At 39.1% G+C, this 144,179-nt stretch overlaps 1 protein-coding gene across 1 annotated transcript; it reads right to left on the reverse strand.

Annotated features, from left to right (window-relative positions):
* Positions 1 to 2,652: 2,652 nt before the first annotated feature.
* TMC1 (transmembrane channel like 1) lies at positions 2,653 to 67,969 on the reverse strand. Its single transcript, XM_074166398.1, has 20 exons — positions 67,930 to 67,969; positions 59,457 to 59,522; positions 58,957 to 59,329; positions 53,361 to 53,501; positions 40,836 to 40,926; positions 39,513 to 39,594; positions 35,082 to 35,188; positions 33,786 to 33,884; positions 29,406 to 29,548; positions 26,433 to 26,577; positions 24,413 to 24,607; positions 16,882 to 17,061; positions 16,429 to 16,581; positions 15,549 to 15,677; positions 11,529 to 11,596; positions 8,418 to 8,657; positions 5,707 to 5,832; positions 4,093 to 4,171; positions 3,865 to 4,000; positions 2,653 to 2,921 (listed from the first exon to the last, which is right to left on the reverse strand). The coding sequence occupies exons 1-20, from the start codon at positions 67,967 to 67,969 to the stop codon at positions 2,653 to 2,655; spliced, it is 2,862 nt and encodes a 953-aa protein (XP_074022499.1).
* Positions 67,970 to 144,179: the final 76,210 nt, after the last annotated feature.

A 144,179-nucleotide genomic window follows, 5' to 3' on the forward strand; every position in this document is an offset into this window, starting at 1 on the left:
GGATGGTATAATGTCACATTTTGTCTGCTAAGTTGATGTTGTGTTATGAATGAGATGGCAAGCTAGGAAGCATTGAAAACAGAGCTTCATGAAACACAGTGATGAAAGACCTTTACTTAGAAGTACCAGAGAATAAGAATAAAGATTTAATTTTCAGTCAGAGCAATCTGATGCTGATCACAGGGCATGAATAATATCTACTTTTGTTATTGTTATTCATGTTGGCTATTACATGCTCATCACTGCATATACAGGTGCATTCTGAGAACACATTTATTGTTGAAAATCAATACAGCATAAAGATATAACAGAAAGATCCTCAGAAAAAATTCAGCTGGTGGATTCCTTCCTGTGTCTGTCTCCCATTCACGATGTAAAGCAATCCCACAGAATAAAGTACTAAGGCTGCTAATAATTAGAAAGACCTTAATACCCACAGAAAAAAATCACTACTAAAAGAACAAGGAATCCTTATTAAGATCTCTGTATGTAGCATAAACCTCCCTCTACATTTTAGGGAGCAAGACTGCATCAAAACCAGTTTAAAATTCCAATTTCTTCCAACATCCCGAGGAAATCCCAGATGGATCACCAAGTGTCTTTAAAATCAGTTTCCTCACTGCTTCTATATACAATCTTCCTCTTTCTAAGGAAAACCTAGTGTTTTCTTGTTATGAAATATTAACAAACAATAAGCTGAAATCTCTATGCAAACCAGTGTCTCATGAGACATCAATCCCAATTTGTAGGAAAAAGTTTGTCTTAAAAGTATGAAAGCCCTAGAGCACTGGGGCCCATGGTGAATTTAATGTGACTCTTGACAATCTTATAAGTTTGTGGGTGAGAAATATATGCGGTTTAAAAATTAATCATGTTAGAAAAAGATCTCAAATTAAAAGACAGTTTAAATTACTGTACTTTTTTCACATATCTGAAGTCCATAGATTAGAAATCTTATCTGAGAAAGATAAAACAATTTACACTGCACTTAGCTGTACTTTCTCTAATTTAAAATACAAGACTTACTGCACCCCAGATGCAGACGTGTCTTGGGATCCAGTCTTAACTCATTTGTCCCCTCCCTTAATAACAGTGCATTTCCAGTCTTCTCCTGGGAAAGACACTCTCTTTTATGCTTATTTCTTGATTGAGTTATCAGTGCCCTAGTGTTTACAGGCAGAACAGACATGCTGGTGCTCAGTAAAGGTCTGATTGATGTACTACGTTATCTCCAGCTGATAGCAGATACTTATGGAAGCAGTTCAAGAGTCACGCCAAGTATAAAGTGAACTTTCCCTTGGTTTATCCCTCAGGGTTCTGACAATTGATTTAAAGGCTGCTTGAGCTGTATATTGCATCTGGATCATTGTGGTTTATGGGGATACATAGCCTATTCTGGGTTTTTTTTGTAAGCCTTTTTCAGTAAGTTCTACAATTTAATTACATGTAAGTTGTTTTGTGATGTCACAGACTTGTTTTATACTGAGATATGGTTAAAATTTTTCTCCTGTACAAAATGGGCCTGTATTATATAGAAGTATCATTATTACTGTATTTTATATTATGTTATTCAGCAATTACATTTATTTTTTAGAAAACAGTAAGTTGATTAATTTTGTTGTTATTAATCTTGTGAGTCTTAAAATAATTATCAAAGCCAAAATTCTGGACAAGGAAATAAAATCAGAACATAAAAATAAAGCTGTCTTATTGGAATAAGTAACATCAGCTTGCACATGGGCTTGCATTCATCCTGTGTTTCCACATACCTATCAGGCTAAGGGCCCATTCCTACATGGACTCTACAGAGTTCAATACAAGTATACAATGATAAATCCATAGAACAGATTGTACAGCATATATTCTTATGCAATAATGAGTGTCTCTGTGCCATAACACAATCCTGGTGAGTATTTGGGAGAAATGATTGTATACCTGTCTTACCTCTATTCCTCAAATATGTTTTTCTGCACAGGAGATATTTCTTCACCACTTTGATTTTTCAAATTTATTTTTAGTCTTTCAAATGTGATAAACATATTATTAGCTAAAAGTGGTACTAGTAGGAGATAATTTTTCTTCATAGCAGCAGGCAGGATATTGCTTTTCTTTTACCTTTTTAATACTTTCCCAAAGACTTTAGAGGTAATCATCTAGCATTTGAAGAGATCCTAGTTTTTTCATGTACAATCTGAAATCGTTGGGTAAGTAAATATAACCTGCAGAAGACAAGCTATATGCAGTGTTTAAATATAACTGACTCCCATACACTTTATACGAAGTTATGGTTTCAGTGAACTGTGCTTCTAAGAAAAAGGAAAAGATGTTAGGGACACACTTTCAGGTTTCTAAGAAAATAATCAACTGAATACAAAATGCTTTTCATCCTTCTAATAAATATCTTCCAATAAATATCCCTATGTTTAGCAACCTGTTGACACAGATAACACATTTTTGCAATGCCTTGAAATGCAAAAGGCATATGCAATGTTTTCTTCTGAAGCCTCCCGTCCTGCAAAAACTGAAGTGTGTGGGTAACCTCTATGCACATGGAGATTTTGGGGTTCTGAACTTGCAGGAGTGTGTTTGGGGTTAGGGCCACTCTTCTGTCCCTCAGCATCCTTCATCATATCACAATGTGTTTGAGGGTCCTTATCTGCAGTTGGGAGGGCCCCTGGGCATTCCTGGCTGCACCCCCAGGAAGCGTGGATTTCCAGGCGGGTAGCCCGGCATTCCATAGCCTCTGGGCCCAGGTGGCCTCGTCACAGCTATGGATGGAGGAGGAAGGTTTCCTCCTCTGCCCTGCAGGGGATAGTGGCCATTCAAGGCAGGACCTGGATGCTGGAGTGCCTGAGAGGAGCTGGCTTCTTGTGGCTGGCCTGTCTTCTTCACTTCATTGCCATCCTGCCCTTTCTTGTTGTCTGAAATATATTTAGAGAACAAAATTAAAAAATGAACATGCAAACCAGAAATTCCTTGAGAGAGAAATCCTGCAGCTGCCTGTCTACTCCAGAGTATGCTGGAAAGCCTGGGGCCTCCCCTGCTGACAGCATGAAATCTGGGGTAACGCACCTTCACCACTTATGCACTGTATTTTCCCTCCAGTCCTTTCAGCAAGGCCCCAATGGAAGGAAGTGGAGGCTTTTCCCAAGTAGCTAGATGCACTTGGATATCACTACTAAGTGACAATGAAGGCACTAATTTCAAAGTTAAATGGGCAGATTTTGAGGCTGCAGGCATGCCTTGCAGATGGTTCTTCCAAAGACAGTTATCTCTAATCTTGGTTTCTCTGCTAAGTTGGAACCTGTATGGGTTGCATGCATGATGGGGGAGGTCTAGCAATGTCCAGGGGAAAGGAAATAGGATGCACAGTCCTTCAGGACAAATTAAAACCTGCCTGACCAAGCTAGGTTTTCTGATAAAGATTGCTATCATTCTGTGGTCTTACTATACCTTCTCCGGTGAACCTGACAAGTGCTGTCCTGAGCAGTCCTCGATCAATGAAATACGATAGGAGGGTGCAAGATTTGGAGCTGACTGGTTTGTGATAAGTGTATGTTCACTAACATTCAGACCAGGCTTTAAGTGGGGTGTTTTTTCAGGGCTGGGATCTTGCAATTTATTACAACTCTATTACAGTTGTGTTTTTTTACTTTGGTATTGCCTGGTGTGGAATAATGTTACTGTATTTCTTAAACAAGCCAAAGAAAGAAAAATGGATTGGAGATTAGGCTAATACTTGTGATTAATTATTGTGACTATCTTTCAGGAGATTATGGCCAAAGAATTAGTCAAGACAGTGAGGAAGACCCCAGTCTGGCACACATGAACTCTTCATCCTGAGGAGTTCGAAACACTCCTTACCTTGGTTTTGAGTGGATTCCTCTTGCTTGCCTCCTTTTTGCTTTGGCTGTGGTGGTTCTGTCTCAAATGGATTTTCCTCTTGTTCATTTGATTTTTGTGCCTTTTGTTTATTTCTTCTTTTATTTTCTTCTGCTTGCTGACAGGGAGAGAGAGAGGGCATCTTTCAGTGACCTGAACGGCTTCTTTAATATTTAGTAAACCCAAAATCAATAATTCCTTATTTCTTACACTCTGTAGCTTCTTTTTAAGTTCCAAGTTAGCTTCCTTGTAGGACTTGGATGTAGCATTGAGATAATAGATACTGAGGCTAAATTTAAAGAAAAAATAATAGTTCTGGTAAGGTAATGATTTAAATATAAAGACTCTTACAACATTCCTATAACAACAACTACAGCTGTGCTAATATAAAATCTGTATCTCTTCCTCATTTATCATGCCTAATCAGTAGTAGTATTTTGACAAATAACAATGTGCTTCCTTACAGTATGAAGAAGGTAGTGTTATTTCAGGGAAAATAAAGGCTGAAATAAACTATTCTGTCAATTAATAAAGCTATTAGATTAGAACACACTTACTATGAAGTGTGTTCTAAAGAGTAATTTATGCAAGTTAATTAATTTTTATGACATCTTAAAAACTAGCAAATCATATTTATGAAAGCTTTTGAATTAATACAATAGGTAAACTCAAGTACTGCCAAGAAAACAGCCCAAAGCATAGGTTTTCTTTTTTTTTTTTAAACTATGACCTCCTTCATCTACTAAACAAAAACATAACTGCATAATACAATCTCATTTTTCAGTGTATTGTAGTGATTTTGTGATAACTATGAAATTAGTATTTTTCACCATCCTGATTTAATAAGAGAAATTCTGATATGAAGTCTTTTATCTATGTGAGCAGTCAATAATTAATCTGCATATGCTGTTTTCTCTGCTTTGCCTGATTCTGTCTTGTTTTTTCCTTCCATTTATTTATTTATTTATAATATCTTTGCCTTGGACCATTCCAAGGAAACAATAATGCTCAAAAATATCAGCAGGAATTGATCGTGTATTTCAGAGGACAGCCTGGATTCTTTGTTTTTCTAGCCAAAGATTAAAATAGAATATGATGTTAGGTGAATCTTGGCAAAATTTAATCCCACAATTTAATTTTGTTCATGCAAAATCCTTCATCATTTCTATTGTATTATGTAATTTTCTCTATAATTATTGGCAGTGCTACAGTGCAGGATTAAATTCCAGCTCACCTCTATGTAGAATTAACTTCTAGTTCAGCAGCATGCTAAATAATCTGATACATGTATACAGTAGCTTAAAATGCCTTTATAAAGCAGGATTCGATACAGTTTCTGAGAAAGACTATTCTGTGGTCATTATTCTTTGCCAGGTACTGGTAAAAGATAAAACATCTTTGCTAGACCTATTTCCTAAAGTTTCCAACACCCTGTCTCACACTCCTGTCCCAAAAGCATAGAGTACATTGTTTTAACAATTTACAATTGGTTTTGTACATCAGTACGGTACTGCCTGCTGTACAAGCTGATCAAATCACAGCACTTCAGATCCCTTATAGGCTTCTGCATTTTAATAGCTTTTCCATTATTGTGGCAACAACATTTTTGAAAAGCAAAACCAAAAAGAAAGCCATTGAACAAAACAAAGATATTACCCTTTGTGCAAAGTCACATTAATTATGATCAAATAAAAGGCTCATGTCCCCCACCACAGGGCAATCAGCATTGTGTTTAATTAAATATTCAGACAGTGAAGATTCAGAGTGAAAGAAACATAACAGATGTTAGATTAAGCAAGTTTTGAGTTAATTTTCTATACATACACCATCAGCAATATAAAAGGTAGGATGAGTCCAGGGTTAGAGGCATAACCAAATACCTTCCCAAACCAGGAAGGGAAGTCATGCTCCAGGGTTTCTGATATGACTTCAAACATTCTAGTCTTCCCACTATTAAACAGAAAAGTCGACAATATATCGCATACAAATATTATGGCAAAGTCATATATAGGTTAACAACATCAAATCAAAACTGGGAAAAGGACAATAAACTACATGTTAACTTTATTTAAAACCTGACACTCTGAAAAGAATATTATTTAAATAGCTTTTATGTATTTTAAGGGGGAAAAAATAAACACCGATATTTTTATTGTATGGTATTAGATTTTGCCTGCAGTTACCACCAAGATTACTCCTCAAAGAATTGGTGTATTCAGTTGTGAACTCCATACTACTAACCAAAGAGTGAAGTGCAATTTGTGCTCTATAAAGTCCTAGTGAAAAACTCAAATCCCATCTCTGTATGATTGATAAACAAAAAATGGGCTGCTTGCAATTGGTTTCTGTTCAGCACTCTTCAGCCTAATTCTCTTCTCTCTTTGCTGTGTACCAATGCTATAGAAGTCAGTGTCTGTTTTAGGAGTTTTTTGTTATCGTTACAGCAATCTAATAATTTTCATGTATAACTGTTCCATGGCTTCCATGGAACATAGAATATGGAACATGGTTCCATAGCTTATCTAGAAAGCATTTTCTCCCTAGACCATTAAAATTAAGTTTTTCCTTGCAGAAGCATTTAAATAGATGTTCCAAAAGTCCCTTCCTAGTTATTGGCTGTGCCCTATAATTGTGAGTGTGATTTTTTTTTTACCAGCAAAATGAGTCTTTGTATTGAAAGTGATTGCTAGTTTTAACTAGTTAAAGGAATTGCCACGAAATTCCCACCTGATATTCCAGTTATTGAGGTCTCCTGTCACCTATTTTGAGTTCTTGTGAAGCATATCTGATAACCAGCTCTTTTTCTTAACTCATTGTTCTCAACCTTTACCCTCTTCCCATGTAAAAAGGTTGCAGGTAGAATTCTTCTTCAGGTCAGTTGTTTCTCTCCACTTCCCCCACCTAACCGTTGTAGATGAGAATTTCCACTCTGTGCTCTCCTTATCTTTTCCCCAGCACACATAAAGCTTCTTCTATTGCAACTTTGCTAATTCTATTCTGGCTTCTCTACTCCTGGCAAGCTTCTGTTGATTCGTATCTGTTGCCTTTAACGATGAATTAAAAAAAAAAAAACAAAAACAGGAAAACCTCCAAGAATTGTAAGTTTCATAGTAGATGAGACACTGAGTTACTAATAGGAAAATATTTTCTTTCTTTAATATAGAGCTATGCACTACCAGTATTTACCCACTGGCTGCTCAACAGTAGTGTTACCTATACCCAGGCTTAATAAACTTCCATTAGTTTCAAGTCCTCCCCCATTAAAATTTACGTTAAAGATTTCATATTTTTTATGAAGAACAAAGTATTTCTGCATTTGACAGAGAAAAAGTTGCAGGCAGTATTCTTTCTCATTTTGAAGAGTAGTCTTACCATTTCAGGAACATCCAATTCAATAACTGCAACTACTCAGATCTGACTCCAGATGTCTCCCTCTGTACTTTCTTTGCTTTGACAAATAAAAAACCTCACTTTGTATCACTTGCTTTGTTACCTTTGCTTCTGTAAATTCAAGCAATTTTCTGTCTCAGCAGAATTTTTGGATTGTCATGCAATTCTACCTCTTAGGTGACTGTGACTATTGCAGGTGTCTAGGAACAATCTCCCAGATATATTTTGCCTTTGACCAAAGTTAATGGGGCAAGACTTCTGCTCCTTTACAAAGTGCACTGAGGATTATGCAGATACCATTTTACTCACAACAGTAATCTATTATTCAAACCTTTCACTGGAATCAGGATGTTTCTTTCACTATTCTCCTAGCCTTGCTTTGCTAATATTTTGTTCAAAACCAAAGACTACAGTATTTTAAAATTTTTCATTTCACATATTGACTGCTATTCTGTACTCGTTACAGTTTTATGTCATGCTACCTGGCAAGTAAAGATGATGAAAATGATCCTGTACTTCCCAGGCAGTGTGCACAGAAGGAGAAAGTATGGGAACATCTAAGTTAGCTGGAATGTAAGGCACAGGTTTGCACAGGCCAGACAGGCCTTCAGTTTTCAGAAGGGATTAATGAATACAGAGATCTCGAAGACTTCAGAAACATATTCGGCTTCACAGTGGTAATACAGATGCATGAAATATTGTGTCACCACCATACATTTAGCACACCATCATACTTTCTGATCTGCCTCTCCTACAGGGCATAGGTAGGTATTTCCTGAAAGCCATCACCCTCAAGACAGCAGCCCACAGATGCCTAACAGGTCGCTGCTGTACTTCTCAAGAACAATTTCCGGCTTAATTACAGCAGTAATGACTTTTTTTTACGTTACAACTAACTAAAAGAAAGTATTTTCTTTTCTACACTTCACACAAAACTTTTTAAAGAATTACTCAGTTTTCTAGCATTCCAGCTTCAGGAATTATCTATAGTAAAAAATGTGATACATATTAACACTCAGCCTATCAGGTGCTAACATGTTATAGGAACTCGTCTTCATTATTGGATCATTCACTGTGAGGTGATGAGGTGGTTTGTTACATTAATTACAAAAAAAAAAAAAAAAAGGATGTATAATGCAAAAAACCTGAAAGGACCACAGTCAAAAGATGGTGGAATGGAGACAATGGTGTACACAGCAGGCAGTGTGGAGAGAAAGAGGATGAAAAGCAGCATGGCCATGTAGAAGTTATTGGATCTGGAAGCCTTGAAGACTCTCTCTTGCGGAACATTGCAACACATCACTGCCCAGCATTGCAAGTACATGGAAGTGTGGAGGCGGAATACGTTGATCGCTGGGAGACACGGAGCGTAAAAAGATCCCATCCTAGAAAAGAAGCAAAAACAAAAATAACCACTTCATTGTAGGACTTATTTCTTCATAGATATGCCACCTATGCTCTATGTCAATGTGCTTTGCAGCCATATACACTGTGCACTCAGAAATCAAGTTCATAAAACCATCTTTATATTCTTTTTAGTGGTCTAGTTTCTTCAGTCTTGCTTTAAGAAGAACTGGAGGCGTATGGAGAAATTCTCCTTACGAACTTTTTGTTTCAAAGTTACAAAGCCCTCTTTCTCTGCAAATTAAATGATCCCCTGATGAAATGTTTTCTTAGTTTTCCCATTAGTTTAGGTATCATCTCATTCGCGTTGTATAAAAACAGATAGCCCAAAAGCCAGGTATTACCAAAATAATCTAGTTTATTATTTTTTCATAGTACACTAACACCATTTAAGGAAGGATATTTTTGCTTAGTTGACATTTATTTTACTTCTGTTACCATGGTTATTTTGTGCTTCATTCCAACAAACTGTTTATTGATTCTGTTAAGTATTGTTTTTTTCCTTATTATGTATGGTGGCACGGTCATGACACTGAAACAGATGGGACCATTTTATTTTCATCACACCTTGTTTCTTGTGCCATGCCAACTAAAGAGCAATTATTTCCATTTGCCTGGCCAAATGATACAGAATGTAAGAATTCAGGAATTTACTTTTTCTTAATCATTGTCCAGGTGACCAGGGCTGAGTTGCTTTGTCTCAGAATGCCTCAGTATGCTTCAGTTTTTCTATCTAAAAAAGTAAGAAATAGATCTACGTGGTTGGAAAGAGGCCTTCTGAGTTCATAAATATTATGACAGACTGTTATATTATTACCTCTCCTTCCTCTTTTCATGAATCTTCAGTGAAAAGATAAAGGGTTTGCTAGTCTACAGTTGAAGGGAGAGAGCACCTCATAGCCCTGTTCCTTACCCACAAGGAAGTCAGTTGCAAAATACTCCTCCATTTCAACATGTTCAAAATCTGGGTAATTTATGGCAATTATCATAATATTTCAGTATAATATTTATTATATGGTAGATTTTTTTTTTGCCAAAGTTTATTAATATGGGGAAGACTTGCAAATGATTTGCATTCCGCTTGCTTTGTGAAAACACAGAGATAGAGAAGAGTTTCCCTAAACACATGGTCTCTCTCTTATAAGCAAAAATAGATGCACATATACATGTTTCTTATATCCTTTCTTATATCCTCTGTGATAGCCTGAGCTCACCACCTGCATCTGAAACTCTTTTTTGTTCTGTTTCAGACGAGTACAAGCATGTGCAACAGAATTTGTAAAGCTCAGACAGAACAGAAACAAATTTATCCTATCTGTGTATCAATTATAAACATGATTTGGGCTGTGCATGTTTGTTATCATTCAGTCAACCTTTTTTACTCTTCTGATGTATTTGGTTCAGTTTAAATCAACAAACATTATTTTGAACAACACTACAGCTCTAGTGCCTTACTTGGCCCTGCAAATATCAATTAGCCTGTAAATGTGGTCCTAACTGCAATAAGCAGTAAGCAGAAGGATGCTGTATCTAAAGAGCATCACAAAAGCACAAATCACAGTTTCTGTGCCAGAAAATGTATATTGGGGCATGGCAGTTTACAAGTGCACATAGTCTCTACAAGTAATGAAGTATAAAAATGAAAGGGATGTATAGAAGTTTTGTTAGAGAATAATCAGGAACTGACTCCCTCACGAGTACTCAGTGTCTCTCAGGTAAAGACTTACTTCCAACCTATCTTACAAAGTGTTAATTACAGCAGTAGAAAGCATTAGTGCCATCAATTGTGTATAAGATGTTGCAGCCTCATCATTTTGGCAAACAGCAGCCTTAGAAAAGTTTCCTATCAGAAATTAGGCAGATAGCAACATACCAATTGCAAACTTAATCTGCTTCTCTAGGTGCAGGACACAATAGATGTGCCTCACATGCCAGCAGCAGGGTTGGACTCCCTCCAGCCATACTCTTACAGCATGCCATCACTACCAGGCCATAGGTAGTGCCGTGCTCATCCTCAGCAACATAACCTCCTGCTGAGCACATCCACGGTGCTGCTGTTGGGGCACTCAGTGCATTCCCCAGCAGGCTTTGATCGCAGGGGCTGCAAGACATTTGTAGCCTCTTTTGTTGCTGTATTTCTGCGGTGTTTGTTTGACATGCACACAACACACAACCTTTGGGCTTTACAGAGGTGAGGGCTTTCACCAAGCAAAAAAGGCTGATCAGCAAAGACATATTAAAGGTGAAAAATAAGACCTTAGCAAGAATTAAATTTGAGAAGTCAACAGTGCATGGGGAGGACAGTTTCTGAGGAAGACAGAGCATTTTGCGTGAGGATTCTACACACTGGTATTCTTTATCACCCATGTAAAGTCCAAAATTGGGGTGAAACATAGACTTCTTCCCTAGAGCTAAGGAATAATACTGAAGCAGTAGCATTTTATGCACATTCACATTCCTGCACAGACAATTGTACATACATTTATTTTAAGGCCTTTCAAGGTGTTTTGAAAGGCTAAAATTTAAAGCAGACCAGTACAGGCCAGGTGCTTGCTCTAGCAAGAAGTCAGTCAAAAAAAAAAAAAAAAAAAAGATATGATTCACCTATGTAGCTTTTTACAGGTTGGTCTTACCAGGTCATTGCAAAATCCTGATGTGTCTGGTCCCATAATCTTAGCCCAGAACTAGTTTTGAAGTGGTCCCACTAATGGCAGTGTAACAGAGTTTGATATATATTGAATTACACTTCATCAACTAAAGCAATGGGACAAGATCAGCATTTCAGAACAATCTTTCAGAGATACAGCTGAATCCTGCAGTTCTGCAGATGTAACATGCTTTGCCACACCTACCAGATCATGCCTTGGTTAAATATCAGTCCCAGCACATTTCCACTTATATCGAACTCAGAATATGATGGCTGAAAGAAATTATACAGATGCTTTAATTAGTCTTGCACAAAGGGTTTTCAGATGACCTACAGCAGATTAAAACTGTCACTTCCAACAAGAGCAGCATACTGACCTTGTGTTGTGAGGCCTTGCATCGCAACTTAGCAATGAACCATGAAACAAATTAATATGACTTTAATACAGCTTGTAGTATTTTACCGAAAATGTTTTTGAAATTTGGTCAGAGGAAAGAGAATTAAAAAGAGTTCTGGGTACTGGGTAAATTTTAAAGTAATAATTCATAAATTTTCCGTTAGAGTGGCTAGTGTGGTCATCTATCATGTCCTCCAATACAGCACCAGCCATGAAGCTGCTGTGATTTAATTCCTGTTTGAACTATAGCTCTATCCTTCATATTTTAAGTTTAACAGTTACACTGCTGAAGAATTCTTTTTACGCATTGACAGATGTTGTCAATCTTTGTCTTCCCTGCTTAATATGAATATCATATTTCTAATTTCAGTGTGTTTGATACTAATTTTGACTTCAAGATGCAGCCATAGGGTCAGATTAACACTTTGTCTGCTGAAGAAAGTCATGTATCATAAATTTATGTTTTCAGTATAGACACATAAATACTGTAAAAAAATAATTAGTCTTATATTTCTAAACTATTCATCTGACTCTTTCATCTGTTTTTCCAAAAATTTAATCATTTCCACATCTCTTCTTTTACCCTATTTATTTGTCTGTAACTCATGAACATTTCCATCTGCAAACATTGAATACACCACATTTAAACGATGATTGGAATACACACATCCATATTAGTTTGTGTGAATATGGACTAGAAAAAAACTTTCTGGTAAGAACTTTTAGTTTACACCTAAATGTCTGATTCAAGCATATTATTCATATGGGTTTGCATTGTCACATTTTCTGTAGTCAGCTTTCTCATAAAAAAATTTTGCTACACCATAGCTGGTGACTTGCACAATTCACCATAGTGGGTGGACAAAAAAATCATGAATCACAAGTACCTTCCATGTATTAATTACACAGATGACTGGTAGAGGGAGGAAGGGGCAAAAATAAATATTCTCTTATGGCTGAATCAAGACAAAGTTACGCTATTAAAATCACCAATTAAAGTAACAAATTTTAATTGGACTGTATTAAATTCTTGGAATATTTGGAGCCCCTGGACTCTTTCTGTGTAGTTTTATGATATGCACACAGACATATATGTATGTGTTTGCAGCAAACTGCTATATTTGTGTTGCATGTATTTGTGAATCTGCTTCTAATATGAGGAAAGATTGAATAGATGATTAGTGGTATTCAGTGTAGAAAGAAGCAGACCAATGAGAGCTGTATAGCTGTAAAGAGGGATAGAATATCATAAGTGACATGGAGAGATGAATAGGATCATACAGGACCTAATAATGTGTGAGTATTCTTCATAACATAAAAGCTAGCATTAACAAATAAAATAATTTCAAATTAAATTTTTAAACAAAAAAAGGAAGTGGTTTTCCACACAACATGTAAGTTAATTCCTGGAATTCTTTGCCAAAGAACACTGTGGTTGTCAAAAATATTTATGGTATAAAAAAGGCCTAAAAATTAATGGATGATAGGATCATGGAAACTAACCACAAAGACACAGGTATAGCTACTTCCTAGGGAATATTTTAAACTCAGATATTACCAGAAATTCAATGATTTTCACTTTGCACTTCCAATTCTGGCTGTTGTTTCAGGCAGCTTACTGGACTTGAGAACCATAATGGACCAGACCATTATAGCCACGATGGCCATACATACTGCCAAATAAAAATTTCAATAATAAATTGGATTCAGCATCCCTACCAGCAGATGTGTTGTGGACACTTTGAGAACAATAATATATCACGGACGTAAGATGTCCCCTCATTGCTGGATAAGCATGCCACAGCTTTCATTAACAATGTTGAAGCCCTTGTGTGTGGTCTGTGAGGTTCAGTCTCGCTGCTTATTGCCTGTCTTTGTATTCTTTACTCTCTATATATATGGATGAATGGCTGAAAGAAGGGTACTATCTGCTCAGCACTTTAGTTCAGACCCTTAATTAAAGCTCTTTCCTTTACAGGCTTTGTTCTATTGATTGAATTACTGTATTGTATTCTATTAGCATCCCAAATGGTAACAAAAACAGAGAGCAAAAATTAAGTCTGAAGTGTTAATGGATGAATGTATGCATCTTCTTTTGATGACTGGCACTACCAGTTCAAGCCAGGATGAATGTATGCATCTTCATTTGACAACTGGTACTCCTAGTTCAAGCCAAGCTGTCCTACAGTTCACTGTGTGGCTTCCAACACTAGGAGATTGCAGACATCTCACAAAAAATACATCTAGTAGGCCCATCCAGCTGTTCTGGATACCCAGGGTCATCTCAAGTAGCACTAGGCTCCTGTGGTTGGGCAGGTCATGCAACAAAAAGTCCTTGCATAAAAAGGAGCTGATTCAGAGCAAATAGCAAGGCAGACGAAGCTTCAAGAAGCCCAAATGGAAGCCATATCATCCTAGCTAAAGAGTCTGCCCTACAGTCTTCAGAACAGCTGTCAGGCTTGCATTCATTCAGGCTCTTCCATTGATTGTAGGTATCCTGATAGGGAAAAGGTCCAGACTATCACTTCAACATCTTTGGAAAATATGATGTCTGAGCTATTTCCTGTCAGACGTAGCACTGGTTACAACAATTCTTGTGTTTCCCACATCCAGCCTTTGCTACTGTGATGGCTGTGGAACATTTGAAAATATGAGGAAGCTCCAGATGCGATTTAAGTATATGAAAATAAATGGTTCCACAAGCTGTGCTGGCTCTCTGCCCATGATGCATTCAAATTCCTGTATTTGATACTGATATTAATACTGATATTGATATTGCAAGGGTTATAAGTTGTTTGTCTACAGCCTGGTTGGCTGATAGTCTTTGTCTCCGGCCCTACCTACTCCTGTTTGAGACAGATTGTAGAATTACTGGGAAGAAACCTGATCCTTGCTATAAAGGATGAAATTTCATAGAAGACAACCAAATACAACGAGATTGTTAGACCAGAAAAATGTTTTCTTTCTATAGAAAACACAAAAACTTTCCCTTCATCTGGAAAATTACCATTTCCCAAGAGGCTACTTTTAGTGAAATAAGAAATTTGTGTGCGTATGAAGGTAAAATTTTGAGGAAAGGAGGACAAAAGGATGTCAGAAAGCTATGATGGTTGTCCATACAGATGTACCCAAGATAGTTTTAAATTACTTAGCTTTTTCCATACTTCTCAGTAAGTGAAAAAGAAGCTTCAGGAGCTTCACAAGCATTGACTATTGACACTTGACTATTATTCAACAGGTGAAAAAACAGCATCAGAACTTACGGTGTAGGCATCTTAGCTAATTTAACCTCTCTTAGATCTGTGTAGAAGAGTGAAAGTCCCAGCTCCCAGGTGAAGAGTTCTACACCTGCTTATGTTACGGGACTTGTTTACTTTATTTCAGCTAAAATAATTCTAGCAAAAAATACATATAATAAGATTTCTGGAACAAGTTCTTTCATATTTTTCTCCACAAACACTGGATGCCTCTGTATGTTAGAAGACCCTGGTTGAAACCCTGTAGAAATCAAAGAGATTGTGTGGTGTGGAACAGGGAATGAGTTTTCAAATTGGAAATGTGTGAAAAATGTGTACTCAGTTTTCTTACCCAACCAAATAAAAACAGACAAAAAGCCCCAAACATTTCGTAGAGCTGCAAAGTCTAAAGAATAAGATAAATATTAACGCATAGACAAATTCTGAGAAAAACTAACACAATGTTGTTTAGAGATTTTGAAGGTGATGAGTCTAGCCGATTGTTAATTCTGTTGGATTGAAAAAAAAATGTAATTTACTACAAAAATGTGAAGGGATTTTAGATATTTAAAATAGCAAATCAGATACTTACAAATCCATACTCCAAGTCCCAGCACCAGCAGTAATTGAAAAACCTAACAAAGACAGCTCTCAAGAAATCACCAATTAGAATTGTGATGTAAGTTGTCATCGTGTCAGAGACTGTCAGTCGCACAAATTCCTGTTAGAGCAAAATTTTCTTTTAATATAGTTAAGCAATTAATAATTACAATAATAATGAAATACTGGACTAGATCCCTTATTGTGCTTGCCTTGCTTCAACGTGGAAGAGACTGTTCAGCCTCTACATTCACTGATTCTGAAAATACCCAGAGAAAAACTGTCCCTCATTTGCTAGAGGTATCCTTTAATCTAATTTGTGCTTGTATTATCAGATGAGACTTCCGTCATCTCACTTGGTAAAAAGATAGAGATGTCTTCTCAAAAGCACACTGCTGTAAGAGCTGTCTTACACATAATTACTTGCTGAGTTATGTCTTATTTTTATCTTTTCTATAGGTCTGTTGCAGTCAGAAACTGATTTTGCCTGATGAAAAATTCTAATCAGAATTACCAAATTTATTAGGGATTGTGACAAATCAAGCTTTTCAAAGTTTCTAAACAGGTGTTGCAAGACAAAGATAGGAAGAGGAAGAGGAAGGTAAATGAAAGGAACAGTGAAAAGGAGGGGGAAAAAATTTTTTCAATGCTGTCAACTACCCAAAGAAAGAATTCCCTACTAGACAGGGACCAAAGATACTCAAATAATTTTTTCTCAAGTTTTTAACTCTGGAAAAAGGCCTACATGTGCTTTTCCTCACATTTTCCTGCCTTAATGCCACTCATTAGCAGAAATAAAGAGGGTTTAGGTATGACATCCTGTAACAGACTATGATCTGTTTTGAAATATGAGCTCAAAGCAGTTATATTACCTGTCCTACCATTGTTTCCCAGCATGGTCCTCTGGGGACATCTGCAGGGTCCACCTGTATTGGAGGAGCAGTCGAATTTTCTGGAATAGTACCATTGTACAGACTGGCTTCCCATATCGTCATGTTATACTTGACTATCTTTTCTTCTTCCAACTAAGTAAAGAAATAAATTGGGAAAAACAAACAAACAAAAAACAAAACAACAACAACAACAACAACAACAACAACAACAACAACAAAAAAAAAAAAAAACAACCACACCCCACAACATGAGCTTGTTACAAATTCTCAACCTTTTCTCCTCCAAGAGTCCCATTATCGGCTCAGGCATGCATGTGATTTACAGTACAGAAAGAAAAGAATGTCTTTCACTGACATGTCTGTGACTCTCTGGAAATCATCATCCTTGCCTAGGTGCATGTTAAAAATAATGAAGGGAAGTAAATAGCTTGCCTTGAGATTGATTTCATCCATTAGGGCAATAATGAAAGTGTAGAGATTGCCAAGAAAAAGAGCAAAGATTCGTCCCAGCTGCCATCTTAGAGCTATTCGAGGGTGGTAGTTTTCCAGAGAACTAATTACATCAAATAAAGTTGGGCAGAACATTCCTAAAAGTGACATAACCATGTTCACCTGAGAAGGGAAAAAAGAAAAAAACAATTTACAGTGAAATGCTAGCAATAAGTTCTTTTATTATTATTAATTAGGTTAGAGGGTATATTTCCATTACTGCTTTTTATTTGGGTTTTGATTTAATGAAACCAAAATCCACTCTGGGAGTCACAAGATGTTTTCACAAAAGAAGGAAGGGGTGAAAAGTCAGTTGTAATCTACTGCCAATGGACATATGAAGAATTTTTTTTCACTTTACATTTCACTTAAACCACCAAAATAATCAAATGTTAGTTATTCTGACTAGTATCTAGATTTTAACCAAAATTCTACTATCAGAGAATTTAGCCAAATCTATTTTCAATACTGTTTTATGTTACATCTCTACCACATCTTCCCAATAGACACAGAGCTGTTCTATAAAAAGCATTCCTACAAAAATACTGCACTAGATTATCTGATCTCACTTGGTGTTAATTCTAGATGTCACAGAACTATAGAATCATAAAATATCTCAAGTTGGAAGGGACCCATAATGATCATTGAGTCCAACTGCCTGCTATTCACAGGACTACCTAAAACTAAACGATATGACTAAGAATATTGTCCAGATGCTTCTTGAACTCTGACAGGCTTGATGCCATGACCACTTCCCTGGGGACCCTGTTCCAGTAGCCCACCACCCTCTCAATGAAGAACCTTCTCCTAATGTCCAATCTGAATTTCCCCTGATTTAACTTCATTCCATTTCCTCAGGTCCTATTGCTGGTCACTGAAGAGAGGAGATCAGCACCTCCCCCTTGAGGAAGCTGTAGACTGTGATGAGGTCACTCCTCAGCCTTCTCTTCTCCAAGTTGAACAAATCAAGTGACCTCAGCTGCTCCTTGGAAGTCTTGCCCTCAAGGCCTTTCATCATCTCAGTCACTCTCCTCTGGACACAGTCTAATAGTCTGATGTCCTTCTTATATTGAGACATGCAAAACTGCACACAGTACTCAAGGTGGTAGTGTACAGTGGGACAGTCACCTTCCTCAGCTGGCTCACTATGCTGTGCTTGATGCACCCAAGGACACAGTTGGCCCTTTTGGCTCCCAGGGCACACTGTTGACTTATATTCTACTTGTCTTCATCCCAAACCCCTAGATGTCTTTCCACGAAGATGCTCTCCAGCCTCTTGTCCCCCAGTTTGTTTGTATAACCAGGTTTATGCCATCCTAGGTGGAGAATCTGGCATTTGCCCTCGTTAAATTTCATATAGTCGTTTATTGCCCAGCTTTATAGTCTGTCTCAGATCTCCTTTGCTCACTGCATAAGCAAATTCAAATCAACCCTGCTTCTTTCTGCCTGATTTTCTTAGAAACCTCTAATAAAATTAACTCATCAACTTAGCAGTATGGAAATGGAACAAGTTTACTGAAAGCAAACTGAGAAAAACAGATAACTAGATTTTTTAGAAAGTTTGAAATACAACATAGCTTATAAATTCAGAGAATGCCTCAAACAAGTAAGACATTCTAGTAATGTAACTTTCCTAAGTGATTGCTGAAAATTATTTCAAGTCTGCTTGAACCTTTTGTTCTAATTCATTTTGTCAGCCAAAAATGAGAATAATTGAAAAAATCTAAGAGTGCAGTTGTTCAATTTCAATTTAAAATAAAATTTCATTACAAAAAGTGTGTCTTTAAAGGACTAAAAACAAGAAACAGAAAACTTTGTCTCAATCTAAGTCACAAAGATTGTTGGAAAACGCAAAGATGTTTATTTGAGATGAATCATATTAAAACAGTTAAGCAAAAATACTTTTAGTCACAAAACACTTAATTGTTCACAGAACTTTAGTCCTCTGATTGCTCTGAAGCTGGCATTTATCAGCCATGCTAGAATCCATTTTGCTAGAACTATTATAAATTGTAATACGTATTTTACTTTCTGCTACCAAGAGAATGAGAACTGCTCCTGCTTCTCAGAAATTATATGTCAGTAGAAAAGCACTACGCCAACAAATAAATTCACTAACAAATATATGCATTCGCAATCTTAAAAAGTTTTATCCACGAGACTAGTGTTCTTAATGAAAAGAAATAAATGGCTTGTTTTGTGCTCTTTTTGTATTCTTGGTTATTAATGAGTTCTAGAGCTAATTACTGGATTTTTGCATTTGTAAGCAATGAGTAGTGCATTCTGTGCATGACTTGTGGCACCCTGTAAGAAGTATGTAGATTTTTTTAAAATTATTATGGGAATTCACTGATGCTTCACAGAATCACAAAATCAGAGAATGGTATGGGGTTGAAAAGGACCTCTGGAGATCATCTAGTCCAACCCCCCTGCCAAATCAGGTCCACCTAGAGCAGGTTGCACAGGATGGCATCCAGGTGGATGTGTCCAGAGAAGGAGACTCCACCACCCCTCTGGGCAGCCTGTTCCAGTGCTCTGCCACCTTCAAAGTAAAGTTCCTCCTCATGTTTAGATGGAACTTTTTAGATGTTCAAGTTTGTGCCTGTTACCTCTTGGTTGGGCACCAACATTTCACTTAAACCACCAAAATAATCAAATGTTAGTTATTCTGAGTAGTATCTAGATTTTAACCAAAATTCTACTATCAGAGAATTTAACAAAACCTATTTCCAGTACTGTTTTATATTTCCTATGTATTTAGATAGTGTTATTTGTAACTGGCATTACTTTGTTAAAATAACAAGTCACTGTTACATCATAACAGTCAAAAAAGAAAGAAAAAAAAAAAAACCAAACAACAAAAAACTTGTAACTACTATCTGTTGCAACACTTGGGTTTATAACTGAACAAAGGTAGAATTTATATTTTAATCTCCTGCCACCTTTTACATTATTATATTAACAGCTGTATTTGGTTTCATACATTAATGTTTTGAATAAATTTTCTCTCATGAGAATTGTGGATATTCCTATTTTTTGTACTTCTAGAACGCGATAAGACATTGGTGATTAAAACACTGGTCATTTTTTCTTCATAACGAATTGTATAAACTTTTTATAAACATAGTTTATAACAATTATTGTCTCAGTCACCATTATGTCAAAGACTTTATGCCCAATATGGCCTCAGATGCCAAAGCTGCAGGATTCAACTACAGGCAGCATGACCAATCATGAATTATTAAAATTCAAACTTATTGTAACACATATATCCTGTTTATCAATAGAAATGTTCAGAACTGTTGTGATCCTGCCAAATCTCAAATCAGAATCTTCACTGACTCTGGTATCTCATATTCTCCTGCGGCAACAAGTTCCAGGAGCAAATATGGGCATAAGAAGAGATGTCGTGGGTCACACCAAAGGTTGGCCTAGCCCAACAGGTACCCAGAGATGAGCAAGAAAATGGCAAACATTAAGTCCTAGATTCCAATTATTTTCACTTTGGGTATTTGTTCAGTCAGATGGGGTTTTTTATGTATTTAGTAACCTCCAGAGGATTTATCTTTCATGCCTTATATCAGTCTTCCTTCAGAGAGATGCAAATTTTAAAATTCATAACACTAGCACCCACCTTCTACCATTCTTTTGCTTTTGCTTTTTCTGAACCTGGCTTCTACTCACTACTTAGTTCCCATACTGGAAGATACAGTAAATATGTATTTTGGAAGAAAAGGTATGTCCTTTCAGGAGTTTTAAATATAGTACCTGATAGTACCTGACAACTTTATTGAAAATTTCCTTGGACATATGTCACTTTTTCTTTCTTTGTAACATTCAATGTTTTCTAAATTTTTATTAAGTTCTGTCTTTTTTACCACTTATCTGAAGCAAGCATATGTTTTCTCATTTACTTTCAATCTACATTTTTCCATGTCTTAACTGTTCATGCTCCCTATCTCAAGAACATCTCTAATGCTGGAGAAATGACTTTATTAAGATAAGAGGTGAAATGAGGCACAGCAACTTGCAAAGCAGAAAAGTGAGAAATTATTACAAATGCAATGTTTTACTGCGACAAGATGTAGTACATTGAGTTTTCAAAATCTAAAAACTATAATGGGTTCTATATTTCAAAATCATAAACATTTCTCATGTAGTTTCACAGGTATATTGTCATTATAGTTTTTAGTTTCTCATGAGGGATTTTGCTGAACAAAAAACCATTGAATTTTAGTCACTTTAGTATGATTTCAGAAAGGAGCTAATGTGTGTTCTGGACTTCTTGTGAACTTGAAGCTCAGGTGTTGGAGCAGATCTTCTTCCAGTTTTTTAATCAGTGACAGTTTCACTGCTCTGTGTGACTTTAAAATTGTTGAATGATATGTAAGAAGAGGACCTGTCTGTCAGCATGCATACATGGTAGAGTTACGGCTGATAGCCAATGTGGTCTTGTATTCACTATCTGCTGAGTGAATCTCAAAAGCCCTCTCTGCCCTACTGAGATAGAATTTTCTCTAAGAAACAACCAAGAGGCACCTGCTTATTAAAACTCTGGTTCAAAACACAGTTTTTTATCTCTCTGTGACATTAACTACTCCAGATACTCTGAAAGCTAGAAAATTACTGCTTAGACAAGGTTTTCCAGCTGCTGCTAATCTGGTAAGAAATCCTGTAACTGCAATCACATCTAAGTGCAGCTCCCCACCTCCCCCTTGGCATATTAAACTCTGCCAACACAACATCAAATATTGAACACTGTCTGCTTGTTAGTTAAATAAGTTCATTAACAGTAAGTAGTCTAGATAAAATAAATCATATCTTCCACTTCTTCCACTAACAATGGTTGTAGTAGTCATAGATCTGTCTAGCATCTGCTGCAGTAAGCACTAATAGTGACCCATTTTTCTAGTAAATAGTTTCATTTTTAAAAAAGAAATTAGGATTAGAAATCGTATTTCATACTAATCGAAGCTGCCTGATGATTTCTAGAATTAAACAGAGCATTGACAACATCGCTTAGTAACTTCAATAGAAACGTACTCCATATCCATTACTAGGAACATTAAAGTAAATAGCAGGATATTTTTGGCAAAAGATCTATGGGGTTGTTTCGGCTTTCAAGATCCCAAATGTTAAACCTATATTTTTTTGTTGTTGGAAAAAAATTGCTGTGTAAAACTTATGCCGTCTGTTCCCAAATGTTCTTAATGATTCTGATTCAGAGAAATCAGTCTGTCCCCTCATAAGTTTTCTCTGCTTTTAAGTAGCTTTATTCTTAAACAGTACAGGAATGTATTTGAGAAAACAGGGTACCTCAGTACCAGAGGTGCTCATACTGCCTTCTAGCTCTGCAAACTATCTTCTATCAAATGAGAAAAGTCAATTTTGTTCAGCAATTTTCATCCAATTTCAGAACACTTTACCAAGGGAATCAATATCATTATTCTCCATTCTACCAAAATTTCCATGGTCATGGGTAAATTGTCATGTGGTGCAGAATCATCATTTTCCCATGACGAGCCACCAGGCCACAGCCATGTATGAGGAGCAATGCAAAGGCTGATGAAATCCCTTAGCAGTCCCAGTCTGTATGCTTCCACTAATTTCCTGCTCTCCATGACACACTAGACAGTTTTCTCTGAATCACGATCTGACAGAACTAGATATCACCAGTATGAAGAGGTAGTTTAAAAATTTACAACATTATGACAGAGGATAGTCAGAGAGAAAAAGGTCTTGTCCACAAAGTCATCAGTTGCACTTTATTAGGCTGTGAGGTTCAGGAAGAGATGATATAAAATATATTTACCGTGGATTGCTCCAAGGACACCATAATTATGTGTGAACATTTTTTAATCCCTTCTTGCATTTGGTGTTATGAAAAGAAATTTTTTTGCAAAAAGAGCTTAATATTTTTATGAAGAATGTAAGTTTTTACTTACTGTTGCTTGAATTGTATGCAAGAGCTGAAATTTCATGTGCTCTAAGTAGTACATTAAGTGTTTACGGGGTTTTTTTTCTGATCAAAATCTCAATTAATTTATTAATGATAGAAACATAAGAGAGTTTGATTTAGAAAATAATAAAAATGTTTAAATGGCTGTTACATATAAGCCTTATATATTTATGTAATTAAATATTAATATCCAATCAAGGACAATATTTTGTACCCTTCAAACATATTCATTACCTATCAATAAGAAAAATTCTTTAGCCAAATAATGGCAGTGTTACCTTACCCACCCTCCTTTAGAGATACACTTTCTCCAGATCTTAGTGTTGACAAACAGTCTCCTTAGCAGTACTTTTTGGTAAAGCAAACAAAAGTAAAACAATCAATGGGAACATGCATATGTTTAACTGCTTTCCAGATTGCAGCACAAGCTAATATAACAGCTTTTGGTAGCACAGTTTTTGTTAGTACAAATCTGTTATCACACCTTTCAGCTGAGAGAAAACTGAATTCCTTCTGAACTGTCTTCATCTGCTAGTCTGTTGTCACGCTTACAGCTTGTGTTGCTTTAAGCCAAGCAATTTTGTACACTTTTCTTTCCCATCAGATCCAAATCTAATAACTTTTATCAAGTAACTTAACACAATCTCAACAGCCCTCTTTCTTCAGATTCCAGAGGTGTGTTGCTGGAGTTTTTTAAGTTACTTTCTCAGTCAGGTTTTGGTGTTGAAAATTAGGGATTGACTTTCCTCATTCCATCATCACCCATTCCAGCATCTTGGTGAGGCTAACATCTTTTTGCCCTACCTTAAGTCAGATATCTACTTTACAATCCAGCTCAGAAGATGAGGTTTAAGTAACAAATAGCTAATTTTAGAACACCCACACCAGTGTGTTTGCTAAGAAAGTAAAACCTGCCTGGGTTTTTCATATAGCAACACTGACTTGAAGTGCTTACTGCACACTGTTATAAGAAAAACAATCACTTTCACTATACAACTTCATCACACAGGGCTGCATCTGCTCTAGAAGAAAGCAGATAAAGCACAAAAACAGTATTGGACTCTTGGACCGGGCAGCTGGAACTGGAAGGCCTGAGTTTCATCCTGTTACTACTCTGTGGAGTTGTAACCATGAAGCCCCAAATAAATTTGGATATGCCCACAAACCAGTAACTTTGCTTGGGCCAGTCTCAGGAGAAAAGCAACAGCAGAATAAGTTCCTTGAAGATATCTTGTGAGTCCATAAAGTGGCTGGAAAACAATCTTAATAGCACAGAGGAGGAAAGATAAAGGCCTCAAATAAAAACTAAATACAAAGGGGTATTTGAAAGAACCAACCAAGGAATAACCTTTTTAATGAAGCAGGAAGCAGAGACACAAGAACTATTCTTTTGTTAGATATTTACCACCCACACTCAGAGCATTTAAATTCTCAGGAAAAAAAAAAAAGGCAACATGCAGGGTAGAGGAACACAATTTCAAACCACATCTATTTTAGAAATGTACTAGCACGAACTTCATTTCTTTCCCACCACCCGTAGTTCTCCAGACCTTCCAGGGCAAATTTCTGTGATCTTCTGACAACAAAAAAGATGAGGTAGCCACTCCCAGCAAGTGTGCATAAGGCTAAGAAGTTAGCAAGAACCCTCAGGAATCGAGTCAAGTGAATATTTTCCTCTTTTCGGCTCTCCTGCTCCTCCACAATAGCTTCCTGCAGTTGTTAGATGGAAAAGAATGTTATGAGTACTTTAACGGTCAAGATCCCATTTTTCTTCCCCAGTTGTTAGAAATCAGTTAAATAAATTATGAAGATGCAAATGCACACCTGGACATCATGTTTTGAGATGAGCTTATATTGTCCCATAAAATCTGTTTTGGACCCTGTCAAAGCCTGGGGTTTTAGCTCTGCAGAGTTCACTTTGCTTCCATTGAATGTGTGCCCACTGAGTCTTGTTACACCTGTACTTGTGTGCCAAAAAGAAACCAGCATCTCCTGTCAGCTTGCGAGGCGCTATGAGGCTGAGTGACCCAGCAGGATAAATGTGTGATCAGCTGCCAGAAAAGGAACTGTCACACTTTAAAATTGTGCATTTGTGAGAAAAGAGCAGAAGGTTTTCTTCTTAAACTCAGCAATTCAGAAGGAATGAAAATACCGTTTAGATGGAGGAATCCCAAAAAAAGACAGACAATGCACAGTTTCAGACTGCAGAATAAAATGTTTGCCCCATGTTTACCCTTGGTCAGGTCTGGTGAATATTAAGGCTCTGGTGTAACTGTAATCTCCAGCTCCTGTTTTTTCCAACAGAAAGAGCATTTGCTCTGAAGTGTCCTCGTGAAAAGGGATTTTGATTACAGCTTCCCACTTTGATATAGAGGTCAGTTGCCCAGAGGGGAAGCTGAACTGCATTGTAATAATTACTCTGCATGGCTCGGCTTTCCTTATGTCTTCTGTTTGTTACATAAGTGAAAGGAGATTGCAGCAGCTCTTGAACAAAAAAGTTGGGAAGGTGGTCAGGGTGAGGTGGTATATTGGCTATATCACCACTGCAGAATGAAAGTGTTGTGTGTGATTGGACAGTGCAGCTAGTGCTTGGTCCTCCAGCTCCTGTGCTGTATGTTGTTGGTGTAACTGCAAGTCTAGCATCTTGTTCATTACCTGGCAACGCCTTGCCGATGTATTACCTGTACATTATTAAATTGAAACTTAAATTTTCATTTTCATGCTGCACTGCTGTGTGCCAGTGAACCCAGTGTACAAGTACATTCTTTAATATATAAAGTGAACCAGTGAACCCAGTGTACAAGTACATTCTTTAATATATAACAGACAGAATATATCCCCTTCACTGCTTTCACAGTGGTGCATCTCGCATCCTGCCCGGATTCCTCACACAATGACTCTTGAAATCAACATACTCTGTACACTGAAAAGAAGCCTAAGAACGCCTTGTATTGCCTTGCAAACAAGGCTATATTCCATAATTAATTTGAAAGTAAAAATTTTATAGTGTGCAAGGAAAGTAACCTTTTTTTCTTACTGAAAAGCAAGTATACACTCAAAATTCTGAGGCCAGTTCTTCTGACATGATGAATAGCCCTTTACAGACAATACTATTGCTTTATCTTATGGTATCTCTTCAGTGTAGCAAGAGAAGATGGTAATGTGAGGTTAGCAAAATGTCGACAGCTTCTTAAAAAAAAGTTTTTCAGAGAAGCACCATAGAAACTGAAAACCATCAGAGATGAGAAAAAGAAAAAGATTATTCTTTATATTAGAATCATTTTTCTAAAACTAGTACTGCAGCTATAGAGAACACAAAAGTTGCCATTAATACCTTTTCTTCCACAATCGAAAGGAAAAAATTTAGCTGATAAGAGAGCAAGACCCAGACTCAGAAGGGCATTATAGAGCTGTGCAATTCTAGTTTAAGCTTCTAGACCCCAGGCACAGCTAATACTTGACCCTAGTTCCATGTCATCCACACCAGTGTGAAGGAAAAAATCAAGTTACCTCTCCTTAGTGAGCTCTGTTTTACCTTAAAGCTTGTTGTGATGGAGGCAAACTTATTATCTGCTGTCTCAGGATTGCCAATCAGGTAGTCCCAGCTTGTGAACATTTTCCAGCTGAAATTAAAACTAGTATCATCCCCACCACCTTCTTCATTTGCATTCCTTGCCATTCTACAAATGCCAGAAAGACAGAGGAAGACCTTGTTAGTTAGAGGAAGACATAGTTGTGCGATGTGAGCACAATTTTTAAGCTGTTCCTAAATTCTAACATTGTTCTGAAAAAAACTATATTATTATTGCAGTCAATCATGTTATACTAAATCTGGAAAGTTCAGGCTGAGAACTGAGAGAGAAGGATGGAGATTTTCATCTCCATCCTTCAGATGGAGATCCTTTCAGATCTATATCATATATAGACAATTTATGAGCTCACAACAGACATTTCAATGAGAAAGAATTAATTTATTTTATTAAGATCTCAGAGAAAATCTGCTGTATAAGAAACTCAGTAGGAAATACTCTCAATAGAAATAGAAATAGAAATCTCAAATTAAAGCTTCAATAGCTTTAAATAGAAAGCTTCAGAGCATTCTGAGCTGCAATAGATTTGATTAGAGACTTCACAAAGAGAAAAAAAAGAATTCTAAAATAACAACCCAGAACGAAACTTGGTTATACAATACAAAAGTATCACTATTCCAAGTTTCTATTTTCCCTTTCATCTTCTATGCACTTATAAACAAGATTTATAAAAGTATCCACAAACATCAAATCATCTCTTTGGTAATTTGACTTAAGTTTTGACTACTAACTTCTTTATTTCAAAGTGTTGTCATTCGTGTAATTATAGTGGGCTTGCTTCTGCATGTTTTATCGCTTAATTCAAACCATTAAACACAAGGACAGAGTATATTAAGAGGGTACAAACCATTTAGCCTTCAGTATTGTATTCATTTCTTGGTCAGAAAAAGGCAGTGCCAATTTTAAAGATCACTAATGCAGCAGAGTTATGTTATTAATATCAGTACGGTCTACACACCACGTTTTTAACAGTCCAGTAAAATACATACTGTCAAATCCAGGAAGAGAATAGTAAATAATAATACAGAAAATCCTTCTGAGCTGTCGTAAACCAATACCAGGATTCTCTTTGTTGTTTTACCGCTCATACACAGAAAGATCAGAGATCATGAAAGATTCTAGGTAGGATCTGCCCCATTGCTGGTTTCTAGACTAAGATAATTCCTTCTCAATTGGTCCTAATGAAATAGTGGACAGTCTTGTGGTTGGAATATCATTTTTTTGAGACCAGAAATTTTTCTTTTTTTATATTGGGCACTGGAAGTGCTGCAGAGAGGAGCCCTAAATCTAAATATTTCCCCTAAATGGAATAACAGCGCTCATAATCCTCACTACTTCTTTCATGTAGATATTCTCTTTCCCAGATCTGATTCAACAGCAGAAAAATAGTAGCACCTCTCGTTAACACTGCTTTTAGTTACTGTGCCCACTGTACTGTTTTCTGGAGAAAGAGAAAAGAGAAGACAACTGTAAGAAGTGCTGATAAGATTACTTAAATGATGATCAGCATTAGTGTCACACGGCCAGGTGGGAAGTTAGCACATACAATGTATTTTTTCTACAAAGATATTTCTTTCTTTGGGCCACAGGGATTTTCTGCTAGAAAGACACCTTTTTTTTTTCACACTCGGTGACAGTCTTTGAAATACAATTGTCTGAGACTAAGTTTTTTCTAATCTTCAGAGTTACATTATCAAAAAATATTTTAAAACATATTTTTGAGCTAAACCAATTATTTTTTTATTGTAGTAGTTTGTTCCTCGTCCAAAAATACATATATATATATATATATATATATAACTGAAGACTTTTTTTTTCCTTCTGAAATGCTTCTTGCCCTATGCGGAAAACCATGTAATATTTGAAAAGCAGAATAAGAATTAATGCTCATGCAAGTGAAAAATACTGGCTTCAGCACAGAGGAAATAGATTAACTGCAGTTTTCTCTATATTCACAAGTGTCCTTGAATCTTGACCTGCAATGCTCTGATTTTTTTCACCCTTGGCATCTTTTAAAGCCACCACTATAGCTAAGTGTATTATTACAGTAGGTCGTCACCTTGCTTGAATCAGGAGTATTAAATGTTATATTAATTAACAGCCTACTCCTTAGAAACTATCAGAACTATCAGTTTATTCCAATAGTGAAGTTGGCTATTAAATAATAATTTTATTTCATTTAAATCCTGATCCTAAGACAAAATTAAAGTCCAAAAGGCTAATATATGACCAATTGTACTGCTTAGGCCCTGTTTCACTTACACCTATGCTTCCTACTGTTTTACAATTATGAACTTAACATTATATTAAGCAGAGTTTTCACACAGCTGGAGATTATTTTGCATTCCACAGGACATTAAACCCTTAGTAAGCCCAGTAGCATCAATTCTTCTACACTACTGTGCAAATATGACTAAACTACTATAGTCTTTCTGAGAATCATTTACTGCTTACTGTGAGTTACACATAGAATTATTTGCCATGTTTCTTTCTTTCTTGTCTTCTTCCTTAAAAAAAAAATTAACTCATGGAATGTATCACTAAAGGTAAAACAGCTGAATATTCTGGATGTTAGTAGACATTCTACTAGAAGCAGGGTTTTATGAAGAGATGGACTGACAGCTCTGCTCCTTACCTTGTACATTCATTTTTCATTTTGAAATTGCAGGAGGGAAGTGTAATGTTATATCAGTAAATTTTTTTCCCGCTTCCACAACACTGCAATACAGCTGCTGGTGCAGAACAACAAATAAACAAATACAGGCTGAACTAATCTTACATGACTTTGACCACGCACTTGATCTTGCATTGTCTTGCCTCTACAATCATCATATTTTTAAAAATATAGTCTCAGTGGTCAACAGTTGAGCTATGTGTCTATTTGAATGTACTTTATTCAAGAGACAAGGAGAACTTACGTTCGAATGACAATCATAAAGCTGTAGCCAATAGTCCCAACTCCAACAAGGAAATATGAAAGCGGCATCCTGAATTTGAGCCATCCAATTGTCCTCTGGTTATTGTAATAACCATAAAAGAGTACAGAATACTGTGCAAAGCCCTGAAAAGTCAGCAAAAATTGCAATGTCATATCTGTTAAATATGCATATAATGAGAAATTGTACCAATAACATTGTACTGAAACATGCATTTCAATGCATACAAAACAGTTGCAAACATCACTATAATAAATCTCACAGGATGGAAAATCTCTCCTTTCACTTAGAAAGACTTTAACTATTCCATGTCAACTTTCAAATCTTTTGTCTTTAAAACTTCATGGACACTCCATCTACTATCTAATGAGTCAAAACTTTTTCATCCGCATACTTTCTGTAAAGACAAAAACATTTCGGTTTACAAAACTCGTTCTACAAATTACTTGCAGATAAAATGCCAGATTTTGAACTTAATTTTTACATTTCTAGAATTTACTTGCATAGCTTATTTGATATAAAATTGCCATACACCTTCTCTGTCTAGCAATGGTGTCTGCTGTTTATTGTGTGATCAGTGATTCTGTAACAGTAACCCATAGTAGCCACATTTTATGGATGATTATTGAGTATGCAGGGGTTTTTAACACTTAGATTCCAAGGCTGTGAAAAGTGTAATGTAAGTGTACCTTCTTTCTCAGCAATTCAAAATGTATATCCTTTTCTAAAAATCTTAATGAGAATTACCCTCTTTTCTCCAGGTCAGATTGCTCATTTTTCAAAATAATTTACTAGTACATGATTAACTGTAGGCAATTGCTGGTATCTAAAATGATCCAAATAGCTAAAGCTTCCTGATAATCCTCAGGTTAGAGCAAGAACTTGCCTCTGAGAAGAACTCTGTATCCACAGCCTTTACAAGGACAGCTCAGCACATACACAGCAATGGCAAAGCTCCAGCTGGAGGTAATGATCAAGTATTTGACCATGTAATTGGTGGATAGGACTTGCATTATTTTGACACTTGCACAGTAATCTGAGGGTTTTGTGAATTAAAAAAGCCATTTACTTCCCTTCTGCTTTTTCGTTGCTCATTTAATTTAAAATAAATAACAACTTTCTCTGATATATTATTGCAAAACAAGCACTTAATTTATGGTAGCTCTTACTATGTATGAAATGAGTCATGGTGTTATCTGGAAAATCTAGTTCACAATTCTAAGCTGAAAATTAAATATTAATACATGTGATAAACAGAAATATAATTCAAAACAATGTCCTGATTTGTTAATCAACATATCACATCTTTCTTCATATCAGACTAGCTTTGAGAGATGTGCCTACACATAACAGATAAATAGTATGTTCTCTGGTAAGGGAAATAATATTATAGAACACATTTATTACTAATTACTAGTAAACCATTCACACTAGCCAGGACACATTAAAATTCAATAGTATGTCTTTTCATGCTTTTGCTCATTAAAGCATCCTATAATTCCATTTTAGCTCAAGTTTCAATACAGCCTAACATGGCTTGGAGAGCCTTCTGAGAGTATTAAAATGCTTTTTAAGTCACTGTGTTCTGCAAAGTCAGAAATAACTCCTACACTACATTCAGTATCTTGTTTCCTGGGCTTTGCCTACTGCATTTCACCATGCAAACTGAAATATCTTTAGCTGTGTAAAGGTAGGTATGCATGGAAGATCTCTTTCATTCCTTTCTGGGTCTAACATAAAAGAGGGGTGAGACAAGAATACTGATCAAATGCTTTATTGAAAAGAGCCTTGAGAGTCTATTTTTTTAAGGTTTGGATTATTATCTGAACTGTAAAATATACAATGTTAAAACTGAATTCCAAGTAAAATATCAAAATCAAGAACTGTCTCTTTGCCATGTTAGTAAAATGAGTAAAATGTCAACTGAAAAAAAAAAAAAAAAAAGATATGTTGAGCTCATCTTTTCTTTATTTTCTTAAAGATTGGTGCAGTTTGGGGTTTTTTTAGGATGAAATAATGTTTGCTGATGTGGGCTCACTTTTCTGTAACTTTGTAGCATACAAGAACTGCTAGCAGATGAAAGGTACTGTTTCCTCTGCTGTTTAATTAAAGATGTCATTGCCTTCAGGGAGTATTTGTCAGTCCAATGTGTCTCAAGAAAATTCTTTTTACCCCTCAATATTTCAGGAGACCCATCTCTTTCACTGCCCTGTTCTGTGTTTATTAGCTTTGCATTTGCTCTTTGTGTTAAAAGCTACTCTGTTATTTACTGTACTTTCTTCTTCAGAGCTGTCAGATCCCATTTCTGTCAGTTATTATAAACTTTCCCACTCTTTCCACCATCTGTCTTCATTCATCTTTTCTCAAATATGTTTCTTTTAAACACTTTGTTCCCATTTGCTGTATAAAGCTCTTCTAGTCTCTGTTCTCTTTACAAAATCTCCAAGTTACTGTGATTCCTTTTTCTCCAATATCTCCCTGATGTTTTAATTTCGCATTTTATAATGCCATCATCATTATTTAACTTCCCAGCTACACGTTTAGATGTATTCTTCCTGTTACTCAAATATCACTCCTGATGAACCACCAATGTGATTTTATTCAACAATCATTGTAAAATATTACAAGTGACTTTTTAGAAAGTTCTTTCTATCTTTTTGTATCCAAGGAGGGTCCATCACTTTATGTGGCAAAATAAAACAGAAGTAATTTTTTCATTATATGTGCCTTTATAGTCGAAAAACAAATTAACATTGTAATTTCTACCTGCTATTATATTATTTTCTTTAAATTCAGTTTTCTACAGTTAATAATCCTGAAAGATTTGTTCGTAGATGAGAAAAAGGACATAACCAGTCAAGTTTTTTCCGTCACAACCTGATTCTGCCTCTACTCATAGTTGAAGATTGAAAATAGAGTCAGGGAAGCTAAATGAAGGACCAAAATCTAGCTTCATCTGAGTCTCCACATGAAGATATCGAGCCACAAACCAAGGCATCCTGTTTGAGATCTGCATGTCACAAGGTTAGGGATCTCTCCACACCTTGACCGTACTGAAAAATGGCAATATTAATAAGAAGCAAACACACTGTGACCTTTTTATGTTTGGTTTTGTTTTGTTTTGTTTTTTTTCCAAGAGAGATCAGAGCTGGCTTCTTGCTGGAAAGGGGACAAATATAAAAATCTGCCTGTGCCTGCCGCTCCTGGGATTGCCTGTGTAACTACACAGCCTGCACAGTTTTCCCCACCAGCATGGGTGGTAGGGGACCCCTCATCAACAAAACCTACACGGAGAGGCTACTTTTAGATGTGTCCTGCAGACAGCTGGAGAGGCAGAGCTGTAAACTGGAGAAACCTGCATAGAGTTTATTTTTCCAAGAAATGGGTCGGCTTCCAACATCATATTCATGCTTACTGTTGCTAAAACAACTCAAGTGCTAGAAGATACGTATATACATAACTCCTTAAAAGCCTTAGTACAGAAGGCAAAGAGTGCAGTAGATTGAGAGAGAAATCATTCTTAGTTTAATGGATGCTGCTTCCATTAACCTGAAGGAAAACCTTATCTAGATGGTTGCATCCTTTCACAGGTGAAGAGTACCTTTTGATGATATTGACTGCATGCCTAACAGAGAAACCTTCTAGGCAACATATCATAAAATCAAATTTATCATCAGCTAACTTTATGCAAGGCCATATCATCTTTATATATAGAGGCCAGCTATAGACACACGCCATATGCGAAATTAGATAAAACTGTTGTTTTCAAGGAGAAAAAGCAGTATGACATACTTAGGAATATACCATTTTCTTGTCAGTACAGGAGGTCGAGCTCCTCAGGCTAGACTGGGCATCACATCAACAGTAAAGAACTAAGACATGCTTCTCAATTCAGTTAAAATATCTGCATAATTTTTAAGACTGGAAAAAAAAAAAAGCATTCTTTGTTTTAGAAAAAGCCTACAGAGCACATTACTGGAATTTATTTTCTTTTTTTTTTCTAATTCTTACTGCATCCTTAAATTTGGAAGCTTAATCATATGAAAACAGAGGACCAAATTCACCCATAAGAAATGGAAATTCAGTATCATGGGATATGAATCCAGCTTTGAGACTTTCTCCCATGTGTATTTGGATTGCTACATGCACCAAGATGTGTGTGTGGACATTGAGATTCATTACATGTTTTGTCTGAAGGAAACAGTTATATTCAGAATTTGTGAAAAAAACACATGTAAATTAATTCTATTACCATTTTTTCCTGAAATATTTAATATTAAATCTCTGGATATTAAATAATGAAGGAAAAGCCCATAATAGAGAGTCATGTGAATATACAGTATTGCAAGTCTATGCACTTACACTAAAATCCCAGAGAGTAGCAAAGTTCATAGCAGTTGCTTCTTCAGCTCTTGGGACAGTTTTTCTAGGTAAAGAGCCATATGGCTTCCCCATTAAGGCCTGGAAACAAAAAAGTGAGAGCAATTTACATTTTAAAGCAAAATACCAGCAAGGGGAAAGGACAGTGATCTGTAATTTCTTAAGAAGACTTGGTTTATGCTCCTAAACTCCTTAGTGAGGATGACCTACTTCTACAATTCCCTTCATTGCTCTTCACATTTGTGATTGAAACTAAGTTTAAAGTATGTGCTAGTGGTGTTTTCTAAATCTGAAGTGATGTCCCACTATTATAAAATTGACCCTCTTACATTCAAATGCAGCACAGAAGTCCAAATTCCTTGGATGAGTGGTGTTTGTCTTACAGACAAGACCAGAAAATTATTATTTTTTTGCATTATGGATTTTTTTGTTTTTCTAACTGAAATGTATGGGAAGATGATAGTTTTGGATGATTCAGTTTTTGGATTCTGAGAGTCCCACTGCTGCTGGTGAGATGCTTGCTCAACCACAGTATACATCCTCACAGGGTCCTTTCCAGGCTTTACTCTGAAAACTCTTGGGCATTTTCTCTGTTCTGGTGTCAGTGGAAGATGGATCATGATATCGAAATGTTATACTAGGAAGCTGTTTGAAATTCCTGACGGAGCGGAGCAGAAAGGAGAGGAGACAGTGAAATCAGGGAGATGGCACAATACTTTTAATTCCCTGTAAGCCTTCTTTTTAGGAAGACCATATGGTGGCTGAAAGAAACTAGAAAAATATTACATTTCACATAGGTGATTTCCGCCTGAATTACATCTGCTCTGAGCAGCACTATTAACAGTGATGCTGCACACAGCACAAAACACAAGGAGTCTATCTTGTGACTTTATAGCTCTCTTGGGCCTTATCAGCATGTGAGTTTTAAGGCAACTGAAAAGGATCCATGGCTCCTTAGAGGCCTGGAATGTATCTTCCTATTGCAATGCACATTTTAGTCAAGATACTCCACTTGGCTGCTTCTTAGTCTCAGTTTAGCACCATCCCAGACCATGGGAAAACACTTTCAGGACACAACTCTATATATTTCAAGACACCTCTCTGTAGAGACAACTGTCCACAAAGCAAGCACATATTTACAGCCTTAGTGCACCTTAATAATTTAAAATGGAGCACAAAGAGATTACAAATTCATTTAAAGATACATTCTTACGAAATCTCACTGCAAAGACAGAAATTCACATGACAATTCTCAATGATAATTTAAAAGATTCCCACCTCAGGCACCATTACAAGTCCAAAAGTCAGTCCAAAGAGAATCATATTTATTCCATACATCCAGCGCAAAAATATGAAATAAGATGCCACGGATGAGCCAAAGTGACCTGTAAAAACATGAGATGTGAAAAAAGGGCAGATAAGTTACTCCTCATTTCACCTAAGTTTCACCTTAAGACAAAGTTGTTAAAAATTTATTTAAAATAAATAAAATCAGAGAAGGGTTTTCATTTTCTTTATTACTATAATTCTAATAACGTTTTTTTCCAGACTGCATACTACCATTCACTGACCTAGCAGGGAAAACGGAAACAAAAAATGTAATACCGAGTATTTAGGGTTGTGTAAAAGCTGTGATACTTACCAATATTAAATCCTCTAGCAGCAGGATTCAGAGCAAATCACAATTTTTTTTTAATTTATTTTTTTTCTGATATGGATTATAAGCATTCTTGACATGCTAAGCCAGCAGCAGCCCAGTTTTAACAGGAAGCAGCACAGAATTAGACAGTGGGGATAGTCTTTCTCAGGGCACAAAGTACTTGTAAGTGCTGTTATTGGAATGCTCACCAGAGTTGTTCACCAGGGCGGAACAAAAAGACCTGAAAGCGTTTGTACCCTTTTATTCCCTTACTTTGCTATTTATATGTTCCACCTGCACCCAGGTGTGGAGGCAGTCCCATCAGTGGGTGCACAGATGAAGCCTTGTTCTCCACCTGCTCTAGACCCCTGACCAGACCTGTGTGAAGAGGAGGCTGTAGGGGCAGCAGTGAGCAATAAGGACCTGATTTGACCAACACTCTGCAAGTCAGGCCAAACAGAAATAACAGTTCAAATTCAACCCCATCTTGCTGCAGCACCACTCTGCTGAATATAGGACAGCTGGCAGTTAGGTTCACCTGTCTGTCAGATTTAGCAAAATACCAGATTTCAGTTCCGTTACCAGTGTTTCACAGGAAAAAAAGTGAAATTTCAACAGGTTTTTGTCACACAGGCTAGATAAGGAGCTTGTTACACTCTGATGGCAAACAAAAAGTAAATCTCTCTGTCAGAGCAGTTTACATTAGTATTTCCACCCTGTTTTAAGTGCCTTGTAACAGATCCTTCCATTCTGTTAAATGCAGTTAACATGACTGATGTAATTTGGGGCATATATAGGCACATTTTACTGTAACAACAAAATCAGTAGAAAATTTAATACACTTAAACTGGTATAACCCCAGAGTATAAACAGAGATCAGTTGGTAAAATGCATTTATAAGGGCTGTGCAAAAGGATGAACAAGCCATTCTGTCAAGGATTTCAGCATTTCAAAACCTGCTTTGTTCACAGTTCAGAATGAAAACATAATTTTGAAATTTTGCATGGAGAAGTAGCCAATCATAGCAGTGGCCTACATACTGGGAAGTCTAAGCAGAGGCATAAAACAAGAGACTTTGAGTTAGTCAGTCTGTCTGCGATATGCCAGTTACTCAATTACAATGCAGCTATGGCCTTTGGGGATGCTACGGTCTCAAAAGAAGTGCAGGAAATTGGGAAAGTTTCTGATTTCAAGTCACTTTTGATACTGTAGACCTCCCCATGCCACATTAGTTCTTTTGCTCAGATCTTAATATCCCCATACTTTTGGGAATGGCTTCTTTTCATGCATTGAGTTAGAGTTTTCTTCTATCAGTTGCCATGATGAAGTCACCGCCATGCATCCATCGGAACACCTGCATTAAGGCACTGTATTGGAATTATATGCATCGGTATAGTTATTGCAATTAACAATGCACAAACTGTGCATGGGCTTTATTCTTTTTCACCAATGAGGCAATAAGAGCAACCTCTGAAAAGTGAAAATCTTAGCTGCAGATAAAGATAATTTGGCTTAACCATATTTACAGAGTAGGCAGGTCCAAACAGGGGGCAGCAGAGAACATGAAAAATGGAACAAATGGCTTTCACTAGCTGCAAACAAAACCAGCCAAAATTTCACTAGTGTTTTGAATTCCACTCTGGGGTGCAACATGTTCCGGGTATGAATGAAACAGTCATGTTTTAAAGTAGACTTTAGCCATCTTTTCCTGCAATCACAGCCTCACCATATTATATGTTGGCATGCATATTGTCATGAGTTATATAAATTTCAGCAGTAGAAAAAAGAGGCTCACCCTGTCCCAACACAACAATGTGTGTACCCCATAAAGTCCTATGGCACAGATATTATTGAATGTCTATTCTGTAAGGAAAAGAAGCATGTCTTTTCTAAATATAAATACATCATATACTTACAAAATTCTATATCTCTTAAACATCAAAACCTCAGCAGCAGATTCACCTATTAGCAACACAAATATGTAGCACAGCCTGTTATTCTGAAGCTGACCTCCCTGTGCTAGAAAGAAAACTCACCTTGAAGCAGGGAGCCTACTTCAGGTAGCCCAGCACTTCGTGCTAATGCCTAGTTTTTCTAGATAGCTGGTGGCCTGGAAGAATCAGACCCACTGAGAGAGCTGTAGTAAGAAGGGTCCTTATAAAACTAAGCAGAGGTTAAAGATGAATTTTCTTTCTAGGGTTTAAATGCGATTAGTATGTTCCCTTTTTCTTCTTCTTTGTATTACCCTCTTGATTTACTTATTCTTGTATTTATTATTATTAAATTCCATTGTTGATTGAAAAGGAAAGGAAATTATTTCAAGAATTATAGTATCTAATGGTTAACTATTGCCCTGTTGTTAGTCCATAGCTCCACCAGAGCAATCATGTATAAAATTTAAATGTGTAGTTAATGAGAGGTTGTATTTTAGGGCACAGTATGAAAAGTTTAAAACAGGGGTGTATCTTCTCATGACAATATTAATAGTGAATTAATAATGATTAATTGTGAATAATAGTTATTTATTTTTCCTATATTAGTTTATATCACATTTAAGGCACTGTAGTGTGTCAAATTATCTGGCTTGATGTAGTCAATGCTTGAATTAACAAGAATCAAATAAATTGTGAGTTAAAAATCTTTTCATCAGCAGTATTTCAGAGCTGTTCCCTTGAAATCAGGACATTCCAGACTACAGAGTTTTGGACCAAATTGTGGTTTAACTGTACTTCTTAAATTACTGATACTAAGACAGAAGATTGTCTGTGCAAGTAAATGGATTGCAGCTTGCCTACCAATACACTGAACAAAAAAGTAATAGAAAAAGAGTAAACTTCACAATATTACCCCTTGAGTTTATGAAAATATAGTATCCCAATGTGACTTTGCTGTCCAGCTGAGAGCAAAAATGTTACTCATTTCAAAAGCAAAAATGAAAGGATATAAAAGCAGGACTGGAAAAATGACCTTGTTCTATTTTTGCATTCTGATTTTACAAGGAAAGAAATGTGTCTGCTGGAATTTATTACTAGCAGAACAGCTTGTGCGAGGACTAGTCCTTTGCAGAAACTTGCAGAAACATCACTCTCACAAATCCTCAAGATGTCTATTATGTGTCCACACCAGCAAGAGACCACGTGCATATTGCTGCTGAGTTTGATTTTAACTACACATATGCAACAACTTCTTTCTAAACTCCACCTCAAGTGAGAGGATAATTTGTCCAGCAGTCTGTAGACCATATGCTTAAGGACATTATATAGATTCTTCTCAAGAGTTATGTTGCAGTCCAAAACCCCACAAAATTCACAATTTATCAGTTTCCTATTCTTCTGCTGTTCTGGTTATTGCTTTTTGATGCAACCTACAGCTTCTTCCAAAGGCAACTTCTCTAAAATCCGTTTCCATTGCACTTTCATCTGCATTTCATCAGTGGCAGAGCCTAACTCAGGTACCCATGCAGTTAAGCCAAATTTCCTTCAAGGAGAGAGCTGCAGTTTAAATTCATCACTGGAACTGAAACACAAAACTGACTTGTGCCAAAAACCTACTTCCAAACATACTCATAGTACTAACTACACTGGTTTTTTTATATTTATACCTAATATATGAGGACATCTAGAACTACTATTGTTTTCTCTGTATTGTATTATATGGTTGAAAAATGGGAGAAATAACACCAAAATACCTCTTATGTAAGGTTCCAGATGATGAAAAAAATTACAGAAATAATTATAGTATAAATACAGAAAAAATAAACTGAAGGTAGGCGATAGCCAAATCCCAATTCCACTTTTTCAGGATTAACTTCAACACTGGCTCCTAAACTGTTACTTGTTTATTGAGGATTTTTATCTGTAAGGTGACTAACACTCTCTCAAGGAAATTTTCAACTAGCTATAATATCAAACTCAATAAATATTAATGAAAAATAAATACTCATTGATTTTATACCACACATTGAATACAGACATGTATTTCTAAAGTATCAGAAAGTAATTTATCATTTTGGCATGCATCAGGAATATGATACTAAATACTATTCTTGATTACCTTCTGTAAGTACTTACTTTCAATCTCCTTAATTTTCATTTCCCAGGGTATGCAGGCTGTCTTAAAATTCTCAAAATCTCTTTGAAATTTCATCCATTTCTGAAAAGGGTCACAGATAGAAAAACTCACCATCATCTCAGTGCCCAGATGCTGAGTTTACCCTTGAACTAATGTAACCCCTTAATCATCCACAGTATCCTTTGGCAGAGCCCACTGCAACAGAAGCACTAGTTTATGAAGAGCCATCTCCTTTTGTTTGTTATGATGTATGTCTCCTACTGGCTTTTTGTGAAGTGCTTATTTATTCCACAAGAAGAATGATTAAATAATCCCTTCCTTTAATGTGTTTCTGAGAATTTAATTTGTTATTTCCTTTGCTATTGAAAATTCAGATCTGGATCTCAAGCTGTGTCATTTAATTACAATTTCTCTACCCAGTAGTTTATGTATTGGATAAGTATAACTTCTGTAATTGAGCTTCGTGTGACCAGCTGAGTTAGAAAGCCTAATAATTTTTTGTGAATATTAATGTTTATGATCTGTGACTACACAACTTCTTGCAGGAAATCCAGTCTAACTTTGGGAAAACCTGGCCATAGCAAGTAGTCCTGTGAAATAATCTTAGCATCATTCTGCATAGGCATTTTAGTTTGGGGCAGGTGTGCCTTGGAGTAAATCTCCCAAATCAACCCAATTTACCACACTTACATTTGCACTGAAAATCAGTATCACAGCATAAAAGTAAGTTAGAAGATCTACTTGAGGAGGATTTAGCATGCTAATCCACAACCACAGCTACAGGGTATTTAGTCCTGGGTACCACACAGGATTTAGCCCAAAGAAAAACTTGCCAGAACACATACTGTGTGGACTCTGGGTCCTCAGCAACCAGTTTGGTGTTTTGGTGACAATCCTACATAGCCATATTTTTTCTAGGATATATGTGGTCCTAGAGCCTTGGCTCACTGTAGATGCCTCCAGTATTTTTGCGGTGGGGCAAAAGACACTTTTTGATCCTTCACAGAGGGCTGTCTCCAAGGAACAACTGAGTTTTGGACTCAGTCCACAGAAAAACCTGATCTACACCAAGAGAAAATAACTTTCACAAGATATTAAACTCTGGCAAACTCATAGAAGAGTTGCTTTATGTCTTGATGACAAGTCTCAGTCAAACAGTGATCTTGCAATAGAAATCTTCTCATGCAAGAGCAGTGGAAATAAAAGTGTTGACATGGAAAGAAAGACGAAGAATTCTATTTTGGAAGATGGATACATATGGCAATAATCTTCAAAAAGCTCCTCATTGGCATTACGTGAGGTTAGTAAAATAATAAATTTACCTTGGTCATCATCACTTTGTATGCATAGAATTTTTTTCCTTTTCCTTTTCCAAGAGCACCTTCAAACTTTTCCACAAAAAGTTGGGCTTCCCTGGAAAATGAGGGCAAAAAGAGATATAGATAATGCTATGGGAAACGAGATATTGTCTCTACCATAGTAATGTAATTTTTTATGTGTTCTCACTCCTCATAGAGTTTTGTATAATCTTGTTCCCTTAGTAATTTTTAGACAGAAAAGCTCTGAGATTTTGTATTTCACAAGACTAATCTTATGTAGTGCAAACAGAACAATCATCTTTACTTATCTGTTCTAATCCAAATGCATTTTGAGCTCTTTGATCTGCCTACATCCAGTTAATGTTGTCAAATGACTTTGTTTTGCAGTCCAGCTGCTGTTTATTTGTGCCACTTACAAACTGTTAGTCCTCCTGGTTCCACCTAATATAAATTTTTGTCCAGCTACCTAAGGGAAAATTATTTTCTCTTTTTTTTTTAGTTTAGAGATATGTGTACTCTAGAGCCTTGGTTCCCCTGTGTCTAGACTTAATTCAACTCTTCAGAATTTCTGCATATATTATATCTAACTGTACCATTCTTGGAAACATTTCTTAGAAGTGTAGCTTCAGTGGTCCCCATATGACTAAAATTTTGCTTATAAAAATATGGAACTTAAATAACACCCTGGTGATACAAATATGAAGGAAGATTTTTAAATTCCTTTAAAAAGGCATAATGAACATGGATTAAAGCAATAAACAGATGAGATCAAAAGCATACTTTCCTCCATTTCATCTCATTTTCATTTATTAGTATGACTTTCATGTGTCTCTCTATTGAGAAAATGTGCCCTAAAGGCTAAATGTCCTGATCTAAAACATCGGAAAATAGAGTAAGAATTCTTAGCTGTCAGTGTATGCACAACACTATATAACTATTTTATCATAATACTAGATGACTGCAAAGCATTTTATATTATATTAGCACTTGCGAAAAGGTAGATTATTGAGAAAATGTTCTGATACATGTCTCTCCAGAAGGATTACAGATAAATTCACTGAAATTAATTATCATGCTTATATCTTTTGCTCACCTGTTTCATGCAAGGAAGCAAAAAGATTATGTTAAACTACAAAATCTGATGGTGGCATTGGCAGAGTAATGGTGTGGTTGTGATAAAGGAGAATTAAAATCATATGTGAAGAAGGCTATTAGTTGCATCATAATCTATCTAAATCATGATTTAAAATCTCAACATCTTTAAAGATACTGTGTAGTTGAAGTAACCAAATGCCTAGGTTGATCTTCATACTACCATTTGAAGACTTATGAAAAACTTTCCCCACTAGACAATCACTGCAACAGCATCTTTAGCTCACAGTACCAAGGCTCTACGCTTCCCAAAATAGTGCAAAATGGAGCTACTGAATTTAACTTTCACTCTTCGAGAGCTTTCCCTCTTCAAGAGTCCTCTGAGCACTCTCACCTTCAGAGTGCTCTCACTTAAACCCAGCTGGTGAGGCATCAGGACCAGTGCTAGTTCACCTGACCTCCCAGGTTCAGCATGTCTTTTCCCACCATCCAAGATCCTGTTTTCTCCTTCAAAGACATAGATTGGCAGAAGCAAAAAGCTACATACAATGACATGAATCTCAATCCAATCACTTTTTTTTCTCCTCATGGCATAAGGCGTACATAGATTCAGATAAAAAAGATAAAACACCCAGCCACCACCCCAGACACACATCCCACTTATCCACCCCTTCAAAGTGTTCCTTGGGGATTGATTTTAAAGTTCTAGATCCCTTATTCTCACTTCTGCTCTTCTGGACCACATTTATATTTTGGATTTTGGAGTCTGATCTTTCTGTACTTTAATTAACTTTGACACGGACTGAGCCTTCTTTATTTTCCAAGCCACTTTGAGTCCTTCAAAGATTTTCTGGCTCAGAAAAAAAATTTCTGGCTTACATCTCATTCTTTCATTTTGATTTTCAAAACATTCTACTCTTAAATTTTATATTCTCAAATAAGTCAGAGAAAATAGATTCTTTCACCTTCAGGAAATTAATATCTGAGAGTCCCTTTTAAATCCTTGTCCTCATGACTTAGAATCTTGTTGCACTATGAGGAGATATAAGACAGTCTTAACAGCAGATGACATCTTTCTCATAAACTCAGCAGTCGGTGCTGGAGCAGTACCATAAAAGCAGCTAGAATCAACTGGACATGTACCAGTCTCCCAAGTCAGGATATCATAGTCTCGACTTAAGAGGAAAACCTTCTACTGCCAGTTCTGTCACTAGGTAATTCAAGCACTGGAGCTTGCTGATGAAAAATTACCAAAATCAAAATCTGCAGAGCTGTAGAAAACCTGTGTTTCAGTCACTAATTATGTGCAGTTACGTTGCAGAATATGAAGATTTCAAATTTTAAGTTGTTTCATTTTTTTTTTCAGTGAAGCAGTAAGTAAGAAATTTAAGGGGATAATAAGAAAACAACCATTAACACATAAAAAATCCTCTATAACAAATATGAACATATTTTGCAACTGTAGCTGAACACAAAAGTTCTCCACAACATGTTCTACTATAAAATTAAACTAAGCCAAAATAGGAAGGATCTTTCCACAATGAAAGTCATAAAAAGGTTTATTTTAAACTGTTAACCCAAGGCTTCTGTTCACTTGTTTGCAATGTTTTTTTACAAGGTTTTCTGGAAAAAAAAATAAAATAGTAATTTTATCCCTGTATGCCTCCTGGACTCTACATTAAGCAAACTTTCAAGTTAGAGTGGTAGCAGTATTTGTGCTTTTTTTCCAGGACAAACCAAAATATTGCTTTTTGAAGGTGGTGACCTGTATCTCCAGGTTTAATCCTGCTGACTCTTCTGAGTGCTTCCCTGCGTTTTACTTTGCCAGTGGCTGAGGTTTCATTTCACCCTGCATCCCTTCTTCCCCATGCATGAAGTCAACTGACTTACACATGCAAGACCTGTTGGATACATGCATGCACACTAGCTGTGAAGCTACTTTAATGTTTCATGAAAGAAATATGAAGCAATTCCTTTCATTTTTTTAAATATTGCTTACCTGTACTTAAAATTTGTTGTATAAATCTTGAAAAAAAACAACTAAATCCAAATTGTAGGTTTAGAGTATTATTTTAATTTTCCATGTACACTGTATTTGCATTCTAGTCTAGTTGCAATACACTGTGAGTTTTGGAATTAATAGGACTTTGGGCATTAATGCATCTTTGACTATGACAAGAAGATGTTTCAAACATGCATTAAAAACTGTGGCTCTTAATATTTTCCTTTCTTGTGAAGTAATAGCCAAGATTGTCCTGTAGTTAATAATCACTGCATAATTAATAAAAAGGTAGAAAAAACTATATGGTCCAAAGAGTTGTGGTGAATGGAGTTAAATCCAGTTAGCAGCCGGTCACAAGAGGTGTTCCCCACAGTTCACCATTGGGGTCGGTTCTGTTTAATATCTTTATCAACAATCTGGATGAGGGGCTTGAATGCTCCCTCAGTAAGTTTGCAGATGACACCAAGTTGGGCGGAAGTGTTGATCTGCTTGAGGGTAGGAAGGCTCTACAGAGGGTTCTGGACAGGCTGAAACAATGGTCCAAGGCCAATTGTGCGAGATTCAAAAAGGACAAGTGCCGAGTCCCTCACTTGGATCACCACAACCCCGTGCAGCCCTACAGCCTTGGTGAAGAGTGACTATAAAGGACTGGGGGTGTTAGTCGACAGCAAGCTGAACATGAGCCAGCAGTGTGCCCAGGTGGCCAAGAAGGCCAACAGCATCCTGGCCTGTATCAGGAACAGTGTTGCCAACAGGACTAGGGTAATGATCGTCCCACTCTACTTGGGACTGGTGAGGCTACACCTTGAGTACCGTGTTCAGTTTTGGGCCCCTCACAACAAGAAAGACATTGAGGTGCTGGAGCGGGTCCAGAGAAGGGCAACAAAGCTGGTGAGGGGTCTGGAGCACAAGTCTTATGAGGAGCAGCTGTGGCAACTGCAGCTATTTAGACTGGAGAAAAGGAGTCTGAGGGGAGACGTTATTGCTTTCTACAACTACCTGAAAGAAGGTTATAACAAGGTGGGTGTCTGTCTCTTCTCCCAAGTAACAAGCAATAGGATGAGAGGAAACAGCCTCAAGTTGCACCAGGGGCAGTTTAGACTGGGTATTAGGAAATATTTCTTCACTGAAAGGGTTGTTAAGCATCAGAACAGGCTGCCCAGAGAAGTGGTTGAGTCATTCTCCCTGGAGATATTTAAAAGACGTGTAGATGTACTGCTTAGGGACATTGTTCAGTGGTAGACTTGGCAGTGTTATGTTAATGGTTAGACTCAATGATCTTAAGGGTCTTTTCCAATCTAAATGATTCTATGATTTTATGATTATTATGCAGTTGAAAGAAATTAATTTCTTTTTTTAAAAAAGAAATAATTTTGTGAAAGAAAAGAGTAATATTCTTCTTTCACTTCTGGAATAAAAGAAATCAAGTTACCTTTGATGTTCTACAAGCCTGTCTCACCTTTTGGTGTGTGGTGGATTTTACCAATCACATTCTAAATAGCATTTTCATACTGCTCACTTAGAGACACTAAATCTTCCAAGGGAACCCCACTACATGCAAATATACAAAGGACTTATTAAGTGCCCCACAGCAGCCTATCTGCTAGCTGCATCCATGAATATAAATGCAAATTTCAATAATAACTTGATTCTATGGAAAATTCCCACCAGAGTTTTAATGAAATATCTGAAAAGCAAATTCAATGCAGAAACAGAGCTTGAAAGAGGGCTTCTGGGTAATGAGCCAGAAACATGTGCAGTCATGTATACAGAAACTGTAACTACCAGGCAATGCTGGAGCCATCAAACAGAATATATTTTCCTTCTCCCCCTCACCTTTTCTTCCCCCACCAGCTCTGCAGCAGATTAGTCCCACTGGATTACTCCTGACCTCTGTGATTTTTAGTTTAAGGAGACCTTTCCCTGACTTCTGCTCAAGCTTCCTGGCTTCCAAAGTTCAGCAACAACTTGACACCACTCAGTCAAAGAACAGGCTTGCAATGTCCTTTCCATGTCTGTGACACGTGATCTTTTTTATTAAATATAATCCAATACGGTACTTAATTTCACTGAATTTCACTGAATTTTTTAGAGTTGGAAGGGACCATAAAGATCATCTAGTCCAACTCCCCTGCCAAAGCAGGATTGCCCAGAGCATGTCAGAGCATGTTACTCAGGACTGCATCCAGGCGGGTCTTGAAAATCTACAGAGAAGGGGACTCCACAACCTCCCTGGGCAGCCTGTTCCAGGGCTCTGGCACCCTCACCATAAAGAAGTTTCTTCTCATATTTGAGTGGAACCTCCTATGTTCCAGCTTGTGCCCATTGCCCCTCGTCTTCTCACTGGCAACCACTGAAAAGAGTCTGGCTCCCTCTTCCTTCAACCCACCCTTTAGATACTTATAAGCATTGATAAGGTCTCCCCTCAGCCTTCTCTTCTCCAGGCTAAAGAGTCCCAGCTCTCTCAGCCTTTCTTCATAAGGGAGATGCTCCAATCCTTGAATCATCCTCGTTGCCCTTCGCTGGATTCTTTCCAGTAGTTCCCTATCCCTCTTGAATTGGGGAGCCCAGGACTGGATGCAATATTCCAGTTGTGGCCTCACCAGTGCAGAGTAGAGGGGGAGAATGACTTCTCTCGACCTAATGGTCACACTCTTCCCTATGCAGCCCAGGATTCCATTGACCTTCCTGGCCACAAGAGCACACTGCTTGCTCATTGTCATTTTTCTGTCTACCAGGACCCCCAGATCTTTCTCTTCAGAACTTGACTCCAGCAGGTCCACACCTAACCTGCATTGGTGCCTAATTCAGGCTTCTACCTTGAAGTTTACATTCTCTCACTGAAGGACTTCTATCTGTACCTCCCTGCAGACTTCATCCTTTACTCTCTTTCTTTTGTGCTAATAATAAAATGTGAGGACAGAAAGAATGATCAAGCAATAAAAAGTAGTCCTAAACACATAGAAGTCTTTTAGATACCACAAGAAGAACCAAACCCACATATATATGTATGCACACCTACTTGGAAGTAATGCAGCTTCCCTAACATGAGGACGTGTCAAAAACAACGCAGAGCGACAAAACTGAGCTTTGTAATCACTGGTATCGTGTTATAGGTAAATTACTTATATCACAAGATAGGCCAAAGTGTGCCCCGTTAGCTAACTGTGAATTTAAAGAAGCTTCAGAGAAACCTTATTAATTGAATTACAGACACAAGGAACTAATAAATGTTGCATGGGTCTGGGCATTATTGTCCCTGAGAAGACTGAGTTAATTATTAATACTAGGTGTGGAGTTACAGCTTCCAAAGTGCTAGGTGTATGGTACTTCAGGCACTTCAGTGTTACAGAGGGAGGATGAATTACAGCTCTCAGAGGTTGTTGCTAATGAATAGGATTCAAGTGCATTGCTCACATTTTTTCAGTAACAGTTCAGGAAGGTTTCAGTCTCCAAGATCTAAAAACTCATTAAAAAGAAATGTCATATTAATATTGATCACTCATGACTTCTCCAAGTCTTAAAAAGATTGGTTAAAAACTGACACAAAACAACTGTTGTCAGGCACAGCTCACTTGAAAAGCAGTTCAACAGTAATAATGAGCAAATTATAGTGTTATTTAATACCCTGCTGGCCTCCAGGACTGCCAGTATGTCCATGTTAAGAGAGATGAAATACTGATTCATTGGAATACAAAGAGTACATCCAAAGATGAGAAATTTCCACCATCCCACATATGCACCTTATGTATCTTCGGGGTTTGCATACTTATCAAATATTGTTTCCAATTCATCTAGCTTGATGGGCAATTTAAGTCCTGTAATAAAATAAATGTTGCTAAAAAATACTGAAAAATCAATTCATTATATTCTGTCCCTGACAGATGAAGAGGGGATGGCTCTGGTCTATTCTGTTTTTCTTAGAAAAAACCAAGAATTTCTAATGGCTCATGGCTCTTTATGTTGTATATTTAATTGGAAGTCCTTTAAAAAGCTTAAACTTGACATTTGACTTCCTTTTTCTTTATATTGTCGTTTCATTTGTTTTGATAGTTTGCTAACTGGCTTGTGGTACAGCTTTAAAGTGAGACTACCGTTGACACATTTCTGGATTCTTGTGCTTAGTTCTCTGATTATACAGTACTAGACTCTATAAAAAATAGACTTTTCTGGTGGATATAAACGACATAGCTGTTAGTAGTCTTTGCTATTTTATATGCAAAATATTTATATATTTTGCAATGTAAATATATATTTAAATATTAAAATATTTATATATTTTATATCATAAAACTAGTATACCAGAGCCAAACACAGTAGCACAGGTTTTAAACCTTTCCCGGTCCTTCATATCTGTAGTCCCCCAAATCAGACCCTCAGAGGTAAATCGGGATTGCTTTCCCTGGAGGTTTTCCAGTTTTCAACATCTGGAGCTCTGGCCCATGAGTTTTATTTTTTTGTATCTTTTTCTAATCCAAAAATCTTTTCACTAGTTTATCCCCCTCTCTAAATCTCAGCCTTGAGATTTAAATGTAAATAAAGATTGATGGTCATTATCCTCTGATGGCTCTTCAGGTAATTATGTGCTGGCCTGAGTGGGCAGTGTCAAAATGTGCACAAATTATCATGTGCCACAGAAAAGGCCCAACAACAGTAATCACAAACCACGTAAACCAGCAGAAGAAAAATGAAAAGAACAAGAAAACTCTTCTGAAGTAGAATATATTGGAAATGAGAAAAAGTCTGGACTCCAGTGACACTCCTGCTCTCAGCAGCACAGACCACTATGTCCCCAACCCACACATGTCCGTTGCTTAGGGCCTGGGAGAGTGTTATGCTGTTTCGTGCATAACATCTTTTCATTCCTTTCCATGGCTTCTTCCTCACCTTTTTCACATCTCTAGACCTGTAAATTTCTGACCATGATGTCTCAAGGTGAGGTTAGAGTTGGACAGTGCTTAACTTCAAACTGCTGAGGGACGGTGCAGCAGAGCAGTATTCTCAGTCACAGTTCTTCAGAGAATAATCAGGAGCTCTTTGAAATGTAACTTTCTCACCACAGGGATGTAAATTAGAAATCAGAGCTGATCTAAATAGCTCTATTAAGAATGCTATTTCAGCAATGAGTATCTCAGCCAGGTTTTGACAGATGGCATTTTCTACAGAGCAACTAGTTAGGCATCTATATTCTAAAGTTTTTATTCACTCGTGCATTTTCAGAACAAAAGAATGAACAAAAAGATTACCTAATTTACAAAGTAGTCATTAGAGTTAAGTAAAAATCATCTTTCACACCCTATATTTTTTAACCTATGAGAAAACACTCCCTTGGGAGAAACTGGTTTTGAATCATCAAAGCAAAGTAGTTGTTCAGTCTTGAAAATGCTTAAACAAACTATTTCAAGAATTTAAAATTTCTTATTGCTTTTTTAAAGCACTTATTTTAGTGGAAAATAAATCTTCCTCCAAAAATATTTTGTTCTAACAATTTCACACTTCTTAAGAAATAATATTTACAATGAAAAGTCCTAATCAACCCTAATATTCACTTTTCAACATAATATGAAAAAAAGTTTTGGTTTTATCTTGTCATGAATATGTAACAAATCCTTGAGCATTCACAGGGAAAATTTTTTTCCACTCTTGGAAAAAAATAGGTGCTAATACAGAACAAATGAAGAAGTGGTGTTTGGCTCACAGTAAAGAACACTTCTCATAATGCTGAGAAGAAATCTCCAATGAAGTGTCTCTCTGTTGTGGAAGCCAGAAGACAAAGAATAGAGAAATTTCTTCTTCTACTTGTAAGATAGGCTTCTTCTTTTTTTTTTTTTTTTTTTCCCACACATCCTATAATAGCCCCCTCTAAACTACTGAAAAGTATTAAAAGCCCCTTTTCAGTACTCAGAGACTGCAATAAGGTCTCCCTGGAGCCTTTATTTCTCCAAGCTAAACAATCCCAACTCTCTCAGCCTGTCCTCACAGGAGAGGTGTTCCATCCTTCTAATCATTTTTGTGACCCTCCTCTGGATACACTGCAATAGGTCCATGTCTTTCCTGTTATTAGGGCTCCAGAGCTGGACGCTGGTCTCACCAGAGTGGAGCAGGGGGGCAGAATCACCTCCTTCAGCCTTGCTGGCCACAATTCTTTTGATGTAGCCCAGAATGTAGTTGGCTTTCTGAGCTGCAAGCTCACATTGCCAGCTTATATCCAGTTTTTCATCTCCAGTACCCCCATGTCCTTGCACTTGGCCTTGTTGAATCTCACGACGTTCACATGGGCCCATTTTTTTGAGCTTATCTAGGTACTTCTGGACGACGTCCTGTCACCCAGACATGCCAACCACACCACTCAGCTTCGTGTCATCTGCAAAATTGCTGAGGGTGCTCCTGATCCCACTATCTTTTTAACTGATGAAGATATCGAACAGTACCAGACCCAGTATGGACCCCTGAGGGACACCACTTGTTACCAATCTCCAATCGGAACATTGAGTCACTGACCATTAACTCTCTGGATGCAACCATCCAGACAATTCCCTATCCACCAAATAGTCCATCCATCAAATCCATATCTCTCCAATTTAGAGAGAAGGATGTTGTGGGGGACCACGTCAAAGGCCTTATAGAAGCCCGGAGAAATTACATCCATAGCTCTTCCCTTGTCCACTGATGTAGTCAATCTATCACACAAGGCTATTAGGTTAGTCAGGCAGGCCTTGCCCTCAGTGCAGCCATGCTGGCTGTCTCAAATCACCTCCCTGTCCTCCATGTGCCTTAGTATAGCTTCTAGGAGGATCTGTACCATGATCTTCCCAGGCACAGATGTGAGACTGACAGGTCAGTAGTTCCCAGGTTCCTCCTTTCAACCCTTTTTAAAAATGGATGCAATGTTTCCCTTCTTGCAGTCACCAGGGTCTTTACCTGATTGCCATGGCTTGTCAAATATCATGGAGAATGGCTTGGTAACTATATCAGCTATTCCATTCTGGTAACTATTTCAGTCCTGAAATTCCTTCAGGACTCTGGGATGCATTTCATCAGATCCCATAGACATACATATGTTCATTTTCCTCAGGTGAACCTGATCTTCTCTTGGAGTGGGAGGGACTTTGCTCTCCCTGTCTCTGCCCTGAGGTTCCTCCACAAAAGAGGTATGAGAAGAGAGGTTGCCAGTGAAGACTGAGGGAAAAAGTTGTTCGGTATCTCAGCCTTCTCCCCGTCAGTTGTTACCAGATTGCCACTAGTGTTCATCAGGGGGAGTACACTTTCTTTGACTTTTCATTTCTCTCTGACATACCTGTAGAAGCCCTTCTTATTATTCTTTACATCCCTTGCCAAGTTTAGATCCAGCTGGGCCTTTGCCTTCCTCACCCTAACACAGCAACCAGGTTATTGTCCCTGTTTCCATGGCCTGTGAATTTCCTTCTTGCCCTTTAGCTTGACCAGCAGGTGTTGATGCATGCATGCTGGTCTCTTGATCTCCTTTCCTGATTTCTTACACCTCGGGATTGGGAACTCTTGTGCCCTATGGAAAGCATCCTTAAAGATCTGCCACCTCTATTCTGCTCCCTTGTCCCTGAGGGCAGTTTCCCAGGGGGTCCCATTGATTAGTTCCTTAAACAGGTGGAAGTTTACCTTCCTAAAATGACGTCTTTTTAGAGGAACACACATTTCCTTTAAGGTATTTCACTGGTGTTTCCCTCTTGGCTCCTATTACCTCAGGAGCCCCTGGCTCATCTCCCTAAGACTTCAAGTGTGCTTCAGTGTAGTCAGCAAATCTCAGAGCCACAGGCTGAGGGCCCTCACTAGCACCTCATCCCTCTAACCTTGATGTATCATCCCACAGCTTGCTACAGGCAAGCCTGATGTTATGCCTTTCCCCCTTCAAGCATAGTTTAAAGCTCTGTCAATCAGTCTCGCTACCTCATGAGTAAATACCCTCTTCTCTCTTTGAGAGAGAAGAATCCCATTTGACACCAGCAGACCTGGTGCTGTGTAGACCATCCCGTTATGGAAAAATTCAAACGTCTGGGAGTGACACCAGCCACGGAGCCATGTATTAATAGACTGGATCCATCTGTTTCTTCCAGTGTTGCTGCCCACAACTGGAAGAACAGAGGGAAAAGACCACCTCTGCTCCAGCTTCCTTTATCAACCATCCCCAGGCCCTCAAATCTCTTTTGGTTGCCCTTGGACTATGTGTTGCAGCTTCGTTGCCACCCACATGGAAGACAAATAATGGGTAATAGTCCAAGGGCCATACCAGGCTAGAAAGTTTCCTAGGAACTAGGAATTGCTAGGAATGCTGGGATAGAAGAGTGGCTATAAAAATAGAAGCTCTGTTCATAGTAAGAATAAAACAAATTTTAACTCTATGTACATGTGGATCCTTCTGTTAAAGACTATGAAAAATAAAGTAAGTGCTATCTCATTACCTAATCTGCTCATCTATTTTTTCTGAAATTTCTCTCACCTTCACAATGCTTCCACTTTACATCTCCTAAGTACTCTGTTCTCTCTTACTCCCTTCCATGTCGCCTTCTTTCACAACATACATTCCTTTTCCTCTTTGTAACTGTATCCTTCCCAAAATGACCTTACCTTCTACAAGGAAAAATTTTAGACCTGCCACACCATATTTCATATGCTTTCTCGTACCATTATGTCTGTTTTCTATCCATATCAAAACCTTTCTGCAGGAGAGATGTTTTCTTTTCTCTGTTAGATGTGTCTAACCAAACATGATTTTATTGGTGTTTGAGCAGTACTGCAGTGAATGAGTTATTCAAAACAAAGGAACATAACAGTTTTGGAAAAATAAAGTTCCCTGTGTTTGCCCAGTTTTCTGTGCTTGGTGGAAATTTAGCTGTAAGCGAAAACAATTTTTAACCTTAATGAAAGTGTAGAGATAGGTTTACTAGGGCAAAATACAGGTTTATACGTGGCATACCTAAAAAACCATGAAAATGTGGGCTCAGTTTCCAATCAGTTTGTTTTTTTTCATAAGTTAAAAAGAATCTGAATTTCTTCCCAAAGAGTTAGAACAGAAAGATAAATCCTGTCTTCCCGCTGCAGCAATTTTGAGGTATTCCTGAAATTCCATCATTTTTCTTGAATGAGATATTAAACTTGTCAATGGAAGAATTTACCTAAATGAAGAAAATGAAAGATTTTGCATGGGGGTATAATGGAAACTTTAAAAAGACAAAGATTTGAGGTTTTTATATTTGATATCAGATCTACAGAGATATGAAAGCGCTGATCTGCAAGGCCTTTTACTTCCACTTTCTATGAAAGCACATCCTAGGAAAAGAGATTAGAGATGGTTTGAAGTCAATTGTGTCAGTAGGTCTAGAAATAAACTGAAAGTTCAGAAAAATAGTCCAAAGCATAAAGCAGGATGGAAGATATTCACTACGGAAATCAAACCATACTTCAGGACAGACAACTTCTTTTTCATCTTCCACGGCTTGTTTCGTAGTGTGGCGATTAGTTTCTTTTTTTCTTCTACCTCTTCTTTCAGTTTGGCCAACTCCTCCTCTGTAATGGGCTCTTCCTCAGAGTCAGAATCAGAGCTTCAAACAAAAGTAAGAACAAAAACCATCACCAAAACTCAGAAAGGACAGGTGTTTTTACTGAAGCACATACTTGGTGTTAATTCTTGCTTACTTTGAGACCTCAATAAATGCCTTCACTGTTGCACAGAACGGAGGACACAGTTCTTTTAGTCTTGTTACTAATTTTAGCATGAAAGGCAAAGCCTGCACACAAAGTGCAGAGCCACAGCTGAACGAGTGCATCCCATGAAGAGTCGACAGCATTCTTGGGGAGGAGTCTCAGCCACTGATTGTTCCTGCTGGAGTAACTAACCCTCCTAAGACTCCAACTCAAACTCACAAGCAAGTGAGGATGCTGTAACTGCAGACATAAAAATGAACGTGTTCACCCCACTTCAGTGTGCCACAGGAGAGAGAAAAGACACCACAGCCACAGCAAAGACAAGTTTAAACACTAGATGACAGACTGTCCACTGATCAAGGCATACTGATCAAGTAACATTTCAGAGATGGGAGATTCAAAGCCACATTGCAGCAAGGCTGTGATGTGTCCTAGCACTCAAAGTAAGCAGATGCAATAGCAGTAACATCTCCAGATGTGGTGTGTTTTTAATCTGAACTTCTTATCCATGCACTGATTTGTAGTAATTTTGGAAAACATTGCTGATTAAGACAATGTCCAATTTCCTAAGACCTGCATAGATATCCTTTTCTGTGAGCAATCTCACATCTCATATAATAGCATATAGCGAATCATTAGCAACAGGTGATTCCTCTTTTGTGCCAGCAAAAGGGCAAATGATAAAATGGAAATTATTGGACTCTGACTTTCTGCCCTAAAAACCTGACAGTGATGACTAACACTAAGAGAGCTCTTAGTAAAAGCAGTTTGATGCATTCCTGTTTGTTTCTTGCTGTGTTTTCTTTTGCCTTTTTTTTTCCTGTTTTGAATGTTTGAAAATACACTTCCGTGTTCTTTTAAATAGTTTTCTAGTTTGTTTTGGGAATGGTTCATTTAGATTTTATCAAGAAAGCAGTTTTCAGGCTGTTTTGCTTATAAGTCACCTTTCTGAGAGTTTGATATTCAAAATCTGATGTCAGAACTGAATGATTCATTACCTAAGTCACCTGATTGTATAGTTTCTATCCTCTGGATAACTAAAGAATTATAAACTGTTTCTTCCATCAAAACAGGTAACAGAGCTGAAGTTAAAGATATGTGTGACATAAGGGTCGAAGGGTTTATTTGCGTGGCATGAAGGACAGAAGGATTTATCAGCAAAAATATTTATGAAAAGTTTCAAAACAAACAAATACAATAAAAGCAAAATTCTTTTTGCAATACAAATTTCTCATTGATGATCTACCTTTAGTTTTCATAAAATACACAACATCATAGCAAAAGTTACAGGGTATTAGGTTAAAAAAAATCAGACACAGAGGAGTTAAGTTAGCAAAGAAAAAAAAGAGATTCTCATAGTTATCAGATGCCCTGCTATTAATGACTCAAATGCTATTTCTTAAAGAGACTATCACATTAAAAAGTTGAACCCATCAGCCATAAAATTTCAGACTTTATGTGGTAAAAAAACATGCCACAGAAAACATAAATCTACAAAAAGAACGACTGCTACTGAACACCAGATGTATTTATTACTATCATGGTATTGGGATAAGCAAGTGAAGAACTATATGAAAACTTAAGTTAAATGGATGAAGGTCAATAAAAAGATTTGTGCACACAATTTTGAGACATTATAATGTAAAAAAATCTTGTCTTTAAGAAAAGAAGGATTAAAGGAATCTAGTTTTGAGAGAGCTTTAAATCCTTAGTTGTTACAATCAGCTGCTTTGCATTTCACAAAGCTGACAGCAATGTGCACAATATTGAGGATTTCCTTTGACAGAAGATTGCTGCATTATGGAAAGCTGAAGTATGCGGTTTTGTGAGACTGCAGTGAGAGTAGTGGTAAATATGAGTGGTAGGTGCTAATGCAGTGAGCACACTGAGGAAAGGAATCTGAGCAGAGCACAAGAAGTAAAGTAGGGACAATATTGGCTCTTGTGTCCATTGCCCGCTACTGCTTTATTCATCTTTGCAAACACTTCTCATCTTTCATTTTTCACTTTCCTTTGGAACAAGGAAAATAATAAAAATTCCAAATTTCTAAGTGTCTTTAAAGAGTCAGTATTTGTGAGAGTGTTTACACTGTGCAATCAAACTTTGTGCAGTTACACAGGTTTTTCCTTTAGCTTGGGTGGTTGAACACTATGAGATTCAAGCCAGGAAATCAGAATTCTCTCTTCCGAACTGAAAATCTCAGCCTTTCATAAAAGGTTGTGATTCATACATTTGAAGGCCAGAAGGGTTCACTGTGACCTTCAGCCAAATGCAGAGCATAAAGCATCAGTAAATAATTTCACACCAAGCCACCATCTTCCTTGGCTCCAATTAACTGCACACAACGCATCTTTTCCTAAGCCAGTAGAGCTATTGAAATCAATGGCACTTCCTTAAATCACACACATAATGAACTTCCTCATACTATTAATCTCTGTTTTGGTTTATGGCCATATTAGGCATCTGTGTTTCGGTTTATGCCCATATTAGGCATCTGTGTTTTGGTTTTAGTATCATCTCCTCTTTCTGGATGTAAACTACTTTTCTCATTATTTTTGCCATTTTATAGAGCTAAAAATTAAGACGAAAATGTTTTCTGGGAGCTCAGATGTTTTCAGGGAAATACTGGTAGGGCTTTAAGAGTCAAGAGTGACAAGTGAATAAATTTGACTACATTTCTTCCTAGTTTTTTATGAAAATTCTATTGTTTATTGATAATTCCTGTAACATCCCCTGGCACTTAGTGCTTTTCAGTAATCTTCCTGCTAGCAAAAAGATATAGTGCCTGTACTGCCTTAATATTCCATTTACCATTGGACTTTTGCATAAGCTTTATACTCTTGAGTAATCCTACTAAAAATCAGTTTATTTCCTCACATATAAGCCTATACATTAAAAACAGAAATTGCACATCCTAGGCAGAATATAAGAATCCTTCTGTGAGGATTTGTATCTCAAGTGACTGCATATGATTACTATCTAAGACCAATCAGTCACAATTAGACAAGCCAGTAAAGAACAAAGTAGCTTTTCAGTCTAGGAATATTACGAATCTTCACAGTGAGACTGTAAAGAGCAATTTATCATGGATATTTTTGGGATGATGTTTATGAACAGTTTAGAGCAGATCTTCCTCACACCCTCATTAGAGATAACAATCAGCCACCTCAACAAGCAATAACATCTAAGAGCAGAAAATTTAAAACTCACAGAGAAATAACTGCTTTCACCATGGAATTACCCTGTGAAACTCACTACCACAAATTAGCAGAGATCAAAATAATCAGCTTTAAAAAAAAAAAAAAGAGAATCCACACAGAATTCATATAAGATTCCCTTATGTCCTTTTTGTAGAATAATTAGGGCATAAAGGGCATAAAGAGGTTTTCCTGATTTAGGTGAAAAGTAGTGGGGAGGAAGAGGATAATGGTACCAGATTCTACTGACTTGTACTGTGACCTAGCCAAAAAGGGCAGTGTCTAGCAAAATCCACAATAACAGCAGCAAATACAATATTATTTCTCTGTGGAATAGTATCACATTTAATTTCACTTTTCTTTTTGTTTCAGGGTTTTTTGTTATTTTCATTGTCAACTTATTTTATTTTACCCTTATAATGATTTTTCATACTGAAATGCCTTGGCAGTTAAAAAACATCAGCAAGATGCACTTTTAAACATTTAAAACATTCATTGCGAGAGGTCCTCGTAGACTTGCTAGATAGACTGTATTTCTATGCTGCCACACTTCTCTTTTGTCCTGAAGGTTTGCAAATTCTTTATCTCAATCACAGCTGAACTGATTACCAGCCTATTTTGTTTTGCTTTTACATTACTTTGGTTTTTATTTTAAAAATCTTTAAAAATATTCTTATATTTATTACTCTGTAATCTTGTCAGCTGATTCTCTAAAAGTCTAAAAATATAATGCTCTTGAGGTATCTTCCAGAGCATCCTCAGCTTTTCCTCAAATGTTATGCATACTACTTCAAGAATAAAGCCTTGATCCAGGTAGAATTTTCAAAGTCTTTAACCCAAACATATGTATTTTAATGTTAAGAATTTTGGAAGACAAGGAAAAACTTTGTGCCCTCATTCAATTTCATATTTTCAGTGGTCTTTTTCTAATTAACATTCAATAAATGTTTACAGTGGAAGACAATAATAAGCAAAAAACCATAGATCGACACATTCAGGACTATTGCTATATGAGTACAGGAAATTGCACAAAGGGGTATAATTGACACCACAGTGAAGATCCAGCAGAAAGAAAGATTTTATGCATTCTTTTAGGGAAAGAAAATGAAGAAATATACTGAAATGGGACTGTGGGCAAATTAATGCAACAGCATGTCTCACTGTATTTTTTTCTTTCCTTTGACTTCTGCTGTGCTCTCCAGTGATGCCTTTGGGAACACAAACAGATGTAGCAAGTGCTGAATGGGGGAAGGGGAATCTCTCTCCCTATCCACTGAGATTAGCATGCCTAGCTCCATTTGTTCCATTGTACACCATTCCCAGGGGTTGTTTCCTTTCAATAGCACAAGAAGAGACAGGGAGCAAGAGAATGAGAGGACGGAAGAAAAATATAAAATAATTTTCTGAAGTGCTCCGTGCCAGTGGGGTCTTCCAAAGACGCCAGGTTGCATTAAATGCTTTGAAAAAGTGAACGGTAATATTTCAGAGGGAGCAAATTGGAGACAGACTGGAAAATCCCGTCTCAGTCCTTGGTTCTAGGTTCTTGAAACTTTGGCACTGGTCTTTTATAAAAAGCTGGCTCAAACCTGGCTAGGAAACAAGAACTTGATCTTGTGAAAAGTGTAAAGATTTTAGTTCCACTAGACCTTGGGTTTTTGGAAGGTTATCAGCTTGGGGCTTGAGGAATTTTAGTTTTGGGGAAAGGGAAAGCAGGAGAGATCTCACCTGTTGTCACCTCTCTGTCATTTGCTCCCCTCTTTTATTGCTTTCACTCCCTTTCTCCAGAAACTTAGGACATTTAACTACAATATGGGTGACCCTGGCTTGAGTTCCTGTTCTGTCTGACCAGATTTGGCCTAATACTCAGGGTACTGGCAGTCCCAGAAGGGACTGGTCATTTCCCGAGGTCCCACCCTGGACTTGTGACAAACTCCTGACTTCATTCCACGGAAGTGGATATGGCTTTGTTGAAAGTTTACATTTCACTCAGACAACATTTCCACACTGCAGGAAAAAAATATCTGTCCAATTCTAATTGTGCTGTAATCAGTAAAGGAGTCATAATGACTCTTAGCATTTCACAGTTATAAATGAAAGTAGGGTTTGTGTAACATAACAATGGATCTATATTAAAAAAAAAAAATTACTGAATTACCCAGATCCTGATTTCTTTTTGTCTTTTTTCTTCTTGTTAGCCTTCTCTTTTTTTCCTTTCTTATCAGACTTTTTGTCTTGTTTCTTCTCATTTTTGCCTTTCCCACTTTTACCCCCTTTCTCATCTTCCTCTTCTTCATCATCTTCCTTGGACTTCTGATTTGCTTGGTTCTTCCTGGCTTTTGTAGGGTCTCCCTCAGAATCACTGCCCTCATTTCCAGATACCCGTCCCCGTCCTCTACGGTTTCTGTGCCTGCGATGCCCAGCTCTCCTTGTCCCATCTTCATCATCCTCATCCTCCTCACCACCACACCTGGCTCTCCCTCTGGCATGTCCCCTTCTGGTTCTTGGTGTTACTCTCTTCGCCCCTTTATCTGTGATGGAGGAAAAAAAAACACATGAGAGAAAGCAGTATGTTAGAGGGAGACCTTTCCTGCTCCTTCATTCACACAAATAATCAGAAAACATCTGTGTGGCCTCAAAATAATTCACACTACTGACCTGTTCCTTTGACATTTTCTTCATTCTCAGCTGAACTACCTTCTTCATTGTCAACATCACTGTCCTCTGTGGAGAGAAAACAAAGGCCAGTGTATGTGAAGCATGGATCAGTCATTAGGAATGCAGGGGGGTTGAGAAATTCTTGACAATTACTGCATTGTAATTCCTTACACCATTTCACAAACCCAGCTTTTTGGAACATGGCAAATAGTTTTCAAGAAACAAGATGAAGACAAAAAAAATAGTTACTTTCCTTTTAGCACTCAAGTGAGTAATTCCCAAAGTGATGCCTTGAAGAACTCCCTCTCATGGAAGAAATATGTAGGACAGGTGGACCTTCAAAAAGAAACTTGATAGCAATGCCCTACAATTTGGGGAAAAGAACAAGGAAGATGAAAATGCTTCTCAGGCAATTCTCAGAGATTTTCTTAAACATGTGAAAGATAAGCACTGGCTGAGATTAAAGAAGATCATAGTTTTCTGATTTGATTGATTGGAGGGCATGATGGTTCTTAGCTGCAGCATGGCAGAAGAATGCAGTCCTGGAAAAAAGAGAAGACTTATTTTCAGTTCCAGCAACCAAATCTTCAAGCACAGTGACAAAAGTTGACCCAGCTCACTCATATGCTGTACCACAGTCCTCTTCTACCACTCAGGAGATGATAAAAATGTTGGAGACTCTCGAGAGAAAGTCTGTTTACAGAAGCAAGTAGTATTTCTACTCAGAAACACCTTTGGTTTGGGGTGGATCTCTTGCTTAAGTTTTTCAGTTTTAGTAAGTTCAATGCTGCCTCTGCTACCAATAACCAGGAAAGTATCCAACTCATCTGCCTGGCACACCTTGAAACTGGGGTCATGCACATATAGAGAAGAAAGAAAATACCCCTCTCATACACATTATATCCATCATAGTATTTAATTATACGCTCTCTGCAAATATTAGTATGAGCATGTTATTTAAGGGGACCCTCTTGAAACTGCTAGTGGTATTCACCAGCAATGTTTCTTCAGAAGCAACCCAACTAATACATGCGAAGCTAGGAGCTAATAGGCTCTTTTGAGATATGTTTGAGCTTGTACATGTGGGACAGCACTTGAGACACACCAGTGAAATATCTAGAAATCATATGGTAGGAGGAGAGTAATAAGAAGACTAAGAAATATTACCATAAGTAGAAATAGGCAGCTGACATTCCACTCCTATACACCATGTATGTTCCAGACATATGTTATCTAATTTCCCCTCTGCACAGACATGACAGATGACATGTCATGATCATGTCATAGTTGTATTTTTCAGGCAAGATGAAACTACAGTTGTCTTTGTTCCTTGCTCATCTGTAATACTTCTGAATTTTACTTTATATTTTGTCTTTTTGCACCCATTCCCTATTTCCCTAGTTCCTTTTATAAATTTTATTAAGCCACTAGTGATTAATTGAAAATTTATATACAAATTGACTTGTCTAACTACTGCTGTAGCTAGCTATCAGGCACAATTTCTTAGCTTTACCCAGTATCAAAGAAAAGCAGTAAAATATGTAATGCTGCAAACAAGAAAGAATCTAGGGTCTTGTTTCACTATGTGCTATAATGGGCAAAGGGTTATTATCCAGAATGTGGTAGGCATTTTAAAATTGGAATATATGTAGTGAGTCTAAGTTCCTCCAAAACACATTTAGTTGTAATTGGCTTTTCCTGCTTTTACACAGCATCTATACAGTAATTTTTTAAAACTATGCAAAAATGTTATCATTCAATATCACCAGTCGAATGTGAAAATGAGTGCTCTTTGTTCTGTTTGGACATATGCCTTCTGCTGCTGACGGTAACAGGATCTCCATTTGACAAAGATCATTACGTTGCTATTGAAAACTTGCAAAGAAGAAGACAGACACTTCTAAAGAGATACTTTGCATGAAACAATAGGGCACAGTCTTTTATTGCAACTAATGCTTTTGCTGATCTCCTCCAGCCAAACAGAAATTGCCAGGGAAACACTAATGATACAAGATTGGCCTCACTGCAGATTCTGATAAGCGCATACAACAAGCAAACAGCTGGAGGTTTATCACGTATACTGAAGCATGCATTAGCAGTGAAAGTGCATTGTGCTTGAGTTGACATCATAATGACATAATAACGAAACTGGCAATGGACTATGAAACATAGAGGCTTAAGCATAGTGGAATGTAGCTGTTGGGGTTTAATTAATTCTAATAGCATAAGAGTAACAAATGTGCTACCCAAATGTGAATCCAACATTTCAGGTTAAATAAAGTGTTAAACTAATTAATAGATTTCAGACTGCTTGAAGAAAGTACTGGGAACATGACTGGAGGGGAGTGTATCTGAATAGCGACTCCTGAATGTTTACGTCTTTATTTCATCTAAATGCTAAAGCACATGAAGAAATGAAAAAACAAAACAAAAAAAAGCATAAAATCAAACAGAAGTATATATTGCCACAAAACAAGCCTAGAAAAAATGACCAGTGATTACAAGGAATCATGCAACTAGAAGAGTAGTGGGTATTACAGACATACCCAAAAAGTACAAATGCAGCTTCAACAGTAATTTCTGCAAAAACTTAAAATTATAGCTCCAAACTGAACTTCTGAACATTCCTGCCTCCGCAGCCCCATGCTCATATAGAGATGAAACATCTTCATATGAAGAATGAGGTTTGTCCTTCTCATTCTGATATATCCACAGAGCAAGAGATCTCTCCCAGGTCTTGGGGTATGATGCAGAAAGGATTGTACTATAATTTATTTTTAAAAGAAGCTGAAAGCCAAGGAGGACTCTCCAAACCTCCAGTTTCCTTGCACTCTACTTTATGTTATGAGCTGTGTCACTAGCATAAAAGCTGAAGCTCAGGGTAGAACTAAAAGTTACTCACTTGTGTCAGCTGTGATAGCAGTTGGTGCTGTTTAGGAGGAACAAAATCACTGAGGAGGGGGGATGAGGGAGTTTTACCACCCCTGAAGCCTGTGCTGAACAGTGTATATGCATGTGTTCATGTAAGCTACGTGGTCACGCCACGCTGCATCCACATTATAGCTAACCCTGGACACCTGTAATTCAGACAAGCGGTATTAATAATTGTCTTTTTGTGTTTCATGGTTTTGTACATATCATTCAAAGGGCAATGTTGTTAGTTGGTTACATATTGGAGCAATAAGAGAGATAAACAATCACTACTGTGTTTAACATTATTATTATTAGAAAGCTATTTCAGGTCATTAACTCTGTAATACTTTTCAAAGAGGAAAGCAAGAGGCTAGGCAGCTCGTAACTCAGCACTTAACTGCTTGTGGCAAACCCTGTCTTACTGAATTATTGGAGAAGCATTTAGCAATACACAGATTACCTTTCATGGTGACACTAAATCTAAATGCAGTTTAGCACTAAATTTAAATGTTCTATAAACCACAACATAGCGAAACAGTAGAGTGCATTCCACAGGCACTCTGTTATCATCCTATAGGAAAACTGAAGAGCATTTTTGATGCTCAGGTTTGTTAAAATAGAGCAGTATAGTCTTCGATGCAGGAACAAAACCATCACGATGTGGGATCGTTTTAGGTCTATATACTTCTCTGCTGCTCTTTTAAACAGATCTTCATGCGATCCCTCTTATCAAAAGTTCAGTGAATCCTCCAGTAAAATCAACTAAGTCTCACTAAAGCACTGTCTAGAATTACCCACTGTTCCAGAAAAGGGTTGATAGGACCTCATTTCTCCACAGTATTAATATTTATAGGGGTAATATCATGTTAATAGGCTTTGAGTCAGCTAACTTGAGTTTATGTGACTCAGAGCAAACCACTCAGCTGTTACAGGACACATCATCCTGCCCTAAGGATACATATATCATTTGGAATATTTGGAGCTGTTGTCCATAACTCCTTATGCTCTAGGAAACCAAATCACTTTCTGATTATTTTTTTTTCCACAGTAGTTTAAGGGAAACTTTCTCATCTTTCTAGACTAAGGGCAGAGAAGGTGTAATGTGAGTAAGCTATCATTTTACTTGAAGTCTTACTTATGTTTTAGACAGTAGCCACAAATGAGCCAACAATACTAAAGGAAGGCATGATGAATATGAACTCAGGCTAACTGCAAGTCAGAGACTGCAGTGAAGATGGAACATCAGATAGCTCAGGAGAGGCTTACAATGTTGACATGTTGGCTGATGAGGAAATTAAGAACAGAAAAAAATGTATAAAACCATAGGAATCTTTGCTATATGAGGTGGCCATTTAACGGATTGTGAGGGCTGTGGTATTCTTACCTCATTTTCCCAAATTGCTTGCATATCGCTTACAAGAAGGTACTACTCAGCTTTTATGTTTTGTTTTTTTTTTTAAACTTGTTTTATACTGACAAAGTTTCCTTGATTTTTCACTGTGAGTGGGATAATGATTCTTGGAACTACCGCGTAAGATATGGCCCACTTGTAATATCACTGCTCACATTACTACTGTATAAAACTGACTGGTGCTAAGCGTATCTGTGTGCTGGTGCCATAAAAGAAATATTCGGTGGTATGCAAAGTAATCTGTAATTCAAAAAATGCTGTCAGACTTTCTTTAGATGTTACAAAATGAATTTCTTCTTTATTAATTAATTTTCAAGCCAACAAAATGGATTATATGCAGATATTAGTATGTCTTCCTCCGGACTGGATCATGCTGGATGTCTTTTCAGTGACAGAAAGACACCAGCCTAGATAGCTAATAAATTGAGTGTCCAACATGTAGAAATGTCAGCAATGCAAGATCACATTAGACAACAAATGCATGTGAAATATTAGTCGAAAAGAATAGGAAGAATTGTATAATATTCAATTGTAGGTATTTATACATGTTTCCATACTATTCTTTCTGATCATGGAAATATGAGAGTGTCTCACAACACTTCCGTGAGGATAAATAGCACTAGAAGTAACAGCTGTGAAACACACCAGAAATAATATATCAAAATCTCACAGAAAATCTATGCCAACAGTGAATTGGTGCAGATTTCAACATCCAAGATTCAAGACGTTAACATTATCAACCCCATCCTCTTAGTGTATTTCCAAACATCGGGAAGAACAGCTTGGCCCACCTTGGGCACAGGAGAAGGGGACTTGAAACAGAGAAATTACAAATAAAAATTGCATTTATAGCACAACTGGAACACTTACTATTTGAGACCATGCCTGATTTTTCCTCTATGTTTTTCCCAGTTAGTGTTGCATTTTTTTCTTCCAGTGGACTAAAATAAAAATCACAACCCCAAAAATATCCTGTCCAGCAATAGCTAAGAATTTATGAAGTAAAATAATAATTCCTACTCAGTTACACTCACAGTAGCAAATATACTGCTCATTTTTCTGCACCTGAATTGGCAAGGTTGTAAATACTAAAGCAAGCAGAATATTTATACTATAATGTCATAAAGCCACTAGTGTCTTGGAAGACTTATTAATTTTAATGTATATGCTGTGGCCTGTAGACTCCTACATCCAAACAGTTTCCAGAAGTTGCCTGAGGGACATCAAGTTTTCCCTCTCTGCAGAGTGCCACTAAAGAGAATTGCCTAGCTAATTATAACCCGGTCAAGATTTGAAAATTACAGATGAGGACTGGAGGGAACAAATGGAACCCATTCAATTCACACCCATAAAGTTCTCATTTGTTTTCCACTGGTAAGGAAAAATTACAAATGTTCTACTAAAACAACAGAGACTGAGCTTGCACGGACCAAGTTGACCTTGTGGCTGGCATTGGGCACATCATCTGATTACACTTTCCTCTTCCCAGGTTCCTTCTGGGTTGTACTTACACACCATAAGGTCTGAGTGTTGCCTCTCTTTTTGTGGGTCATGACTTCTCTTAGGCAAATCTCCCCTTCAGGAATAAATAAGTTTATTGCACTATTTCATTGCAAGAATTTTAAGCCAAAACCAATTTTACTATTATAAAACCTACAGAAGGCAGAGAAGAAAGATAATTCTGTGAGAAATCCCTAAGTTTTTCACCATCTTCAGGAAAGCATGGATAAAAGTTTCCAGGCCACTGTGTTTTACACTCTCTGTGGATACACCCACATTTCCCTACCTATGCCAGACAAAGACCTAACTGTGTAGTGCTTTGTCCTACCCAAGACTAGAGATCTGACAAGCTTGCAGGACCCAGTGGTTACTGTAATAAAACAACAAGGAGAAGCAACATTCTTGTTGTGTCTTCATCACACAGTTGGCTTGGTTGTGGACAATTTTTCATTTTCAGTCTTTACTGAAAGAATTCGGATCAGAATATTAAGTGTTCAATGCATTCTGGGAAGTGTGAGATTGCAGTAAATCATCTGACTTTTTTAGGCTCTGAAAGGTGAGTTACTTAGCTTAATGTCATTCATTCATAGTACTGTTAGCATGAGAAGAACACGTTAGTATGGAGAAAACAGTTTACATTCAAGTCACACAGGTGTGGATCTGAAGTCAATTGTATTTTTGACTACCTCGTGAGAAAACAACTTTTTTAAGGTTGATACCTACAGCTGACCAGCTCACTACAGATTCTCTTTATTATTTTTAGAGGATAATAGGCACTTTCCATCTGATATCTTTTAAACATCCACTCCAAAAATTTGTGCCCTAAGTCTTCTTTTCCTGTATGAGAAGCCTAGAACAATGAATTCACATTCATGAACTTAGCATAATGAACCATACATGTCCTACTATAATAGCTTTTGCAGAAGACATTATGAAGAAGAAGAGCCAAACCAGGGCTTCGATAGAGCTAAAGCTATCAAAAAGCAAAAATGTAAGGCCCTAGACTGCATTTTTGAAACTGTTGAGGTGGTCCATTCTTTGCAAGAATATTCCTCAGAACAGTCAACAATGATGAAGGAAAACCTCCTGTAAAGAAATTGCAACTAGATTAGTTCCTGAGCTCTATGCTGACTAACTCCAGCTCTTGGAACATTTTACATCAAAAGTGGACTCAGAACCACATTCTGAAAGTGTCTTGTAGTTACTTATAGTGGAGTTCCAGCTTTTTAAGTCTTTTTAAATCAAGGCTGAGTCTTGAATTTACTCACATGACTTAATCTCCAAATGCATTCATAACCATCATTAAGGTAGATTTTATTATAAATTATGTACAGGATAATTTTTCATACAAAATGTGTCAAAGAGTGATCATGATTCTGCAACCTAAAGATCTCAACCATCTCCAGTTAAAAGATGTGTTATTTTTGTTCACTGTGGGAATGTTAACCTCTGTACTTTGAATGAACAATAAATCCACTAAATCGGAACATAAGTCAATTCAGTTAGATGTCTGCGAGTAAAAAGCAGATATTTACAGTAAACTTAGAACCTTGATATGCTAAGAACTTTTTCATTAGAAATTCTTATAAAAATGTGGGTGTTCCATGGTCATGCTCATTTTGTGTTTTATTCAGATAAAAATTCTGCTGAAGCTCGTAAGTATTTTTCGTATGTTACATTAGGTTCTGTATTTTTCTCATGTTAAAAAGAGCTCCATTAGCATGTAATGCTTGGAATTTAAATTGGTCAGTAAAGGGACTTATAGAAAAAAATGGAGGGAAAAAAAATGAATGAAGGTGATCAGACAACAAAAGGAAAGAAAATAGGATGGACTCTTAGAATGAACTACATGTTATATTCTGCTGACAGTCCCTTCTGGTGTTTTCTATGGAAGCAGAACACATTTTATTAGTATTGAGTGTTACAAGTGTGGATTAAAAATATAAAACACACTGTTTAGTAGCACCAGCCCTGGTACTTAGAAAGACCTAATGAATTCATTCAGAAACCAGTCCAGAATTAGGTCCCTGGCGATTTTCTTCCATGTTGAAGATCAGAAATATCATGCCTGTTCCATATGAAAAGGTCCATATTTTGGAAAGAGTAGTATTTCCCATGAGAACTGAAAGCTTTTCCCATATCAAAAAATTGACTTGCACTTTGCAAGAATAAGCCATTAGTCACTATCATCCTACAAAAACATTTCTTACATCCAGAACAGTGCAGTATCAGTATAGAAATATCGTAAGTCTTACTATGAAGAATGTTTGACATTTCATTCCAAATACCGAAAGTGATAAGAATAGGAGGCATTGCCTTTGTGCACCTTACAGAAGCCACAAAATGCCCTTGTTTTCTTAATCTTACCTACAAACTACATATAAATGTAAGACAAGTAACAGGGTTGTGGTTGCACTCTGTTGATTCGCTAACCAGTGGAAGCCACACTCCATGCCACAACTAGCCAACTTGCACAGCAAAGCTGCCTTCAAAAGCCAAGTAAAATACATTTTTGAAAAAAAGACAAAGAATTGTGACAAAGAAAAATTTCTATTAGAAAGAACAAGAAGAAAACAAAACTTGCACACTGATGAGCTACACGCAGAAAATTAATATGTGCTTAAGATGCATAATTAGAGTTGTAATTACCATCTCCTTCAATGGCGGTTGGCTTTTCATGTTTAGGCATCGTGACTGTATTTCACAGGGCTGCTCCCTATATAAGAGATCGTCTGAAGGCTGAGTGGTTCAAGATGAAGTATACCACATCAGCATCGTCCTGTCTGTCACTGAATGGATGGCGCTGGTGAAGTTTCACTGACTGAAATATAAGAAGATACTAATTTCCCAAGCGATTAATCTTTCATGAATGTTTAGTTTACTATTTAGGATTGGCATGCAAGGGTCAAAGGAATGGAAGAAGCTGTTCACCTTCTTTATTATTATTACTGAAAAAGAAAATCTCTTCTGAAATGTACTTACTTATGACTAACACTAATGTTTAAATGCTTAAGTGCCTTACTGAGCAAGGATGTTGCACATTATCCAAGTGGGCACACTCTGATGTTGTATACAGGTCTAGACTTCCGCATGTGGAGGACGTTACATGGATATATTTTTTTCTCATGAAAGAGAGCTTTTACCTTAGGCATATTTAAAATACATAGCTTTAACATCCTAACACTGATTTAAAACACCTTAGCAAAAGGACCTGGTTGCTGATATATCCACTGGTTTAAATTTGCATCTCCTCACAGTTCTATTAAGACTCCTTGCTTCTGCCTTTATGCAGATATTACATCCTAAGTTTACCAGTTTTACCCTGATTCACCTCATCTCTACAACACCTGATGAGCTTAATGGTGAAACAAAGGTAAAGGTTAATTAACAAGATGGGTCAGGCTTGGAAGTAAAAGATTTGAAACAACTTGTTACAAATAAAATAACATGTTACAAATAAAACAGCATAAAATATAGCTCTTGATCTGCATTTAACTGGACAATTACTTCATAGCTTCCCCATTATTCTTCATACGGAATTCTTTCAGTGACCCAATTAGAAAAAAGGCATAAGCATCTGCAGAATAGCCCCCATTCTCAGATGCTCCCTAGTAGTTTCTGGATCCTCTTACTCACATGACTATGAAAGCCATTTCTTTTTCTCTGGAGTTGTCATTCAGATGTCTGAAGGAAGTTTGTCTGGAAACTTATCCAGTGATGCTGGTTACCTTGCCTTTTCATTTTGAAATCTTAGCATCAAGGTTTTTTCCTGAAATCCTGAAAATGTTTGTGGGTGTTGTTTGGACTGACTTGAAATTCAGTTTACAGACAAAACACATCCAGGTGTTAGTGCTATTTCCATTAGAATGTTAACGTCTTATGTTTCAAATATTCCCAAAGATATTACATATACAATTATAAGAGGCCCTACACCTTTGTCCATAAACCACGTTTTCTGAACTATTATAACTGCCTTTACTCAGCCCAACTCCTGTGCTTTTATATACTTGGGAAAGACTTCTGAAAAAAAAAAAAAAAAAAAAAAGACAAGAAAACATTCAGATTATCCCTGAAAATTCATGGTTAGATCATGTCTAATAAGCCATAGTTTTAAGAATTCATGAAAAGAAAAAAAGAATAATCATGTTCTAAAAATTAAGTTGGTAAACTTCGTTTTTTCTTCAACAACAGAAAGAAGAATGTCTTGGGAGGAGTGATTAGCAGGGCATTCAAGTTAATGATGCTGCAAGTACTTGCAAAAAGAAGCAGTGAAAGCTTTGTAATGCGATACTTTGCAGTTGCAGTCAAATCAGGACCATAGTATTGATGGAACTGTATAAATTTTCATCAGAAATTTAAGTTAATAATACCTCATTTTCATTTATTAGCCACATTGGAAAATATTTTACTGGATATATGAAAAGAAAAGGCTCATATATTGAGGGCTGATTTATTAATCTTGTGAACAAAAGTGGCATTATATGAATATCAGGGATGCAAAGACAGTATTTAAAAAGATAAATAAAAGACTTAAGATCATATACATAGTCTGAATGTGGTCTCTGGGTGAACATTTGCTATGATATATATGAATTGCGTGCTCCGTTTAATTTTTTTCTTAATATCTCTTGACTCAGTTAAATGTTTTTATCACAGTGCAACTTTTTAGTGTAGACAAGCCAGATCCAGACCAGTTTGTGGTTTACTTTGTGGCTGCAGGAGTTAGCTGTCTCAATGAGTTCCAACACGTTCTGCCCTCGCTGGGTACCACTAAAACTGTCCATGGGCCTGCCTTGTAAACTGGGTCATTAATCAAAGCAAATAATAATTTTCTTAAGTCAGCTTAGTGCAGTGATCCCATCCATAGCATGATCCCACAAACAATTGTATTAACACAGAAGGAGGAGTCAAATTGTGACATAATGTGGGAAAGGGCAGCCAGGGTCAGGAGGCAAAAAGAGGATGCAAACCCTTGAAGACAGACTTGCCACTGTAGATAATATAGCACGGAGCTACATCCCATGTTTCTGTTTGCCCTTGGAGACCAAACAGCACAGATTGAGGATACACTGTACCAATTTAACTTCATAGCATCCTACATCTTCTAGTGCAAATATAAATAAATGACTGCATAGAAAGTACAGACAGTTTTCATTTATACAAGGTTCTCTTTACAGCACACCAGTCTTGGGGAAAAAAAAAAAAAAAAAGCCTTTAATTTAATTTAGCTCTATTTAATAGCAATAAAAACAGAACAAGACAGAGTGATTTTAATATATAATAAATCATGAAAATAGGCTCAATGCAGACAGATTCAGAGAACTGGACTCATTCATAAATGAGTTCGTTGAACACTGCAAATATTTCCGTTACTAGCAAATATGCCACATTTTTGTTTCTTTATTCAAATCTATATCTCCTTTTCAGAGACATTTACTTTATCTTCAAAGTGCTGAAGCATGAGTTGTGCACAAAACACGAGGATGGAAATACACCATTATCCCCTCAACACAGCTGAAACTCATGAAAAAACCTGTAATGAAGTAGTGGAAAGTATTGGCTCGCATACCCTTCCTCATATTGCTAAACTGATAACCTGTTTGACAGCCACCCGCCAACCAGATTAATCCATCCAAGCGAAATAAAGATGACACCAAAGAGCAATGGCATAACTATGTTTGGTACAAACATTTCATAGAATCATAGAATAGACAGAGTTGGAAGGGACCTTAAAGATCATTGAGTTCCAATCCCCCTGCCATGGGCAGGGACACCTCCACTAGACCAGGCTGCTCAAAACCCCTATCCAGCCTGGCCTTAAACACTTCCAGGGATGGGGCATCCACAACTTCCCTGGGCAACCTGTTCCAGTGCTTCACTACCCTTACAGTAAAGAATTTCCTCCTAATATCTAGTCTAAATCTCTCCTCTTCCAATTTAAAACCATTACCCCTTGTCCTGTCACTACATCTGCTGACAAAGAGTCCCTCTCCGGCTCTCCTGTAGGCTCCCTTCAGATATTGGAAGGCTGCTATGAGGTCTCCCCGGAGCCTTCTCTTCCCCAGGCTGAACAACCCCAGCTCTCTCAGCCTGTCTTCATAGGGGAGGTGCTCCATCCCTCTGATCATCTTCGTGGCCCTCCGCTGGACCCGTTCCAACAGGTCCATGTCCTTCTTGTGCTGAGGACTCCAAAGCTGGACACAGTATTCCAGGTGAGGTCTCACGAGCGCAGAGTAGAGGGGTAGAATCACCTCCCGCAACCTGCTGGCCACACTTCTCTTGATGCAGCCCAGGTTGTGGTTGGCTTTCTCAGCTGCCAGTGCACACTGCCGACTCATGTTGAGCTTCTCATCCACCAACACCCCCAAGTCCTTCTCCTCAGGGCTGCTCTCCAGCCATTCTCCGTCCGACCTGTATTTGTGCCTGGGATTGCCACGTCCCAGGTGCAGGACCCTGCACTTGGCCTGGTTGAAAGGACCCACATCTCAAGCCTGTCCAAGTCCCTCTGGATGGCATCCCTTCCCTCCAGCATGCCGACCGCGCCACCGAGCTTGGTGTCGTTGGCAAACTTGCTGAGGGTGCACTCTATCCCACTGTCCATGTCCCTGACAAAGATGTTGAACAGCACTGGTCCCAGTACCAACCCCTACAGAACACCACTCATCACTGGCCTCCAATTGGACATTGAACCATTGACCACAACCCTTCCAGTGCAGCCATTCAGCCAGTTCCTTATCCACCGAGTGGTCCATCTATCAAACCCATGACTTTCCAATTTTGAGACCAGGATGTCGTGTGGGACAGTGTCAAACACTTTGCATAAGTCCAGGTAGATGACATCTGTTGCTCTGCCCTTGTCCACCAAGCCTGTGGCAGTATTGTAAAAGGCCACCAAATTTGTCAGACATGATTTTGCCCTTGGTGAAGCCATGCTGGCTGTCTCCAATCACCTCTATATTTTCCATGTGCCTTAGCAGAGATTCCAGGAGGATCTGCTCCATGATCTTGCCAGGCACAGAGGTGAGGCTGACTGGCCTATAGTTCCCTGGGTCTTCCTTTTTTCCTTTTTTGAATATTGGGGTTATGTTCCCCTTTTTCCAGTCAGCGGGAACTTCACCAGATTGCCACGATTTCTCAAATATGATGGAAAGCAGCAACTTCGTCCGCCAGCTCCCTCAGGACCCGTGGGTGGATTTTGTCAGGTCCCATGGACTTATGCACCTTCAGGTTCCTTAATAGGTCTCGAACCTGATCTTCTCCTACTGTGGGCAGTTCATTCACAGAGCCTTTGTTTTTGCCTTCCGTGACTTGGGCAGTGTGGTTAGAGCCCTTGCCGGTGAAGACTGAGGCAAAGAAGTTGTTCAGTAGCTCAGCCTTGTCCATATCCTGGGAGGCCAGGTTTCCCGTTTCCTTCCGGAGAGGGCCCACAACTTCCCTAGTCTTGCCTTTGTCCCTGACATATCTGTAGAAATTTGTATTTATACCTCAGTAAATCTGCAAGCATCAATTTTGCTTATAATCAGCATTTAAGTTACAGTGCTACAACCTATTGACAAAGAAGTAGCCACTGTAATATCACAGAATCACAGAATTGTCAGAGTTGGAAGGGACCTCTAGAGATCATCTAGCCCAACTCCCCTGCTAAAGCAGGATTGCCCAGAACACATTACTCAGGACTGCATCAAGGCGGGTCTTGAAAATCTCCAGAGTAGGGGACTCCACGACCTCCCTGGGCAGCCTGTTCCAGTGGTCTGTCACCCTCACCATAAAGAAGTTTCTCCTCTTATTTAAATGGAACTTCCTATGTTCCAGCTTGTGCCCGTTGCCCCTTGTCCACATTTCCTTCCTGCCACTTCTGCACATCAGCTGCAGACCATTTCTACCGCAATGAAATGCCCTGAGTGTTGTTTTTTCCATGTCTCAAGGTGCATTTTCCATTGGTTTCTAAATATACTGCAAAACTTAGGACAATAAATCATTTTCTGTCAGACTTTGTTGCTAAAGGGAACTCTTTTCAGGATGGGATTTTAAAATAGCATTTTGTTCTGAGGAACACAAAACGTATATTTTGCCCTGTTGAAGCACATGGTAAAATCAAGCAGTTCTGGAAGCAGATATGAAAACAAGCTGAAGTGGTGGCACTGTAGCTGTGCCAGTGAAAATGCCTTTTTCCATGTAATGTAATACTTAAATCGATCTTTCCCTAATCTGCTGCATCCAAATGAGTCAGATGAGCCTGAGCAGCATTAACTGGTAAGTCTGTGCCTACCATCCTCATTATCCCACATCTTTCCACAGCTGAGTGGATGACTAGGCCAATCATGTCTGGGAGCAGTGGGAGGCTTCATCAGGAGGGGCCCAAGGAGGGAGGGGGTCAAAGCCTCCCTGAGGGGCAGCATCCCGCAGAAGTGCAAGCAGAGCAGGGCAGTGACAGTGGCACTGGGGGGGCCCTGGTGAGGGTGGGAAGGCACAGTCAGATGAGAAATCAGATTGATTAATTTCATGCAAAACTTTCAAAAGCCGACTCACATCCTGTTTGAATACTAACTCCCAAATCAACGTGTTCAGCTCTTGAACACTGATTAGTGAATTCAGTTTAACAGAAACACAAGTAACCTTGTTCTGGTGCCGCACTGTTATTCACAGAGAAAACAGCTACAGCTTAAATCTATTTGCAGACAAAACCTTCTTTGGGTCAAGGTCTCTGAGCAGCTCATGAAAAGGAAATCTAATAGTTAAGATTAGTCAAAATGGTGTAGTCAAAAAATGACACCAAATTCCAACAGACTTCGGCAATTATTGTTTCAGAAGCCATTTGTACCTTTTATGACATTTCTGAAAGACTTTATTTCAAGTTTCTCTGAAAAACTGGAAGTTAAGCCAAAAGTACAGCAGGAAGTATTTTTCATTATACTTAGGTGCTTTACACTCTCCTGGTAGGCATGATCACCAGGTTCAGAGGTAAAACATAAGAAGTTTCATGAAGAAGCCATTTTTAGAAAATTTTCTAGTCAGTTAACACGGATCACAAGAAGTTAGGCTGATATATATGATTTAGAGGAATTTATCCATATTGCTCTTGATCACTGAATATATCCTGCTCCATCATTAATCAGAATGTTTTATTAAAAGCTCAAACCCAAAGCTTTAAATTCCTGAACATTCATTGAAATTCTGCCAAATGAATTTTTTATTAGAAAGTGAAATATTTAGCAGTGTTTCTATGTGTTCATATGCTGTTTTTTAGACCACTTCTGAATATTTGTAGCCACAAGCATTTGGGAAGTTCATCTGAAGATATGTATATATATCTTTCCTCTAACTATAATGTTACTTATAGTTAGATAATTCTACTTAGAATCATATTCTTGTCTTTCTCCTAACCAAAATAAATGGCTGACTGAATGGTTGCTAGTACAGCTGCTTTCTTTAACAACATCCAGTATCACACACTGCTGGCTATGTCTGACTGCTCACAGCACCTGCTATGCTGACAAATGGGCACACTGCTCAGAGAATTGCCTTTGCTGCTTAGCTGTGACCGCACTCAATGGAGGGACTCCAGGTTTACTTCTCGGTGCAACCCTTTATTGCTTATGTGTTCTAAAATGAGATTTTTTAAAAAAACACTAATTGTCACATGCCTTGAAGTATTTATCTGTATAGTAAGTGCAGCTGGACCAGCTAAAAAGGGGTGAACAGGAGTTTTAGCCTGCACAGACTGGTCAAGGTAGGGTATACTCGGGAGCACTAAAATCCTGCAACTTTATGGCTCCACAGCTATCAATGCCCCATGTAAAGCACAGATAAGGTCCTCCTGAATACCATGTCCACTTTAGTGTACTCTCCTCCACCAGATAACACTTTCACAAGCCGTTATCACTCAGAGAACGTAATATTCAACAGTGACTATTTTCCACTCAAAGGTTTCATGGTATTTTTCAGGTAGCCTGTTTGCAAAGGACTTAGCAGGCACAAGTTGTATAGCTCAAAACTCTCCTTACCACTGCAAATGCCAGAGGAAGTGGAAAGGTTGTAATCATCTTCAGGGACTCCTCTCTTTGGACTTTGACCATTGCATGTTCTCAGAGCAGACCTGTCTGTATCTCATGAAGGCACTAGGAGCTCCGTATACTCCCTAGCTAGCATTTGTGCCCCACTCTGGTTTCTCTGCTGTCATAGCAAGTGACAAATGTTATAAAGCCAACAATGACCTCTCCCTCTTCTTTTTTTTTTTTTTTTTTCAGGGAAATAAAAACCAAAGAGAAGCAGGACCATGTTCCATCATGGTCAGGAAGTAGAAATTAAAATCTTCAATGTGAAACTTCAGCAAAATAACAAAACCCCAAGGTAAAAAAGCAAATTCTGCAGATTGACTGAGGGCATGGTGCCTTTAGCCAAAGGAACCAGTCTATTCATACCTCTCTGCTTCACATTGCCTGTAAAACCTAGTGAATACAATACAAACGAAAGACAGGAATCCATGGAACAAGTAGTTGACTCAATGACAAATTCTTCAGCCACTGAACAAAAATTATTAATAACACTGACTATAGTCCTCCAATGTACTCGATCAGTGTGTGCTCCTAGGAGCTAATAAGTATCCTGAGAGGACAAGGTCAAACAAGCTAAGACATCAGCAGTCTTTATTGTTGTACTGGGAAAAGCCTAGTACTAGTAGAATAGAAAGAAAATTGATTTCATGAAGGGGAAAAAACCCCAAATCTATACTACTTAGAGTCTTTTCAACAGCTATGGCAAATTTCCCATAAAACCCATTTGTATCAGGGTTCTTATAAGAATACAAACTTATGAGTGAAACGTTATTTTTTAACTTCCATACACATTGAAACTTAGTTTTGTGAGCTGATGTGACAGAATGGATGCCAATTAGTGTCAGTGATAATATCAGTCTTTGATATGTGGACATCCCTCCATTAAGAAGGATTTTGAAACTGCTAATTCATTCTCTACTGACCTCTTGAACAGCTGCTGAACAGTGGTAAGCTTTATTATTTAGCAACCCTGGACAAACTCACACAATAGGTTAAAGTTTTAACAAGTTTACAGCAGGCTGTGTTTCCTAGATTATTAATGATCACTTGAGTAACAAATTAAGCAAATCCACTGATGAGGGAAATAAATATGCTTGTATGAAGTGAAAACAGAACACACCAAAGAAAAAATAAGATAAAATGTTTTGAAAACAAAACATGAAGACCTGAAAAATTACACACAGATGTACAAGCAACAATGACTGGAAAAATAATAGTATGCTCAACCTTGGACACACAAACTGAGGCTTGAAATACAGGCCATAAAATCACGATAAACCATAAAATCACATTCTCATTAAAACCAAAGCTGTAAGGTTAAGCACCCTTGAAAGGATGTTTTGAAACACCAAAGATCCTTTGAAGAAATATCAGTAAATGTAGGAGAGACTAAAGCTTGTCTTAAAATTACTGTGATTTTGGCAAAATGTAGATCATCAGCTACTGAACAAATTACAGAAAACTACATCATTATGATCTCCAAGTGAGTTTTTTTTTTAATAAGATTTGGTAGTTGCTGAAAGACAAAGGCAATTTTGCAAGAGCTATTTCAGCATACCCTTGTCCTTATTCCTGAAGACGGCAGCATTGTGTCATCATTTATTGAGGGCAAATCCTTGGGAAAACGCAACCTTGCATTCCTGAGCAGACCATTGTGATAAGGTGTCACAATTAAAGGTTTAATATCAATGATGGTCCTGGTATTCCAAACTGTGAGTCACCATCAGCTTTCCAGCCATCCCGAAGTGGAGGTGAGGCAGCTGAGCAAAAGGCATGGAAATAGCTTCCTTTCCTTTCCTTTCCTTTCCTTTCCTTTCCTTTCCTTTCCTTTCCTTTCCTTTCCTTTCCTTTCCTTTCCTTTCCTTTCCTTTCCTTTCCTTTCCTTTCCTTTCCTTTCCTTTCCTTTCCTTTCCTTTCCTTTCCTTTCCTTTCCTTTCCTTGCCTTGCCTTGCCTTGCCTTGCCTTGCCTTGCCTTGCCTTGCCTTGCTTTGCCTTGCCTTCCCTTCCCTTCCCTTCCCTTCCCTTCCCTTCCCTTCCCTTCCCTTCCCTTCCCTTCCCTTCCCTTCCCTTCCCTTCCCTTTCTTCTTCCTCCTACTATTTCTTGATGCCTTGGAGATTTCAGCATCCACTTTCTATGCCTAACATGCTGTGTTGCACAGTCCTCGCCAAGGCCACTGGGCCAAAAATTCTGGGAAACAATATGACAGTTTTATTAGCACATATGTGATTTCATTATGTGATGTAACACTCACCCGTTAATTTCAGCTTTCTAAATACACACACTCATCTCTCCCAAATTATATTAATTCACTTAATTATTACTCCTAACTTCTACAGAAGTAGAGAAAGATTATTAGTTTATTATTTTTGTCATTCTTTGACTATCACAATAGTAAAAAGTATCAGGAGAGAGCCTCCATACTTCTTCAAAACTTATCAGTGAGTTTGTAAAAATATGCAAATTTAGAAACATAGGCAGTATGATATGTCATATCTCTAGCTTCTAGATAGATACATGTAGATAGATAGATAGATAGATAGATAGATAGATAGATAGATAGATGTTTTTTAAAATATTTGGATTACAATTTGCTGTGAGAAACTCCAGGCCATGAAGGCGTCTCCCGAGAAGCTGCAGTTTCAGCTGCTAACAGCAGATGGCAATGTATGTGAATCAGTCTCACCTTAAAGCAAGGGCTCCATTCACAACGAAATCTGCATTCTAAGAAGAATCATGGTCTCACTACTTAGAAAGCAGAGGACCATGCAACAGAGGTTTTGCCTAGAAGCAGCAAAAAAGGGTGCACAAAATTAAACACATTAATCTTGCACCATGTCAGTTATTTCCCTACTTTCCATGACCTGTTAGATTTAAATTGATCAACCATTCGGATGGCAGAGATAAAATACAATTCTTGGTCAATTTTGCAGTGACATAAACAATGTTCTCTTCTGTTTCAGTGTGTTTGTATGGCCTAAGTGAAACAAGTTCAGAGTGACACCTGGACTCCAGTGAACTACAGTAGATAAAGACTTCAGTAGATAAAGTCCCAGAGCTATGGCATCATTGACATAAATAAAACCTGGTGGGATGAGTCCTGTGACTGAGGAGCTCTGCAGGTGTGATACACCGGGAAGGTGAGGGGGGGGGTGGCACTACATGTATGGGAGGGGCTAGATTGTATGGCACTTGCAGCTCATGATGATATGATTGAGAGACTCTGGGTAAGCATGAAAGGGAAAGCAAATAAAGTGAACATTGTTGTGGGAGTCTACTATCATCCAGCTAGCCAGGATGATGGCACCAATGAATTCTACAAAGAATTCTACACGGGATTAAGAGATATTTCTAGATCAACTGTCTTTGTTCTTACGGGTGATTTTAACTTTTCAAACATCAACAGGGAATCTTATACAGCTGACACAAACTGGCACAGGAAATTTCTGAAGCATGTTGAAGATAACTTCTTGGTGCAGGCACTAAGGGAGCTAACTAGGAAAGATGCCCTACTAGATTTATTGTTTGTAAACAGAGAGGGACTCATGGGCGAAGTGGTGATTGGTGTCTGTCTTGGTCACAGCAACTGCAAAATAGTTGTGTTTCAAATTGTTGGTGATAGGAGAAAAACTGCCAGCAAAACTTTGACCCTGGATATGGGGAGAGCAGACTTCAGGCTGCTGAAGTAACTGGTTAATTGGGTCCCCTGGGAATTTGCTTTTGAAGGTGTTGGGGTCCATGAATGCTGGTCACTTTTTAAGAGCCATCTCCTAAAAGTGAAGGAGCAGGGAATTCCAAAGTGTTGGAAGTCAAGCAAGTGGGGCAGTAGGCCAGCTTGGCTAAGCAGGATCTTCTTCTAGAGCTTAGGCAGAAAATTAAAGTATATGGACATTGGAAGCAAGGCCAGGCAACATGGGAGGACTACAGAGCTGTTGTTCTCCCTACCAAGATCTCTGTAGGAGAAAAGGCATGTGAACAAAGCTCGATTAGAGTTCAAGTTGGCCAGCACTGTGAAGGACAACAAAAGTGGCTTTTTAAGTATGTCAATAGCAAAAGGAGAATCAGAGATAACATTGGTCCATTTCTTGATGACGTCAGTCACCTCACAAATAGGAATGTAGACAAAGTGGAGACATATAATGACTTCTTTCCCTCTGTCTTCAACATTGATGATGGGCCCTGGGACTCCCAGAGACCTGTGTTGGATGACCGTGACTGAGGGGATGACAAACTTCCAGCCAACCCTGAACTTGCTCAAGACTTGCTTCTCCAGCTGGATGCACATAAATCTATGGGGATTGATGAGGTTCATTCCAGGGTACTGAAAGAGCTGGCTGATGTCATCACCGGACATGTCTCCACTACTTTTTAATGGTCTTTGGAGACTGGAGAGGTCCCAACTGACTGGAAGTTGGCTAACAGTGTCCCAGTTTTCAAGAAGGGAAAGAAGGAAAACCCTGGTAATTATGGGCACACCAGTCTCATTTCAATGCCTGGTAAAAGTGTGGAGAAGGTTGTTCTGGGAGTTACTGAAAAACAAGTCAACACAGTTATTGGTCATAGCCAGCATAAGTTCACAAGGTAAAGTCCTGCTTAACCAACTTAATTTCGTTTTATGCAAGTTCACATGTTTGATTGACGAAGGGAACCCAGTAGATGTGGGGATTTTTGATGTTAGCAAAGCTTTTTCTACAGTCTCTCACAGTATCCTTCTGGATAAAATGTCCAGCAGACAGCCGGACAAGTCCATAATATGTTGGGTGAGCAACTTCGGGGTTCCCCAGGGCTTGATTTTAGGGGCCAGTTCTCTTCAAGGTTTTTTAAATTGTCTGGACACAGGTATCGAATGTACCTTAAGTTTGCTGACAATACTAAACTAAGAGGAGTTGTGGACTCCCTTGAGGGTAGGGAGGCCTTACATCTGAGATACACTAGAGAGCTGGGAAATCACCAACTATATGAAATTTAACAGGAACAAGTGCCAGATTCTCCACCTGGGACATGGCAATCCTGATTATACATACAAACTGTGGCATGAAAGGCTGGAGGGCAGCTCCGCAGAAAGAGATCTGGGGATTTAGGTTGGCGGCAAGTTGAATATGAGTCAACAGTGTGCCCTGGCAGCCAAAAAGGCCAGCTGTGTCCTGGGATACATCAAGCACAGCACAGCTAGCTAGTCAAGGGAGGTGATTGTCCCACTCGATACTGCACTGGTGAAGCACCACCTCAGGTACCGTGTGCAGTTTTGGGTGCCTCAATATAAGGACATCAGACTATTAGAGTGTGTCCAGAAGAGGGTGACCACGATGGTGAAAGGTCTTGAGGGCAAGACTTCCGAAGAACTGCTGAGGTCACTTGATTTGTTCAGGTTGGAGAAGAGAAGGCTGAGGGGTGACGTCATTGCAGTTTACACCCTCCTCAAGGGGGACAGTGGTGGGGGAGGTGCTGATCTACTATCTCTGGTGACCAGAGACAGAACACAAGGAAATGGAAAGAAGCTTCATCAGGAGAAGTTCAGATTGGACATTAGGAAAAGGTTCTTCACTGCTAGGGTGGTTGATCGCTGGAACAGACTTCTCTGTTCCTTCATGGAGCCCAGCCTGTCAGAGTTCAAGGACTGATGATGCTTTTAGTCATATAGTTTAGTTTTGCGTAGTCTTTCAAGGAGCAGGTAGTTGGACTTAATGACCCTTATGGGTCCTTTCCAACTTGAGATTTTCTAGGTTTCTATGTTTAACTGTTTTACTATTCACTATCCGTACATTGTTTATATGCCTCAGTGGAGGTACTTAAGCTTCTGTCCCAAGATACTTTCAAAATCAGCAGAAAGCATAAGGAGAGGGAAAAAGCATTACAAATTAAGAACTACAATGCTAAGATATACATGGTGTTTGTCTGAGGACCAGCATGAAGACTTTGTAGGTCTAGGAGCAGGGTGCAGGATCTCTGGGCATTGGGTTCTGGATGCAGTGGCAGATATGAGGGTCCTCCTTAGGATACATGGTGAAGAACTTACCCTACAGTCCTGGTTAAAGTAACCCCCATCACTAAAGCTGGCAGCAAAAGCTATTATGAAGAAGCACTAAAGTGCTTGTAAGAAAAGTATGACTGTATCTATAACATAAGGAAAGTAACAGTAGCTGGCACTCAAGAATATGTAGCACTCTTCTTGGGATTCTCCAGGACAGATAAAAGCTGCTGTTCTACATGCCTATGGGTTGCTGTGCACTTCTTTACACATACAGGGGGAAATCTGAATCTCTTATGGATGTTGCAAATGCAGTTGCAAAAACAAGGCATCTCCATACCACTCCATATGAGTCTATTCCTGGAGGCCTCCAGGGTCCCCAAGGTGCTGGGAGGATCTTGCGGCCTGTACCCTGAATCACTAAAGTTTCACCACTCAGCTGGACAAGCTGCAAAGTCAGTTAGTCCAGGTCAATGCGCAAATCAGAGTAGGTGTTAACAGAAGAAAGTGTTTTAGAAAAACAACCAGCAGAGGACAGCTGTGCTTTGCATGCACAGACCCTTCTTGTCTTCTGACAGGATCCAACATTTGTTGTGCTTCTCTAAAGGGTGTTCTTTTACCAACAGCAATGAGCTCAAAATTATAGCTGACCATGCTTTTTTCTCCCTTGGGGTAGCAGTGGTCAGGCCATGCTAGAATAGCTCAATGGGGAGATGTGATGTACTGAGAACGCAGTCTGCAGTGCCTGGCCACATACCTATATGGAGGTGGAGAGGTAGCACTGGAGCAGCCCCAGGCTTCACCAAATCCTTCCAATGAGCTCTGATACCTTCAGTGAAGAAAATGACACTAAAATGCTTGTAAAATCCAAATATTTATTTAATTTTGTGCTTCATGTAGCAGCTAAATAAAAAAAAAAATGGGGAAAGGATCTGTTTTCCTGTCAAGCATGTATCTTCCACTTACGGAATAACATTTATAAAACATTTCATGTCTCATCTGGTTTGTTTGTGTTTTTGTTTTGTTGTGTTTTTTTTTTTTCAATAATGAGGTCATGTTTATATTTCCTTTAAATTTTCATCTTAGTCTAATTATGAAGAATATTTTTCATTGTCTTCATGTAAACAAAATACATGAATTTAAGATGGAGAACCTGAGCAGTGGTGTGGAGACAAAGCTTTTTTCTGGAGCTTTCTGGAAAGGTTCTACAAGTAAAGCAGACTTAAAGTGTCCTCTCTTCTAAAACAGAGAAGAATATAAGTCATTTAAATGAGTCTGTGTTTGAAACAGGGTCAAAATCTTTCAGAAATTCCAGGTATTAGATCTAGGGAACTTAATTTCATTTTCACTGGTGTAAATCCTACATACCCTAAAGAACATACCTAGTAAACTGTACAAATGAGATCAGACTTCTGTCATAAGAAGGAAAGACATGAAATTCACTACCATATTGGAGCACCACTAAAATTTTTATGAAGTTCAAATTCAGGATTTTCATTTAAGTCTGCCCTGGGGATATGCATGTATATTTATGGGTCACGTTCTGCTCTCTGCGGTATCACCCATATACAAAACAGTCTTCAATTTCAGTACTGTAAATGAAAGAACATTTAACCCAGATGATGCTCTCACAGACCCTTTAATATAGACACTAACAGCAGCCAGTAACCACAGAACACAACAGATTCAAGTCACTCTGCCAAACACAACTTTTTTCACAACCATGTTGGCAACCGCCATGGTCAGTTCTAGGCACTTCCAATTCATTTAGTGATTACTATTTAAGTAATGCTTAATAAAGTCTCCTCATAAATCACAAAGGACATTTTCATTGTGGGATTTCAGTACATTTCTGTTTCTAGCAGATCATGGTCAAGTTCTTTAAAAGTTGTTTGGAAAATTTAAAAAGATGCAGGTTTCACTTGCCCCTTCTGCAGAACATAAGTGCAGACTGAAGGGAGATAACCAGAGGCTCTGCCTTGCCAGCATTAAAACCATGGAGGTGACCTCTTTCACCCAGCCATCTGTGGAAAGGGTTTACTCCACAGCAGACAGAGGCTGGCCTGCCATTGTAGTGCACACAGGGTCATGGCTTAAAATGAAAACATCAGTGTCTACCTTGTCCTGGTTCTGGTAGGGATGGGGTTACTTTTCCCCAAGCTCTGGCAGGGACACAGGTATTCTATCCCCTGTGGGCCATGCCCAGTCTATAGTGGGCAGCTGGCTGAGGGAGGGGGCTGGAAGTCACTGCCTGGGAGCAGGCTGGATCCAGCCAGTGAGCAGTGGTGCCATAATCGTGTTTGTACATTCCCCTATCAGTATTATTGTTGTTGTTTTCTTCTTCCCTTTGCTGTTCTGTTTAACTGCCTTTGTCTCAACCCACGAGTTTTGCCTTTTTCTTCCAAGTATCCCCACTGCAGGGTGGAAGGGGGTGGAGGGAGGGGGCTGAGAGAGCAGCCGCATGGTTCTTTGGTGCCATCTGAGGATAAAACAAGACAACCTCAAAGTTCAATCATGTTTTATGGTGTCCCAGAGTCTTTCCCTTGTCATATTTTAATCACCACCACAAATGGCGTTACATGTTCCTCATTACACACAAACCTAAAGAATTGTAACGCTATGAAAAATTGCAATTGCCAGAAAAAATTAATTTTTCCAACAGAATTAATGTGTTACACCTAACCCTGTGTATGGTGGGACTCACTTGTACAGCTAATGTAGAAAAATGGGGCACTTTCTTATGTATAGCTCTGGGAAAGAAGTTGCTTTTCAAATTGTACATTCTCCATATTATAAGTTGACATAATATCTGTAAACGTTTAAGTCACTTTGGTTCAGTGTTCGAACTCAAACTTCAAGTAATAGTGAAGGACAAAAGTCCTGAACTACTGCCTTTTTTTTAACTAACCAAGCCCCTTGCATCAGCAAAGAAACCTTAAATGTTATAAGACTAGATAAATTTATAAGATCTGCAAATCTTCAAGCTAGGGCAGAAAAAATATGTTCTTTACTTTTACTGGATTAGCATTTCTTTATCCTGCTTAGGCAAAATCAGCAATGCAAATAAAACTGAACAGCAATTATACATTTTGGAACTCTGAAGGTATGTATGTTTGATTCAACTTCAACACAGACACAAATTATTTTGTATTTTATTCCTTTTTTCTTCCATCCTTGCTTTTTAACTAGTAGCCAACAGTAACACTGCTACACTGGCAAGATATTTTGAAATTTCACAATATTTAGTATTTCTTTTTAAAAATCATTGATCTTCAGTCATCTGAACACAGGCTGTCTTTCAGAAGAATAGCCCTCATAATAAACTTACAAATATGTTCTTAAAACTGTAACTGCTAGAAGGTATATGTAAACATTCTATATGTTGCTGTTTAGACTCATGATTTCAGAACAGTTGTGGCTGGCATACATTAATGAGATTATGATGTGTAATTTTAATTGAGGAGTTTAACCCTCTGCAGCAACTAGGACCACACAGCTGCTCACTCACTTCCTCCCCCCAGCCCCCTCTCCCACGGGAGGGGGAAAAGGTCGGGGGCGGGGGGGAACAAACAAAGAAACAAAAACTTGTGCATTGAGATGAAGATAGTTTAATAGAATAGTAACAGAAGAGGAAATAATAATAATAACAATAATTATAATAATGGTAAAAGAATGCACAAAATAAAGTGGTACAACACGGTGTTCTCACCACTTGATGATTGGTTGCCCAGCCCATCCGAAGTAGTGATTGCAGATTCCTGCCCCTGGGCCAACCCCCATTTATATACTGAGTGTGACATCTATAGTATGGAATATTCCATTAGCCATCTTGTCCTGTCTATGCTCCCTCTCAGCTTTTATGGAAAGCTGAAAAAGTCCTTGACTAATGTAAACATTATTTAGCAACAACTAAAACAGTATGTTATCAGCGTTATTCTCATACTAAGTCCACAACACATAAGATACTAGAAAGAAAATTAACTCTATCCCAGTTGAAATCATTATAAGAGTGCATCAGACTCCAAGATTCCAAGAATTCTAGACGTGTCTAAGTTAACACTTCTGCTTTTTTTTCCACTTGCTACCGTTCACTGATTCTTATTCTTTTTCTCATCCAGACAGAAAACCTGCTAGGTTATCTATTTGTCTCTTCAGACCCCTGAATATATTTGGGAGTGACTCTGGTCTGTTGTATGGAGAAGGGACTGCTATTGTTTGGAAAACTTGGTTCTAATATTGAAATGCTGGGTGACTTTAGGGAGAACATCTCACGTCTCTGTGCTCTTGCTTCCTCATCTGCTACAAGGGGGTATCACCACCTTGAGACCTAGTGGTAGAAAACTGCATCTGTACAAACTAGTACACAAGCTATAGACAGCATTCCTCCTCCAGAGAATTTGCAGCCTGGCTACACTGGTGCAGGCTAAGTAAGAGAATGCTGTGAGCCTTTTGGGTTTGGTTTTTTGGGTTTTTTTGTTTGTTTGTTTGTTTTTTAATTCTACTTCTGCATCTTCTGTTTATATTTCACAGAATTTGTTTTAGGAATAAACTGAAGTATACAGTAATGTGATTTTTTTTTTTTTTCTGAGACTCTGTAAGCAGGAAATCAAACCTCCAGAAAGTGTAGCCACCTTCTCACAGGCTACAAAGAGCCGTTGTTGACCAGAGCCAGCAGACTGCAGTAGAGGTTGCCCAAATGACTAGTGGAGACCCTGGTTCAGGTGAACATCTAAGCACATGCTCACCCTGAAGCATATGAGCAGTCTCATCCAGGAAAACAATTTAGCCACTAGATATTTAAGTGTTAATCTTATTCCTACTTACTAAATGGCATAAGCATGAAGTGTTTGATTCTCAGCAAAGCCAATGACAAACCCCTCGTGAAGAACAGACCATTCCAAGATCAGTGACGAGGGATCAACCCGGAACAACATGCTACAAAGCCTGCCCAAATCAGACTGTGGAGGTTTGTGAGCATGCCCACAGATGGTAGGGCACTGTTGCAATTCACCATTTCAATATTCTGGGTTTAGTCATGTAATTCCATTGAAAACCAGTTTCAAATCAAAAAAAAAAAAAAAAAAAGTGATGTAGTTCAGCAGTGAGAGAATCTCAAATCTTTTGTTGGAATTATTTTTTCCTTATCTTAACATTTTACTCAGTAAAAATTAATGATGAACCTAATATAAATTTCTCTTTTACCTTCTTTTCAGCTTATTGTTTCATAAGAGAGTAGTTCCTCCTTTGTTCCTTTTGTTTTCACGCCCTTTTCTTGCTCTGATGATTTAATTTTAAAAAATACTACACAGATCATATATTTTGAACCAAAAAGATTGATTTTGGATAAGATGAAATATGAATAGATTCTGTCATTGAGAGATCTGAAGAAGCTACACAGGAGAGTCTGTTCAATCATAAAATGCACCAGAGGAATCTTGTAAATTTGTAGTGCTGTGTTTTGTGTATAAGGCCTGCTGCATTTGCTCATCCAGGACAATGGACATGGAGAGACAAATTACCAAAAAAGAGTATCAGTATATCAGATTATTTTCACAGCTAAAATTTTAAACTGAGCCAGACTGATACTAAAAGCTGTTTCTGTACTAATATGCTACTTTTTCACTGGGTGTCATTTTTAAAGTCAAAATTTCATTGACATAATTATATAATGCACAAGAGAAAAAAATCATATAAAATCCCATTTTATATACTGTGGGTTTACCTCTCATTCAAATTTCAGTATCTATATTAATGAACTAACATGAGCAGTTTATCTCCCTAAGTTCTTTCTAAAGAAGACAGAACAGAGATGGTCTTCCATAAACAGAAGCCTAATTGGTGTGCTATGAATTGGCCAGATTTAGTATAGCTATTGGTGATTGCTTCTTTTTTAGTTTGTTTCACACTATTTGTGTTGGTTTTGCATAGGAAGGTTTTGGTAGCCAGGGGCCTTACAGGGGTGGCTTCTACCAAGCTTCCCTGACATCTGATAGAGCCAATGCCAGCCAGCTCCAAGAGAGACTCACCACTGGACAAAGCTGAGCTCATCCGGGATGGTGGTAGCGGCCTCTGTGATAAAGTATTAAAGAAGGGAAAAAGACTGCAACAGCAGCCAAAGGAGAGGAGTGAGAATACGTGAGAGGAACAACTCAGCAGACACCAGGATTAGTGAAGGAGGAGGAGGAGATGCTCCAGGTGCCAGAGCAGAGATTCCTCTGCAGCCCATGGTGAAGACCATGGTGAGGCAGGCTGTCCCCCTGTAGTCCATGGAGGTGCACAGTGGAGCAGATATCCATCTGTAGCCTGTGAACTCCGCACTGGAGCAGATGGATTCCCAAAGGAGACTGTGACACCGTGGGAAGCCCACACTGGAGCAGATTCCTGGCAGGACCTTTGGTTCCATGGAGAGAGGAGCATGTTTGCTGGCAGGACTTGTGACCCCATGGGGTACCCACACTGGAGCAGTCTGTTCCTGAAGGACTGCGCCCTGTGGAAGGCACCCATGCTAGAGCAGTCCATGAAGAACTGCAGCCCATGGGAAGGACCCATATTGGAGAAGTTCATGGAGGACTGTATCCCATGGGAAGGACCCCAAGCTGGAGCAGAAGAGTGTGAGGAGTCCTCGCCCTGAGGAGGAAGGGGCAACAGAGACAACGTGTGATGAATTGAACATGTCCCCTATTCCCTGTCCCCCTGCACTGCTTGACAGGAGGAAGTAGAGAAATCAGGAGTGAAGCTGAGCCCAGGAAGAAGGGAGGGGTGGGGAAGGTGTTTTTAAGATTTGGTTTTATTTCTCATTATCCCACTCTGATTTGATTGATAATAAATTAAATTAATTTTCCCCAAGTCAAGTCTGTTTTGCCCATGACGGTAATTGGTGAGTGGTGTCTCCCTGTCCTTATCTCAACCCATGAACCTTTTGTTATATTTTCTCTCCCCTGTCCAGGTGAGAAGGGCAGTGACAGACCAGCTTTGGTGGGCACCTGGCCTCCAGCCAGTATCAACCCACCACACTGCTAAAAAATAAATTATTCATACACACATGCTGTTTGCAAGGGTATGCACCTGGATTCTGTGCATCTCAGAGTAATTAAATCACTACAGTCAGTTAAACCAGTGCAGGGCACACAGATAGTATAATATTGCCAGTGATGACATTATACCAACTCTCAGTTGCTTTTATACAGAGCGTGCTCAAGAAAAAACAATGTCTTCCTAATTGGCAGAAAGCTCCAGAACAAAATTGTAACCAGGACTTATCATTTGTGCTCCACCTCTAGTTTCTTACGATTTGAACAGCTAAGAATTCAGCACGAGTTTTGTTTTGTTGCAACAAAAATTATGAATATTACATCATGGCTGTCTCATTATTTGTGCTAATTTATTATGAGTCAATATAAAGAGCACAACCATGGTAAAATGTGCTCCAGGCTAATTGCCAGCTTGTGACATTATGCCAGTTATATTAATTAAGTGTACTGATTAGTGCTAGCTGTAAAAAGCTCACGTGTGTTACTGTTTATAGTGTCCCATGATTTAAAACTGGAAGTAGCTCTTCCTGGTTTTAACTGATCTGGTTTTGACACTGATCTGTCATGTGAGAGTTGTGCCACTCTTGTAGATGATGCCAAGTCTAACTAGGCTACTCATTGCCTCATAAGCTAAGAAAACATTGTGCTGGACTATCAATGCCCTCCCAAAGACTTCAGCTAAATCAATTTTTGGTGAGCAAAGGTTATGGGGGTCATCTAAGGACAGTTTCCACAGCAGAGGCAGGCATGAGGACAAATAAAGTCCTCTAGACACCTTTCTTTGCCCCTGAGACAGAACATTAAGCACAAGAGAAGATGTTCACTAAAATGCAGAAAAACAGCCAGTGAGACTCACAAAGGATGTTTACGTAGTTGGGCACTTAACACCGGCTGAAGCTAGTGGGAATTAGTCAGTTAGAGGCAGTTCCTGATGACATCTTCATGTGAGCACCCAAACACTGAGCCACACTAATTCAGTGGGCTCTCATGAAAGCACTGGCACTAATAATTAATATCAGCATCTCTGGTGAGTCACAGGTACTAAATGTGTGTGGGAACATTTGTTGCAAAGGTAAAGACTGACTCTGGAAACCATTCCACCTACATTTTGTACTGTAATTTCTTACTAACTCATGGAATTCCTAAAAAATGTACAACTATACACCGATGACTTATGCTAAAAGCCTATACAAAAATTCTGAGTTAAGATGTTTCTCCATGACCAATCCAGGCCAATCCTTACTCGTGAGAGATTCCCCCAGCAATGTCATTATTCTTACTCTACATATGAACATTTTAGAAACATTTTAGAAGAGCGAGCAAGAAAAAATTATTTTCAAATATCATCAGGAAAATCAAGATCCTCTGTCATTTTTTTCATCTTCAAAAATATTCCTATTTTAAAGTAACACTACAATCTTTCAATGGCCTGTTATTTCAAAATAAGTTGTGTACTTTTGCATATTTATAAAGAAGGTCAGCTTTTCTGGACCAGAGCAAAGGTCCATCCTGCCTGTAATAGAGACCATTAGCACAAGCTGTGGAAGACAGGTATCTCTGCTCTCCTCGCAGCCTTTAACCCTCTTCAGTTCACAGACTTCCCAAGCCTGGTGTGGTTCTTGTGCATTAACTAGTCCTCAGGGGACTTCTCTTCCATTAATTTGTCCCTCAACCAGTGCATTATTTTGGCACCTTTCCACACCCTGACTGCTGTCAGCCCAATGAACCAGCTCCTCGGCTTGTGTCACAGAAAGAGTGGTCAGACACTGGAATAGGCTGCCCAGGAAGGTGGTTGAGTCACCATCACTGAATGTGTTTAAGAGTCGTTTAAATGTGGTGTTGGGGGATATAGTGTAGGGGAGAACTTTGTAGAGTAGGGTTGATGGTTGGACTCGATGATCCCAAGGGTCTTTTCCAACCTGAATGATTCTATGATTCCATAAATTCAGCCTCCCTTTTGTCCCCATCAACACTCATATTGGAAGAGACCACAAACAAATGACCCTGCCTGATGCATTGCACTCATGATTTGTTAGATCCCTGAGGACAAGCCACACTGGCCTGGTATCCCAGACATGGCCAAGTCCTACCCATGCCATGCCATGCACAGGCCAGCTGAAGGTGTGCCATAGAGTCTACATGGATCTCAGTGGCAACACAGGCACAGCAGGGTGGTTTTCTACCCCTTTCGTAAACGTTAGCTCTCTGAAAGTCTTTTATTTTCTAAGCAGCTTATTTAATTTGTATATAGAACTGGTAACAGCTAGATAATAGCCATTAGCATAGATGTGAAAATATTTTAAACACTTTATTTTGGGGAAGATTCAATTTGAGCTAATTTTGTGTGCTGGGCAGTGAATCAACAAAATTATTTCATATCAGTAGAAAAAATATCCTGAATCCAGACCTTTGATGGGACTGATACCACTGACACAGTGGCATGGTATGAGGAGAAAGCAGCAACTGCTAGTTTTTCCTGAGGCAGTAACAGTGAGATCCTGTGGGAACACACTAGGATAAGTCACCACAAGTTACAGTCAGAAATGCCTACTTTGAAAAGTGGAGCAGGGATGATTTGGACCCTTGGGATCTCTGTGCAGAGGCAAGCATGACTCCCAGAGCAAAAGACACACATTGCCACTGGGAATTAAGAGGCTGGCTCTTGTTTGTTTATTTGTTTATTTATTCATTCTTGCTGCCATTTTCTTTCACTGATTACTAAAAAGAGAAGGAAAAATCCCCAGCATTTACTGAGCTTAATAAACACTGTTCTTCTCTTCTACAAAGGGCAAGGGGGAGTTTGATTTTTTACATGCCAAAAAAATGACTAAAGCAATCTGCTTCAGACTGCGACGTTCGTGTGTGCTGGCAATGTGATCTTTCGAAGCTCACTCCTAAGTGTGAGAGCGCACATGCTGGAGAAGCTCCCGCTGCTGGGGGGTCTGTCTGCAACAGTTTCTACCCCTCCCACTCCTGTCCTTCTCTCTAGACCTTGGGTAGTCTCCCTGGCTGAGACTCAGTTAGGGCCTTTAGGGCTCAGGATTAAGGCTAAGGGCCTCAACTTTATGCAGTCTTGTTGACTCCAAGGAGTGGGACAGGTGTCCTTAGCTGAGACTCATTGGATGAGGATGGGGCTGAGCACCTCCCACCCCTGCCAGGCCATATCCCAAGACTCCCGAGCGGCATGGGGATGGAAATCAATGTCCTCACACAAGTGCTTTTACTGAAACACAGCCTCACTCTGTATCTTCTTTGCTGTCTCCCTTTTCAATTACCTCGTACCAGATGGCTCAATCTTTACCCCTTTTTTCCCCCCTTCAGTACCCTTCTCCTTTCCTTACATTGCAGTAAGCAATTCCTCTTTCACAAAGCTCTGATCTGCACGTGTCTCTCCTCTAAGTCCAGCAAGTCTTTGTCACTCTGGCAGCAGTTTTTTTGTGTAAAAAGCATGAGTCCACTCGGGGAAAGAGGCAGGAGACACTGGAATTCCACAGTGCACTCAGGGAACATCTATGATCACCCACAGTAGGCAGCCCCTATGGGACAGCTGAATTCTTCAGTTTGGGGCTATATTCCACAAAATTTACTCACTCTTTGTTTGCAGATCATGAAACCTCTCAAGACACAGCCCTGCAAGCAGAAAGCAGAACAGTGTAGTTTTAAACAGGGTTGCTATATCCTTTAAGCACATTCACCTGTCCGTGATAAATGTAGCTTGGAGCAGCAAAGCCCATGATTCATGATGCAGCTGCATCATGCACCTGATTGGTTCACCTTCCTAAAGAAAGCTACAGCTACTGATTGGAGTAATTAGAAAGTACTGATTCACTGCAAGACAAACACAGGCAAAGCCAACCCCAGTGACTACTTTTTCCTTGTGGGATCAGCCAGATTTCGCCAATGGGGTAGAAACTGTGTAACCGCATGAGTCTCCGCCCCCTCCAGGGCCAGTCTTGGGAAACCACAGACCTTGCCTCAGCTGTCCTGAACAGCCACCCTTCAGCAGGAAGAAGTAGGCTCAGCAAGTTTAACAACACAACAAACCCTGTTGTGTTATTAATGGTCACAGGCACCTGCCCTTCTCTAATCCCCTTCCCTCAGGCTGCTAGGACGTGCTGCAGAGCACTGAAAAGAGGGTGGTGGCAGCTGTCCCTGATCCCCGCTCCTCAGGTCCACACAAGGCAGCACGTCACAGATGCCAAACAGCTGCAAGAGTTGTCCTGAGCTGGACAAGTCAGCTGCTAGCATCCTGTGACTTTCACATCCATTATCTTGTATCACCTGCTTGTAGGGCCTGTAAGTGCCGGCAGGGGGTAGAGAGAGGGGCAATTATCTGAGATGGACCAGGCAGCTCAGAGAAAGCTCAGAAGACAGACAGAAAAAGGCTGGCCCTAATCTGTAGACTTTCAAACTATCTTTTGGTGGTGAAGCTCCATTTTTATTATGGCCTTTGCGCGCAGCACAGATCTCTGTTCCTTTTCCTGCTATGTAGAAAGCAAGTGGGTAGCCCTGGGGACTTTGGGTTTGAAACTTTGTAGGCTTTCCAAAATTACTTGCTGAGACCTAACTATTTTAAGAAAGTACTTGTTGTAACTGCACAAGTAGGTATGTGTTTGTGTACAAAAGCACATTCTCTGCCTGTTTGTATGCATGGGTGCTGTAGCTGTGTGTGCTTGGAGGCCATGAAACTCTTCTTTTTGAGACTCCAGCCAGAGCATCACTCCAGTGTATGCTACACCACACACAAAAAATCCTTGATCTGTCCCAGAGACTAACTTTACTATCAAATACACAGAAATGTGTTCCTGTTTGATCAGAGGTGTTGCCTGTAGTGACTCCTTAAACCAAGTATTCAACAATTCTGCATTTGTTTTTAAAACCAAGTCATCATGGAAGAAGGAGCAGTCTGGTGCTCAAATCTGCATCATTTCAAAGCAAATATTGAACAATGTAAGAAATGACTCATTCATGTTATTAGAGGGTGTTTCACTGGTGCAGTTGGATGAAGTGAACAAAAATAGAAAGAGAAGCACCAGCTGCTTTTGAACAACTTTTTCAACCCAGTGACAATAGGAGCGTCTGCTGAGTCACCCCCGAAGCTGTCATCAAAGCCACACCCCACAGTATCTCCCCAGCCAGTATGAAACAGTCCTGTCCAACCAGCCACTTCCCTTCTCTGTTCTGGATTGCCCAAGAAATTAATCAGATGTTTACGACACTGCGGATGCAAAGCCTGAGAGTTATTTATTCTTGGGGAAAAAAAAAAAAAAAGAGCAGAAAGCTGAAACCGGTAAATTAATTTGGCCAAGTAAGGACTCCTAGCCCCTTTGACACTTTTTTTTATTTCTCATTCCTAGACGACATTCTGAGTCAGGCTGCCTGGACTGGCAAGCACAGCAATCAGGTAGTCAAGGAAATGTCATGTTTCCTCCTGACCTATTTTCAAATAAGGGAAATGTCTTTCCCCGGAGCTGATATCAGATGATGCTCCCAATTAGTCTGCATATTAAGAAAACGTGGCAGGGGGAGGGAAGGGGAGGAGGGGAACTGACGGACAGTACACACAACGACACAGAACACTCAAAGTGTCTTCTTTCCATACTGCTACTCTGGCTTTAAATGTGTTGCCTAACAGCCAAAGTACTCCTATTTACGAATGACTGCAAAAGCAATATGCCAGTGCTCCCCACAAAAGTAGCTATATATCTCTTTAAAGAGTGGGTCTGACTCTCCTTTCTGTTACTCCAGCTTTACAACCACGTAGTTCTGCTGATTTCAACCAAGGCAATGCGAGGATTCTTCATTTCAACAAGAAAAACAGGTCTGCAGTTTGGATGAACAGCATTAAAATTGTGAGGCGTTTGCAGTCTTTTGTTTACCTATTGAGTCTTAGCTAGCAAAATAGGTGTTCTCATGTTCTGAATTACAAAAGCTCAGCGTCAACCTGAGGAAAAGCGTGGCAACTGCTGTCCTCCCTTCTTCCCTTCCCCTCTACACACCTCATGCTGGCTGCTGGCACTCCGGGAGTGTTGGAAGGAGGCAGCGCTGCCAGACAAGGAAAGGCAAAGATACTAGCCATGTCTCCCCGCTTTGTATCAGGGGGTGAGCAGGAAGGAAAGCTGAGTGACAAATGGAGAGCCCCCTCCGGAACAGCTAATTGGTTAGTGGCTGAAATAAGGGGAAAGGTTAAGACGCTGTACTACACGACATGGACATATAGAGCGCTCTGCTGAAGTCAATAAACTTGGAGTAATTAGATGAGCTGAAAAACGAGTCCAGCTGAATTCAGCAAAACTACGTCATTTTGCAGGAGCTTAAGATGCTGTGCATACAGTTATATGCCACTTATTTCACTAAGCCTGGTCTTGCAAGTCAGGACACCACAGGCAACCAGGGCTCAGCCACTAGCTCTCAGTTTCAATACAGCTGTGCCAGAAAAGTCTGCACTGTGAAAAACCTCTTTTCAGTCCCCTCCTTTTTAAAAATTCACAATGAGTATGGCTAGTACATCTGTGGTCATCTGATACATCTTTTGGTACTTGTATCCTTTTTAGTGTGACCTTTTTAGAGTAGCAATTTCAATTTGGAGGCCTAATGCCATTTAATATATGATTTTTATAATGTCTGAAGAATGCAAACACTTTTGGTTTTATTCAGCAGACCTTCAGCTGTCTAATTTAAGCACTCTTTCTGATAAGATAAAGGAGGGATAGTAGTTTGTAATGTGCTCGATGTTAGGGCACAGAAAACTTCAGTTAAAAACCTGCTTTAGACAAGTCTTCTCACAATGTTCTCAAAATACTTTCTGCTTTCACTGAGATAAAGACCTTAATTCTTGGGCAGAAAACTGAGTCTTCAGATTTTACACTGTACTGTTACATATAAGAAAACTGCACCTACACACTAGATTTAAAAAAAAAAAGGGGGGGGCAAGGGGCTTGTGTTGGGAACCTGAGACCTTTACCATATTGTAGAGATACTGCTATAGTGGGAAGATTTCAATTGAAAAGTATAGCTAAATGGCATGTGGTGCACAGGGATGAGGGGCACAAAGATATGGTCTATAGACCTGTATAGCTCTGAATCTACCTTATCATTCAGGCAGTTTCCAGTTGTCCCTCATCAGCTGTGTGAGAAGAGCTGATGGTGAGAACCGCAATTGAAATTCCTGAGCCTGGAAAAAAGGTTATTAAGAGTGCCACCTCACACTGTCTTCCTCCTTCTCATTCAATAAAAACAAGACAATATGAAAATTATCAAGCTATACTATTTTGTAGCTTCAAGTTAGAAGCGTCTTCTACTGGTAAATAAGGTTAGAGTTCTGCTTTCCTTTCATTCACTCACATCAGCCTCCTGAGTAAATTACTCCTACTAGTCACAAAGACTTTGCCTTTTTTGTGTCATATCCTTAAGTAAAATGTTCTGTCTATATAACAAACTGCTGCACCCACTGACCCAGCTATCACAGACCAAAGCTGTATCTTTGTTTCCTTGTTTTTACAAAGTCTGAGATAATGCAGGAGAAATTATCCCCAAATCATAAGCCTGTTTTAAAACTGGTTTTAGCTGCAGCACACAGAAAGCTCCAGTGTGTGAAAATATTCATACAAACAACTTATCAAATTTCCCTAAAGTGGGTTTCACTGAAATCACAGTAATCACCAAAGTTTTATCTATTTTGTAATGCCATTCACACAAGGCACACTTTGCAAGGACACTAGCAGAATAGAGAAGTGGTGCACACCTGACCGTGCAGCACACCTGAGGAATACTGCATGACAATTCCAACTCACTGCATGACAAACACAACACAAGCAAAAAAGTCTTTCACATCCTCATAGTATGTTTATTTAGTATCAAAGAACCTCTTCTCTATCACAGTCCCATTGCCAAAGCAGTCACATCTTATGGGACCCAAAACTATGCATTTCACCTAACTGCATTTAAAAAATGAAACTTGTACAGAATAAAAAGGCACAGGTTATAACCATTGTATAGCAAAGAGGAGTTCTGGATAAAGATCTACACACCTAGATATTCTTTTAAATCAGCAGATAAGAATAGCTAGAAACAAAAAGGTATGCTTGTGAATTAGAAAGCACAGCAAATTTCCCATCTTTCACTGTCAAGAACCATTTGAAATGCCATTTTATGAATATAGCTTCTGGAAAGAACACCTTTAGAAAGCTTTTGTTTCAACGACATGATCAACTCAGTCAGTGAACTGGCTTTCAGCTACTCTACAGGCTTTAGAATTGCTACATGGTTGCGAGGGTAAGAATCTGTTCAGAGTTTCCTGAAGGAGGAGACAGACTAGATTCGAGTGACTTGTACCCCTTGTATTGCTGGATGTTTACAAACTTTCATCTTACAAAAGGTTCTCTCATTTACCTGTTTGGAAACACCAGGCCTCACACTTCTGGTTGATTTTTTTTCATCAGACACATCTGCTGAAAGGGGAAATAAAATTCATTTAAAGTAGAGACAGAAATATTTGATAAATACTGTCCAAGCAGGTCATAGAAAGAAAACAACAGGAGCAAGTGAACTATTACAATGTAAAGTTGCGACTTCTGAATATTAACTACTGACTGGATACTAGCTACCTGAAAAAACCCCAAAACCCTCTCAAAAGCCTGTTTGTTTGGGTTTGTCCACAAAAATAGTGATAGTTCCCACCACCCGTTTCCCATCCCTAGACATCAGGTTAGGGTTGTAGTATAATCAGTTCCCACACTTCATGAATCCTGCCCAAAATCTAGAGCAGTCAAGCCAAAAACAGAAGAGAAGCCTTTGCAATCCAGACTGAAATCTGTCTCAAATAACTTTGTGTAACGAGTTGCAAACAGTTATGTACCACGTGTCTCTGTTTTAGCTAACAGGAACTCCATGCTCTGATTTGCAACCTGAGAGAAGAGGTGGGCACCACTCACTGAAGTGGCTGCTCAGAAAGGAGGGTTTGCTGTCCACTTGTAGGAACGTGTTCTGGTCTGAGGAATTTTCTGGACCCTGTTAATGCCAGTAAGAGCTGAGGTAGAGCTACAAACTGTTTCAGCACCTCATCCTCGCATCCTTCTTCCCATAATTTCTATACAGTAGTCAAGGTGAAAATTAATATGACACTGAGCTCTATTAATTCCTTCAAAACCAGTGCTGAACAGCTGCACAGATGCTAACTGATGTCCAAAGCCATATTACTGTGGCGGGTAGAGCATAGACAGACGGGAAACAGAGTAAGAAGCTTTTCATTTGAACCTAGCAGGTCTTACTTAGTAAATCCTTAGTTCCTGCTGTGTTTGGAGGTTTCACCATCTGCCAATGCAGTATGACTCTCAGATGGCAGTTTAAAGCAACTTCCCTTGGTAGATCCCCTCAGGAATTTCTCTGGACCTCAGAATGATTTCTGGTTATAATGGCTGGAATTACTTAGCAATCCCAGTTATTAAAAACATGGATGCAGATTTGTGTGTCTCTCTCAGCATACAGAAAAACGAGCAAAAAATTTTCTCAAGGAGTTGTACGCTGTGTCTGTGGTGTGCAATGATCTCACAATCAAATCTGAATAAATCCAGTCTAAATGTAATGCTGCATGACATCGTTTGCCTGCCAAAATAGACTTACTAATTATGGAACAGAAGAATTCTTGGCAGGCTTTCAAAGCTACTTCAGAAGTTTATTAGAATGAGGCATTAAATCATGGAAAGAGGAAAAAGAGATAACAACAGCACTACTCAGCTATGTTAATCGTTCTTTTACTATGTTATGGTGCAGACTAAAATGGCAAAGAGGACCAGGTAAAATGAATGTACTACAGGACTTCTGGCAGAGTAGGTCCCATTTTGTAGCTTGATGAGCATATATTACAGTGGGTGCAACTTTTTTAGGCTTTTTTTTTTCTTTTTTTGGAAATGAGAAAAACAAGTTATGGAGACCCGTTGCAGAGCGTTAACATTTACCTAGCATCAATAGCCTTCATTAATAAATGGAGAATAGCTACATTTTCTCCATATTTCTTTAGTATCTTCCATCCAGGGATCACAAAACAAATAATAAAATTAGTATATTGATACCTATATGTAATTACGATGATTGAAGTACATCAATATAACAACCTTTGTCTCTATCATGCTAGTCTGGCACACTATTTGCCTGTGATTGTGGCACCAAGGAGTAACACCATTTTTCTTTGCCTAAATTGTCTTCAGGAGGACACAAATCACAAGTGAACCTGCAAGAGAGGGAAGAATAGGGGCTTGCCATGCAGGGAGGACTCTGTCGTCTCTCTGTCCTGTTCTCATGCACACAGAAGTACTTTGGCCCCTGTGACAGATCCCTTCCAAAGACAGCATTAAGGCAGTGGGACACACAGGGACAGAGTTTGGACAAGGTCCCATTCGCTCCTGCTCATACCAGAATGGTCTACTGAAGTCTTGTCAAGTGTGTGCTGTCTACTACCTTCACTGGGTAGACAAGCAAAAAGCTGGCAAGGAAATTACATGGCTATGTATGTCAAAACGTTGCCAATTACAATTCCAACAGAGGCATGACCAGGTGGTATCTCATGCCCATTGGATACTCTTACCACATTTCATCAGGGAAGCAGAAATTATCCCAATTGCTGTATGAAATGGGTTGGTAATGCACTTATGCCCCCTGACTAAATATTAAGGCAAAATTCATCCACAGGGAAATTAACATGCTGAAAGAACTTAAAAAAATAACAGTTTCATTTGAAGCATCCTTGCTTCAGTTCTTCAGTTGTTGCAGCTCAAGGAGCTGATTTGCCTGTGAAATATTTTTTTTCTTTCTTCAGGTTTTTGTCCCAGATGAGTTCTCTAATCCAACCCACTGTACGGCTTCACAAACCGTTTCTAACTTTACAACTGAGAGTGTATGTAACTGTACTGAACTAAACGCATTCATAAAGGTGCATTTGGGTTGGGTGTTCATTTCACCTGTGACAATGCAGGGCAGAATTACAGTTATTCTAGTATACCAGGATAAGAATAAATGCAAGGGGTAAGAGCCTCTAATAACACCACCACTTCTAAAAAAAATGTTTATCAAGTCACAGTTTGAATTTCCTTATGAAAGCTACCTTTCATTAAATGATATTTTTTCCTTCAGTTCCAAAGACCATTTATGAAAAGTTTTCTCTGTGCAAATGTAGTCATGATCAACTGGCTAAAGAACTACATTTATTTTTTCTATTGTTTACTTGGAGCCTGTAACAGGTGGTATAAAATAACAGTACAAAATTTGAGATGTAACCCGATTGCATACCGCAAAACAACTGCAATTATAATCAGCTCCAATCAACAACCCTGAAAATTGTTCTGCATGTCTTCTGAAAATGTGTACTTGTTCTTTCAAGTGGAAAAACTAAATATCCTCAAGGGTGTCAAGGAAATGACTCTGAAAACCCAGATTGTTTTTTAAGTTCAAAAAAATTGTAAAGTTATTAGATGTTTAAGCTTCTTCTAAATATTACACATAGGACACAGAAGGAAAACATAATCTCCAGATTATTTATTATTTATTTTCTCTGCAAGAAAGAGAAGTCTTAAAGCAAAAAGGGTGAACATCACAGTAGGAAAGCAATAAAGCAATGAGTAGTACCTTAAAGAGGGAAAAAAACCCACAAGCTGACACTAGAAATTGAGAGTTTGACCTCAATTACTATCAACTTTTCAGAAACTGAACCTATGTCATACTGCAGAGAAAAAAGATCCTTCTTGTAGCTAGTAACCCAGAAAATGTAACAATGCAAATTAATTGTTTTTCTACTGTGTGGCATCCATTGAAATAATCTACAACAACAAAAATGTCCTTGTGCCTTACACCTATTTTTTCCCAAGATGCCATCAAATAAAGAAGATCTTCCAAGAAAAACCTCTCTAATGGTGATTGGCTTCTGAGAGACAGACTTCTGAGAGAAGATTAATATGGAACAAAGAGAGACCTAACAACTATCCCTTCTTTCTTCTCCATGAGTTAATGTCTTTGTGTGGTACTGGATTGTGACAGTTATGATTATGGGACCCTTTTTTTCAAAGTCATAAGAAAAATGTGCAGCAAAGCAAAAAAACCCCAAAAGACCTAAGCAGAACAAACCAGGCTAATATTGGTAATGAAAGGCCATGCTTTGCCCAGAGCAATTTGCTGTACAGTGTAAGTGCAGTCATGACAGTCACCAGCCACATTGCCCTTTCTGTTCTAGATGAGTCATCTTTATCTTCCTCATCTTTACTCATACTTTCGATACCAGCTCCTTCAGATAGCCTGTTCATCAGGGTCTTTGGGCAATGCATCTGCTTATTAACATTGACAAAAAAGCAATGGTAATAGAAAGGCCCCCGAGTGAAACTCAGAATGGCTGGTTTGGGTGCATACTGAAACTGTTGCTGCTGCTATCCGCTGCCCTGTCCAGACTCTCAGCAAACATAGCCTTGTCTTTTGGTGGGTGGCTGCTTGATAAAAATATGTTTGGCTCCATGTGGACTTCAATTCTTACATCACTCTTTCCATCATTATTCTAAGATTTCAGGGGCACAAATTATTAGCCTGCATTTAACTTATGCAAGCATTGTGTTGGCAACCAAATCCACCATGAGCTACTTGAGAGTTTTACCTCAGGTTTCGTTCTCAGCTCAGCTTAATATGGCAAATGCAATTTAGTATGAATAAGCTGTCATGAAGACTGCAGAAATACATCATATGTGCATATTTCATATATAGAAGGCTCTTGTTTTACAGATGCTTAGCTGGCAAAGTGTTCTGGTTAAAAATTGGTTGTTACTATCCTCTGCTAGCCATAATCAGTGTTGGAAAAAGGATTACAGGAGCACTCCTTTGTCCATTTCAAAATTGGTTTATCCAGCCAGGTGGCTTGAGTTAACCTACTTGACTTTTACTGATGTGAATACCTCACAGCTCATGGGATCCCATCTACTGGCGCAAGCCTTTGTATGGTAACCTTTGCTTGGTAAATGGTAGCAAAAAACTGGTAACAATAATCTCCTCATGTGGCAGAGAAACACTCAGAAGTAGCCAGTCCCTGTTTTAAATCACCCAGAGCTTCTGCGAATGATGGACCCCAGGAGGTGCTGGACAAAGCACTCTGCCTACCACAAATGTCAAGAGAAAGTACTGACAGAAAAAAGATACTCCTCAATAGTATAAACGCATTTATTTCAGATCTTTATAGATTAGCCAAGTCCTTGAACAAGCGTCTTGAAATTAAGAGGACATTATACCACAGGCACCTTCAGAGAGTCACTCACTATCAAGTAAAGCTGGTCAGAGCACTACCATAAAATACAATGTAAAACTACAAGCAAGTAGAGTTAGAAGCTATTGTTTTCCATTATCCATTATTCTGTGGGAGATAAAATAGTTGCAGCCCTCAGGGCTGTGAATCTTGAGCAATGAATTCACTACAGAAAAGAAAAAGTCCTCCTCAGGATAGGATATATTTTTAAGGTAACTCAGTCATTTAATAGCCAGAAGTCTTTCATGAAAAAAAGTTAACTAAGCTACAAAGAGATGATTATTTAGAAGCATTTCAGTAGCACCAAAGGTGAATATGTTACTCTACAAAGGCTTCTTTAGGCAAGCACAATACAAGCCACAAAATCCCTGCCCTGAGGATACCGCAGTCTAAGCTCATTTATTCTTGAAAACAATTGTGGTACACTACAGTTCTTTACACAGCTTAAAATATGCGTATTCTACCAACCACAGTCAATAAATGGCTGATTTGGCAATCCTTTCTTGTCCAGAAAGTAACAAAGTTGGACATTTGGATATATATTATATAATGAGGTGCATAAAAATAATACTAAATATTTCCACACAAGTGTAAGACTCTTATTAGGGTTCAACTAGTTAGGACTACTTTTTTTTCTTTTTCTCCCCCCATTTTCTCTCTCTCCCCACTCTCCAACAACCTCATAATTATTTGTTCCAAAAGAATCATTCTGTTCAGCAGACATTTGTAATATCTTAATACTTCTAGAAAAATCTATGATAAAGAAATCGAAAACATGAGACCAGTCATAGATGCAATCAGTTAATCCAGGCATCCCTTTCTGCAGTACTTTTGAAATAAGTGGAACTAAGTCCACTGTGGCAAGGTGCGGTGAACTCACTGCAATGATTCTTCTATAGGTCCTCCTCCTCCTTCCTCTCCCACTCTCACTGAGGTGCCAAACAGATTTCAGTTTTCTTTCTTAATCTTCTCACTCACTGAAGATTTCCATCCACAAAATGAAAACCATGGTGAAGTCCACCCACAGGTCCCGAGGGAGCTGGCAGATGAAGTTGCTAAGCCACTTGTATTTAGTCACTTGTATTGGTGTAAGCCACTATTGTATTTAAAAAGTCATGGCAGTCTGGTGAAGTTCCCACTGACTGGAAAAGGGGAAACATAACCCCCATCTTCAAAAAGGAAAAAAAGGAGGACTAGGGGAACTACAGACAGGCCAGTCTCACCTCAGTGCCCGGCAAGATCATGGAGCAGATCCTCCTGGAATCTCTGCTAAGGCATGCAAAAAATAAGGAGGTGATTGGTGACAGCCAACATGGTTTCACCAAGGGGAAGTCATGCCTGACAGATTTGGTGGCTTTCTATGATGTTGCTACAATGTTGGTAGGTAAGGAGAGAGCAACAGACGTCATCCAACTGGATTTATGCAAAGTGTTAGACACTGTCCCACATGACATCCTGATCTCTAAATTGGAGAGACACAGATTTCACAGATGGACCACTTGGTGGATCAGGAACTGGCTGGATGGCCACACTCAAAGGGTTGCGGTCAACGGCTCAAGGTTTAAGTGGAAACCAGTAACAAATGGTATTCCTCAGAGGCCAATACTGGGACCAGTGCTGTTTAACATCTTTGTTGGAGATATGGACAGGGAGATTGAGTGCACCCTCAACAAGTTTTCCGGCAACACCAAGCTGTGTGGCGCTGTCGACACCCTGGAGGGAAGGGATGCCATCCAGAGGGACTTGGACAGGCTTGAGATGTGGGTCCTTTCAACCAGGCCAAGTGCAAGGTCCTGCACCTGGGTCATGGCAATCCCAAGCATGAATAAAGGCTGGGCAGAGAATGGATTAAGAGCAGCCCTGAGGAGAAAGACTTGGAGGTGTTGTTGGACGAGAAGCTCAACATGAGCCAGCAGCCGGCAACATGGGCTAGCAGCTGAGAAAGCCAACCGCATCCTGGGCTGCATCAAAAGAAATGTGGCCAGCAGGTCGAGGGATGTGATTCTACTCTGCTCTGGTGAGACCTAACCTGGAGTACTGTGTCCAGTTTTGGAGTCCTCAGCACAGGAAGGACATGGACCTGTCAGAATGGGTCCAGTGGAGGGCCACAAAGATGATGAGAAGGCTGGAGCACCTCTCCTATGAAGACAGGCTGAGAGAGTTGGGGTTGTTCAGCCTGGAGAAGAGAAGGCTCCAGGGAGACCTTATAGCAGCCTTCCAGTACCTGAAGAAGGCCTACAGGAGAGGTGGAGAGGGACTATATCAGGGAGTGAAGCAATAGGACGAGGGGGAATGGTTTTGAACTGAAAGAGGGGAGATTTGGATTAGATATCAGGAAGAAATTCTTTAGTGTGAGGGTGGTGAGACACTGGAACAGGTTGCCCAGAGAAGTTGTGGATACCCCATCCCTGGAGGTGTTCAAGATCAGGCTGGATGGGGCTTTGAGCTACCTGGTGTAGTGGAAGTTGTCCCTGTTCATTGCAGGGGAGTTGGAACTAGATGATCTTTAAGGTCCCTTCCAACCCAAACTATTCTATGATTCTGTGATTTCCATTCCATCTCCTTGCTGATCTATTATGACTGTTATCCCTACTCAGACTCCATTTTCTATGTCTTGAGCTATTACGTTGAGCTATGGGAGGAAGGCAGACTACTATACTATCAACTTCTTCCCCCTTCTGGCTGTACAGAACACTTAAATCTCACAGAAAATCTTTAGTCCTTCGTCCACATTAGTCATCTGTTGAACAATTTCTTGAACTGATTCACATGCTTACCTTCTATGCCTTTGCATTTTTCTTCACAACTCTCACCCACGACTGTGGCCTTCTTAAAAAAATACAAACAAAACAACAAAAAAACCCAACACACACACACAAGTTTATAAGTTTTAAACCCCAGAGGAATTACTTTCCATGCATCCTATTTCCTTTGTCAAAGTGTCACATCCAGTCATGATAACATAAGCAGATAAAAGTGTACATGCTGCAAGATTGGACTTACCTTCTAGAACTGCTATGGCAGTGGGTATGTTAACATGCAGTTACAGAAATTGGAAGCAATATTTTTTTCTTCAGGTAACTCTACTACATGTATTTGTTGATCAATCAGAAGTGCATGGCTAACTGTCCATTTTGCCTGTGCAACCTTCTGAGATCTTCTCACGCAGTTATGCAAAAATCCAAGTGATGCTGAACTACAGCACTTTGTTTCCTTTGGGGGTTTAGGCTAACTGTTCTTTTCCTGCACTTCCACTGCTTTAGCAATTCCAATTTAGGCACTGTTTGATATAAAGGGGAAGGAAGAAAGCCACAGGAAAAATGGGCTGCCATGGTCACAAAGACAAAGGAACTTCAAGTAATGCACTTACTTCACTATTCCACAGACACATAGCTATGGGCCAAATGGCATTGCTGTTGCTGCTGCTTACACCAAAGACTATCCACTTCCCATGGAAGTCATGACAATGCATGTGGAATAAAGTGCCAGGACTAATAGGACAGAAATAAACTCTGTTCCTGCAGCTATGTAGCCCATGGGGAACAGGATCAAAGCAGCTGAACGTTGAGGTGGTTCACACTCAATCCAGGCTGCACCTTGCTCTAGATCAGCTAAGACTTACTTCAAAGAGAAATAAGCAAGAATGCAAAATGGAAGGAGGAAAATGTAGACTGGAGACATAGTAAGAGTACATTTAACAGCCTCAGCCTTTGGAATAAATTAAGAACATTGTCCCTAGTTGTTTAATTGGAACATCTTTCCTCTATAGGAAAGGTCTTCACAGAATCACCTGTAAAGGTGAGGAAGGTGAAGATGATTCAGCTAGAATAGGAATGGCAGTGTGGCCAGTGAGTTGCTTATTTCTCTTAATAACTTCCTGCCTTTTCTTTTTCATTCCAGGGCCTCTCTGGCTCCTGCCACCATACCATCCACCTCCTCTCATGTCTGGATACTCTATCTGAAGGTGATTTGCCTCTGAGAATAAGCAAGAATTTTGGGGCGATTTTGGTGATGCGTTATTTGTGTTAGTGTTCTCACTATTGCTGTTACTGGTGGGACAGGACTGCAAAATGGAAACCAGTCGTGGCACAGAAGAAACAAAAAACGTAGGCTCTGCATGCTAGATTTTATTTGCTATATATCTTTCCAATGTGCCTTCTTTTTCTTTGCCCAGTTTCTCACTCCTTCCTGAAATTGCAGGATTGTTTGGTGGTTTTTTTGTTGTTTGTTTTCAGTTTTTTGGGTGTTTTTTACATTTTCAAAATTCTGTAAATGTGTCTCCCTACATTCTTTGTCTTTCATGTCACATCACTCTGCTAAGCAATTGCCCATGTCCCTGGGACTGCCAGTTTCTCACAGTCATTTCTACGCCTTCTTTGATTGCTCTCACTCAGACCATGCATTAATTTCTCCACAGGTCATTATTATACCCACTTTCAATTCTGTCTTCAAACTCCCCACAAAAACACACTAATAGGGTCTTTGGAGTTTTTTTTTTTAGGTTTGTTTTTTCTTGTGGAGAATCTTGTTTGTTTCAATAACAATTAGTTTTTTCTGTTTTACTTCCCTCTCCTCTGTCACTTTGTCTTCCTCTTAGAAGACGACCTTTTTCACTAGAGACTCTTCTGGTGTGTCTGGAAAGTACCTAACATATCATTGTCACTGCTGTAAGAAAAAAATCTTAATCTATTCCCCATGCAACATCATGCAACGTTACTTCCTGAAATGTGTATAATCATATGGTCACCTGAGTCTTACCAGTCAACCCTCTAAAACATTTCAGGGGAAACACATAAAGAACAAATTACATTTGTAAAACACTCAGTCACAGTCAAATAAAAATCTTAGTATCATAACCATCTCTAGTTGAAATCAAGAGTCTACCTTTTAAAACTTCACTTTTAAGTTTAGAGTATCCAAACAGAAAGAGTACCAAGTAACATCAATGCTTCTATGGGGTTATGCCCTAATCTATCATTTTTAATTTTGTATAGATCTATTCACAAATAAAATCCAAGAAACTGTTTCTTTAGGGGAAACAGGGTAGGTGCCTTTCAGTCGGAGGTGAGTTTATTGAAGAATTTTGGCTTGGGGTTTGGAGGGTGTTGTGGTCCCTCAGTTTCCTTAGGACAAAAAAAAAAAAGACGCTTTCCTGAATTCAACAACTTGGATCATTCCTGGTATGAACAGCTCCTGCTAATAACAGACAGCAACATCCCAACTCTCCATTTCCTCACTCCGTGTTATACTACAGGGTATGCTCTTTAGAAGAAATTCATTGAAGAGGCACATGTTCTTCTGTTAACCTTGTTATGTGTCTGAGTAAATCTTGTCAGGTGTCTGAGCTTCTTGATCCTACACCAGGAAATGTGAGTTTCTGACTCTCCCAGTCTTTGAATTTGTCTGTTTGGTTACTTATCATGTCTGCTTAGTGTTGAGAGACACTAGTTTTTAAGCTTAAATAAGTAAGTTTTAATTAGAATAAATTACTTAGGGTTATCATATGATGTGATTTATGCTGTTTGCAAGCTTTACTTAGCATGAGTAGCTAGGTTTCTGGAAACCTTTAGGTCACCATGGAGTTAAATTTCTTAGTAATTTTCCTAGCAGCTGGTACAATACTGTGTTTAGTCTTCTAGTATGAGGAAAATGTCAATAACGCACTGATGTTTTGGTAGTGTTTACCCCAAGCCAGAGACTTTTCAGTTCCCCATGTTCTGCCAGGGAGCACAGGTGCACAAAAAGCGTAAACCAGAAGACAAAGAGGCTACAGCCCTCAGCAGAGACCGCAAATCAACATGATAAGAGCAGTCAATGGCCTGCCTGCCTGGACACAATAAAAAAATCCAATAAGGTTTTAGAAGATCCCAGACCAAAAATCACAATTGGACTAAAAGACACACAAACAGCACATAAGGGGTGGCTGTACAGATCTCAAGGGTCTAATTGCCCACGGATTTCTTTCTTTGAGATCCCTCCCTTTTTGGAGGCACCCAGCCTGGGCTGGCCCTGCTGGTGTACTTTTCAAATAATTTACTTATTTTTATAAAATCTGACGCCTGAGACTGTGCTGCGGGAAACCTGGGGTTGAGCCTGAAGAAGGAGGGAGCACGCCCAGGACTAAGTGTGTGTGTGTGTGTGAGGAGTCAAAAGTGGCACCCGTTGGCTCACCTGCTGCAAAGGGATCCTGGTCTGAGCAGTGGAAGTCTTGGGGGTGTGTGTGCAACTCCTTCAATGGTGTGTGAATGCTCAGGCAGCACCTTCTCCTTTAGCACTTACCTGGTATATCTGTGCAATTTGCTTTTCCCTTTGGGCATTTGCAACCAGCCATGAAGTCTGTCTACCTTCTCATATCTTAAGTAGTTTAACCAGGAAAGACAAGACTTTTTGAGAAAGGGAATCCTCAAACAATAAAACATCTGCATTCATGTCTTCTCACTTAAACTCCTACTGGCAGTGACCTCGCAGGAACATGTGGTAAAGCTTTGGGAAAGGTCACTGGACTGCAGTTTGAGGAAGCTTTGATCAAAATCCAGGTGCCCTCTCCTGCCACACCGCCACCCTCTAAAACCAGATCAAGCTTCTCAAGAAACCCAGCAAGTGCTTCTCACCAGCTGAGCAACTTCTTAGAAACACTCTCCTAACAAGAACAGGAGTCCCTTTACTGTTCATTTCCCCTGCTCCTGCCAGTTCCCCAGCTATTGACTTCTGGACTGAAATGGCCCCATGTGCTCAGCAGGAGGTCAAGCTGGACTCCTAGCAGCAAGCAGCTCTGGAGCAGATCACAATGCCCACCCTGTGCCTCCTATTACATCATTTAGAACCCATTATTTTCTGAGCAGCTCAAACAGTTTAACTTTAGTTGGAAAATACTGAGAGGATTGTGTGAGAGTCCCACAGGGAAATCCCTGTCTCCCTGTGGGTCACTCACTCCTCATACACACAGTGCTAAAGGTTCACTCAAGAGTTAAGCAAAAGGTTAATCAAGGATGACTGCAACTTGTCCATGCTCATAGTTGGTGGAGTTTGGGAACTGTTTGCAGGAAGAAAACTTCATCTTTTCATGTTCAAGTGTGTTAATTGGAGGAAGAATGGGCTGGATGAGGATACAGACTCTAACTGATGAGCACATTGTGTCCACTGCAGGTATATCTTATCCTTGCCACAAATTAAAAAAGCCACAGTGACTGATTAAGTCTTTTTTTTCTCTTTTTTTTTTTTTTTCAAATAATGCTTGGGAATGAAAAAGACAAAAATTCACTGACCAATTTGTTCCTTCTTCAAGTACCATACAGGCCTTTAGCAACAGCATGTACTGGTTTTACTTTAGCACATTACATGGCAGAATATGTACTTCTTTTGCTGTTAAGCAAGTGCAATTTAATGGAGGAAATCTTAAAAAAAGATGAGATCTTAAATTCCAGTTAAAACACATAAACAAGTCGTAAAATTCTTTCCCCTGACAAAGGAATGCTACCAAAAAAACCTACCTCCAAATTAATCTAAAACAGAGGAGTATCAAAAACAGTGGACAGGCTTGAAAATATCTGTGGAGTGGCTTTCAAATATAAAATGCCACACAATTAACACTGATCAAAGTATCTAGTTTACTTTTTTTTTTAAGTGATATAACACTGCTATCAGCATATGAGGTACAGTTGAGGTTAGATGTGGCAGAGACTTCACTATAGCTCCATTTTTGAGAACACTGGTTTTCAATATGTTTTTTGGAGAAAGCAACTGAAGCTTCACTTATTCTTACTAGCGTTCTTTACTTATCGGCTCTATGATGTCTGCAAAGCAACAACTGATAAGTTTAGACGAATAGGGCTTGCAATTTGAAAATTGGAAGGATTTACCTGCTCATATTTGGGAATGACAACTGATAAAACAGCAGGTGCAATAAGGGAAGCGGAAGGGTAAACATTCTTGGTGTAACTGCTTTCTGATCTTTTTGGATCGCAGCAGGAACATCAGTGTGCTTTTTGTTAATTACATAGATTAGTGTAGTCTTTAAAACGGGTTAGAACTTAGAAAACTGTGTGAGAACAGCCCTTGCACAAACACAATTTATGCACCTGGAAACCCAGCAAAGGCTTAGGACCTTCCTAAATAACTGCCCATGTTGTCATCATCAGCCTGCATGCACTAGGCTGTGAGACTCTCATTCCATCTTGCCCTGTGGGAAATGGCACCCTTTCCTCCCAGCTGAGGTTCCAGATTCAGTCATTTTCTCTCCTGTGTTCATTGCATCCTCTCTGGAATATTGCATCTCTCTATACTGTGAGATTAAAGAGAAGCAATGTAAATCCTCTTAGTAGCAGTCTTATGCCCACCTGCTTTTTCAGCTGGATAGATGACTTTCAACACATTATTCATTTGTGCTGAAATTAATTAATTTTTCCACAAGTTTTTGAGTTGCCCATATTGTCAGCACAATATCTTGATCATGACATTGTGGACCATTAATCATGTTAATGATTGTGTTTCTGTGAACAACTCAGGAAGATCTCAATGTCTTTTGGAGTGACAGAGCACAGAAAGAATACAAATGTTCTTGCACATGCTGGATTGAGAAAGATTCTCACTTCAGCTAATTACAAGACTACAGGAAGAAGAATATAAAGTGTCGCAATGACCTTTCCAGTCCCTGATCCTGAACTCCAGCTTAGATCACACTCGTAGTCATACTCACCATCCCACGACAACAGGAACCTCCCCAAGGATTAATGGGAACTCAGGGCCTCCTTTGCATTTCCCCAGATGCCACCTACCAGCCACTAACACCTGCTAGATCCCAACCTGTCCTTTCTGTTGGATGCAGATGGGAGACACACAGCTGGCCATTTTCAGCTTCTCTTCTGTGTCTCCTTAGGGCTGTTTTCTTGTGCTGCCTGATGCCCAGTTTACCAAACAGCATTTAATGGTACTTAAGCCAGAGCAAGGATTGATTAAATAACAGCATTTCTCCGACACTATAAACCTTGAGTATCACTGTAGTGAAGCTGTAACAGTGGTAGATCTCTTGATAAATGCTGGTCTAGACAAGTCTAAATGAAACAACAGAAAGTGTTTGTGACTGTTCTGACAACTGATTTGTATTCAATGGCAGAAGAATATGATAGTTCGTTTTAATCCTTAATACCACCGTTCTTTAATCTCATTCACTGTTTATGTAGTTGAACTCTTATCTTGATGCCCATCACCAAAGCACCTGATGCCTCACAAGGATTAAATTAACAATAATAAATCTCTCATCTTTCCCATCAGGTAGGAGTTGGAACTTGATTAGGAATAATTCAAGCCACTGTTACTCCTGGATTCCCCCCAGGCAGCAAACAACTCTTGTTGACTGAAATATTTGTAAACAGTCATATGATGAAACAAATCATCAAAGTAAAAGAGTTGGGGTGTAAAGCCCAAAGCATATATAGAAACGCATTAGTCATGCCTTGGAAATCAATCAAGAATTTGGGGAAGGAGGGGCAGAAGGCTAGAGAGGCCAAGAGGTAGGCATAACTAGCTGTAAATAACTTCCCTCAGGACAGCTGACTAACACATATTGCATGAGCTGAAACTTGTTTATTTGAACCCTGAGAACTCTGTACAGGTTTCTACTGGTCAAATGTTTTGGAGCTGGAGGCAGATGCAAGTGGGGAAGATTACTCCCTAGTCACCACCGTCAAAAAACCTGTTCTCCTCTACCTTTCCACCCAGGGCTGGTACAGGGACAGCCAAGCAAAGAGACTTATCCCTTAACCCCTGGGAAACACATGGGTGGCAGGTGACAACGGTCCTGGAGAACAGCCTGCACATCCCCCTCGGGTCATGTTTACTCACCAGACATTTGTTATGACCCAGGAGTAACTCACAGAGAGGAGGGTGGGATGGGCTCTTTTGGGGTTTCTCATTTATTTACTTATTTCCTGCAAATTCACAGCTACTGAAGGGGGAATAAACAAGGGAAATTGGAAGCGTGCTTATCTCCCTCAGCATCTCTCCTCCCTCTCTTGTTTTCCTCCTCTGCCCATGTCACTTTATCAACTTGTCACTGATGTCTTTGTCGCTGCAAATGAGTACTTCATCGAAAAATGCAAAAAAACTAGCAGTGTGCCTGATGAAACTGCCCTGCTTAAATGTAGAAAGAAAAATCCCCCTAAAACTTCTTAGAAGCAATGCTTTAAACAGTTTCTAAAACTGTAGGATCTAATTATTTTATTAGCTTTTTGCTAGTCGATTTCTGGGTAGGGAGTATTCAAACATCTCACCAATGAAATTCATTCCTCTGCAGATATTATCTTTTAACACGGATTTATTATGAATTTTAAGGAAGAAAACACTAGACATGGTCATGGGCAGAAAATTATTTCACAGCATTAATAAATATCTCGCATCCTGGTACTGAAGATGAACTGTGATGAACATGTCAAATTACTCAAAACTCCTGTAAAGCTCTAAGCCCATCTTACGGTCCACTCCTGCTGCAGCACAAGTCACCTGGAATCAGTCTGCTGATGTTTACCCCACCTCACAACTGAAGTTAACTAATTCAAATTGAAAGTTAAAAGCTGAATGAATTTGGTTCCAGCTACCTGAGAAAGATCTCGTCTTCTGGAGACCAGAACATCTCAAGACATCTTTGTTCTACTGTTAGAGAGGAAATGTTTATTCATGCAGGCAAAATCATGACCCAGATTTTAACAGGAGAAGGATGAAGGTTGTACCTAATTGCCAGCTGAAGTGAGAATAGTTTGAGTGCAGTGCACAGCAAGATCAACAGAAAAAACACCTTTTCACACAAACACTGCTATCACTACAGTAGTGACCTCTTTCCTTTACTCTCATAGTTATATATATCACTGGAAGGGAATAAATGCTCCTTGCTGTCCATTCATTACTGGAAAAGAAGGAGAAAAATAATAATTTTGTCATTTTTACAGCTGGTCCAAATTTTCTTCTGAAAACTTCCCTGATTCAGTACGTAAATTCAATTAAAATGGCATTTTCTCCAAATAAAAATATTAATGCCTGATTTTTTCCATCGAAATGCCAAAATTACATTATTGTGTTTGAATTGTTATTTTTTTCATGAAATCTTGTTTAACTATATCCAAATAGCAACTCACAGGAGTTTCAGTACAGCAAAAGCAATAAAAAAGAAGCTGTTTTGGACAGTGAACTGGTTCTTCAACAACATCAATTGCAAATTAACATTCATCACAAGACTGGAACTTTGTTATTGTTATTTCAAAGCATGATATAAGTATTAGAGAAATAACAGGTTAATATCTATAATGCATAATTCAATAGGCAGGAGGAGTATGATAAGGCATAAACAAGTTTTGACTAATTATTAACTAGGTTAACATGACATAGTGTGAGTGTATGTGTTGGATGGAGATATTGATCTTACAAAGTATTATGAGTGTGTCATATCTGCTATACTGATTACTCACCTCTGCTTGCAGACAGACTGAAAGTACTTGCTGTTAAGTGTATGTACCAATTTAGTCAGTGTATCCTAATGGATTAGGTGGAGAATGGTGTCATACAGGGCACCGGTGATTCAAATATTGCAGGTCAGTGAATGAATTCTGTTTGGGTTTTTTTAATCATTTTCTGTTCCCTTGTGTTACAGTAACTCCACTGTCTTAACAAACTAGACCATGGGCTGAAAAACCATGTCGACAATTTAGCTAGTATTAGCCCAGCATTACACCACAGAACTCCTGAGTTTCTCCCCATTGCTTTTTGTGCAAAGTTCACAGAATAAATGACCTTGACAGTTCTCTGAGCCCACAGTAGATCCTCCATTCATACTTTCTGTTGTTGACCCACATAGGTCAAGTGACATCACGTGGCTGCTGTGCTTGCCCTTTCTTATTGTGTAGCCTGTTTCATCCTCTTCTGCAGTTGCTAAGCTAAACCTAAGACCCACATGTAGCACCACCCTGCTCCCTCCATTCAAACACTGGTGATAGGCCAGATTTAATTCCTTATCCAGCACCACCATCAGTCAGGAGCTACAACTGGACACAGAACACTACACTCAACAATTCTAAAAATGCTTTCCATTCAATTTTTACCAAGAGTGTGAGGAACCACGGCAGCAGCTTGATCGGATGCTTTTACGTTTCTTGTGCCAGGGAAAATACCCACACTTCTACAATATTGTTTATAAATAACTGGAACATTTTGTTTAGAGGAATTCTGCACAAAATGAAGGCAGCCACCCTAAGGATCCTCACAGTTGTGGGTGCCAGTCTCTTGCTTTTCTTCTTCCTGACAGCCTTATAGGAGTGAAAAAGAACCAGATTTTTAAAACTACTGTTAACTATGGATGAATTAGCATTCTAGAAGTTTCGAGAGCCTCAAATTTATACCAGCAAAGCAAGACTCTGAGGGCTCAGCCAAAGACACCATTCCAAAGGCTTCCACTTGTTCCACTTCTAAGTCCTGAGAGTTGCCAGAATCAGGTTTCAGGAAAAACATTTTCCTTCCTCCCAGTGGCACTTTGCCCTTGGCTGGGGCAAGCCACACCAGAAGCTGAGGTGTCCTGATTCCAGATACACATCCCAGGAAACAGCTGTCCAGTGCCTTGGGGTCCCCAGCCCTCGGACCACCTGCACACATAGTCAGCCTACAGTCTGGATCATCACTTTTGCTGCATCTATTTAAATAAGAAAACCGCTAGTCTAACTACCTGAAGATGGCAAGTAGTTGCTACCAAGCAGTGAGCTCTGTTAATGGTTCACAAGGTTGTTTTAAAGGAGTACAACCTTGTTTTTACTTTCAATAGAAAAGCTTCGGATTTGAGCAGACATCCAAAATATTTAGGATTTTAAAGACTACTTACATTGCTTGAAAATGACCTCTGAAAACACACAATTTTGTTGTGGATGTATTCCAAAATTAGGGATCCAAATTTGAAAGTGGAAAGAGATGATTGAAGAGGTTTTCTTGCAAATTTTATAATCCTCTTCGAAGTAGGCAAAATTCTGAAAAAATGATTGCTGCCCTAATGTTTGTTTTTCCACACACTATTGTGTCAGGGCGCGGTAAAGGTTAGGAAAAATTAAAAAAAAAAAAAAATCATAAAAACCTCTGTCCGATTTGCAAACCTCAAAGGGATACAGCTGTAGTTTTACAGGAATTAAACTGGCTTTTTCTTCGTTCTAACCAGAACCTGTTCAGAGCAGAACTTAAGACTGCACATCTGCAAAACCTGTGCCATAGAGCATAGTCTGTAGATAGTATCATGAGCCTGCTTTATTCATGCAAGTTGTCCCATTAATTTCAATGGGATAACTCGTTTTCTAGGTTGATCTATATTCTCAAGTGTTTGCAAAGTTTGTGTTAAAAATAACTATCAAGGGACAAGTAAATTATTAATGAATAATCAGCCTCAATATGCCTTCTGTGTTCCACATGGAGAGCTGGGCTTAAAGATTTAGCCTACCGCTCTGCTTGTGGGTGAAGTATATCCGGACTGTTACACACAGAAGAACAGCCTTCCACAGAAGAAGGATAGAAGGGGGAGGAAAAAAATCCACCTCCTTGCAAAAAAGGAAGTAACATTAAGACAGATCTTAGCTAGTGATTTAATGAGATGTTTTGTCCCCTGCACAGTAAAATTTCCTTGTGCGATTATTTCCTATTAATGTCTTTCTCTAGATGAATTTAATGATGAGATTATAATTTTAAATGCCTGGAAGGTAAACTTAACATCCAGCCAGTTCAGCCTGGAATCAGTATGCATAGGAAACTGGAAAATTTTGACACATGTATCTCCTCCAAGATTAGTTGAAGAGATAATCCACAGACATTGGGGCTTTCAGAAGAATTGTTAAACAAATTTATTTCAAAACCTGAAAAGCTGGCAGCTTGATGGAAGGGTAAGACAGGAGTCATCTTCACCTTAGTGACACAGATGCCTTTGCTTACATCCTTGTCTGCTATTTGTCCATTTAAACACCCTGTCATTGCAAGATTATTTTGCAGCAGAGGAACCTTGGACCTGCCAAGAAAATAAACACTGCTGAAACACGCACATTTCCTGAATATTAACAGACCAGAACTTCTGGACATGAGTAAGCAGCATCTCATGGGAGACAATAAATTATTATAATGCACTTATGCTTGTCTTCTCTTGTCTCAAAAGATGCAACACTGCCAGTCTGGCTGGCATCTCGTGTTAATAGACTGAGAAGAGAGCTTTAATGCTGGGCCTAGGATTTAGCTACCCGGGCAGGCAAGACCAGGCCATGTTGTGCGGTGACTATTACAACAGGACCGCATCACCCCTGACCCTGAGGAGTTTTTCTAATGGGTCATTAGGGAGTTGTGGTTAGAATCCCAGTCCCACGAGGTATCATGCAGATTACTGTGGGGTGACAATGGCTTCTCTTCTTTGAAGTGTGGGTGCCATATGAACAAATGGCAACCAACTCTGCGCATCCCTGCAGACTCTCATCCCACCCTGTGACTTAATTCTTTCTTACCCACCCCTGGATTGGCCTCAGTGACCCAGAATAACTCTGTCCCTTGCCATCAGCACAGGCTAAAATACAAGGACTGAACTGGTTGCCAAGCAGTCCATGCTCAAAACTACAGCTCTTATTCTGCATTTCCAAATCATGTAAGGGTCTAGACCAGGTCTTAGTTTGGCCTCTAAGTATCACTTTTGTGCATGCAGGCACGTGAATCGTACACACAGAATTACGTCTGATTTTACAATGGATATTTAGTTCCCGCTGTAGGCATTTATTATGGGGATCTTGGCTCTTTATAAAACAGTTTAGCCTTTTTTGTTCCTGAAGAAGAAAATAATAATACTATGAACACTCAAGTTTAAAACTAGAATGAACATTCAAAGACGCCAAAGTATGTTGCAGTTGCGCAACTGCTTAGAGGTCCTGTGATTTTTGAGTGCACGGAGTCAACACCATGTGGCTGGTACAACTACTTTGCTTACAAAGTGCAGCACCGCCCTTCAGGAAGGAGAACGACAAGTTCTTGAAAAGTTGGATTGTTCTTTCCCCTAGTATCAATGAGGCCTTGCATGCCGAGACATCCCTGTGTTTGATGGGTTAAGGGCTTTATGCAAGGGGTTCTTGGCAGACATGAACCAACTGCTGAAAACAATCCCATCTGTAAAACTGCACCAATTTGGCAGGCACTGAGTTTCCTCTCCTCATAACATGTGCTGACTAATGGAACACAAATCATAAGAATTAAAGATAGAAAAGATCTATTAGCTCATCTATCCTTCTACTGCCAGGCCAGTCTTATTCCCTGCCATATATTCAGCACTGCTTGCAAGTCCTTTTATAAAAAAGTTGCACACAGACTTCCACCAATTCTTCGGCAATGCACAGCCTAATGGCTCCTAAATCAGAAAACCTTTCTTAATGTGTAGTTTTTGCCTAATTTCATGGCATTACCTCCTTGGCACGCTCTTGGCTGCTTCTCTATATGTTTAAATTTCCCTCCTCTTGTTTCCACTTCTGCCACATCATTCCTGTCAAATACCACAATAAATGTGCAAAATCACAAAGGAGGCAGTTTTTAACATACTCAAAACTTTTCAAAGCAGCTCTACATAGAACAGCATGGCTGCTGGGGTGGATGGTGAGCAGCTATTAAAAGGAAAGGCAGAATTACACAAAAGTACAGGGACAGACTTCTAGTGGAGACATGACTGAACCATTACAGAGGAAGAAAACGTTTTCCTGATTGTTGCTACATCTCATGCAGTCTGATTATGAAATGCTAGAAGAATCTACTGCAAAAAAAAATACTCCAAGTCAAAATTTGAGATTTCCACTTGCTGTTTAAAGCTTCCTGTAATGGAAACTGAAAGATTTCTCTAACTGGGCAATTCCTCTGCATGCTTAAAATGTCATATTCATCCATGGGTAATTGTATGTATGGGTCACAAGTACAAGGATAACTTCCTGATGCAGCCTTTCTGTATAATGTGTTTCCTTTCACAACTTCTATCTATTCTTCAGACTGAATTTGCAGGTCCTGCAATAAATATCCCAGTTGCTCAGTATGCCAGAAACCCAGTTTAAAAGACCAGACTCTAGACAGCATACTTGAATTCAGTAGCTTCCTACCTGCACTCCTTTCCTCCCACTACAAAGGTGATAATGCCATAGAAATTAGAAGAACTTGTGTGGCTTATCAGTTGCCCTGAGGTGATTCAACATTTGATTTACCCAAAAACTGCAGTTGCCTCCCCCCTCTTTCTTCACAGAAAATCCTGCCCTACCTGGCACACAGGAAGGTGGGAAAAAGAAAATCTTACTTCTATAGTAGTTATCTCCTAAATTGCATGGTGGCCTCAGGGAGAGAAGGCTCAGGATGGTGGCTTATCATCTACTGACACTGTCAGATCACAGCACACCCACTAGTGCCAGGCAGCAGTCAGAGCATGAGTAATACACCTCATTTTGCTGTTACTGACTGTGAGGCTGGAAACGGATGGAGAGCACTCAAAGCTTATTTTAATGGGCTAACAGCATATAGTAGAGGGTCACAGAATCAGAGAAGCAAAAGATGGGAAAGCCATTTTAGTTCACCTAGTCTCATGCTAGCTTGTTTCCTAAAACATATTTTCTAGTCGCTGTCTCAAATCAGTTTCTTCCACTTTCTTTGAAGTGTTATAGCCAATCTACTATCACCACCAAAGCTCTGACAATACAGCAGTCATCCCTAGCACTGAGCAGTGCCAAGAATTATGTTTTATGAAGGATTTTCACTTTCTATCTCTTTGTATGGCCAACAACCCAATATTTCAAAATTCTTCAGGAAGGAAATTCCAGGACCTGGAGAGAAAGGGAAGTGTTGGTATGGTCAAAACACCTTAAAATCATCCTGTGTTAATGTCAAATTTCCAACTGTTATGTTGCATTATATATATATAAAAAATAAGGTATATTGTACACATGCATAATACTTAAAATGACAAATTAATTTATTAGGCAGTATAAATTTTCAGCCTAAATATTGAATGGGAACTCTTCATATGGCTCAAACATTTTCCTGTTAACTTCTTTTAAGAGAAGCTTCAGTCAGCAAAATAGGCTTGATTTCTTCAGAATTTTGATACTTACACACCTTTATTGTGCATTTTCAAACAGAAAGCTTGTCAGAAATGTAGTCTTGCACATTTTATTTTTGTTTTGTTCAGCCATAATAAATGCCAGTCTAGATATAGGGTAAATAAATTTCTATTTTGTTCCCTTCGTGTATACCGTAGTGTGTACAGTGTATGCCCATGAGTGAACTCCAGCATGTTCTGAATGTAAGTATAAATATTTTCAAATTCAGCACATGCATAAACCTGTTGCACACACCTTCTTAAAATAAATTTTATTCAAAAGAGAGAAAACCCCATCATGTCCTAGTTTAAAAGCAGGGAAGATATGTGGGAGGGAGTTTTCTAATCAGTTCTGAATGGAAGAAAGACGGATGCTCTGCTGCCATTTAAAAGACATTTTGCACAAGTGTCTTTTAAATCTGCCTGTAATTTTATAATTCCACAGCGACTTATCATGGTTCTAAGTATTAAGCAACACTTACATTTTAATAGCAATTTCCTAAGGGACTGTGACAACTACTAGGGTTCACAGAAGAACTGCATTATCAGCCATAAGAAAAGTTCAGTGTTAGCACAGAGTCAAACAGTGCTGATGAGGTAGGTTAGGCTCCACCCTTAATTGTTTATGCTTATGATATTATTTTTTAAAAGAGTCCAAGAAAATCATACGATCCTGAGAGAACAGACAGAGGGTATAGTAGGACTGGAAAAAGAAAATTGCCCAGGGGTTTGTTTTCTCCTGTTGCCAGCTCAAGGAAGGACAGTAAAGGGCCCTGAACTTTGAAAATGTGTTTTGATTTAAATAAATGAACAAGTAGTTTTAGAATTAGGGCTAACACTGAATACTAAATAGATGCAGCAAGTTTCTAATTGCTGAATTTCTCTCCACTCCTCCAATGGAGCCGCTCATTACTGCAAGGTCCTAATTGTTATACGTGCTCCCTCTTGCCCACAGAGATATATGGGGAATGTACATTGTGCCTTTATATTTTGCAAAATTAAATAACAAAACATCAGCATATAACATAGCTTACAGAAAGTTTTGTGTTAAGACACTGCAGAACAAAGCTTTAAAGTTTGGGCTGCTAAGCTGGACTAATACAATATGCATGCACACCCTGTGCAGATGTAAAATAGATTATTGCATATTGTGTTATTTTTATTCATTTGTGTTTTGGTAATGATGACAATGTGCTTGGCGGCCTCTCACCACACACAGAGAAAAGACAGTTTGAACACACACATGCACACACACAGTCTTCTTTCATACAGTTTGGGAGCAGACTCAAATTGTGGCCTTACATAATGTATAGCAAATAAGTGAGCAGCAGCAAACTGTAAGACAAAAAGTAATTCTATCTCACAATAGTCAAATTCAACAAATGTGGCTTGTCTTTATTAAATTTTGGTTTTCATGACAAAGAAAGCTGGACAATGAAATGAAGACAAGAAAATTGTGAACAGAAGAAAGGAGTTTGTTCCCAGTTGTTACTCGCATCTCAGCGTTGGCTCTACCAGTGTTCAGAGTGGCAGCCTGGTTTTATTTTCATGCAGTTAAATTATCATTTTCTTCCAGAGCTGCTGAGGAAAAAGAATTGTGACATTTGTGCACTAGCAGTGAAGCAGTGAGATAAATGTCCTCCCTTGTCCAGCCATTTGCTGACAATCTTTCTGAATTAGTGTTAAGGGAATTTGCAGTCTCCTGGTCCAACAGCATCTCTGAGTACTGTGATGGTGTTCAGTGGGCCCAGAAGCTGAGCCTCCATACCCTGACATGGTCATAACTCTGGTTTGTGTCATTTTATGGCAATACACAAATCCTGGCATTCCCGGGTTAGGCCATAACTTGGAACAGGGCTGGGAAGACAGCACAACTTTTATTTAGCATAATTAATCTGGTATTCATAGCTAGTTCTAGGTAGCCTTCTCCCAGATATTGAGGTAATTAAATAACGTTGTTAGACTTCACCAACTTGTAGCTGGAACCTTGGTGCAAAAAAGGCAGAAGTACTCCCACACTGTTGAATGGCTATATAATTTTATTTTCTAAAGAGAAGCTAAATTCTAGTGTCATGGCCAGAATTATTCTAGCTTTGGGATTGCATCACAAAAGGCATAAAAAGCAGTCTAGAGCAGTTGCAACGAATAAATACAGCTCACTAGTGCAAGCCCATTTATTTCAGTGGTATGAACCCAAGCCAGCCCAATACAGAAAAAGATTTAGAGTTTGTCTGCTTTCTTTGAGTTGCATCAAGATGATATACTTCATTTTAAGCATATTATCTGAGCAGGCACACAGTGGCAGCATCCTAATAGCTTTCATATTACAGTGAGTTAGTGCTTTCAGACAAGGAAGGTTTTCTCTGGTGGCTTCAGTTGCTTATAACAGTGCTGACCTCCATTCACGGTTGCATTTTTCTAGTAGTTGGACGCAGGCCATAAAGCAACTAAAAGCTGCTGTGCCCCACCTCGGGATCACACAAGAAAATATCCTGGGAAGTTCTCCTGCCATCTGGTGATCTGACCCTTTTGAACAGCCAGCACCAGTGAACAGCCACTGCCACCGAGGAGGCAACTGGTACTTCAGTCTGATATGTGTGTATATTTGACATGATGCTGATCGCTGCAAGCTGGCCATAAGCCAAGCACTGTGCTAGCCAACAGCTGTGACAGTGACTTTAGTGGCCACAATCATAGGTTCCTCTGTTTCATCTGCAGCTGCCCAGGAAAGAGCACAAGCATGAGGCCAAGGAAAGGGAAGAAGCCTGGGTAGCTGCTTCAGCAAGGACAACCCAGAATAGCTTCCTTTAGTGCATTGTTGTTCTGGGAGCAATAAAGAGGCATTGTCAGGGAGAAAGAGTTGGTGTTGCAGACTCAGAACAACCTGTGGCTGGAGAAGACAAAGATCCATGCACTTCAGCAACTGGAACATACACACAGGAGACCTTCTGCAAGCACCTAGAGAAACTGGAAGTCCGTGGTGCTCCTTTGCTGCCTGCAGGTGTTAACCAGGAGAGTGCTGACAGCCTGACAAGTGGAGCCGTGTTGATGAAAGTGGGCACATCCCTTGAATTACAGATGCTGCCACTGCCTTGCCCTCAGCAGTCCTCAGGATTGCTACTGACTGCTTGGATGCACACTACTGTGTGTTTTTCCGTCTTTTTCTGAGTCTTCCTGTTTTCTTCCAGCTACCACAGTTGACAAAGGCTTGCTTATACCAGGAACTGTCTAAGAGTCCCCAAAGCAGCTGCAGGGTAGCCGCAGAGCGTGCCTTTGGGAAACAGTGATCCCTGCTGTGCAGTATCAACCTCAGAATCCAATTCTGATATGTTGGTAGCAATATTGTCTGGAGCAGTATAGGAAGCATTGCAGAGAGAGAAAGACACCAATTTCCCAGGCAGTCTGAGCATGCTAGGAGATCCCAACTCCTAAGGGAGAATTGGCGAGGATACAGAATGAGGGATGTCTCACATAGACACATAGACATTTGTTTGGCAAAAGAGGCTTTGACTAACATATTGGGTCACTTGTCCTAGCTCATGGGGTGTGACACCACTAGCCAAGGCCCATGCTTCCCTGGGCCCATGCTTTTGCTGCACCTGCAGCGTGTGTTATTGAAGGTACAGTGGTATGAGATACACTTACTGACAAGAAGGTGGTAAGTGTACCTTTCCTCTGTGATCTATTTAAGCGTTTTGGCCTATTGGCTCAAAGAAACAGTGGCTACTCTCTGTGGAATAGCTCCTCAAATGCTTTGTAAAATGGTACTTCTTAATGGAAGAAGGCCAGGTTTAATGGGTGAAAAAAGGAAATCAAATGACATTTGAACAAACAATATCTCTGTCTTCCTTAAACTGCAACTGCTTACATGCTGTGCAAACAGAGGGGGCTTGAACTGTATGTTCAGAGAAGTCTCAGTTTGGAAACTTTAGTCTTCGGATTTAAGGTTCCTTGTTGCCTCTTGGAGCTCCCTTGAGAACCCCAGAGGCTGAAGGAGTTCATGAAGCACCAGCTCCACCTCCAGAGGAATCAAAGCAACTCAGCTTCCATGGACCACTGTTTTCACTACAGAAGGAAGTTTTCACTAGCTGAAGGGTTATGACACTTCAAGGTATGTTCCTTGCAGGAGGTAGAATCATTCATGCCTGTCAAAGGAAAATCCTCACCAAAATTCACTGCCCTGCAACACCAGCCGCTGTACTGATCTTTTACAGAGCAGCAGGAAATACTTTGCCAGCCCCTAAATTTGCTGAACACTTCCCAGTGTCCAGGTCCATGAAGACTGCCTGGATACACTTCTGACTCGCTATTTTCTTTGAAGCATTGCACCATATAGCTTCACCCTGATTCACTTTGTTTTTCCACTCTCCTGTTGCCTCCACCCTCACACTTTTCATGCTATAAAGAAGGAAAGTTCATTTAGTGGAACAATGTCAATGTACAAGATAAATATTTCTAATTAAAGAAAATGCAAATGGAACCTGATTCGTATTTAGCAACAGGGATATTTCTTAGCTGCTTCAGTACTCTGCTTATAAACTATTAGCCAGGACAAGATGTCACAGCAGGAAGAAGGGTTTGTATATGTTATGATGGTATCATGGGGCTCTGGATCCTCTGCAGGAGACTAGGTGAACATTCAGATGCATGGCAATGCCGTGTCAGGCTGAAACACAGCCCACATCATCCCCTGTGCCCTGCTTTCCACAGAAGGGAACCCAAGCACAGAGGTCAGAATGAAACCACAGTGCTGTCCAAGAGCTCCGCTGAGAGGGAGACCTCATAGCGGCCTTCCAGTACCTGAGGGGGGCCTACAGGAAGGCTGGGGAGGGTCTGTTTACAAAGGCCTGCAGTGACAGGACAAGGGGCAATGGTTTTAAGTTGGAGAAGGGGAGATTTAGATTGGATATTAGGAAAAAGTTCTTTACCACGAGGGTGGTGGAACACTGGAACAGGTTGCCCAGGGAGGTGGTTGAGGCCCCTTCCCTTGAGATATTCAAGGTGAAGCTCGACGAGGCCCTGGGCAACCTGGTCTAGTTGGGGGTGTCCCTGCTGACTGCGGGGAGGTCGGACTAGATGACCTTTGGAGGTCCCTTCCGGCCTGGACCAATCTATGAATCAATCTATGAATCTATGATCTAGGTGATTATAAGGTCAGGACCTGGGAGGTAAACCCGAAAGGACATTTTCTCTGCAGGGTAACCTCTGTTGCCCTGCCTCCTTTGTAGCATCCTCGGCTCAGAATGGTGCCCCTTCCACCCAGACTGCCTACTCTGTAGTCTCTGCATCTAGGTGGGAAATCCAATACACTTACCATGGAGCTTGTACGCTCTGGAGCAATATCAGTTGCCTAAAGTGATCACGCCTAATATATTATTAATATAGACAAAAGAAACCTGTTGTTTTGCTTGACAATGCCTCTTGTTTTTCCCAGCTGCTGTTGGAGTTTGAGTGTCACAGGTTCTTACGGGCAGCTGTTCCTCACGCACAGGGTTTTCAGAGCCTGATGAAGATGAGACTTCAGGTTATCGTACAGGCAGTCAGGCATCAAAGAGGAAAAAGTAGACAAGCAACAAGAAAACATATATTGTTAGTTCATTTATCCACAAGATCTGCTTCCGCAATATTTTTCCAGTTCCCTGATTATAGCAATTTTCCTTCTTCAGCAGTTCTTAGGTTTTGCCTCCTTACCCTGCTGCCTTTTTGATTGTCATCTATATGTAACCCCTCCAAACACAACCCTCTCTCCTTCATTTCATCATGCTCACATCGGTTACCCAACATTTGCTGCAGATGTTGTGCAGTGTTTAGCAGCAGTGTTCCAGGAAAGCTCTGATGCACTTTGAATGTAAATTTTCTGCTGCTCATCATTCAGATTTTATGATAGCAAAGCCAACACAAAAAACAGCAATAATGCAACTGGCACTTATGTTAAACTAGGCAAATATGCTTCCTATATGCAGGTCTTTTTATATCAACGCAGCTTGATTTACTAATAAGTAAATTCAACACCTACAAAAGTTCTCAGATACAATAAAAATTGATGCACAAAGTTGACCTTTCCTTGTTGTGCTGTCCATGTTGCTAGGCCCTAGTCATGCAACACTGAAATCAATTGAAAGTATTTATTAAGAGTTAATGAAGACCAAACTCTATCAAGAAATTGTTCTTGTGAAATAGAAAAGGAGGTCAAACCTAAATGCAGACCTACAAACCCACTTGAAATTAATAATGACTTTGCACATAAATCAGCCATCATGGTATTTGCACATACTGTCATAGTAACTATCCAGCCTACAGAAGCACCGCCCACAGATTTTTAACCAATTTACGTCAAATGCACATTGCCTGTGTCATTGTTAATGTCCCTGGCCTACAGACATCCCTGAAAATTCCAATCCTCTCTTCTAGACTAAAATTAGCTACAGATGTCTCCCAAGTTTTTTTGCTCAGTTAATACCATACCTCGTAAGGGAAAAATATACTGTATCAGACAACATATCATAAAGCATCCAAAATGTTTTACTGATGAAGAGCCTTCCCAGATGATGATGAGAAGCTTTAATGGCTCAGTAGAGGAACTGATAGATATGCGGAAAAAAAGGGTGGGTAGTTGATCCATTCTCCGGCACCCAATTGCAGATAACTCCAAGTCCTGCTCTATATTGGCTGTGGGTCTCTGTGCTAGGTATTTGTGCTAAGCATTTTATCTACATGGAGAAGTTTATGGGTCAAACAATGTTGGTATAATTATCTCACTAGAGCTATATCAGCATAAATCCTTGCGTGAACATTCTCCTTCCTGAGTAACACTGCTCACATGGGAATTTATTCCAGCATAACTATAGCACTATAATTAGATCAACAGAGTTCTACCGGTAAAAATTCCCATCTAGAAAGTGCTGTCAAAATTACTAGAAGAAACAATACCACTTCGCCTTCATTTGTTCAGCCACATTTTTTCACTTTTAGTTTTTATATAGAGAAAGGAAAATAAATTTATTCTCTATATAATGCAGAATGGAGATTTTTTTATGTTGTCTGGTATTATATCTTTTTCTGTGTCAACTTTAATTGCTATAAAACTTCATCTCAAGCATGAGGTAGTATAATGTAACCCAATACAGAGCAAGTCTATAAGGCAATACAGACCCCCAGAAAGACTCAGTAGAGCTCAGTGACCTACGATTAAGGGGGAAAATGGCAAATTTCCCATTTGCACTAATTAAATGTAATCACAGCTGACAAGTAACTCTTCCCCCCAGGGGCTTACTGAATCTGTTTGAAAGCTCTAACCCCAGATTGAATCAAAGTCCAAACAGTTCCAAAAGGCATCAGCGATAGCATGGTCACTACTGGAATATTAAAACATAAGAACAGCCATCTGACACAAATCAACTGATTTCTTATCTGGCCAGTTCCTGTCATGATGAAAACCCCGGTTCATCCCAGTTCAATACCGTTCTTTTCCTCTGCCTGCACTCAGTAATATGCTCCTTTCTCCACAGCCAGCAACAAACTGTGGAGGTGGAACAATGAACTCTTTCATGGCAAGAAAGAGAAGAAAATAAAACTCCTTTCACTAGACCTCTTTTGCTCTTGGTCTCTCTATTTTCATGAGACAATGGCTGCCTACACATTTTCAAAAAAAAAGAAGGCTAAAGATGAGATTATTAAAGTTATAATGATCAAAGAGGACACCCTTTCCATAGCACATCTCTTGCCTATACAGTTTCAACATTCAAAGAGCTAGATCCTTATCAATTACAAGCAGGCACCCGCTTGTAAGTGCTGGAGGATCTCTGCGGGCACTCGGGGTTTGACGCCATCTCTCCTTGTACGCCATGAGGCCTCCATGCTGCAGGTCACTGCAGCAGGACAAATGCCTGTGCCCCCCATGGGGACCGTAGACAGGCTAACGCAGGTGCAGGACCCTTCCACACTGGAGCAGGGGTTTCAGGAGTGAAGCCAGCACTCCTCACCTCCTTACACCTGTGGGAAAGCCCTGTGGTGCAACGTATGTGTTTAGTGGAGTGATGCCCCAGTCAGATGTGCTAGAGGGGCACAGTGCAGGCACCAGGCTGGGCACAGCTCCTCCTCAAGCTGCAGCATCATCCTTATAAAACATCCCCAGCCAATGTAAGTCTGTGTTGGTAAAACTATAAAGCAGAGACCAAGCCAGGCACTGCGGATCCCCAAAACTGCTGGTTCCCTCCCTTTAAAACGTTACCCTAAAAATTAGTAGAATCAGTAGAGCTCGTGGTGGGTAAAGGAGTCTGCCCACGTGGAGCAACTTGTGACATTGGAGCTTTCTTCTCTCTTTCAGTGGTGCACCAAGAGGTCAAATAATGATTTCCATAAGGATTCCTGGATTTTTTTTTAACAGAATCCCAACAGAAGCTTACGGTTTTAATTACAGCTGGTGGAGCTGAAATCTGTATTCCATCCTCTCGACCCCAAAGATCTTCTTCCATGAGATTTTGATTTTAAAAATATGTTCTTATTGTTCCTCTGAGTCTTTTCAAATGCCTGCCATTCTTTAAGAACAGTGTCTTAGGCTGTCTCAAGGGCTTTGTTTAAATAATAATTTATTTTCTCCTCCAACATATTCTTTTCATTAGAAAAATACTTTGTCATTTACTACATGGCCTGGGTTCTCTGAGAAGTTCAGCAGATCCTGAAAAGTGCAAGTGCTTAGCTCCTCATAGAGGAGGCTCAAGACAGCATCCCTCTAAAAGCACTGAGAGGGAACTGGGAAAAGGTGGAATGCAATTCCCATCCAACTGAAAAGCTTATGAATAGCTGCCATGAGAACAAAGGCTGTGTTCACTGGCAGAACTAATTGAAAGTAATCCAGCATTATGAGCCTTTGATTCTTCTTGGAGTATCTTCACATTTATATTGAGCCTCCCAGACTGAAAAAGAGAGGAAAAGAGAGGGTGTTGTATGTCATCCAGGAAGAAAGGCCGGTAGCCCAGGCTGCTTTACACATCTCTGGTTTTGCTGTTTAGCATTTTAGGAAACTTAAGTCTCTTGGGCTTAAGTACCACTAACAGTCACTCCTTCAGGTCAAATAGATGAGAAAAGTGCTAGGATTCCTTCTCTCTGCTAAGGACCCATATGAAAGGTGGTCAGTAGAGCTCAAGAAAATTACTTCTTCAGCTTAAGGGTCGACTTCCTTTCTAAAAATCCCAGGAAATTACATCCCCACATTTCCAGCTTCCTCCACACCATAAGAAAACCCTGATGCAAGAGTAAAGTTAACAATGTGAAGTCAAACACTGAAAGGTTCATAAATGTTAGCATAATGGTAGGCAAAATTTGGAGTAGAAAAACATGTATACAATGACATAATTAAAACTGGTAGCATAATGCATAACCTCAAGGGGCCTGAACTAAGGCTGCCCCAGCAACTCTGACTTTTAAATACTAGATCTCACAAGGCTCATGTTTCTTTCTCAGAGGTCTCTGGACTGTGATATACCCACTTGCAGCTTTGCTTGTGGTTGTATGGAAAACATCATTTTTTTTTTTTTTAAAAAAAAAAAAACTGTCTTCAAAGGCAGCCTTGAAAAACATGGATTTTTAAAATACTCTAACTAATTTTTGTATGGGGAAAAAAAAAAATAGTAGCTTATGTTAATTTCCAAAATTTCCACTTCTGTGAAGTCTGCCCATTCCTAAAAACAAGGAAAATGCTATGGTTATAGTGCCCATGAAAAGGTACACTGATTAGCACTCACTTCTTAATTTCATAAAATAACCACAAAACCTTCTTCCTAGAAAACATACATCTTAAATCCCAGTTCTTATGCTGAAAACCTAGGATGGTTGCTCATATTTGGAAGCCACAGCATTTCCAGTATGAGAACTTCTCCTGTAAGCTCTTATCTTATTAGCAAAATTCTGCTGAGCTGATAGAGGAAGCCACTATTGCTAAACAACAGCAGAAGCTCCTCACAAATGTACCAGCACCTTCTCTCCTTTCTGCAGAGGTGGGTGTGCACAAGGCTCAGCAATTCAGCAAAGGGAGTCTGCCAAACTAAAGATGGTTGATTCTCTGTGGTCCACATCTAACAGACATTCACAGCGCATCTCCAGCTCCTTGGTTCCTACTACTCCCAAATTCAGGAAGTTTGCTTAACAATTCCTGTTTCCATCTTTGGGATTTGCTAGCCTGGTTGTTGGTCAAACTCTAAGATGCAGAGATCCTATTAATACATAATGACAAAGTATTTCCCATTAAATTACTTAGCAAAAAGAGAGAACTGGCTGACTTACAAACTGGACACTGCCATCACTGATGGATCTTAAAAAACCAGGTCATCCTGAAATACTCTGAAGGTTTCTAAGGCCGAAGGTTGCAAGGTTAGCATGCCTAAGTCTTACTACAGTATTTTGTCACTAGTCACTGGCTTGGAAAGGCTTGTTGTAACAGCTGGGTGATTTCAGGCATGCAATGTGACTTCTTCAGGATAACCTTTTAATCTCATGAGCTTCATTTCTTGCAATATAAAGTAGCTTAAAATGAAATAGAAAAGCAGACTTTCAAGAGTTAGATCAAGCTGCAAGCTTCTCTGATGAGTGAAAACTTTTTCCTCTAACATGCTAGGTTTATACAGAAGACTGAATTTTATATGGTTTTAATGACAGCAAAATTCACAAAAATAACTGTAGGATGTATCTATTTTGCTTTCAAATACAATTCCGAATCTAAATTTCCCAGTTAGAAAAAAATTAGGGTCAGGGTCACCAGGAACTGAAAAACCATGAAAATTAGAAAGTATTTGTGTAACCTTAGGAAAAGCAGATGAAATAATCTTTAGAGAAACACTGGAGCTCCTGAGCCAAGGGAAACTGATGAAGATGGTGCACAGATAATTTTCAGAAAAATCAAAATTGTTATTAGCAGATGCTAAGATTCTTCAGGGGGTGATAAACAGTAACATGCAGCTCCTGTTCATTCTCCCAACTAGTACAATTTGATTTTATATCAGACATGAATCAACATGTGGATGATGTCAATGGTGTCACGATGGGGTCAAGTTAGAATATGCTGTAAGGCATCACCAAAGCCCAAAGCTTTTAATTTCAGTAATATAAGCTGCACTGTATTCTGAATATCTTGAATATTAAAAAAAAAAAACAAACCTGCAGTGTTAGAAACTCCAAAATTTAATCTATCCTAGTAATTTGCATTGCATATCAGACATACAGTGACTCATGGTAATTAGAGACATGTAAACAGAAAGAGAAACTATTTGCAAATAGGCTGCATATCAAAGATGAACTTAAAACTTTGCAGCTTGTTCTTATCATTTGACTCTTTTGGGACTCAGTTAAATGCACACTTTAACAACACTGAGGTTTCTAGAAAGAAGGTTCACAGGATTATTTCTGCCACCAGCCCCTGTGAGCTCCCAGGTAGCTCTTTCAATTGCCACAGCCCTTTTGTCACCCTTGCACTACTGTGCAGTAGGTTGGCTTCCCCTGTGCTCCACCTACACACTCTGATGCTCTGTTAGTGTGATGTAATTTAACACTATTATGAGTGCAAAAAGGCAAAGAGAGAGGCATTTTTACACTCCACAATTAAAAGAAGGAATAGTTAGATATACTACAGTGGCATGGGGACGGGGCTTGACGTCCAGGGCTAGAAGCAGGAAAAGAAGGGAGCATGACAAACCTTCCCAAAAGACATACCAGATGTGACATACCAGATGTGTAATAAGGAGTTGCATCTTTTCTCCAAACAATGTCAAGAGACAAAAGATAGGAAGAAGAAATCAAGTAATATGTCACACAAAATCCACTGCTTACACTGAAATTTTGATTAGGGAGAGAGGTACAAGCAGAGTCTCCACACACTGTATCCAGGTAAAATGCCACCCAAAGGCAAACAAACACAGCCCAGTGGGCTCTGCATATCTCTTCTCTGCAGTTTCGAGTCTGTAACTAGCCAGCAGTCCTTCATTTCCTTTAACAAAAGCCACTGTTCATGACTGTAACCTCCCCAAAGTCATTAACCCGCCGGCTTGGCACAAGCGCTTACAAGCATGACTAATTTTACAGTTGGAATGAGCAGAGCTCTTGCACAAAGGGGAGAAGGGAGCCAGAAGCGTGGAAAGCCATCCACTACCCTCGTGCCCAAATCCAGACATAAGAAAAGGTGGCAGCGTGCAGACAAGCCAACTCTTTGTCTGCTTTTGTTCCTACAGCACACACCAGCGCCGCTACAAAACAGCTGCAAGCGGGAAGGGTGTATTCACATTCATCTGCTCAGCCACGAGTCAGACCAGAAGCACTCACTAATTCCTGGCTATTTAATTGCAGTACCAAGGCAATTAGAGAAAACTGAAAACCAGTGGTGGGCTTGAGTATGCACTGGTTCCCTCGTTATAAAGGGAATGGTAAAATAAATCATCTAAGCAGTGGATGTGCCAAGCTGAGTTTCTAAGTCAAAAGCTACAACATTTTCATTTGGTGCAGCTGTTATTTAATTTTACATTATTTCTACAAATGGCTGCAGGGATGCTCTAAAGCCCAAGTAGAGAACCTTCTTACTAGTACAAATGAAAACAAATACATTGAATGTGTGGGTTAAATGGCAAGTTTGTTGTGATTTCTGTATCACAGGAGGGGTACATGGACAGATTTATCGTGACTCTCTACTATGAAGGATGGCATCACTGTGAGATGAGAAAAGAAGCAGAATGAGGGTAACACTCTGGCCACCATGTACAAGGGGGTCAGGAATGCTGGGCAGGCCACGGCCAACATGAGAAGGCAGACAACAGAGCCGTGCTTTACCTCCCTACTGCCTTTCCATGATCCTATTTTCAGCTAGGGTTTACAGGAGAGACATCTTAGAAAATCTCCATATATAGCATCAACTAAAATCTTCTGGTACACTCCCAGACCCAAGTCACTTGGGCCACTCTCAGGATCTCCACAAAAATATCACTGGTATCATATTTGACACCTTTCCCAACTTACCCTGTCCCTATTACCTGTGCAGTAGACTCATCAAATCTGGATCCAGGCTAGAAACCTAAAAAGGATTTATTTTCCACTCAGTATAGCTCAGTCAATACAGTTTAGCACCTTTGAGAGACTGCTAAAGCCTAGACTGAAATAAAGCCAGCCAAGCTGGTTAGGCCGTGGGTAGGTAAACACCATGAGGATTTTCCCATAGTGTTGCTGAGCAAACACAGAGGAAGAGCTGCTCAGGCAGGACCTTCCCTGTTGCTCCTATAATACCATCTTGCTGGCAGTATACATCAAATCTCCCGCAGGCAGTTCAGTGCCCTGAACTGACTCACTCACAGCCCCACCAGCCATGGGCAATCCCCTGCTTGTGCCCTGGCTGGCAGCAGGGCATACCTGCATAGAAGAAAAGGTCTGGCCACTCTCTCCTGTCATTTTGCCAAAGGGCAGAGTCCCAGAACCCGAACTTATAGCGGAAGAAACCAACATAACTCCACACAGCACGTGGGTCAATTTTGCTGTGCAGAGGGAAGTGACTGATGCCCAATACTCAGCCACAAAACTTTCAAAGTGTCTGTTGGAAAGACAAGGTGAGACATTATGACCAAAAAGTTCATGTCAAGGTTGTTTTCCACGGGAATTGCTCTGAGACGCTGAAACTACAAGCAAGAGTTACACTAAGAAAATCTGTAATTTTCTATAATTTTTTTAATTTCTATAGATTTTTAATTTTAGTTTCATTACTTTATATTCTTTTATAATTTTATCAGTAATGACCTTAATGCTTGCTACACTTAGACTAACAATCTTCAAAATGTTCTGCAATAGACAGCCTCAAGTGAAGAGGGTAAACACACTGTTTCCTTTAAGAACAAAACATTGGTATTTTTCCCAGGGTATAGCAAACAGAAGCAGAGAATGCCAAAATGCTGATTATAATCTCTTCATGGTTCAAATGCCCTGGTGCCCTGAGACTGTTAATGTAATTTTCTATGTCTTAGCATCTTTGCACTCTTGGTACCTTCCTTGGGAAAAAGTACTTATCTTCATTACCTGTTAGCCACAAAATCAGCCTCCCCAAAAGAGAACAAATGGTACTTGGTATCTTCTGTCTACAGGTATTTCCACAGGGTTCTCGTTAGGCTCAGTAAATGATGCATTTATGTGTCTTTGGCCATCTTCTGTTGTCCTAATTGCAAGTACGCAACGCTCAATATTGCTTATGTTTTGCTCCACTACAGTCAGTGAGAGTTTCACCATCAATTACAGAAGAAGCCAAGTTACATATGTGGTAATATACCAGCCTCAATTGTACTCCTCAGTCAGCTGTCACCTTTTATAATTATTTCTTAATCTCAGTTACATCATTTTAATGACTTTGGGGTCGTTATTCTGAGACTGATGACAATCACATTTATGTTTCTTTTGGTTCTTCAAATGACTCAACCAATTTCCTCCGCTCACCCCTTGCCACCCACCCAGCTTTAATCCTATTAATAATCAGCTTCAGTTCTACATTCTTCATTATAGTTCCAATATTGACAAGTACTCAGGTCAACTGGCTGGGCTATGCGCTTTGTGCTTCAAGTGGTGTGGGCTCCCAAACTGAACCCTGGGTCTCAGTGCATCCTCCCAGTTTGTATCTGACAAGTAGCCCTGTGGAAGAAACAGAAAGCGGAGGATATAGCCTGTTAGCTGGCATTTAGGCAAGTAGAGACATTTAATTAGTGGATTCACTGGCAGACTCCCAGTCTGCCTGCATGCACTGCACTGCCTCAGTAGCAGAGGGGTGCCCAGGATCCCTGTCTGATCTCCCTTCCCCGAGACCATTCCCCACATGGCAGCACTTCCACTCCTAACTTCTTTGTCAAAGATTGTGCTTTTCAACTGACATTAGGAAAGCACTTTTGATCGCAAATGGTTCCTTAATTTTCAAAGGGCATGGGAAGAAGGTTAAGATTGCAAAGTGAATCAAATAAAATTACAAGATGTCAGTATTGATGTTAAGTCTGCAAACAGGTTACAATGCAGACTTCTCTGTCTTTGCCAAAGAAAGCTTCCCCTTACACAGTTTGCTATATTATAGTGACAAATCACTCCTGTTCCAGCAAAGTACCTCTGGCACTTTTTGTTACCTCTGGTAACAAAACCTCTCTCCTATTCCTCTTACAAATGAAAGAAGCCACATGGATGAAAACATATTTTTGTCATTATAAAAGTACAGGCACCAAGAAAATCTGCGGCACAGAGGCAGTCTGAGACAACATCACCAAGACACATCTGTAGCATAAACTTGCCCCACAGTTATCGAATCCCTAACTTGGCTAAGATGCAGCTGAGAAATAGGGTCTCAGCATCAGCTGTTGCACCTGCAGGCCTTTTTAACCAGATATTTTCATCATTTTCTGTGGACTGGAGCAGTGAAAAATTCCAAAGTATAAAGCCAGCAGTTTTGCAAAAAAAGAAAGATGACATAAATGTAATTTTAGATTTTTAGCTATACTTTAGACATAACTTTATTTTTTGCTAGTGAAATCAGACTTCATGGAGCTCTGCCATACTCTATATTTATCATTGTTTCATATTTTATGAGCTGTAGTAATTATTTCCTTCAAAACACTGCTCGTAGGTATATTGCTTTTGTCTTGCAAAAGTTGTTTCCTTTGTAGCAATGGAAAAGAAATGTTTTCAATATCAAACTACACTCTTGGGTGTAGTTATGCTCGACTGTGTTTTTCAAATGTTGAAGTGATAAATCAAGTGAAGTGGAAAGATTTTGGTGAGATAATCCACCTCCTTTGGCAAATAGCTTGACTAGTAGGCGAGAAAGGAAGAAACCAGGCTAACAAGATGACATTCAATTACTTGCTGAAAACTGACCACTTAAGAAAGGTATCTGAGCACTGGGTCTCTTCCCAGGATAAAAAATATAAATTAGTTTCTCTTATGTGTGCCTAGTTGGAACACACTGAAAATAAAGCTTTCTTCAATGTGTACAAAAGGACCTTGCACAGTTTCTTTGCAATGAGAGACCAATGGTAGAGAGGAGGTCTTGTGAAAAAGCACTGAGAATGTTCTGGAAATGTCATTACCGTGACCTTGTAGACACAGAATTGGATGGGCAAGCAAGGATCTCAGTTTTGACAGGACTGAGAATCCAAAGCCTCGAGAGTTCACTGCAATCTGACAAATTTTCAGTAAACTCCTTGGTGGTTATCTTTAAAATCTGCCTTAGTCATAAATTGTGGGACTTTAAAAGTAAAATATGATGCTAAAACCAGAGGGTAATAGGAAGGTTGGAAACCCAACAGAAGGAACAATGCTAAAAATCAAAAGCACGTAAAACAAGTAAATTAAACCAAACAGGACGGAGAGATATATAGGATATGTAGGATGCTTAGACATACTGCAAAAAGAAGTAAGAAAAGATAGTTATAGTCTGAAGAATGAATACTTCCTGGAGCTCTGGTAAATTATATATTTTCCCATATGGATAAATCTTTATGGCATAGCTTTATTATTATTGTTATTGTTATTATTTTTATTATTATTGTTATTGTTGTTGTTATTATTATTACATTTTATTGCTGGAATGCTTACATTACCAAAGGCCAAAAGGCATTTTCAGGCCTATGATGACAGACTATGCAAGACCACTGATGGGCTACAGTGAACGAAGCCAAAGTGTCTGGGAAAGTATCACTGGTGCTGTTCAGGATAGGCCTGGAAATCTCCCTTAGTACTTACAGATTGAATGCCAGCTCTCAAAGGACAGTCTCTGCAGCTTTCAATCTCCAGATTGTCAAGTGATTAAACTTACCCAGTGGCAGAGTAGCTAAACTGTCCAGACTCTGCCAATCGGCACAGCAAAAATAGTGATACAATGCCTGAAGAGGCTCATTCATATCAGTAAACTTGCTTCTCAGGATTGTACAATGTCTAGAAACAGATTTAACTGAGTTTGTGTGAACTAGCTAACCTTTTACAAGGAGGAGTACTGAAGCAGCCTCCTAGGGACTAAACAAATGGCAGAGCACCAAGGCTCCTGGGGTCCTTCTTTGATTCTCCCACTCACGTGGCCTTGTCCCAGTCTCTTAGATCACTATGTTCAACTAAAGTTAGGTACATAAATCCATATTTAGTGATCAAACTGCTTTCTAGAAGTCTTCTAGACTTTGATCCCAGTATAGCAGGCCCTCTTCAGCTAAGGAGAGAAATGCACCTTCTCCCTAGCAGCTGGGGCTTTCTAGAAGAAATAAATGTAATCAGGCAATCAGCAGGAAAATGGCTATACATTTTATGTTGTCAATATTATAGACCAATACCATCATCACTGGATTTTTTGTATTATTTCAGATTAAAATGCAAGGGACCATGCAGCATTACCCAAAATGGCAGGACAGTCTGGCAAGTGAAACTGGATAGACAGCTCTCCCTACTGCATTTGCATTCCCTTCTCTATCACCATTGTCTTATATTCAAGCCCTGGTAAACACTATATTTATTCTTTTATAAACAAGTTATCTCTGTTATTTTATTTGTACTAAGACTATCAAAGGGAAAAGCGGAAGTTAGAAACTGATGCCACCAGATACCTGGAAGAGGTCAGGTATACATAGACGAAGAAATCTCCCAGTGGTGAGAAATGAAGAGGCGGGTAACATGGAGTTTTCTCTAGGCTTGTGGTGCCTTTGGAGTCCAATGAAGGAAATGCTTTCTCAGATTTGCCCATTTTGCATATTCATTATGTTTCAAACTGTACTCTCAGCAGTGGTTGAGTGCTTTTTCCAAAAGTATCTTACTTCTGGAAATGAAACATGAATGACAAACTGACATCTTCATGAAAATTACTTGCATTTGTTTACACTTACAAGGCTTTTAAAGTAGACTAAGTTACAGAGAGTTTAAAGACTTGCCAAAACAAGTAGGCAGATACTTAAGAGTCTGAGGCAAATGGCTTGTGAGTGAAAGATCTTCGTGAATGTTTTTAAATTCACAACTTAAGTAAATATCTTTTGTGGGTCCACAGCAAGAACACTGGGCTGGCATGCAAAGAATTCATTTGCAGAAGCCCAAACTGGCCACTATGTGAAACCAGTGGCTGTGGAAATTAGATTTATACACATCTTGGTTTTCCCAAGTTGCTACATACCTCTTAAAAGTATGTATATAAGTGAAGTCAAGATTTTCAAAAGCTTTCAGGAATTTTGGCTAGATGGATTGCTAGGTGTCGTACCTTGAATACCTTGAGGTTCAAGGTGTGGCTTACAAGAACTTTGTTGAATCATCTTCTTTAAAGGATATCTCCGTCTGGGTACACACCAGACTGCTAGCTTCTCTGGAGAAGCAGTGTTTTAATGGGACAGTAGTGTTAGTCTGTGTGAGTCACAGCAGAAATGCTAGGGGATACAATGGAGACATTTTAGCTTTCTGGAGTGCTTGCAAACCTACTGTTACCTATAAATTCAGTGTTACCAGTTAATGAAAACTCTACTAACAAGTAACTATGTGGTTACAGAGAACTGCCACCTTAAAACTGCACTGACTAAAACTGACTTTAAGTCACCTTAAAACTGCAATTAAATGCTACCATGCCGTTTCACACTCGTGCATATGCTCCAGCACAACAAAGTACTATAACTGCATCTTCCATGTGCCGCAGAACATTTTAAAAATACAGAACAATAAGCAGTATCTCAGAAGAGTGTTAGTATTTTAGTTAGAAAGGGTGCATGTACACTTTCAGTTTCACCATGCAACTGTCATACCAGTACTGCTTTCTGAAGACAATATGCTTTATACAATATAGACCAAATCTCAGTTGGTCCTTACTGTCCCAGGAGAGCATTTTCACATAAAAAACCTCTAGATTTGCAGAGAGAAATTACATGTGTAATGATCACTTTTCATCCAGTGTTGCAGGCATGCATGTATTTGTGGAAATCATTTTTGGACACCTCAGAATTGAACCAAAGCTCAAACAAACTGCTTTTAAGTTCCACATACTGAAGTAGTCTCTCCTCACGGCAAAGTTGTAAACAAAAAAAAAAAGGTGTATCAGAAGAGATAATCAGACCCCGCTTTGTTACTTCTCTTAAAGCATGTATTGTTTCTATTTGAATGTATACCCATCTGAAGTGTCTGAGCATTTTTCATGTTTATTTATTTACTTTCGAGCGCATACAAATATTGCTTTTAAACAATTTATTTTCCTTTTAAGTCAAATTGTATTTTTTTGTTTATTTGTGTATAAGTTTATTTGTGTAAAAATTACTATTTTCTTTGGTCTACAAATTGCATGGATTGCTATTTACCCATATCTAGCTCTGAGATCCAAATGAAACCGTAAATAGCACGTAATACACAATGTAGGTAATGCTATAAAAGAATATAATAATATAAATAACTCTTAGAATCAGGGGCTATCAATAGCTTATGCCACAAAAGGTATCTTTCAGCAGAAAGTCAGAATAATTCCTATCCCTTAGTTAAGCGCTGTTGAAAACTTCAGCAGGAAGCAAATTTTCAAAGACCAATAACTCTTAATAATGCTTCGCATGATCTACAGTCTTCTGAAGTTAGCAGGATTCTGTCTTATTCCTGTTACTGGGGACCATTTTCGTCCTGATCTGCAAGTTTCACCTATGTCTTTAAAACTCCAGCCTTTTAAATGCTCCGTATTAGTCATAAAATACATTTGGTTTCTATACACCCAACTCCCTGGAAACCTGTTCATTACAGCTTTGTTAGTATTGCATGAGTCTCCATATGGCAGCAGATGTAAAGCTTTTTCCTCTCTATTTCATTGATCCAGTCTTAGCTCCAAGGCATAAGAATTCCTGGGGCTCTTTTATGTGAAGGACCTAAGCAGCTTAAAAGGGTAAATTTCTTTTATGGATCCACCAATTCACATTCACACTTTTCATTCTCTGAAGAAATTTACTATAGATTGATTTTGACCCAATACTATGGTACTCATGCGGTTCCCACAGAATAGCACATGAAAACGTTGGGCTATAGCGAAAGGAGATTAGCAGTTATTTTTTAGAGCGAATTGATGAATTATCCCTGAGCTCTTCCCAGCCTCCGAGAAAACAAAAATAGTTTTGTTGTGAAAACTCCTGTGAGGAGAGAACTAAAATTGTGTTGTTTGTGGGTTTTTTTTTCTTCCTTAACTAAATGAGGACATTCATAGACCATTATCAGTGGTGTCCTGCCAAATATTTACATCCTTGTGGTAAGCAAATTATAAGCCACATATCCAAATTACCTCAAAAGAACCCCACTCTGAAAAGACAGAAAGGTGACCTGCTCCAAATGAAGTGACCTGCTCCTTATTGCAAGAATCTTTTTATGTCACACAGAAATCTGAATAATTGCTGTTCCCTAAAGTAGTTATCTTGTCCCAATATTGGTGAAAAAGGATTAGTTTACATTTACATCAGGCACAAAGAACTATATTTAGACAAGACAAACTTTGTCCACAAGTAGAGCTGGGTAGCCTAGCAGGGTCTTTACAGCTACACAGACACTAAGAATTTGGCCACCACCAACTGCATTATGAGAATCAGGACATTACTCTGCTGTATTGAACAAACAGGCACTGAAAATCCACCTGCTTTGATACCGCAGTTCTCTGCTCATCTCAGCCCTCTTACCACAATATCCAGCTGTAAATACTCGCCTCTTTTAGGAGAAATTAAAATACATTTGTTGATTCTCCAGGACTGAGACCTGGTCACGCTTCAGGCTTTCTGTATCAGGATGTGTGGTCATACCATACCACAAGCACAGTTTGATCTTTGCCCAGCAGATGCCCAAAAATACAGATAAATTTGTCAAGAAAAATTGAGGTAATGTTTAATTGTCAGATTAAGTAAATAACATATAGGGCAGAAATTCCCTGAAGTCCAAGTGACTCCTATTTAAATTTAGCAAAAAAATCCACTCGAGAAGTGAATGTACACTGCCAGTACTGCAGTTCCCTCAAGAAAATCAGTGTGAGGAAAGATACATGGCTGAAGAAAGAAAACAGTCTGTCCTCCTGTCCCATTAAAAAAAAAAAAAAACCAACAAAATCAAACAAACACAAAAAACCCAGCTGCTTTTGTGTAATATCCTGGCACTTCAGAACAGCATCTTCAACAGTTGTCAGCATTGCCATAATTCTGCTCTCACCGTAGCTTACCGTAAGAGTACATAAAAGTTACTGGAATTTGTACTTTTGACTGTGAAGCAACAGGAATTAAAACCATGCAGAGATTTCCCACATTTCAAATGTTAGTGATTCTTAGGCACTTTTTATCAGTCAATGTTCAGCTATTCTAGATCTCCACTGATGTAACTAAGACCAGAATTGGGTCCAAGAAAATGAAAAATGGAAAAAGAAGTATTTAAGATTTGTGTATTTACTTATGTCATTTTTCAACCCAGATGAAATGAAGGTTTGTTACTGGGAAAAAAAAAAAAAAATCACCAAAAACCAAACCGAAGACATCAGGAAATTTACTGATAATCTGATTTATCTCCCATATACAATTTTGATACAACACAAGGTCTTTTCATTTTTATTTTATTGATGTACATATTTAGGCATAACACACTCCTTTTTCAAAGAACTCGTAGACAGCCAAGACTGAAACAGAGAACATGAAAGAACATGGCACAAAATATGAAGCAACTAGGGAAAACTAAAGAGAGATCTCAAGGGCATTACACATATCAATTTTTGAATTTAGAAAAATTTTTGAAGATCATGAAAAAAATTCAAGTTGCTTACAAGATTTTAAATGAATCTATTTATTATTTATATTCATTATCAAAAATGCTATAAAACTCATTTATCAGCAAGACAGAGTTCAGTAAATGAGCAATGCACATATCCACTCCAGGACACATGGCTGATAATGTTGTTAGTGAAATTATATAAACTTTATTTTTTTGTCAGGCAACAGGTTCTGATGAATAATTTGGAATGTAGTATTTTTTACGAAAATGCTCATCTATCTCTACTCATACTACATTCTACAAATTGCATACTTTACATATGTAAAAGATAACTATGTTCACAAAGCCAAGATTTAGTCTATGCAACAGATTTTAGACAGACTGAGATACAAACAGCATATCCCCAACTCATCCTTTACATTCATATTTCAGCACATACCCTGTCCGCATGGACTGGCAGCAGCAGATACAGGAGGAAGAGAAAGGCCTTCAATTTGATGTGTTTAAAGCTGAACGATCAATGCTTAATATGCTCAATGTTTGCAATATATTTGAGTCTTGGTTAAAAAGCTTTAGTAATTAATTTATGAAAGAATCAATGTATGTTTTCAAACACCACTAAATACGTATTAGATCTGAGGCACTTCCTGGTGCACAACTCAGTGCTAATTCTGTGAATGTTGTAAAATTTTTTTCTTATAGCAACAAGGTTTGGTGGATGTGATTGATATCATTTAGATCAGTGGTCTCCAAACTTTTTTTTGATCATGCACCCCTATTAGTAAAACGTTTTTGAGAATGTACAGCCGATATACATATATTTATTTGTAAATTATATACATGCGTTACTTAAGTTCTAATATTGTGTTCCTGCACCCCAATGGATCATCTTGCATACCCCTCTTTGGAAACCACTGATTTAGATGTCCTAGGTAACTTAAACATCTGTGGTGCTTTGGATGACACAAACACCTGGGCTTCTTCCTTGCAGTGTTGCAGAAACCAGTTGGGACATGGAAATCTGTAGTGCCTACGATCAAGTATAGTTTGCCAGTCACAAGTACAGGCTACCAAACTAAGGATTATATTCTGCATATCAATTTTGTTTTTAAAATAATGCAGCAGTTAGAGAAACTAAACTAGTAGCCAAGCCAGCCACTGAGTAATCCATTGATACAAAACTATCTAAAGCACCATCAGAAAACAAAGCACAAAAGTATTAAGTTATCAAAATATTAAAAAGAGTTCTTAAGGAGCGAAAAGGAGACATAAGAGAGCAGGATGCAAGGACTTGCACAAAAAGCAGGTGTACAATGCAGAATAGCCCATGAACTGACCTGCCTTTGGGAGCCCATTAGATTCTGAATGTTAAAATGAGCCTGGACAAGACGGAGGTGCCATCAGCACGAGGAGAGGAAACTGAGAAGCACTGGCTAGGAGCAACACAGACAGCCTAGTTGAGGCACTTGTCCACCATGTTCACAGAGGTTCACAACTCAGTGTGCCTTAAATCAAGGCCTGCTCTGGGCTGTTCAGGTAACGTAGATTACTTTTATCTGCTTAAGAATGTGGACATTTCAGTCACATAAAGGTCTTGCTACACATAATTATGTATTTTCTTCATTGTAACTGGATTACTGTAACACTGTCCATGTTGGAACTACCTGGCATTTCATATTAATACAAAAATATACAGATTTTCCTGCTAAGCCCACTACCACTGTTCCACAGCTCAGACTTGCACCTTATGAAGCAGCAGAGATGAACATGTTCAATTTGATAACTGAAGCCCAAAAATTACTTAGGACCTGACTGAGTGGGAGATGCCACTCCCACTTTTGCCATGTGGCACTTCCACTGATCAGAGTTTAATGAAGAAAATAGACTTATATGTTCAAAGAGAGTGCATGCAACAAGATATTTTCCAAGCACCTTGTGATGGGCCAGCTTACACAACTGGAATGCTACGATGGATAGAGATGAGCCCTTCAGGAGAGACAGGCAGAGGAGGAATGGAGCTGCCCTCCATGAGAAGGAGCAGCTCAGATGTGCGGGGCTCATGTCTGGGTAAGAGCTTGTTGGTCAGGACTGGAGGAAAGGTTGCTAAGCGTGACAGGCTCGTGGGATGTGTTACTGACCACCAACCAGGGTAAGGAAGCAGATGAAGCTTTCTCTGAACAACGTGAGGAACTCTATATGTCACAGACCCCCATCTTCATCTACAATTTTAATGCGTCAGGACGCCAGCCATCCAGGAGATTGCTGGAGGGCCTGAAGAATAACTTCGTGTTACACAGGCACTGAATGGACCACGCAGGGCCGATGAACAGTGGGTGAAGCTGTAGTGACCATGAAATAGTGGAGTCAAGTTCCTGAGGGGTTGAGGGAGGACGGTAAGTAGCAGGGCACAGACCTTGGGCTTCAGGACAGCTGACTTTGCGTCATTCAGAGAACTGCCAGGTGGGAAACCAGGGGAGTCAGCTCTCAAGGAAAAAGGATCCCAGTTGGGGATTGGTTGGCCTTTAAGGATAGCATCCTCAAGCACAAGAACGGTTTGCCTCTACACTTGGGAAACAAAGTAGACATATCAGGAAGCAAAACAGGAAACCCATGACAGAGCTCCAACACAATAAAGGCAGCATACAGAGAATGGAAGCAGAGACAGCCCATGAAGGGAGAATCGAGAAACACTGCCAGGGCTTGTAGGGATTGTATCACGAAAGCCAAAGCTCACCTGGAGTTGAGATTTGCCAGGAACATAAAGAGCAAAAAGGAGAGCTTCTACTACTATATCAGTAGTAAAAGACTGAGCAGAGAAAATATGTAACTGCTGCTGAACGGAGCAGATGACTTAGTCACAGCAGACACAGAGATAGAGTGCATTAAATTCAAGAAGTCTGTGCATAAATTTCATTTCAGTAAAGCTATATAAGTGCAATTAAAGCAGAACTTTTCCCAAATAGAATGAGGAAAGTTCATTAAAATTGGTATTCACAAATGTATCCTTGAAAACATGTTATATAAAGATTTGCCAGCAGACTTTCCTATCCTGTAATCATGCAAATAATGATTCCTTGTCTTTCAAACCCTCCACTGCAATAATAATAATAATAATAATAATAATAATAATAGTTATTATCTAGTTGTACCTAGGAACAGGAGCTGTATCTAGGATCATAATACATTAAGTAGTATACAGAAAAAGAGAGCCACTGCCCAAAGAGCCTGTCACTCTCTGCATCTCTTCCACTGCCTACAGTGAAGACGGGACCATAAGAGTACGCGTCAGTATTCAAATGGCAGCACTACAGAAGAAAGTAGGGGTGAGAAAGTACAGGCAGCCTTTTACTGCCCTTCTTAGGTAAAAGCTAAGAACCGTGAGGTAGACTAATATATTTTAGGGAAAAAGAATCTGCGGGAAAGACCAGCACTTGTCGCTCTGTGTCAGACTGCTCAACATCTATCTCTAAAAACAACACATCTCCAACAAAACATTTCAAGGATGATACATTTCACCTCAAGCCTCTCCAGAGGGCAGCTGCCCTTCATCGGGAAGCAAGTTTGCTTTTTCAGAGGAGTGCCCAGAACCCTGCTCCATATCCTGCCACCCTTGGATTCCCAAACTTGGTATTTCTCACCTCCCTCTCACTTGCCAAGGTGCAGGTGCCTAAGCCCTTGAACAATTCACAAAATGCAACCAGGAACAATAGCTGTAAGACAGTGGCAGGTGTATGTTTCTGCTCTACCTATTGACTT

This window comes from Numenius arquata, chromosome Z (assembly GCF_964106895.1).
Source record: "Numenius arquata chromosome Z, bNumArq3.hap1.1, whole genome shotgun sequence".
Taxonomy (NCBI): Eukaryota; Metazoa; Chordata; class Aves; order Charadriiformes; family Scolopacidae; genus Numenius; species Numenius arquata.

What these genes read in the sequence shown, in the direction of transcription:
- TMC1 (XM_074166398.1), bottom strand. Translation starts at nt 67,969, where the DNA reads ATGCCTAAACATGAAAAGCCAACCGCCATTGAAGGAGATG. An exon ending in GAAAATTAAGGAGATTGAAA is followed by an intron (nt 35,189 to 39,512) that starts GTAAGTACTTAC and finishes ATGTTTTTACAG; the next exon opens with GTCACTTTGGCTCATCCGTG. An exon ending in GACTTGTAATGGTGCCTGAG is followed by an intron (nt 33,885 to 35,081) that starts GTGGGAATCTTT and finishes TTTTGTTTCCAG; the next exon opens with GCCTTAATGGGGAAGCCATA.